We start from the raw sequence: 131,357 nt of genomic DNA on the forward strand, positions 1-131,357 counted from the left end.
TGGGTTCATATGACACAAGAATGTCAGAGATGTATTTTGGCGCTGAGCCACATAGACTTTAAACTCTATCCTCTGAGTGACAGGAAGCCAGTGTAAGGATTTTAAAACTGGAGTAATGTGGTCATACTTTTTAGTTTTTAAATTAAAGTTCTAGCAAATGAAGGATCATTTAGAGAATTCTCTTTTCAGCTTCATATCCTAAAACTATACACTAAGAGGAATAGATGCACCAATTAAATTGTACTCTGCGGTGGCTTCTGCAGTCTTAACAGACAATGGATTGCTTCTAATGACTGAGTAATACCTTAATGAGTGAAGATCCACTTGAGTTCTGAGCAGGTTTATATCTTTGTGTGTCCACAGAGTCCCCTGACGTTCTATAATCCAGTGAGAGACAGAGCGATGCAGTTTAAGTATGACAAATGACAGAAACTCAATTGATGACGTGACACCTTTTCAGTTATTTTATTGCCAGTTAGACTCACTGGAGCAAAATCAAACACTTCAAGATCTATCCCACAGTGACCTTCATTCGTAGCCATAGAAACCATCCAACCAATGGAATACAGATTCTCACTGAGCATTCTGATGTCAAGTTCCAGCTGAGAGCTTGAGGAAGAGAGAAGAGGTGTTGATTACTTGGGTTGCTTAATTGTATTCTATAAACTGAATGCATTGTATAGAGCCTCTGTATATGGGGTGTGTACTTTAACCAGGATAATATACAGGATAGATGGAATATTAATAGATAGATGTTAGTTTTATTTCCTGCTTCAACAGATCATTTGGCTTTCCATGAATTGACACTAAACAGCAGAGTAAAACAGAAAACAGCCACTAAAACTGTGACTCAGTCTTCCAAATATCCATTAATTTGTGAGCTTTACCTTTTAGTTGTTTAACATTTCAAATGACAGAGAAGTCTAGTATCCTCTGGCTTTTTATCAAGTAAGAACACAATTTGTTCTCTTGTTGGGAGTATATAGATTGAGTAAGTGCTGCGTATACAACCTTGTTCTGTTAGTGCGTCATTGTGTCGTATAAATGAGATGAAATGCTTTCATCAGCAGACTAGAAAAGTGATATAATTGACAGCCCAGGCTAGTTACATACTCAATTGTGTTGTTCCCATGTTACCTTTATGGTTTTTAAGTGTGTGAACCGATGTATAACCACTGTTAAATATAGTAAAATTCCACCAGTGTCAAACTTCAGTAAGCAAAGTCTCTGAAGCTGCATGGTGTGATCACGACTGACACACCAGAGTGATTAGATCAAAGGGAGTGAAGCCTCTCCAGAGACTTGACTGAGAAATGGCTGTGCAGAAAATATGAACATCCTTTTGAATTTGTATGGAAAACTTTATTTGATAATATAAAATAGCATTCACAGACTTCTTTTGATAGCTACATATACATTGTAATCCATCTCAAGGAAAGAAGCTGGATTAAGTCCACATCTACTTGTACTTAGACTAATGTTATGTATAGCTTCATGGGTCAAATAAAGCTATGAACAATGTAGTATTTATATATGCATAGTTTTATAAAAAAGATTGGCCCATCTACATGTACTGCTTTTATCAACACAGAGACAGCATTACGTCCAGAGCACATTGCAAGAACTAATGCTTGAAGAACACAGACTGCTACAAGTGCTTTATAATACAAAGGCCAGGCTAACCATCGAGAGAGATTCAAACCATCAGTTCTGATTGACCGAATACAGTCTTTCATTTTTAAAATGTCTTTACATACCTGATCCAGAGTAAATCAACATATTTCCCATAAGTCATCAGGTCCATTTCAGAGATATAAACACAATAATCACATTCCTCACTTGCTGAGGTTTTCATAAATTTCTCTTTTGTACAAGAAAAAGGCAACATTTTAATCCTTGACAGGTTCCTAATAGTTACATTGGAAAAAATCTTTTACAGGTGATGGCCAACGGTTAAGTTCTTGAATGTGTCTTTTCTTTTTTTTCTTCTTTTTCTGTTAATACAGTACCATGGCGACAACAGTGATCAAACCATGCATTTGTTGTGGATTATCCAATATATTTTAAGTTCTCTAATGAAACATAAACAGAGAATACACACAAAACACATTATAAAGCAGCAGTCAGACTCCAGTGGCGTGACAGCATGGCTCAGCATGGCAGATTGGTCGTCTCCTGTACCGGGACTCTCTCCGTATGTTCCAACACAACAAACCACATCAGTTATTCGTGTCAGGGCCCAGGAGGTGTTCGGTGCGCAAATATGTGTATCATCACCATGAGGACAGGGCCAACAATTACTGTGAGGTTACAGTGCATGTTCCTTATCGGTTATTCTTGCTCAGACTTGAACAGAATACGTGGTTAAACTACACTTAAAGTTACACATGCAACTTGCACAGGGATAATTTACACATTTGTTTCTCTTTACTTTTTTTTGGCATGTTGATAAATTACATTTTATGGCAGCTTCAAGCTGGCTTAATGAAGACTCATCTTAAATAGTAAATTGAATCTTGTTGAGCAACAAATTTAGATAACTGCCATTTTTACCTCAGCAGAGAATCTACCAGAAGAGTTAAGCCTGTAGTTGAAAGGGAAGTCGGGTTCCTTCTCTGCTACATCCGTTACACTGAGGAACAAAAGATCCACAGCAATCAAGCTATTTTTATAGTCCCACTCCAAGCCAGAATCTGATAACAACTTCTGCCCATTTTCACATCAGTTGACTGATTTCATCTGTGTGTAGGTGTATTTCATTAAAGGAAGTGAGCTGCCACACATTCCAATGTTGCACACAAGTAAGGGCACAGCATGCTACCTCGGGTACAGTGTGCACTTCTACCTTGGTCCTCAAAGATTTAACAAAGCTTGTTCAAGATATGTGCCAAATTCAAAATAAATAGTGAGCAAATGCAACAAGTCATATATTAGTTATATAATTATCAATCTACCTCCACCATCAGATCTTCAATTTAGATTTTTGCCTCAAGTCCAACAGGACTTTCACAGTTCTCTTGAACCATCAGTGTCTTGTGCTATAGTTTGTTCAGTAAAGCAATTGAGGAATGGAAAAAGACATCGAGAAAACAAGTCGAAAACAAGCTTAGTAGTAAGAAGTTACCACAACTGGAAGAATGTTTCATACCTCTGAGGGAACAAATATTTAGATTCAGCAATGCCTAGAAAAAGCAATATCACTGATTTTATATGCAGGCATACAATACCTTTACTATAGTACAACAACTTCAGTTATGTTCAAAATAACTAGAACAATGACAAAACAACCAGTGTGAACTGATAGAAGGATCGTATTCCTGCTGTTTTTTGAATCTCTGGATGGGATCACAAGTAGTTAAGTCGATCAAATCAATCAATAAACCAGTCGACCAAATAAAGCACAAGAGTTCTTGTCCTCAGAAGTCCAATTCCAGTGTATGGTACATAGTTTGCACAGATAGAGGAGAGAGTGGCGAGGGGGATCTCTGCTCTGCTCTAGATGCTGAGGTCTTTGGGGCTTTCTTTGTCCAGCGTCTCTTGGGCTCAGGGAGCTGGTCGGGGCTGCGGGCCGACAGCGTTATTGTTGTGACCTGTGTTATTGTAGGCAGCATTGTTGTGTGCAGCGTTGTTCTTCATCATGCTGTAGTAGTCCTTCAGTCTGGGTGCTGCTGCATAGTTCAGCTCATCCCGGCTGTAGGTGCTGTCAGGGGAAGAGTCCCGTTCCACTCTGTATCGCCTCTCCGGCGTCCCGTTCATCCGATATTCCTCCTCCCTCCTCTCTGAGGCAGAGTCTCTCAGGAGGTTGCCGTCTTTGTGGCTCTTTCGTATGTACGGCCCTGGAAAGAGACAAGGAGTCCCCGTTGTTGTTGTTGGCACGCTCGGGGGTTGAAACCTCCCTGGACTCTCCCAGCTATCTGCGAGTCCTGGAGAAGCCTCCGCTCGTAGAACTTGCGCTCAGGGGTGACTGCAAGGAACCTCCATCGTCATGCTCCCTTTCAGGTGTGCTGGTCCCGTTGGGCACGCTCTGCCTGCGGTCCATCGACTTCGCCCGTCGACGATCAGGAGATGAGGCGCGGCTTACGGGTTGGTGATCGATCAAGGAGCCGCGGCGCTGCTGACGAAGCCTCCCGTCCAAAGTAGAGCTGCTGCCCGACATTTCTAGCCCCATCAGTTTCTCTGCAGCTGCAGCCTTCTTCCCGAGCTGTCCTTCATCAGAGTCTTTAGGAGTTTAGAGATGCCACTCTCGGACTCTGATTCTTGACTTTGCGGCCCCACGGCCCCGGCCACCCCCGGCTCTTCTTGTTGCCACTGCTGTTGTTGTCTCTGGTGACTGCTGTCTGGGGGTACTTTTACTGTGATTGTTATTCAAGGTGTGATGATGGTGTGGGTCAAATTGCCGGCCCTGGTAGTCCATTTGTCTGGCCCAGCCCCGTCCCTGTTCCTGTCCCTGTCTCGGCCACGCGCAGCCTCCTCCTGGCGTGAGGTTTGTGAAGGTCTGGTGGATAACTGGACTCCAATGAGGTGTGATATATGCTGTTTGGTGGCAGTGTTCTCACTTCCGGAGTGTTTTGTGCCCCGGGTGTGGGAGGGTTCCCGTCGCTGCTGCCGTCTGCAGGAAGAAGAAGAAGCTTGTTGACTAAAAATACTTTACTCAGGAAATAAGTAATGAATACTTTCACATGAATTTACTGTGAACAGCAGACATGACTTCTCTTATTGGGTCATGTGAGCTCTTGCATTGTCATGACAGAAAATCAATGCAGAGATTTATGGAAACCATGCATACAATGTGCTCTTTCATATGCTACGTTGTCCCCAGTAACAATGAGGCTAATTGATGCGTAACATTCTGTTTTACATTGATACAAAAACATTGAAGTGATTTATCACTTCAACATGGTTTCTCTATGGGGCTTTGGGGTAGATACACAAGGTGATGTCAGCAACAACAGCAGGTACAACACATTGGCAAGTGCAGGGCAGAGGTACCAAGGACACAGCACAGCAGACCTAGGAAATCATTCAAAACAAAACGGTGAACAGCTCAAGGTGATTATTGGAAGGAACAAACCAAAGCGAACAATACAAAAATAAAACAAGAGTGTGTTTGGCTGCATGTCTTCCAAATTAAAGACAGGTTGCTATGGCAGCAGCATGTGATGAGCAAAGGCATTTAATAGGTCCCAGTAAGGATATCTGGTGTGAAGCTGGTGGAGGCGGGGGAGGTGTGCGATTCACTCAAGTTCAATTCAATAAAGTTTAATCCTGGCATGACAAGACATACAGCATGCACACTATGTCAACACACCTGTGCACAAACACAAACAGGATGGGTGGGATTCAGGAAGGGATGAGCTGAAAGGGAGGATGGATCAAACTGAAAGGAAAAAAGATGAGGGGGAGCGCAGATTGGGACAGACTTTTGGCTACAAACCGTGGTCTGATTTTGGCCCATTAGGTAGAAACAGGGCTCTCCCATCTTGTCATTCCTCATTGTACCAACAGCGAGATGAGGAGCCATCATCGCTGGAGAGAGGAGGAAGAGCCCAGCGACAAGAGAAAGAGGAGGAATAGAGAGAAGAAAACAAATAAAACAGACAGGAGGCTGTTTTATGCTGCATCTCAATAGAGTGAAGAAGGGTTTTTGATTCAAAAGAAGAAACATATTGCACTTGATACAGCACAAAGAAAAACATCTGAGAAGAGGAGGGATTGTCAGAGGATTAAACTCTGGAAAAATCTGAGAAGAATGCTGAGAAATACAACATATGACTGAGAGAGGAATCATCCATCAGCAGAGTATACATCTCTTGGGGGGAAATATTACATCGGCTGTAAAACATCTTTACTACTGATCCAGAGAATAAATCAAAAGAATGAACTTTTGTTGCAAACAATTCTTCTCTGATCATTTCTGAGACTACAACAAGTGGCTTTAAATTCATGAAAGAATAGAAGTTTTCTTTCAGTTAATCATTTATGGTAGAAAATCTGTTTAAAAAATTCCCCTGCTTTGCATTGAGCAGATAAGACGCTTTATAGCGACGGTATTACTGCAGCTGCTATGCTATGATTTCAAAGCTGGCATTAGTAGTGTTATTTACATGGAAGAGGCCAGAACATATTCTGTTAACCTACCATATTCAGGTACAGATCGTCTCCCCGTTTGAGGACAAGCCGCGCCCTCCGACCACATTCTTGATCAGTTCGATGGCTCGTGAATGCTTCATGTTCTTTGTGCTCTCTCCGTTAATCTCCAGGATCTCATCTCCAACCTAAACCCAGAGAGGCCACATTTGGTCACAGCTAGTAGTACTATTCCTCCATCAAAGGTTTTGAAAGAGGAAATTTAGCCAGGAAAGAAGCATAGCAGAGCAAATAGGATAGTCACAATTCAGCTTTGGAAAGTTTCATACCCTCATTTTGCCGTTTCTGACTGCAGCCCCATCCTCCGCTAGTCTTAAACATATAGGTCCATGTTGTACTCCCGTCCTCCTCTCAGGCTGAAGCCAAAAACCTTTACTGTCCCGCTCGAGGTCCACAGAGTAGAACTCAGCATCCTGTGAAACAAAAAATGGGACAAAAAGAAAGAAAGAGTCACAGATGTACCAGGGGTAGCTAATCAAGGTCCTCCAGGGAGTCAAAAGGTGAGTCTAAACTTCAAGGCTAATCAAACAATGTCCGCCAAAAACTCAGAAAATGTCCAATGGCAGTACAATACTCTACAATGCATGAATAATTAATGTCACGGGTGCCTGTGAGGAGGGTGCAGATAACTAAGCAAGGGCATCACAAGGGCTGGACCCCAAACTTACCTTACTCATCAAAAGCTCCCTCTAAACAGACGTATAGCCTCTCCCAGAATATTTTTTATTCTAGCAGTGACAGATCCAATACTTTATAGCTTGTTGGCAGCATGTGTTCTGCATCTTAAAAAAATATATGATAGTTGAATAGCTTCACAAGCACCCCTACACCTTTTCAACTCTCCTTATTTTGAGGAGCTGATATTTTTCTGAAAATCTCTAAAAGTAGTATGGGAGGTAGAACCTTCAGTTATCAGGCCCCCTCTCCTTTGGATTCATCTACCAGTCAGGGTCCGGGAGGCAGACATCCTCTCTACTTTTAAGATTAGGCTTCAAACTTTCCTTTTTGATAAAGCTTATAGTTAGAGCTGGCTCAGGCTTGGACCAGCTGTTAGTTATGCTGCTATAGGCTTAGAGTGCCAGGGGAACTGGTGCACTGACACACTGGATCTTATCTCACCCCTTCCCCCAACCCCCTCATCACTTACTTTATCTCTGCCTGTTCCATTAAAGTTACTAGCCACAGACCTTCTTGAGTCCCTGAGCTCCATAGTCTCATAGGTTCCTCTGAGCTGTCGTAGACTCCAGTGGCAACAGCTACTACTACTACTACTCCCATTAGCTCTAGTTTTCAAATTTGCAACCCCCCATATACCTGTCATTTTGAATGTTAACCTGATGCAACACTATGAATGCCTTCCAGGGGAGGTCTTCTAGAAATGTACAACTTTATTTAACCAAATGCTTCAAACACTCTCCACAGTGGTACCTTTGCTGTGTTTATTTCTGTACTACATTTTATGGTTCATTACTGATGGTTAAGGATTTCTATACTAATGTGTAACCAGATGATCATTAACTGCTGAGTGAAAGCATCTCTTCTTACCTGTGATGTCTGAGTTTGTGTGGGTGGAGGAGGAGGAGCTCCTTTTGACTTTGAATTATTCCTTTAAAGAGATAAAAAACCACATGAATACAAATGATGCTGCATTAAAGACCGTCTTCAAAGAAAAGTGCAGTCTTCGGCTTTTTTTAAATTGATGCGTTATCACCTACCGTGTCTCTGTGGTCTGAGGTGTGTGTGTGGTGGTGATGGTAGCTATCTTCTCAGCATTAGTCAGCAGAGAAGCATTAGAAGATTCTGGAAAGGAACAGGACATAAATATAAGAAGGAGAAGAAACAACTAAACAAAAATGAATGAAATACATTTGCCTACAGCTGTGTTTTTTAAAAGACACTATGGAGAACAAAACTGTCCAGAAGAGTCCAGTGAACCGCCCACAGGCTACACTATTCAACCTGATGCTAACTGTCTGTGATGTTGTCATTTGCTATTTGCTCATAGACAACACCGGCCCCAAACTGCACGGAAGAAAAGCAGGGCTGAAGAAAGGACAGGAAAAAAAAACTGGTGGCTTGCATCATTTTGTTTCATGTGCTTTTCCGGGAGGGAAACGAAACAACTGTCCTTTCTTGCCTTTCATCAGTTTCATCCTTTTCACCAACAAGAACCCTGCAGCACACATAACACACAAGAACATCAGCTTGACTCATTTATTTTGGGCTCCTTATTCGCTCTTCTCCTCTTAAAGCTGGGTTGGTAGTCAGATTTAGATACAGTTTTAGTTTTACGGATTAAAATGATCTCTATGTCCCGATGGCAATCAATACTAATGTGTTGTTAAAACAGAGCGTGAAAAAAGCTGCTACCTACAGCCGGAGTAAACCTGGGGAAAACACCAACCAATCCCTGCCATCAGGAGCCAAATTATGAAACCAATCAAATCCCGTCCTGCCATTCTGCCCACATCCTGCATGTACATTTCATGTTTGTTTGTGTTTTTAACTTCACTATGATAATGTTTTGGTGTTTTCTTACCGCTGAGTGAGACATGAGTTGATGTAGTGCAAAACATAAACGATGTGCTGAGGACGGTTTTGAATCAGTTACAATCATATGGTCGCGAAGCAACGGAGCTCGTGCATGTGAGCAGGGGGGTTTTGGAGGAGCTCGGAGGGGGGGGGGGGGGGGGGGGGGGGGGGGGGGGGGGTTAGACGGAGTCCAGAGGATATGCTACATTCAAAGTCATGCTAGTTTTCTGTGACTACAACCCTAACTTTAATGAGACATATGACTTCCTCACAAATTGTTCATAAAGCTGCACAGATTTATATGATATATAAGATGAGAATAGAGTGGACCAAAAAGTTCCAGTCTAGTACAAGCCATGCCATGTTTACTGTAAGTAAAATAATGCATCATGCATGGTCACAAACAAGCCCATGAGTAAGTGAATGTGTCAGTTCCCGCCTCTCAAATCCTGTTCTTATTAAGCATCCTTTTCTGTCTTTAGGGAGGGTACCAGAGTTGAGCTCCCTTCTGTGTTTTTATTGGTGGACTTGTAGCTAAGCCAGTAGCAAGCACCCTTGTTACAGCACTTGACATATTTTACCCAAAATGTGGGGCTTTGGGTTGCAAACTGCTTGTGCAGCAATATCATGCACTTCCATTTCCTTTCCTTGACTAAGCTGAGGAGATTAAACCAACAGGAAGTGCTTGATTAAATGTGAGCTGTGATTTTTTAATCCTTTCAAGCTGCCAAAATATTGTAAATGGTAAGACATCTGGCAAAGAAAATAAACAAGAAAAAGAAGAAGGGTAAAAGTGCTAGAGTAGTTCTGGGGGCGACTTCACCTTCCTCCTACTCAGTGACTCACTCTCTGAGACACCAGGGTTCACACCCTGATGAAAAGTGCTCTTGCCTGTGAAGAGCAGCGGTTGCCCTTTCCTTCCCACAACATCCATGAATAAGTCACATCATTCTGCATTATGGAAACAGCCATGTGAGGCTGGAAGCAAAAACAAGAGGAAAAAATGGCCTTACCATCACCCGGGATGATCCTGAGAGAGACTGTGTTCCCGGCCTCCTTGATCAGGTTGACGATGTCCGAGTGCGACTTATTGGTGATGGAGCAGCAGTTCACCGCCAATATTCGGTCCCCGACTTTTAGCTTCCCGCATCGGTCCGCCGGGCTGCCTTCGATGATGCGTCCTATTTTATGGGCATGGCCACACAGGCATTTCCAGCTTTTGTTTTAACAAACATATTGTGTAGTTTGGGTGTGGTGATGATTTAATTTGTTGATCAGTTGATTTATTTTAGTTTATTAAAAGGAAATGGCACTGAAGAAAGAAACATAAAGAAAGAAAGAAAGAAAGAAAGCAAGAAAGAAAGAAAGAAAAGTTAGTTATCCAAATCACCAAATTCCAATTCAATTACAGGAAGGAATTATGAGGTTGCTTGTATACAGATGAGGATTAGGGCCACTGAAGAAAAACATTTCTTGAAAGGAAGGGTGAGCAAAAACATTTTTTCAAAGTAAAATTCTGGCTTTTATCTCAGAATTAAAGCATTTAACACCTGAATGTATTTTTTTCCCTCTAAAATTCTGACTTTTCTCTCAGAACTCTGACTTTAACCTCAGAATTAAAGAAAAAATAACATCTTAATATGTTTTCTTTGCTCACTTGCCCTTTCAAAAAATTTTTTTGGGTGGTCCTAATCCTCTTCCAAATTTATACATCTATAGCTGACATGTTGTAATTATTGCGTAGGCCAAACATTCATGAGTCAGTGCTGAAAGAAGCGGAGGGGGTTGAGTTGTTTGATGTCCGAAACAAAATACATCAGCTCTGTGAGAAAATGCAGAACCTGTCCTAACCCCCATCCTCTGCCGTAATAATCAATGGCCTGTAAATCATAAGCCAGTGGTCAGGGCCCTGATGGCTTATGCCTGACAGCCTATCGATACACTGTTTGCAGCATCATGAGAACACCTCCTTACCAAGGCTCACTGAGCACACAATCACTACAGCAGTGTGTGAGACATTCAGGTAATTGACATGTTGGGCCTTGACGGGCTCAAACGACGATTAGGAGCAGCACTCTGAGGTGACATGTGCATCCTACAGTCTGTATGTGATGCTAGTCATGACATCAGTGAGAGGACGGTAAGAAATCCAATCTGCTCCTGAGTGACAGAGCTCAATACTGCGTATCTTGTTCACATGGAAGTTCTGAACAGACCCTGGGGATCTCTCGGTCCTCCTCTATCTCACTCCATTTATCTCTGCTCCTCCCCACAGTGCACTCCCCCTTCCATCAAGCATTTTTGCAGCCTCCATATTTACTACCTCACCCTCCCTCTGTCTTGATTGAAAAATGCTCTTGTATCCTGTCACTCTATCTAAATAATGGCATGTGGGACATTGCAGGGTGTGGCAAGTACCATGGATTTAATACTCAATCTGTTAAGCACATTGCCAACCTCAGGTCATGACGGGGGGAAGGGGATAAGAGGGGGGGATGGGCCTTGATGGACTAGAGAAAAGTGGTTTACGTGTCAACGATGTATGGGAGATTGAAACAGCTGAATCTGCTTTGCTCTTCTTTGAACTGACAAATGTGAAGCGCTCCTGGAAAAAATCCTCAGACAGAGCTTTCTCTTGTTTTTTTGTTTGTTAGTAAACACATTTCTCTGTCGTGTCCCACATGGTTGAAATCCATTAGGAAAGCGAGCGCAGGATGCTAAAGCAAGATCCCAGATCAGCACATCAAAGCAACAGAGTCCATTCATCTTACCGTCCCGGGAGAAAAAGTGACGGAGCAGAGCTGGAGAACGAAGCAACGCAGCAGCAGCAAAAACAGAAACCTCAAAAGACTGGAAGACGTTTTGACAAGGTTGTTGACTAGCATCATCGCTGGTGTCACTATAAATAACACATTAATTCTTGCATCGCATTTTGCAGAGCAACACCATTAGCCCATGGGATCAATGAAATTTTCCCCGGGCAGTCAGTGTGGCTAACATCCATTCTGGTGTTTTGCCTGTGACACACCACAGTATATCATCATAATGGCTAACTATACAAGAGACCTTGGCTTGACATTGCTGTTGGAAATTCATCACTCGGAGGTTAATACCAAATTTGTTTGAGGAGGACGTCTACAATTCCTCATCAGTGCCTGAGCAACTTTAATACATGCAATTCTGTTGATTTGCGGTGATACGTGAACGGTACAGACAGCTTTGCAGTGTGCTAAGTAGACTTCAATTATGTGCTGAATGAATTGGTGAGGGCAGCTGTGAGGCATGAATCTGTGATGATGGTGTTTGTGATAAAGCTTCAGCCAGCCAGATCCTCAGGGAGAGCGCACTTGAGGAGATTTCTTTATCCCTGAGCTCATGAAAGAAGGTTTATGACCTCGGCCCGTGGTATTATGAGAACTCCTGTTAAATCCCAGGAACTCAGGAAGGAGTGACTGAAAAAAAATGTTTAACTCTGCCAGAAGATGGCATCCGTCATTTTATTCAGTGCTTCACTTATTCACTCAGAGGATGTTTCTTTTTGTTAGCGAACTGCATCAGCATTTTCAGGCCTTTTATACGCTGCTCTTCATCCCAGAGAAAAATTAAAAAAGTAGAAAAATAATTATCATCAGAGAAAACATCACGCAAGATGCACCCTTACAAATTACTAACGCCCAAACAATCAAACTGTTGAGTCAGATTAAAGTCTCAATTGCATCACATTAAAGTCAAACGTAATAAGCCCACAGTAAACAGAATTAATTCTCCTGTCAAACTAGATACAAGTTCCTGTCAATCTCATTTAGCTCCGGCTTCGTCAGCCTCACTTACTGAATGTTGTGCCAGCGTCAGGTCTGGAAACAGATGACACGATGACAAAACCGAAGCCCTCGTTCTCTCCACGCTGGATCTCCACGTCGTACGGCTGCAAGGAGGCGGGCACCACTGCACTCCCACTGCCTCCTCCTCCACCGCTGCCTATGCCACTGGTAGACCCGCTGCCGGAGCTGACAGTGTTTAGAGAGTTCTGGCTCCCCTGGGGGGTCCGCTTGCCTTCTGTCAGGCTTGGTGCCTGGGTGCTGCTGTGGTGGGAGGAGGCCGGTGAAGGAGGAACATCACCTTCCCCTTTCGACACTGGCAATGTAGGGGAGCAGAGCAGACTGGTTAGAGAAGAATCTCCAGGAGAGTACTTTTACTTTTGTGTGCTCTACATAAAAATGTATAAAACAGTGCATTACACATGTATAAATTTGCATGCACGTGTGATTAAATTCACCTCCGTATCCGGGGCTCTTGCGTCTGACGGTGAGGTTAACGTGGCCTTGTTTGGCAGCCTGCTGCATCAGCTGCACCACCAGCTGGTGAGACTTGCCCACCACCGCTGTGCCGTCCACACAGATGAGCTCATCCCCCGACCGCAGGCGCCCATCCTCATCTGCTGCCCCGTACTTCACTATGTGTCCAATGTAGATCTGGAAAAGCAAACACACACAATTACTTTTCCCTTACATTCTTATTTAAGACACGTAGGTCCATATTAGAATAAATATAAAATGATAGAATGTAACCTAACAATACAAGGGTTCAATAACTGCAATAAGGTTTCTCAAAGCACAGGATTCCTGTTTTCACTTAGTTTGGGCTTATTGCTATCATTTTCATTATCAATATGTGAACATATACATTTGTAAACAAACATTTTCAATGCAGCATGACATGTCAAAAACATGGCTTGCACTTATCCACAGTGGACCAGAAACTAAATGCATCACTAAAACCCTCCTGAAGCTTTTTAATTTTTGCTGCACCACATGTGGGCTACATAGGGCAGAGTGCAGTTGGCTTTACAATAAGCGGTTTTAACATCATTGGTACACATTTGAAAATTGCATGCCATCATATTGGATGGTACAGTTTGTATACTTATTGTGGATACACTGATTCTTCCTGATGTATGAAGCGTCTTATTTTAACAAAACATACTTCTAGTTTGAAACCAAAACGAGAGATGAGGAAAAATGACTGAGGGATCACGGAGTTAAGTAAGAAGAAATCATAATTAATGTATCGCCTCTCCATGGAGTGATGTGAATGCAGAAACTTTACAATTATAGTACAGTAATATAGCTGATTAAGAGTCTTTGAACTGAAGTAAATTAAGCCATTAGCTAAGAGAAAGCTCAATGGCTCTTTGTGACTTATCTCACTCTGATTTGAAATGCATCAGTCACACACAGCAGCATTCAGGGTCTACTGCTGCATTACTTGAAGGTTTTCATGGTTGACATTCAAAGACACCATGAAGGCTAATGCAGCCATTTGGGGCCACGAAACAGCTTGTGTGCTTAAGGCAATGTGTGGGAGTCTACACACATCTCTTGACAGAAACAAGAGCACAACAACCACCCGGTTATTTTGGCACAAACAACAAGTAGTAACCCCTGTGGGGCAGACCTGAAGCCTGCTGCCATTTTATTTCCCTCTTCCTCACTGTCTGCCTCACACTCTTGCTCTTGCCCCCCAATTCTAAAGAAACAGAAAGTGAACGATTCCCAAATGAAAGTATTAAATATTAAAACAAATAAGGTAAATTTCTTTAAATAAGCTAAAGTGCAGCTTATGCTCCTGGCTTGTAATTGACATGTTGTTTTTAAGGAATATCAGGGAAACACAAAAGGTGCATCCTGAACTGCTCGGTCTGCCGCCATGTCTGTTATGCTCAACTCAGCGAGTGACAAGAGAGCAGCGCAAGAGACTTAATGATGTTGAACAAGTGGAGTGAAATGCAGATAGTGCCTTTACTGTTTAAAAATAATATCCTGATACAAATTTTGTTGAATCGATTTTAATCCACCCTTATTTGTATTGATTTTTTACCGTCTTGTGATATATCCTTACATCCCTAATTCAGATGTTTAAAATCAGAGTTTGTGTGGACAGAAAGCAAGAGTGTTAGCATGCCTTTTTCTTTAGATTATCTGCTTCTATGATTAACTGTTGATGGGATTTAAAGGTGGAGGAATACTTACGGGCTCCCCGGGCTCATTTCCTCCCAGGATACGGAAACCAAAGCCTGTATCCTTCCGCCATAGGAAAATGTCCTGCTCCTGGCAATCTGGCACTGAAATAAACAAGAGACATAGTAAAAGGACTGCATGGAGATCAACTTTAAGATATACCAGCCAAGACCTGCAGCTACAACTGATTGGAATCTTTGTAGGTTAATCACCAAACACATGTTCCAATCAACAAGATACATCTATTGTTTTGTCTCATTATCAAGAGCCCACATCCAGTTGTGTAATCAAGAATCGATAAGGTGTTTTTTTTCTCCATTAATGTTACAATGAAAGTGAGCAGAATCAACAGCTCTGCCTTCCTTCACCTCAGACTTGTATTTCTGAGCAGATTGGCTTCTTGTTCTCGCTTGTAGGAAACAAAATCTCATGCTGTGACCTCATCAGACCCTCAGATCTGCAGTCTGTAAAGAAACTCCTTAGCGATACCTATTTTTAGCCTTCGTTTATAACCAAGCTCCCCTTACACACATTTTTCGAACTTCACTGTAATTCACCAGTTACTTCTTCACAAAAAAAACCCCCTCAATTCCCTATACGTTAGCATATACGTTAGCATTTGGCTATGGACACAGCAGACTGTGGAGGAGGACATGGGCCATTTGCTGTTGGTCTGTTCGACCCGCAGGGCTGGTCCGCACAGGAGGCACAGACCACGTCCTCATGCACTGCCTGCTGTCTACAAGGCTGCCATGCAAGGACGGTGGAGAACCGATTAGCCTGAACTTTCCAGTTTCTTACAAGTGTGACTGAAACTGCTGTGACAGGCCTTGTAATTAACCCTGCATTGGCACATGTCTCCTACATAAGTCATCAAAGCAAAGTTAACAAAAAGGAAGAGGTTAGCTGTTTAGCTTTCTGCAACATGTTGAATTTGAGTCAACCTTTCTATGTCGTCCTTCTGCTTCTGAATTCTTGCTCCTCTGGTGCACTTAATGGATGCATGGTATCTGCTACTTGCAAATTCAACAGTGCGCACGTGTATGTGCATATATGAAAATTAAAGAGAAATCTAGGCCTCTTTGTCATTCCTTGTCTCCTTGTCTTTCTTGTATCATTGTTATGTCCCTCCTCCACTGCTGACTCAAAAAGGGGCTGCAGCTCCTTCAGGGGTTATCAAACAGATATACCAACCAGCCGCAGCTTAAAGCAGCCCTCTCCGGGCTCACTTAATATTTAATCAGCAGCAGTCCTAGATTCTGCAGGCAGCCGTGATTATTAACCAACACTGCAATACATGTCACATCCATGGCTGGAAACACGCGCACACACACGAGATCAACCAGCTAACACACCAGATCTGTTGGTGACATGGACCCTCGAAAACAATCTTCTACAACACATACGCGTATTTTACAGCACACACTCCTTTTTCTTACTTTAAATACCAGCTCCACTACAAGAAAAGAAGGTCTGACAGATGTGATTCAGCTAGAACAAGTGAGTGAAACTGTTATTTTGGATGATTCTTTCCCCCTCTCATCTGGTCTCTTCTATTAGAAACAGGAAATAAGAGGTTTGACACCCTTACAGTGTTTCCATATGAATAATGCAAGAATAGGCCATGCCTGCAAATGATACTGAGAGTCTCACAGGGGGCTGTGTACTCTCTACTGTTCCAGTTTTTGATTTTGGATACTCGTGATTTTCTAACATCCAAACAGGGTTTGAAAGAGGGCTGTACGACTGCTGATCATTTACATTTGATCAGTTTTTAGGCTGCTTTGGCCTTGTCCCTTTACTGATGATGTGAGCAAGTGCTCATTGTTGGTAGTGCCTGCTGGTTCCTCTCATTCAAGAGAAAGACTAGAAGAATGTGTGTAGGACTGACACACACACACTGCCACCACTATACCACTAATCAGCAAGCCCTTCGGTGTTTTCAAGGACACTTCCCTCTTAGAGGCACCTTTTGTCACGATCAGTTGTGACTTATTCAGCACACGGTTGTTTAGCAAACACAAAAAAATTGCCCTTAAAAGATGCAAAAACACATTGACAGGGAACGGTTCTGTAATAATAATACTCTATTGTCATCTGTGACACTTGTCCTCAACTTTACTACAATTAAAGAAGTACAAATTTGGAGTCTTGTTTCCACGCCATCTTTGTGTTTTACAAATTTGTAAATTAGAAATGATTTTGAGTGGTTTTTTACCCTATTTTGTGATATCAGATATTGAACAGTAAGCAAGTGAGCACATCCATCAGTTTCATATCACCTGTACAAACAACAAATTGATATCTTGTCAGCTATGGACAAGAGGTATATTTAAAACTCTACATCTCTAGGAAGTTCAACAAGGAGCTTTTTTTTTTTATCTTTCATTTTTATATCCATAAAGTATCTCCTACTAGATAGTCTCAAGACATACTCACTCTAACAGAAGGCCAAAAGGGTCCTTAAACTGCTTGAGGATAAACCTTCAATCTCCAAAGTCAGCAAAATGTAAAAATTCTGTACAAGTGAGAAATGAATTCTACTCACGTCTGCTCTCGTACATGCTCCTGGACTGCGCCCAGATCTTAAAGGGGTCTGGCTTCTTCTGGAGGGTGAGGGTGCCATCTGCAGGGTCCTGAGGGGGCAGGCCTGGCAGAGGCTGGGTGGGGGCAGCAGGAGTGGGAACCACGGCCTCGCTGGGCATGGCAGAGGGTGGGTGGCTGGGAGAATCGGTGTGGGTGCTGCGATGGCTGCACACACTGTGCTGGGAGCTGCTCTGGCTGTCTTTCCTCTCCAACTGGTGCTGTGTGGACAGAGCAAAAGAAAAGAGTTTGTGAGAGGTGTACGTGTTTGAAAGATGGGGGCGGATAGAAGAAGCAGGAGAGGGAGGTAGAGGACACAGAGAGGAGAGAAAAGTGAGAGTGATAAGTGAGTCAGTCAGTACAGAAGTGCAAGGAATAGGGGGAAAGAGATTTGAGCAAAGTGTTGATGGAGGACAAAGCGAGGAAAAGCATCAAGGTCATCTTTTTCCGACGTTGCAGGAGAACATATCTAAGTATGAAAAAAAAACAACTGCTCGAGTGAGAGTAGCAATGACTTGGTTTCCATGGTTGCAAGACAAAGACATAGAAATGTGTGGGAATTTTAATAAAAGGAAGTTATTGCCTTTTGTGAATCCCATGATTCTCTGTTTAATGCAGAGGGTTGTATGAATGGAAACTTGTGCAGAGATCAAGGTTAATTTCTAAATTTATACAGCAGTTTATTTAAGTACTTTGTTGCTGCATAGTTAACGGAAACTTGCTTAAAGTCCTTTTCTGTGCTTCATCCGTATCAATGTGCAACAAAGTTCCAATTATTCTAAATGAATGGCCCAGCTCAGACTAACTATGGCTGTGTGTGACACAAGTAGTCCAGAAAATCATTTGAATTAGGCTGATCTGGTGCCAAAGGGAAAACATCCAATCCCATCTGAGTTGAATTTCTTTAAAACACTGTGAGCAAGTCAGAAATCTTGGTGTAATATTAGATTCCGAACTTCACTTTGAATACCACATCACCAATATAACAAGAACATAATTTTACCATTTAAAAGACATCTATAAACTCTGATCATTCATATCCCAAACTGACGCAGATAAATTGGTCCATGCATTCATATCAACCCAGTTCGATTTTTGTAACGCACTGTAACCAGGTCTATCCAAACAATCCATAGGACGGCTCCAACTAATTCAGAACACAGCAGATAGAATTCTGACACATACAAGAACATCTGATCATATCACCCAGGTTCTCAAAACACTCCATTGGCTCCCCATTCAATACAGAATCACTTTCAAAATCATATTACTAGTCCATAAAACATTCAATGGTTCAGCTCCTCAGTACATCTCTGACTTGCTCACAGTGTCTAACCTGACCCGGATCCTTATGTCAGCAGGTGGAACACTTTTAAGAGTACTAAGAGTAAAATCAAAGTCTGGGGAAGGGGCCTTTAGTTACTGTGGTCCTTCTCTCTGGAACAAGCTGCCTGCTGACCTCAGGTCCATCACTACTGTCTCCACTTTTTAAAAAAGACTCAAAACATATCTATTTTCTAAAGCGTATGAATGATGTAATGAGTGTTGTGACTGGCTGCATGTGTTTGTTTGCTGTTTGCTGTGTTTTATGTATGTTGGGTGTATATTGTTTTATTTTTTAATAAAAAAAAATATTTTTATGTTTTTATGTCTTTAATTCTCCATGTAAAGCACATTGAGCTTACTTGTAATTAAATGTGCTTTATAAATAAAATTGCTATTGCTATTGCGTTGACCAAAAGGTTAAAGTAGGTATAATCTCAGATTCTGCCTAAATAAAGAAAATCTGTTTGTGCTGGACTATACTTCTGTATGATCAGCATTCTGGTTCCCATCTGTAGTCTGAGTTTTAATGTCCACTAATGTTAGAGCCGGGATTTGCTTAAGCAGTTAAAACAGTCCAAGTGGAGACCAAAGAGGCTGTGAAACAACTCAGGAACTCATTGTTGGTCATGTAACAACAATTTAGCATTATTTAATGTGTGTGAGAGCAGCTAATAACCCGCTCTGAGTTGTTGTTTCTCAACAGCAATGCCACTGTCCCCTCCAAAATTGGAAGTTAGACTATGAATGCACAAAGTCTTGGCTGGAAGTCTTTAATTCCTATCCAACAGCTACACCAGAAGCTCAGGTAAATTGGCTGTAGCTTCCAGGAGCGTATCGCCTGATGTTAGCTGATGGGTTCCAAGATTGAACCTGACTGAAGATTGAACTTTTGGCTGTGATAATAATAAGCGTCAAAAACAAAATGGTGAGGTGGCAAATCAGAACCCTATCTGGCCTCATTTCTAATAGATGACTTTGTTGTCTGGTTGTCACAGAGACAGATAAAGTACTTGGCTCCATGACTTTTTAAATCCTGTGATAGAGCACTGAAAAGTGTTGCACAGTATTTTGACGTCTGATATGAATCTAAATTCTATGGTTTGTTATTAAAACTGAACCGCCCGCATCATGTATAGAGTGAACAAAACATTTTCTGTGATGTTATTGTGCTGCAAGGCACCGTATGATCTTTTGCATACTTTTAACTTTATTCTTCCACCAGAGAATGAACATATTACAGTGTTTCTTTTTTCTGTTTGTCTGTCTTCAGATGCGTGTACCAAAATAATTTTCAGCCTCATGAAAAATGAGCCTTTCTGAGAAAATGCAATTACTAACGCCCAAATGACAACTCCATTCTTTTTTTGTATCTGGTATGAATAATAAAGCAGCACATGAGCTGGTGGAGGAGTCACCCAGCGGTCTCCCAGTGTCGCATTCATCACACTGTACGAGATGAACGGTCAAATATTCCAGTAATGCTTCTTAATGAGGACAACAGCCATGCAAAATTGACTTCTCATTTGATCACCAGAGACTTGCTTAATGGGTTGGGACAGCGCAGCCTCTTTTGCATATGGGAGTTTACTCTGAGCATTTATTTGGACTCTGAACTGGAGGCAAAATGGTTGTTCTGGGCTGACATGAAGTTGCATGCAGCGTGACATTTCACTGACATCACACAGAGAAGGGGAAAACTGGCTTTTCCTAGCTGGAAAGCTAATCCAAAGCGACACTCAGGCAGTGCCACTATTGGTACAAATCAACCCCCTTATGATGCCCGCCCGCCCCTCCTCCATCGCCATGCCATGTGACCTGAATGGTAACACCCAAAGCTTTCACTGATACCAAACTAATCCTGATTCTTAAATTCAACCAGATGAGAGGAGGGTTTTAAATGGCAGGGTTGATGGTTGTTGGTACTGAAGGGTTGTGTATTGAACCCATCAGTGACCTTGTTGAGCCTGTCCATAGGAATTGTCCTTCTACTAAAACTGGGTCGCTCTCCAGAGGTGAATTAGGGTGACAGTAGTTTAAAGCTGCAGCATTGTCTCTCCTGAGCATGTATTGATTTCTTTATCAGCTTGAGATGAGTTGTAAAAATGAGGAGGCGTTTGCTCTTTCAACTCCTGAATAACAGAATCGTCTCTTAAGAAAACCTCACAGAATCGCTCTTTCTGCCTCTCTCCCCGTCCTCTCTTATCTGTCAAAAGTACCAGTCACATCGCAATCTGTTGCAATCTCTCCTCCAGCTTCCCCAACTCTCTCCCTCTGCTTTGTATCCAGCTCAGTGTGTCGTCATTGCCCCCTTCGCCCTGTCTGTTAGCCTCAGTGCCTCTTCTGTGTCCGCGGGCTTCAGAGTGATTCACTGTACTGGGACAAACCATCTCCATGCTGGTTATTCCTCCTCCTCTCCCCTTATCCACATCCTTTTTTCCCCCCTATCTTTCTCCTCTCTCCATCTTCCCTCAGCTGAGGCTGTCTGCCCCCTCCTGACAGCTGGTCACTGTTACACTGCTCTGCTTAATCAGTCACAGGATGGCAGCATGGCAGCATGGAGAGGGAAAGAGGAGCATTAAAAACAAGGAGAAATGACAACACAGAGGAGTGAAACAATAGAAGAAAAGAAGCAAAAGTCAAAGTGACAGATGGAAAAAAAAGAACTGAAGAGGAAAGATGACAGCATCTCTGGATGCAGAGAAAGAGTTAGATATCACATCTTCATGCCTTTTGTTCTTTAAATAGCACTCCTTCTTTCCACTCACTCATTTTAACATGCACACACACCCACACACAAAAGAAGAAGAAGAAGATCATAGTACTCACCACCAGCTTTGGACTCCTCTTGGCTGGCACCACGCCTGCAAAACATCGGCAGAGAGACAGAGAGAGCATTAATGACCTGCTGTGCTCTCCCCCCTTGTCCCCTCTGTTAAAATAAAAAAACTCCTCAGGACGGACGTGTGGACTCTGGTTCCTGCTGCAGAGCACAGTTCAAACTGGCCCGGCTCTCTCTCTCCACCTCCTTCCTCCCTCTCCACCTCCTCCTCTCTGTTGCTTTCTGTCTCTCTGTGAGCAACACACTGCGCTAGGCTGCGCGCTAATCCAACTGATCTCCTCCCCCTCAGCGCTCTCACCCGTGCTATTAGAAGAGGAGCAGCTGATCTATCTGCATTAGACAGGATGCTGCTGCAGAAGCACCGGACTGCTGATCAGAGCTACAGGTCCCAATGAGCATCCACACACACACACACTCACATCCCTTCCCCTCCTCCTAGCTTTCCCCACCAGCTCTCAGTAGAATCTCTACTATTACCCACTGAGAAGGAGCTCAGCCGCTCAAGCATCATATGAAACAGCAAAGCCTGAGCTTCTGCCTCTCTTTGCACGTCTTTTGAGTAACTACAGAGCTGTTTCCACTCCTCTTCGCTCCTCTGCTTTGCTCAAGGCTCACACCAAGAAGCTGATCTTCTCCCTTTGCTTTTTTTCCCTCTCCCTCGTCTTCCGTGTACCATGACTTGATCTCTCTCTCTCTCTCTCTCTCTCTCTCTCTCTCTCTCTCTCTCTCTCTCTCTCTCTCTCTCCCTCTCTCTCTCCCTCTCTCTCTCCCTCTCTCTCTCCCTCCCTCCCTCTCTCCCTCCCTCTCTCTCTCCCTCTCTCTCTCTCTCCCTCTCTCTCTCATATATACCAGTTAACACACTGTAGAGAGTCACCCAGAAGATCAATCTCATTTGTGCTAATGAAATATTAATACTTGGAGCCAGTCGTCAGGGGAGAGGATTCACAGCATACCAGTGTAGGGAATGATCTACAGTCCCACTCTACAGCTTTCTTCAAACACCCATCACAGCCCAACAACTAATTCACTCATCATGTAGGTTCCTTCATCCTCAGAGGCATCAACACATGCATAATCAAACTCCAACTGATCGTTTCCCCACCTAGACAACTTCTTCCTGAAGCATCTTTTTTCGGCTACACACTACAGCACGGAGACAAAAATAGATAAATGAATGCACGAACGACACAAGGCAGGATTGGGGCAAAGAATTGCTGTTGCCACGGCAATCAAGTAGTTCTGTGAACAGTGGCGGCAGCAGCAGTGTAGTTTGTTAAATGTGAGGTGTGAGCACATTTGCACAGTGCCACACCTGTGATTCATCAAGGCATTTTTTGCCACACCATCCTCTCTCCTGCAACACCTGAGACCAAGCATGCACAGAGAAAGACGCCCAGCAGAAGGTATGAGGACAATGGAGAGACATGGAACAACATGCAAGCATCCATCTTAGCCTCTTTCTGCTGCATTGGCAAAAAATCATTAAATGTTAAAACTCTCTGTTGCTGCAAAGCCCCTCTCTCTACATGATTCATAATTTATCCTCCCTATTTTCTCCCCCCCTTTCTCTCTCTCTCTCTCTCTCTTCCTCTTCCTCCCTGAGATTATGGGGTCCGATTGGAACACCCAGGCTGATGAGTGTTGGAGTGTTTGTTGTGTGCAACCAGGAAAGGACATCACAGGGTCAGGTGTCAATGATATGCGTCTGCCATTACAACACTAGGTTACATGACCCAGGAGCCCGAAATTACGCACAGTGTTCAGGGTCAATTTAAACCTTCCACTTTAAAACACCCTCTGAAAATCTTCTAACTTGGAACAAGGTCGGCATAATGAGCATTTAGCATATAGAAATTAAATTTAACCATGGCCATATGGTTGGTAACTTTGGGTAAGAGCTGAAGGGGAATAAAGATTCAAGAATCAGACGCTGTTTGACCTAAGGTCTATTTGAATCCATCGTGTCAGCTGGACCAGCTGATTTACATGCTGCTCTTTGCCGTGAATGCATCTCCATGCGTGATGCAGTCTTCAAATCCGCTGCACGTTCTCCGGCACTATGATGGGGATGTATATGTGTATTTCAGACTTGATCGAATCCGGCTGAATGTAACATTTATGAGCAGCAGGAGCTGGATGCATGAAATATGGGAATGGCACATTCCTGCACGCACGCAACTTTGTAGTAGCATCTATAAATTCATGCATGCTAAACATAGGTCTATATACGAGCCCAGGAAGTTAGGCAAGAAGCTGTGCGTTTATTTATGCAGACACACACAAGCGTTCACATTATGCAACGTAGCCATAATCCTGATATTTTTTACTCTGCTGAATAACTGTAAAGCTCTGCTTAAGAATGCTGCTCCGTTTAGAATACTCTGAATTGATACAGAGGATGCAACAGTGGCTTTAAAGGGCTGATTTTATTATTACAGAGGCAACCTTCTCCCAGAATGACTAAGACTGTGTCTATTATCATTCAAATGAGACAGGAAGTAAATAAATTTGATGTGAAAGCGAGTGCCATCCGTTGTTTGGTGACCTAAGTGTGCTTTAAGTATCAGCAAGGAGGAGGAGGAGGAGGATGCTTCTTAGCTTCTTTTACAGTAGACAGAAAAAAATGACTGTAATAAAGAGCAGAATCAGAAGAGGAATATGCTAATGAGGGAAATATGGAGGCAGGGAGGGAAGATATGCATGTGGCACTTCAATGAAACATTTATTTCATCAATTAGCATTAGTGCTTCTGCTCGCTAGTTTGTATAATGTGTGTTTTTTGGTGTTAAAAGAGTGGATTACACCCTTGTATATCTTCATTAACTCTTAAAACAGTCTTACAATCTGTTGAATATCTCAATGCTCAAAATCACTTATTAACAAGGGATTCAATTTCACAAGTCCCACACGCAAAGAGCAGTTTACTCACAAATAGAGCAAAAGTTTAGTTAAAGTAGAGGATTGCATGTTTTAGCACCATTTTCTGGTTCCAAATGTGTGCGTGAGTGTAAGTGTTGGGGTCATTTTTTCATCCTGGAGCAACAGCAGCGGCAAAAAAGAAAAAAAAAACAGAGCTTTTCAAACTGAATCTGCAGCTCTGAAGCTGTGGCCTTGGTGGGTCTATGCAGAGCCCACACAGCCAGAGAACAGTCCTTCCTCCAGCTCTTCTATATTCAAGGTGCATGCACACAACATGAGTAATACTCCCTTTTGTTAAGCCGAATCTGCAAAACATTTGTCCTTGTTCTACCTATTATATTGTCCCATATTCAGTAGTGATCCTCTCTTTTTATTTTATCCAGATTACATTGTCTTGATCCATGTTGTCGTCTGTTTCCGTCATATTTCATTCCTCTACATTCATTTTCTCTACATTTCAAACCCCCCCCCCCCCCGCCTCTCTCTGTCTTTTAATCTTCTCTCTTTTTCTCTCTGTCTCTCAGGGGACAGGATCGTGTGCACAATTGTCATGGCAACAACGATGGGAAGACAAGATGGAGGAGTCATAGCTGGCCTGGCCTCCTTTACAGGGGGGGAAGATCCTGAGTGTGAAAAAACCAGATGTTGTCTTTAAAATTTCAAAGGATAAAAAAAAATGTTGAGGCAAAAAAAAAAGAATGGATATTTTTAACAGGTAGAGTTTTCACATGAAACTGCAGAAAGTGTGAGGGCGTTGCAGAAACACATCATGATAAAAATGGATCCTGCACATCACACTTGCCTAACACTTTTCAAGCCACTGCTCATTTGTCAGATGATGGCTCTAAAAGGCTGAGCATGAAGAATCTTGGAAAAAATACTTATTTTGAATCTAAAACCTTGCAGAATTTGTGCAATTTAATAATAAAAATATGACTAACATCACCTCCATGTTCTGAAATGCTCAGTGGATCTGCTAATACAAAGTCCCGCTCTACTTTTAGTGTTTTTCCATCGCACAAATAACACGCTGCCTTTGTACCCAGTTCTAAGTGTTAAATAACCACAAAAAAACTAGAGAGACCATTTGCTGGGCGATCCAAACCCCCAAAATGTGTCTTTGTTCATTTTGGGCACACTGATATGCCACTGCAGGTAGCATTAAGGTAACCGCAAAAAGCAACACAGCATTATGAAAAAGCTCTGTGACAAAGCTTCTGAACTCCTGAGCTACAGAAGAGTAGGGCCACTGAAAAAAAAACAAATTTAAAGTCCATTATATATTTTTTTATTATTATCGTTTTGAGAAAAAAGTCTGAATTCTGAGCTTAAAGCTGTTGTTGGTAGGAATGGTGTAAAAATCTGTACGTTTTTTTCTGCTGGGTTTGGAGAAAAGGTCATAATACCAATCGGTACTCATCTGTAAGTGAAGTAATTTGAGATTATGGCGAAATCTCGGTGTTTTCCAATGCCTTTGTATCAAGCAATGTTATTATTCCCCTCGTTCCCGTTATCACCGACCAATCAGAGCTACTCTTGGCTGTGAAGCCACTACTTCCTCATAGAATGTGCACAACGATCTTTTGTGGGCGGGGTTACGACAGCAGAGAGGGGAGGGGTAGTGTTGACATTCGAAAACTCTCTCAGAACTGATGTTTATATCATGACTACCAACAGCAGCTTTAATGTCAGAATTCTGAGATTAAAGTTAGAAGTACGAAAAAAAAATATGAATTCTGAGATTAAAGTCAGAATTCTGAGATAAAGCTAATCCTCTTCTGTACTGAGTTAACTCTCAGTGTTCAGTTGAAAGTGACACACTTGTGTGGTTTAACAAAATATGTTTCTCGCTCTTTGTTGTGCACATGTAATATGCAGACAAGTCAATAATAACCTTTAAGAGAACACGTATGCTATCTTACTATTTTGCAAATGTTACACAGATCTGTTTATAATTCTGCAACTGATTTTTGCAAGAAATCTCTGCAATCTTCTGGCCGATCCAGCAATTTGTGATCCCTCCGAGAAACACAGAAAAACATGTTTAAGAGAAATAATCCCTGTTGTTTGTTTGACCTTGCTCTTTGTGTCCCCCTAAAAAAATAGCCTACTGACTCTGAGTCAGACAGCGCAGATTGATGAGTCACAGTTGAACAGATTAAGGATTCCTCTCCTCTTTTAGTTGAAGCCCACCTTCTTCCTCCTCTTCCTCCTCCTCCTCCTCTTCTATTTTTCTGAACCAATCCTCTCATGCACGCTTCCCTGACTGAACTTTAACTTGCTGTTCAGCAAATATCACAGTCTCTGCTCTAATCCTCCACCTCCACTCTCTCAAAACCATGATCCCTGTTCCTCCTATTTGCAGTCCTCTACTCTCGTTTCTTATCTCCCCTACTCCACTCCTCTTAGCGCCTGTAATTGTTGTTTGTGAATGATTGTGCTAGCAGCTAGCGATCACTTGAAAGGTCACAGCATCATTCACAGACAGAAAGCCAAGCTCACAACTCAGTACAAAGAGCGGCTGTTACCGAGCGCTGGTGTAACTAATGACTATTTTCAATGTTTGACTAATCTGTGATGCACATTTTGGAGTCACTGAGGCAGATGTTGAGTAAATAGAGACAAAGGCAGATCACAGTTTCCCAGGGACAAAAGTGACGGTCTTAAATTGTTTGTTTTTGTTTGAGCAACACTCCGAAACCCCGAAACACTCAGTTTCAATAAATTAATCTGGGAAAAAGCAGACCCTCCTATCTGAGGCTGCTTAAGTCAGTGAATATATGCCTATTAAAACATTTGAAAATCATTATTGTATACTAATCCACTTGGGGCAACTTCACACTTGGGACTAAAACATTTACAATCTGTGTCACACTATACTATTGAGCTATGATTTCAAAGTGCATTCAAAGCACATAAACATAAACAGCATACATCATCCCTCTGCGTCACTCTTATATTTTGGAAGCTGCAGCTTTGTCCATGTCTGCATTTTCTCCACTTAATTTCTATCAAAGATGTGACTTAGATAAGTCATGAGATGAACCATGAGATGTCATATTTGTGGTTTTTCATCATCAAGGCTCATAAAAGTCAACACTTAAATCAAGGTCTTCGACCATCAGTTTGGGGGTGTTAACAATCATCTCAGACAGCCAAGATCTGCTCAGTTTGAAAGGTCATGATTTACTCATTAAGCACCTTATATCAGACTAATTAAAAAAAGAAACAGCAGACACGTCTTTGAACAATTTGAGTGACGTGTTCAAACCCGGATTCTTAAAAAGGCCTAGTCAATCCTGGATGATCCAAACCACCTGCTGTGTAAGGAGTTCTTGATGCTCCCGTCTGGCTGCAGATATTTTCTAACCACATAAAGCACAAACAGACAAAAACACTCCTTTGTCCTGACTATCATGAGCCTTTAAAGCAGCTTAATGTGATTTTATTTATGATATTCAATCATAACCTTTGCTCTTTTAATCACATCAGCAAGTTTTCGGATGTTCCATGTACTCTTCCTGTTTTTCTTTCTTTTTGTGTGATGCTTGTGTAGTACTGCTTGCTACAAAAAGAAAAAGCTCCTTGTGTGTAATATAGATACACTTGATCCTTCGTTCCTTTTCAATATTGTATCCGAATTCCTTAACATCAGATGTGCATCATCTACAGGGTTCCTACAGATTCTTGGGAAATCTTAAATTAGATTTTTACAGTTTGAGGTCATGAAATGTCTTGAAAAGTTTGAAGTTTACTTGCGGGAAGTCTTAAATTTTGGATGGCACTTTGAATAAGAGATGTCTGTTCTCCACCATGAACAAGCTCCTCAAACACATGGACAACACTTTTTATCATTCATCCACTCCAAAATTGAAAACATTCACAGTCAGTTAGCCATCTCCTCTTCCTCCATGCCTGATCCGGACACTTCATCACTCTTTTTAACTGAAAGCGGATAATCCTGCTTGTCAACAATAACTGCATCTGATCTCTCTGAACTTTACTCTGGTATTAAACTCGCCACTTGCCTGCTGGACCCAATCCCCTCCACCCTTGTACAATCCTGCCTCCCCTGTCTAACTCTGCTCATCCTGGACATCATAAACTCCTCCCTCACCACTGGCACTGTTCCTTCTCCTTTCAAACCCAGACAATTTCAGACCCATCTCAAACCTTCCATTTCTCTCACAAAAAAATAGAACGCTCCATCTCAGCCCAACTCAAGCAGTACCTCCACACCAACCAACTATACGAAACATTTCAACCCGGCTTCCGCACCCACTACAGTACTAAAACTGTTCAAAGTCACCAATGACCTCCTCTGGATCCCTCAACATCCTCCTCCTCCTCGACCTCAGACCTTTGACACAATTGATCACTCAATTCTCCTCAGTTCAGCTACTACCTCTCAGAAAGACTCAAATACATCTCCATCAATAACAACAAGTCCTGTACCACCCCTGTCACACATGGTGTCCCCCAAGGCTCGGTGCTTGGTCCCATTCTGTTCATCCTTTACATGCTCCCCCTCGGTCACATCTTACGCCGCCATGGACTTCAATTTCACTGCTATGCTGATGATACCCAGCTCTACATCTCCAAAAAAAACATCACTCCTGCCATCCTCTCCACCCTCACAAACTGCCTCACTGAAATAAAAAACTGGATGAGCAACAACTTCCTCAAACTCAACTGCAATAAATCGGAATTCACTCTCATCGGCCTCAAACCCTCTTCCCCTCCACCCAGAACCTTTCACTAAGCATCGACGACCACACAGTCACCCTCCCCAGTAGTCCGTAACCTCGGCATCATCCTCGACCCCACTCTCTCCTTCAAACCACATCAGAAACGTCACCAAAATATCCTTATTCCACCTCCGCAACACTGTACGTCTCAGATCCTCTCTCCTCCTCTGCTGCAGAAACTCTCATCCACAGCTTCATAACCTCCAGATTCGACTATTGCAACAGCATCCTTTATGGCCTCCCCTCCACTGACCTCAAAAAACTCTAATACGTCCAGAACTCAGCTGCCCGGTTACTCACCCACTCCAGAGCATCTCCACTGGCTCCACATACAGCACCGAATCCACTTCAAGATCCTGCTTAAAGTCCTCAATAACCTTGCCCCCTCATACCTGACAGACCTCCTCAAACGCCACTTCCTGTGTCGCCACCTCAGATCATCAGATGCCAATGCCTCCTGTCCCCTATCACCAAGACCAAGCACCGCACCTTGGGGGACAGAGCCTTAGCCATCGCTGCCCCAACTCTCTGGAACTCTCTACCTCCAAAGATCTGCAACTCTGACCCACTCCAAGCATTTAAAAAACACCTCAAGACCTTCCTGTTCAAAAAAGCATACAACACATAACCTCTTCTCCCGCCCCACCACTGTCCTCATTCTGCTGTATTCATCTGCTTTATTTTTTATTTATTTGTATCATTATTTTTGTGTAAAGCGACTTTGAGTACCAAGAAAAGCGCTATACAAAACCTATCAATTATTATTAGCATGAAACTACATTGTCTAGCGTTTTGTGATTTTTCATTATTCTTTTAGTGGATTGTTTTGTCCATGTGGCCGTCTTATGATGGAAGTAAGAAGGTGATGGAAATGGAAGTTCAAGGAAATTTGGCTTCAAGTCGAAAAATACCGGGAATCATTGGCCGGGGGAAACAGTGTTTATGAAGCAGCTTGCAAGATGTGCAACATATAGTAGCTCTTACACGTGGGATGTATGGTTGATGCTGTGCAGAAATGGTGTTCATTTCCCTTTGTGTGGGTCTTCAAAAGTCTTACATTTCATTTCTAAAAATGTGTGCAGCAACCTTGATTTAAGAGTTGGGTGGATCATCGCAGTGGCTTAACCCCCCGCCTCAACCCTGGGCAACATGTCCTCGCCCAATCTCTACTCCCATTTCCTGTCTTTCTTCAGCTGTCGTCTGATAAAAGCGAAAAGCCACAAAATAACTAAAGAGCTGGGGATTAAACCTCAGTTGAGAATGTCGGGCAAAGCTTGTATGAAATGCTTGTTCAAACTTTACCAGTCTCGAACAAACTGGACCTTATTCACCTCAGCAAAATGATTGCAAAGCTGCTGGTGTTTATACTTGACTATCTAAGACACCCATCCATCCATCCATCCATCCATCCATCCATCCATCCATCCATCCATCCAAACTCAAAGACATTTATCAGATCATTCATTTCACCATGTTTCCTGTAGTTTCACTCTGCACCTTTAACCATTAAGACAGAAGCCTAGTTTATCACTCCCCTGTCTGTCTCTGAGTGTTTAGCTTCTGACCCTCATCACCTGGCTGCTCACCTGAGCTCATAATAATAACAGACTGGTGTCAAAGCTAACACAGATGATGTACGCTGCTGTCAGCTGCCCTTCCTGCCCCAGTGACTGTCACCTCCTTCTCATTTCCCCTGTCCCGCTCTTCCTCTCTTTGTACCTCTCTCTCTGCGCTCTGGTAGCAGAAAAGCTGCATCCTTATAATTCTCCCTCTCAAGACACACTCTCACAAGCCCATAATGATGCTGACATTTAACACAACACTGCGGCGTTACTCAAGCAGCGGTGCACAGGGTCAGCTCATTAGAGGGCATAATTGATGTGGGGCGCACATCCCAACCTGCCACTGATAGAGACATGGGTCAGACGGCACGGTCTGCAATTTAACAGCAATAAGGATGCTCAGTGTCAGTCAGTTTCTGCGTGGAAACTTCACAGTATGGCAAACAATTTGTTGTGTTTTGACATTTTAATGAGGAGAACGTTTATTCCTGGGATATTTCAGGCAAAATGTTTGGACCACTGGAAAAGGAATAGCAGAAAATAGGTGACGAATCCACAAATAGTAGCATCCACTACTTAAAAAAAAACTATATTTATATCATTTGATTACATTAGAACGTCAGAGTTTGGTCGATAAAACAAGTCAATACTTTATTCTCTATCAAATCAATGATATAAGGCTCTAATCCTCTCTATTTGTAGTTCCAGGAACACTGCTTTTCAAAATAAGAAAATGAAAAGTCAAACCTATCAAATTCCCAATCATCACATCATGATAGAAACACAAAGACTGACAAAAGTCTCTGCCACTCAATTCATCAGCATCCTAATTCACAGCATACATGAGTCCCTGACCTTATGTACTTCTTGCCCCCCCCCCCCCCCTTCTCTCATTCATCCATCTCGCCTCCTCCTCCTTCCCACACTCATCTGCTCATCGACTGCCATGCTAACTCAGCCTCTCCTCGATCCATCCCATCCAGCCTGAGCGTTTTCAACTGGCCACCCACTCTCTTCCTCACTTTTCTCTCCTGCTTTCTCATCATGTCACCCTTTTCATGCCAAGTGTTCAAGCTGTTGTCTCTTCAGAAGACAACAGCGCATTCTTCTGCATGCCTAATAACGAGCTTGATTTCTGCATGTGCTCGTCTACCCATGTGTGCACATATCTCACTTGAAGATGTAACACGTACCTCTTTGCACCAGCATGGTGACCTCGCTGCCTCTGGGACATTTGCTGAGCAGGTCCACCACCTGATTGTGGCTCATACTCTGGACGTTTCTCTTGTTGACCTCCATGAGAATATCCCCTTCCTTTAATCCGCGGCAACGTGGATAGTCTACTATCTGCTTTACCCTCTGCCCTCCTCCCGTCAGGCTGTCTGCAATGGTGAAGCCAAATCCCTTGTCGCCCTTCTCCATGTGTATGGTGATGAGCTCAGGTTGGGTAGCTATGGACGAGGCGAGGGTGACCACATCACTGGCGGTGTAGCCGTGTGAGCCATTAGACGCCACATCAGCAGAGGGGCTGTGTGGCCGCGGATCCCTCATGCCGTTAACCGGTCCGGCCTGGTTGGATGGCGAGTCAAACGTCTCCTGTCCATTGACGATGATAGGCTCCTTGTCCAAGATGGCCACTGAGGTCACCAGGCTTGTGTTGGGGTCATCAGGGTCAAAGGGCAGCGGGTAGCCTCGGCATAAAGCCAAGTCCACCATGGAACCGATGGGGATTGATTGGAAGATCTTCACCACTTGAGCGTGGGTGTAGCCTAGCACAATGGTGTCATTCACACTCACTATCACATCACCTGCAACAAAGACAATAACACTATTAGTGACATAGACTTCCACAGACTTTAGAAAACATGAATGTTGTCTAAGTGACATCACACATTGGTTTATGAAGCCCACGACATTGTGACTCTAATTTGCTTCCAGCTATTCTAGAAACAGGCACAGACGTGGAGCAGACACCTGACAAACCGCTGCAACCACGCCCCTAATTATGGCCAACATATGCATAAATCTTAGCCTTGATATAATTAAAGTTCTAAATTGAAATTCCACTTTTTAATGTAGTCATTCAACAACCGCACCATGGCTGGTGTAAGCCCTCAAACAGAGATACACTGTGCCTCAATTCCAATGCATGCTGGGATTTGATGCAGCTCTCTGCAAACCTAAACTGCATGGCCCATTTCAGTTGTCCTCCCTAAACCCTAAACTTTCGACCCCTATTGATTTTAAAAGAGCTTTTGCAGCGTTTAGCAGTGAGCGCAAATAGCACTATCAGACTAATGGTGGCTATTTAAAACAGGATTAAAATCAATGAAGCTGAAGCAGAGGTGTTACTTTTTATTTCAAACAATCTTCTATCTTGTCAAAATGTCCCACCAACATAACCCATGATAAAACTACACCAACAGTTTTCTTTTCAGGCTGTTATGCTGGTAGCAGCTAACGTATCCTAAACTTGCTAGCCTCAAAAAAAAGGAGAGAAGCAGGCTACTGGGGTCTCTTTAACCCCACCCATAACTCTAACTTCCCTTCGTCAGATTCTAAAACTTGTGGGCTACCGTCTTGGTCGTGCCCTAGAATGACTCCACTAGAGGCGATTTATCTAACTTCATGCTGCTCCCTCCAGAGTCACAAAAGGCTTTATCAAACTTTTTTTCCAACATATGCAGTGGGGCTCCCCAAGACCTGTGATGTGTAAAATTCCCTCTTTAATTGAGTACAGAGACTGTGAGGGCTTCAAACGCTGTGCGAGGATTTCACCAGAATCTTGTGAAATCCCGTTATTCGGAGGGACATTTCAGTGCACAGTAAAATGTCATGCTGATGTATTACTGTAAGACCAGCTCTTCATTATTTTCTCCCTGTTGATTAGTTAATAAGGAAAATTATAGCAAAACACCATGTAGTGATATCATTCCACTACAAATAGGTGCACAACATAATGCTGTGAAGCATCATGTGTTTTATTTAAACAAGTAAACGTCTTCATGTGATTACAGTAAGATTTGAGGATTTTTCTTGCATTACTATCTACAATTCCTCATGCAATTGTGCATTGCATTATGGGCTATTTCCTGAAGCAAGGTCAGCACAGTTGCAGACTTATAGAAAGTTTGCATAAAAGGCTTAAGAAATCAACTGTGGAGCCCTTGAGCACTTGAGGAATTCACCGTGTGACAACCCTGAGCCCTTTGCTGGAGTGCACATCAAACTCTGTACGGTGTATCTGGACTCATGAGAAGCACAGAAAATGGATGGATGTAGTGGTGGGACACTGTTGTGTGTGTTGTTGAAAGAAAACAGTGCCCCCTGTGGACTGTGGTCTTGTACTGCACCTGTCTCCATCTTGCCGTCCACAGCTGCAGGCCCGTCCAGCACCAGACTTTTGATCTGTAGGAATTCGTCCGGCTCGTCACCTCCGACCACCGTGAAGCCGAAGCCACGACGACTCTTCTTCAGCATTGTGTTGATGAAGGTTCCTTTCAGCTCTGCTGGGTTTCTGGTGAAGAAAGGCTTCCCTCCTGTAGAGGAGCAGGGAAACAGCTCTTATTGTCAGGTATTTGACTTTCATCATTCTAGAATGATGAGTTGTGCAAAATCCTCATCATAATTATGTGTCTGCATTGTTCATGAGGAAAAAACCTACAAGCTGACAGCTGAGGATTCTGACTATGAAAACTGAAACATTCACAGATTTGAGAAGTTTCAGGTTGTTTTTCTTTTTCTGATACCTAGACTGCTGGAATAGTTTGACATGAGAGCCATTAGGTCTGCATGCAATAAGACAACTGGTTTGCCACTTCCAAGTAGAAGACTCTTCAAAATAGTTGGTGGTAAATTAAACTGTCACATTAGGAGACGTCAGCGAGTCAAAAGAAAACTGAACTAAATAACATATCTTTGGACAACAGTCAAAAGCACATAATACAAAACACAAGCAGTATCAATGTGTAAACTGTATCTAGTAAACATGAGGATTTACGTTTGGCTCCTGCAGGGCCGGGAGGTAGAGTTGGAGGGCCCTGAGGGTCCCTGTAGGTCTCCAGGTGGTTTGGAGCGTAGTTTGCTAACGGTGCCGCTGCTGAGGAGTGCTCCTCTATCCACTCTGCACAGATACAATCACACACACATTACTCGATGTAAGACAAACACAAAGATGTATTGGCATGCACACAAACACATGCAGACGTTACAAACACTGGACAGCAACACACGAGAAGACACAAAGCTTTCGGCACAAACTTTACATTCTCGATTTTGCTCCTCAATCATAAAGAATTATGTTACATCTCCTCTATTTGTGCAGTTGGCTGAACTCAAGAAACTGTATTGATTCATGTAATATGAAAAATGTACAGTATATTTACAAACTTGGCAGTGATAATGAAGCAAAGGTAATATGCAACAGTTGTTCATTTTAGAAAATTGAAGGCTATGCAGGTTTTTTTTAAACCCTGACAAAGTACAAAGAGATTTCAAGAAAGTGTGTGTTTAAATAGATATGGAAGAACTTTCAGTGTTACCAAGAACATAATAGATAAAACCATTTTGCTGAAACACTCAGTCTTTTTATCATCCATTCGACATTAAAGTCTGCTTTCCTTGGAAAAGTATTAGTCACACTGAGTCTGTGTGTAATGTCTATATATCATCTCTATGTGTGATGCTAATGGCATTAATGATAGAAGAGTACCTTTATTACTTTTATTAGACGTTTGTCACAGTCTGTCCAACTCCTGACTTTGTTGACGTACGGACAAAATCAGCATGCTACACTGAAATAACTAACCTCCTGATGTTTTCAGAACACCAGCATGCACCTGTCTCTCCCCTGTCCTGCAGCCTCTTTGCCTTCCATCCACCAACTTAACATCACTTTGTAGAGTTTTCATGATAAAGCAAATTAAATGATCAAATACGAATGATATACAGCTGTTATGATTTAAAGTCACGTACATTAAAATCTAAACACCAAAGACAACACCAGGGCTTGGGTCAGTTAGTTCTAGTTTAGTAAAATTGAGTTCCTGTGTGAAAAAAAAAAAAGATGATTAATGAATCACTTTTTTAATTGTATGTGCCATGTTTTGACAAATTGGTTGAAGTTACAAACAGAAACCATGGCTTTTTGACCCAAACCCTGGAGAGCACTAGACGAACTAGAAGGACACGACACTCAGACACATGAAGAAAGAAAGAAATGGTGCCGTGCCAGGGCAGGAAACGAACCTCGAATATACCGCTCACCTTCTGGAGGCTGCGGCTGCTGCTGCTGCTCCAGGATTTTCCGACGCCGCGCCTCCAACACGGGATTCTCATACTGAGTCTTTCTGTTTATGTGACTGAGGCAGAGAGAGGGACAGGAAACAAAGAATACAGTAAGTTAAAGTTTATAATATGCTCTTTTCAATATGACAGGCATTTAACATGTGTCTGTATGTCTGTTTCTCTTTCCGAGTTGACGTGTAGTTTACTTACTCTACATAATAAACCCCGTATACTGGGTCTTCTATCCTTTCCCATCCGGGCGGCAGCTCTGAAATACACAAATCACACAACTTTAAAGAAAGAGTAACACCTTTTACATTTGTTTATGAGCAGAGCTGAATGATGGGGTTGTAAAAGAGTGCACAAGATTTAAAAAAAAACTAACTATGGTCTCTGGAAATGCCATCAGAGGCTAACATTATTTCACAGTTTTTCCTAACAGTTTTAATGAGAGGCCGTTTCTTTTATATGTTGTTTTCATAAACATGGTAGATGACCTTGCTTTTTTTTATAGCAGCTTTTCTCTGATTTGAATTAACTTTTAAATTCTAAAAAAGCATCAAAAGCCAAAAGATTATCTTAGACGACAACTAATTTGCAACAGGGTTATGAATTATGTTTCTTCTTGAGCTCAACGAGCAGATTTTTAGCTGCCAATGACTCACAAGACCTTAAAACAACAACCTTTTTAACTCTCAGTTTTATTACAATTGTAAAAAGTATAATGTTTCCACCCAAACCGACTCTCGTCTAACAGAACTAGCTGTGCCAGTAGAGATTGTGTTTTATTATCAATCAAGCTAACATGTCTGATGCACCAAGATGTTAGTGTTATAATAAACTACATTATGACCTGGATCGCTCTCATGCTGCCTTTATTATTACGCTCATTAGGACTAAAACAACTCACAAAAACTTGTGAAAACAAACACCACTTTCACAACTTCAAACAAGACTTCATCCGAAAAAAGGTCAACACACAAGAGGAGTCCAAAACTTCAAAAACCTCCAGAGCTGAAATCTGTAAACACCCATGCTTACTGTGGACACACCCCACCACGCCTCATGGGAACAGGCGTATACAATACCACCTCACCCCTTCTCAATGCATCCGGTTTCAAACAAAGACATTACCTCCTACTGTTACTGTGGGCTTCTCCCAGGTCCAGTAAACTCTTTTATGAGAGACTGGATTTCACAATCAATAATCACAGACTGTCTGCAACTGAGCAGCCGGCAATAATAACAGCTTACAGGCAGACATTCAAGGCCCTGTTTAAGACTGAGCTCTGGTTACATTACAGAGTTGTTTGTGCTGCCTGCAAATGGGATGAGAACACAGCTGAGCCACAGTCTGTGATCAACTGAACTTAAGTGGGTTGACCAGAATCTGTAGCAAGACATCTGTATTAGACCAAATTCATCTAAGATAAAATACTCCTATTGTCCCTGCTGGGAACTTGTATTTGTCATGGCAAAACACATTCATGCATATCTTAACACAGGGGTTCCCAAACTTTTCAGCCTGCGACCCCCAAAATATAGGTGCCAAAGACTCGCAACCCCCACTGTCCCTCAAAGTGATTTAATGTAGCTTCATTTAGCTGGTCTGCAGAAAATGACCCTACCTATATGAGCATGTGGCTGTGTTTCCTGTGTTGTTATGAATTAACCTACTGCTACTGATGCTTTGGATAATTAACTGTTCACTAACCCTAAACTTAGGAGTCATCTGGCAAAAAGAAAGGCAGAAAACTCATTTAATTTTCTACTTTCAAGGTTTTATTTCAAGTTTAGCTACTAATTTTGTTGACATATTGTTTTTACAATAAATCGGTAAAATGTACTATTTTTTGATCACTTTTGTCATTCAACTTTTTTTTTGCATTTTTCTCAGTATTTCTTTGTTCACCACAAGTTAACAAAAGTGTTATATAAGTAATACAAAACCAACAAAAAGAAGAAAATTAACAGTACAAACAAAATGGAAGATAAACATAAGAAAACAAGGTAATAACAAAAATGAGTAATAATAGTAATAATAATAAATATTTTTGGATAACTTTAGAAAAAAACATCTGGAAGACATCTCACGACCCCCCCATTTGTGTCTTGCAACCGACCCCCCAGGGGGTCCTGACCCACACTTTGGGAACCCCTGTCTTAACATATAAAAAAAGACACAACCTGTTGATGCTGATTTTAGGATTAAAGGCATAGGCATGATCCATAATATATGGCAATAACTAGCTTTGGTCAGGTTCAAATGAAAGGGTTTTATTTACCATCTCTTAAGTTAATCATCTCTGTTCTGCAGTAATCCGGAGAAACCCCATTCTGCTTCAGAGCTGCTTTTAAAAGTTTCAGTCAAAAACAAAGACACACTTTTTATATATACAATCGTAAACAAATACATAAGAAACACATTCAATCCATCACTGACCTTATTCTACTGTTTCTATTAAAAAAAATAGCATTTTTTTACACTAGTTTGCAGTTCTCAGTAATTTTTTAGACATAGCCTAGTGCTATGAAGCACATCACCACCACCACCATTAGACATTAGACATTATGCACATCTACTCTCAGCTGCCACAGGCATCTATCATTTCCTGACTTTCTTGTTACATGCGGAATTTGAGCTATTACAAACACACAAATATCGTACCATTGCTACACAATGCCACTTGTGGTATTTTTTATTTTTTTACCCTGCCTCAGAAATCTCTCCACCGCAGCTTACTGACAGAATTAAAAAGGCTTAATTTTCAAACCGCTAGAACATCAGGATTCTTACTTTCACAGTTGGTGGAGCATTTCTAATAAGGACAGGCCTTTACAGTGTTATCTTACCCAGATCGGCCTCCAATTCCTCTGTATGTATCCCTTCTTCTCCAATGTGAAAGCAGGATGAAACAAAGAGAATAAAATGAAGAGTAGAAGGGATGGATGGCAGGAGAGAGAGGGGCGTAGGAAGTGGAGGAGTCGAGAGCAAATAAAGGATGAAGTGACAGTCCAGAGAAAGGTGAATAGGGAAACACCTTAGTTTCAGGTTTGAATAAACAAGTAACAACAACATTTCAAGAAAAAACAGTAATGTAAAAAAAAAAGAGTGCAATGTGCCACTTTGTGTTTCACCACTTGATGGAGCAATTTAGCAATCTGTGTTCTGCATCCTGAACTGGTAAACTGTCATTAAGAAATGATCAGACATTTCTGATTTATTAGGGAATTGTTTCCCAGCTTCTCCTGTAATGACAGTTGAGAAAGAAAACAAAAACAAAATCCTGAGCTTGCGCAATGGCACATATACGTGACATGCAAAATCAGCATCTAAAAATTTAAAACAAAATTTGCCTTGTAAATATGCCATCGACAAATAAAGAAATTTACAATAAACACTGAGTTTGAACCAGGAGCACGCTACTAAAGACCTCAAGCAACTACTTTTGATTTGTATACCACCACATAGAAGTGTAAATTTACACCATTATTACATAAATGTGTGTTGCAGCTTACCATCGTCATCACACTCTTCCAGAGGCCTGGAGGCTTTGTCTCTACACCGAGGATCCAACCATGATGTGGTCTTTGTGTTGTGGCTGAAAGAAAACAAACAAGACAACAGCACAATTGAACAGGGGTCGTCAAACAGACACATAAAAGCACAGCAGGGGTGCATGAATGCATCAATAAGAATCAAAGAGAGTAAACCGCGTCAGCAAGTTTACAGAGGACAGCATGCGTCTTCTGCGAAAGAGAAATGAGAATAACAGAGCAGCACAGACAGGAAATCGACACTAAAGAGCCGGACTTTTTCCCTCTATTGTAACACAAGAACATGCTGTAATTCAGTGATAGCAGAAATGAACATACAAGCTCTGAAAATACACAGCCATGTCCGGGTCGTGTGCCTTTGCCGTGCTGCAGAGAGGACAGAGAGGTGGAGGTAGTCAGGTGATCAGGATGTGATCTCCTTTAGAGATCGGGACATGCAGGGATTAACAGGAAAGCGGTTGCACCCAGGGGGCTGGGCAGGTTGTGCTGGGGAGAGGCCTAAAAACCAAATCATTGGGGAAGACAAGCCACTGGACGAACAAAAGGGATAATAGTGCAGGTAAAACACACAAAACATTAACTATAGTATGAACTTATTGCTTGTTCAGGCAGTGCGAGGAGTGTGTGCTGCAGTTCCAAACTGTAAACCGCTGCATGTTGTTGATACATACTCTATGAAGTAGAGCTCTCCACTCTCAGTGTATGCCATCTCCCAGTTTTCCGGCAGCGGCCCGAGCGGGTCTTCTGGAGAGATCTGCGGTTCTGCGAGCGTCTGTTGCCCGCTGTCCGAGGTGGAGGTGGCTGCATTGTTCAGACCACAGGATGGAGCATTGTCACGTGCGGGGTACGGCCGGAGGATGCCGCCGCGGCTCTCGTCCGGGTCGCTAGGGTTACCTGTGCACAACAAAGGAGAGGGGAAGAGACTACGCACTAAGGATCCTGGATAACAACAACAACAACAACAACAGGAACAACAACAGGAACAACACAGAACGACAACACCAAAAAAAAAAAAAAAGAACAGAAAGACAGTTTATGTCTCATGCATGCAAGAGAAAGAGAGATGAAATCAGCATACCAGTTAAATCTGGTTACTTTAAGCACAAGTCACGCAGATTAACCCACACTGAGTGCCCTGTTATCGCCTCCCCCCCTATGTTTGGTATGGTTAGTTTGGTCCCGCCCATTTCTAGTGTACTGAAAGGGCCCCAGGAATATGCTAATTATTTCAGCAGCAGTCTTTCCCAAACTCTTTTTGACCCCCCTCCCAGCACCTCCCTGTTTTACTTCTCCACCCATAAGCCCCTCTCTTTTGAAGCGAGCAATCCCCACCCCCCATCCCTGCTCTCAGCCCAATTCTGGTCCAGTGTTTGCCAGCACTTCCGTGGGCCTTTCAGGGTTGATCAAATGCTAATTCAACACTCTGGCAGGCAGGCAGAGGGACACAGAGAGGGCATAGATACAGCACTGATAGAGGAATTAAAAACACACAAATTCTAGAGCTTGAAAAGAAAGAAAGAGCTCAAAGGACTGAGGAAACAGCAAGGCTTTAGGTCAAAAATATCATAACTGGATCGGTTTCATTAATTTCTAAGTATAAGGCCAAAGTTATTACCAGGCAGATGAAATTTTAACTGAAATAGGCAAAGAAATGTATAGCAAGAAAATACTGTTATCTCATGGGGCATTGCAATAACACTTTATGAATGAACATGCAAGAAATAATGTAAAGAGCTAAGCTATAGAAAACAGGTAAGAGAAAATGTGAAACATGGAGAGACAACAACAAACTAGGGATGCACCGAAATGAAAATTATTGGCCGAAACCGAAAAACCGAAAAAAAGTATTATGCCAATTATTAGTCGCATTGCATTTATGGCTATGACTGTGTGCTAACCTCACTAAAATCAAGGATCTCATTGAACATATTAGATAACGAGGGTGCATGCCCCTCTTCTGGTTCAGTGAGACTAGTCCTTTTTCTGCGCTCTGTTCTCCTTCTCCTGCGCTGTGCGCTTCTCTGTCTCCAAGCGGGTTCTCCGCATCCATCGCGGCCTGGTTAATTTCTCGTGCGCGCTACATTTTTCCCACATCAAAGTAATGATCTTTATAATGCAGATCAAGTATGGTTGCGATGAAGTGCAGAGGATCCGAATAGATCTCAGTGAAACATGTGCTGACAGACTCTAAGAGTGTACTCTTTATTGTTTTCACTCTGTGGTCCGTCTCAACCTCTTTGCTTAGAAGACAATTCTTTGCTTAGAAGATAATTCGGTAGCCGAATTATCGGTGCATCCCTACAATAAATGTTGCCTGTTTCCCTGTAATCTACTTCCTGCCCCTCCTCACAGGCAGGTGGCAGTGTTTGAGGCTCATAGCAAAAGAAAAATAGGCATCACAAAGGCATGATGTAACCTCTAGACACCCTGCTCCATACAACAGGGGAGGAGAGGATGGTAAACATACACGCATCAGCTCCCTCCTTCTGTATTCTTAATCTGCACACACATGAAACACACTCAGACACTCCTAAACAAGCATCCACTCCAGAACTAACACATGGCAGATGGAGAAAAGCACACAGGCACAGAGAAATGGAAGCTGCAGGAAAAGGAAACTTCAGGCACACAGCGACGGTCTCACCTGTAAAACTGTTGTTCATTTCCGAGGCCTGGTCGTCATCGTCGTCGTCAGCAGGCACTACTCGGGCGTTTTGCATGTCATTGTAGGACTTGGTGCGCTTCGGGGTGGACTGCTGAGAGCCTGCATCACTGAGAATCACTGTCCCAATGGTGGGCTGCCTGGGCGGCTTGGGGGTCCCATAATAGTTACCTAGGCAACAAGAAGGACATTAGCATGCTTGAGAGAGAGACACACAGAAGGAGGGAGAGGGAGAAGTGTAGAGGGAGGAAGCAGGGGATAAAAAAAGGCAGGATCTATGAAACCTCCTTAATCTAACACTGAGAAGGAAAGACATAAAGCTGGGTCACAATGTGACCACAATTTGTGGAAAAAAAAAAGCAGCTGGTAGGAAAAAAAACAGCTCTAATTTGTGTTTTTAAGGCTGAAGAGCGTTATTCTCTGGACGCTAAAAGCATACTGTGCAAAAACAATGAAGCAGCTCACAGCAGCCAGCCTGTTTTAGCAGCTTTGTCTGACTGAAACTGTTTTAGTCAGCGGGGCAAACAAATAATTTATCAAGAGTTCCCTGGCATATTATAAATCATGTATCCATGTTTTCTCTGTATAAAGACAGAAACAGGCTCCCTTGATGTCTGATGCATGCACCAAGAGATGGCAACATTTAAAGAACAACATTTTGTGGCTACTTTTTATTCGCTTTCTTGCAGGAATAGAGTATATGAGAAGAACAAGCTTCATTAAATCTGTTGGTTAAGTATGAAGCTATCAACCAAGAAGCAAAGCGTACCATAACAGTTAGGGATGCACCGATCTGATCCTGGTATCGGATAACGGCTAGATCGGACTCAAAAAGCTAGATTGGATATCGGGGAAAAGGGGTCGATATATAGTGCCGATCCATCTGGTAGATCTATTCATCCCAGTTCTATGCTTTTCTGTGTTAACAACAGCCATGTACACGTCTCCTACGTCATCAGCGCCAGTCAGTCTGTGCATTTTGCCCGGTGGAGCATGATGGAGGATAACTACAGAGGCTCTGCAGTTTAGGTGCATTCCATACTACTTTTACTAACAACTCCGCCGGAAACTTGCAACATGTGCAGCGGTAATGTTTCGACAGATGGCAGTCGCACTGAAAAAAAAATGGGAGCACAAAGGAGGAAGTTTACGTGAGCAGCAGCCTATTGCAAAGAAGCCTTCTATTAATGGATTCAAAGTGTGAAAAAAATGATTTAATTGTTCCGGATCCTTGAAATTAAGGGATTCCAGCCTCTGGTTTAGCACTTGGAACCCAGGTACAGTTCACCATCAAGTCAGAAAAGCCTGAAGTTGCCAAAACTTGGTTCTATCCTGACACTAAGGATTAGAGATTGTTAAATCAAGAGCAGGATCTAATCGGCTAGTATCGGTTTCGGCAGATACCAAAGCCCAGGTATCGATATTGGTATTGGGACCTAAAAAGTAGGATCGGTGCATCCCTAACTAATCCCATAACTAGGGGTGCAGCGGATCAAAAAACTCACGGTTTGGATCGGATCACGGTTTTGAGTCACGGATCGGATCATTTTTCGGATCAGCAAAAAATAAAAAAAAAAAGAAGACAAGACAAATATAACTTTCTTCCCCTATTATTTTGTAAAACACTTGTAAACGTTTGCCCATTAAATAAAACAACATTCAACTCAAAATGTACTGCACGTGCAAAGCATCCTATCTATAGGCCCAGTCCGGCCAGATTCACTGCATTCCATGGCATGGCAAGTGAAGGAGCAGAGGAACTCCAAAAGTTTCACTCAATTCTTCTTTCAATCACTGATTTTCACCGTCCACTTTTCTTTGAGCTGCAAACTTGGAACACCGTTTTTGTGCATTCCAGGGTCCTACAGCTGGCAAAGTGCCAATATGCGAACTGCTCTAAAAACAAAAGTGAAAGTTAAAAATTGCACTTGCAGCATTGGACTCTGAGTGACCCAGTTACAGCCTGTCTGCGTTGTGAGTGTGGATTGAACATGCGGTCATCATGTGAACACGCGCAACTTTTTTTTTTACCATCAACCAATCCGCGGACCACGTCCGTGCCGAACCATGGAGAGGCATCCGTACGGATCACGGATCAACAATGATCTGTTGCACCACTACTAATAACAGTTCAAACAGCTCTCCAAGTTCTGTCTTTAGTTAGCTACATCCCTCTACCAGTCAAATCGTGAAGTATGAAGATGGAGTTAGCAATCAGTTAGCATAGCCTTCAAACAGATAACTAACCTTTAGCCACCTTTAGTACAGATTACTAAAGGAAAACATGTTTTTTTTCTCTGATTTTAAGGAGTTATAAAAAGACGCTGCTTTGTTTTCTTACTGAGAGTTTCATATATCGTAGTCTAGTTTAATTATAGGCTACAGTTAGCAGCTGGTAAGCTGTCCACAAAACAGATAAATGAAGGGTGTCTGAATTATATTTCAGGCTAACATAAAAGTTTGGTTAATTCAAATAAAATGACATGATTTGTCATCTTTTTAACTTTAGTGGTGCTGTTGGGCACTTTATGTTACCTTGCTCAGAGCTAGGCTACAGTTAGCCGCTGTATCCAGGCTTTTATTCACAAGCTAACCACCATCTGGCTGTATTTTCATATTCACAGTATTGTCATGTAAGTGGGAGTAATCTTCTTGTGTAACTCTCAGAAAGATAGTGTGTAACCTAAATTTCCAACATGACAAACTTTTCATTTTCAACAGTTACAAACAGTCACGCATGCTGATGCACGTCAGCTCATCTCATTTTCTCCCACTTTCTTTTTATTGCTGGCAAATGAAATCGACAACATTTCATAAAAACACACACTCTGCAGGAAAATCTATTTGGGTTACATATTATATAAATATGTCTACATAATTAAATATCTATTAAAATAATCAGTTACAATTTAATCTGCCTCTGGTTGTCTGGATGGCCTCAGACTCCTGTGGACAGGTATTTGACATTGTCTGCGTGAAAGGAAGGAACGTGCCAGCACAGAGCAGAACTGGTGCCAAGCAGATTAATGTCGTAACATTCTCTCCCGGCTGCATACACACGATCTGACACACACACACACACACACACATCTACAAACACACACACTCACACGCACACACAGGAATAAGACTTAGCCCTGGCAAACAAACCCAGGATGCACAAACACACACATCCACCCACGCATGTTTACACACACAGGTTTGTGTCAGAATGAGACTTACCGCTGCACAACAGTGTCCTAATCAGAGTGAGAGGGGCAGATGTGGAGTGACCTGCTGTCTCCTGGACCCCCCCCCCCCCCCTTCATCATGCATGCACTATCTAAAAGTTGATTACTGTGCTATGCTCACTATCTCTGTGGAGAATCAGAATACCTGCACTATCATGACGCCAATTCAGTGCCAGTTACAATCATTATCATCATCCTCACCGTCATATGTTCCTATTTCCAGTAGTGTGCCACTCTCCTCCAGCTCTAAGAAGTCCTCCACTGACAGGAAGTTGTAGTCCACCCCGGGGACCTCTCCGTCTCGAGGGGGGCGGGTTGTACCTGAGGGAAGGACAAAACAAACAAACTTTACTCAGCTGCCAATATCTCGTTAAAATTCAAACCATGCTCTTACAGCTAACTGAAGGTGAAATTATATTTTTCCTTCTGGCACAGCAAGACTTTCAATATGCATCTTAAACTCAGGGACCCTTTCATTAGCGTTGAAATGCAGCCAACGGCCCAAAGTTTGTTCAGATTTTATTTTAAGATGATGACCAACCATAAGAGAGAGTTTCCAAAGCAAAAGTAAATAATATAGTTCTGAAATCAAGAGGCCGTGATTGTTATCCACTGCAGTGATTGAAAGCAAAGTGACTAGCGAGTGGCTGTGAATATTAGGAAGGCATCTCTAAGTCTTCGCTCTGCCTCATGAGAAACTTCTGCCTGCGAACTCAGAAGATGAAATAAAGGTCACCTTAAGCAATGTTACTGATACTGTTATCATTCCATCACTTTCTTTATGGTGAGTGTGGAATGGTAAAACGCACCAGGATAATAGTGTTAAAGTTGTTTTACTTAAGTTGGTATTGATTGTTAAAGCTGTTTCGTCCTTGTTATGACTGCAGTGCTCAACACCAATGCTCTCTGCATTCTTGGGCCCTGTTAGGTGTAACAGTAGTACAATGAAAGCTTTTCAGGCTGAGGAGGGATTCTTTCGAGTCCTGAGAACAGGCAAAACGAGAGATATTGAAATGCAGGAATCACACATGAGAGGTTTGTTTAGATTCTTAATCAGTTCTTTGATTTCACATTCTGCTAAAAAGGTAACCCAATATTCGAAACTCTTGTTGACCTCACTGCCTCAGATCTGATCCCTCATTTTGGGGTTAATGATTAGTGGTCTGTGGTGTTTTTACTTTGTAGCAGGAACCCTCTGTTGGAGGAAGCTGACACTAGACAATGGAAACAGGGGCTATTGTGTTTCAGTCTATACAAAAAGAGGATGAGACGACAGGCCAGATGTTTGACGGACGCTGTAACCCATCTGTCATCAGGACAGAAGTGAAAACATGCACAAAGTATACATGGATATACGCACACAGGGGCACAATATACTCTCACATCATCCTCAAGTTAGACACATTTCTGTGTGTAAGGCAATACCTCAAACTGGGTGACAGCAAAGTGGTAACAAAAGTAAATTCACTTTCCACAGGGAAAGAAATCCCAGAGCACAATGCAATGCTAGCTTGTCTGTGAGGATGTACATGTGTACTTTAAGCTATCTGCTTGCACAGCTGGATTTGGTGCATAAGCCTGCTAACACTTATTAGAATTAAAAATAACCTAAGACTAAAGCTAATGGGAATATCAGTGGTTTTTAGGTATTTAGTGATAAACCACTTAATATATAAAACATGGATGTAATGACAGTCATCCTATTGGAAATGCTGACTGAACTGAACTCTCTCAGTCTAGACCAAGCGGCAACCTGCGGTCTAAAAATATGAGTCCAATGTGGAAGTGTAAAAAACTGCAGTTCATTGAGGAAGTACCGGAAACCACATACACACCAATTCAAAAAAGGAAATCTTTACAGCAGAAATAAACATGTTTACAGCATGGTACAAAAGACGAGTGTAGTCTGGATAGTTCATTTTTCGATCGGCACACTCTTTACGGGCGATGTCTTCCAATGAGAGGCACAGCTGACTTGATTGACAGGCAGGAACACTGTAGCTGTTGGCCAGGAGGCTCAAACTCCGCCTCTTTACGTCACAATTGCTCGACAGCAGCAATATGGCTGCCGCCGATGATTGGCCTCCAAACAGCGCTTCAGAAACAGATGGGTGACGTCACGGATACTACGTCCATAATTTATACAGTCTATGGTCTAGACTTGGGCAAAGAGGTAGAGCTGAGATGGGGTTTTAGCCTCCTGGTAAAACAGCTACTGTACTGCCTGTCCATCACCTTAGCTGTGCCCCACTGTATGCAAATGTATGTATAACTCTTACCCATTATATTCTCTTAACAGCTGCATTGAAATTAAACTTTTCTCCCGATACAATGTGACAAATATCTGCAGTTTTTGGGACTTAGGCACTGGCTTCATTTCTCAACTCTTGAGATTGCTGCTTGAGAATTTGACGAAGTAAAAACTTTGACCAGATTCAACCAGCTCACTGCACACAAAATTCATATCACCAAAAATATTCCTCTGAATCATAATTTTTACGACAACATTTCTGAAATCTGCAACACCTTAAGTAGATTATGAAAGAGCATGGAAAGCCTTTAACTGGTGGATCTGTAGTAAATGTAAAGGGGTCATCATCAAAGTCACTATGGTTCATCCTCTGAACACCATGCATATAAACATTGATTTTAAAGCAATCCATACAATATCTGTTGGAATATTTTAGTAATACTTAATATACTTTAAAGCCGAAAGTGTAAACCCTTGGTTAAAATCAAGGGACCAACAAAGTGATTTAGATTCATCTTCTAGGCACCATGCATGTCTTAAAAACATTTTTGTTTTACCCTTCACAAGTTGTTGTAAACAACATGATACTACCCATTTTCATGGGTCCACCAGCACACAGAACCTCATATAGCTCTTACAATCTGTGACTGTGCTCTACTAAACAGGTGAGACGGCTCATACTAACACAAGACTCTTTCTTGTTCAAGTGTTTATCTGCGTCACTCCAATATGCAAGCTTACACTCCATCCCTCAGGATACATCCTACCCACAAACACCTGATAATGAGCAAACCTTTACATCAGTCCAGCACCTGCACTGCACTCTAAAAAGCAACTTGTTCTCTTTTTCTTTCTGCTCTTTGAAACTACTATTCAATATAAATTGAAAAGGAAAAATGTAGTTGACATAAAGACAGATTTGAGCAACAAAACAATTGCCGCGTGTGAAAATAAAGATATATCATCTAAGTGACCGCTTGCAGCAGTCAGCACAGAGCTGCTTTGTATGCACCTCAGTGGATCAGAAGGAGATGAAAGCAGGGTTGTCTGGGAGTTTGAGTCATAGGCTGGGTGGTCCCATGGTGGGAGATGTTTCTGAGGCTCAGTGTGCTCTAATGACGCTGTCTGCTGGGCGGGGAAGGGAGCTGTTATTCCAGGCTATTCCCCAAAGTGGACGGCTCTGATAGGATGACTAATTCTGGTGTGCCTATATTACAGAATATTGAAGGCGAAACACTGCCTCATTAACGCAAATCTTTTCATCTTCTGTTACATCACCATATTATGTTAAGCATAAAACAATTATTTTTCTGAAAGCTTATTCTTTTAACCTTCATGGTTATTTGAGTGCTTTTGCATCAACGTTGAGGAGTCAATTCATCAGAGAACTCTGCAACTCTTTCAAAAGGAAACTTTCAATCCAGAAGTTTGACACTCTGGGTTTCAGGGTTATGTAACATGATCTTGTTTGTGCTCTGCATCTCTATGAAATCTTGCATAATTTAAAGGGAATATTTTCAGAACAGTAGCATGTCACTGTTGATGTACTGGAGCAATCCATCATCCGTGCCCACTCTGACGTATTTTAAAACGTCAGCGCCAGGATGCCCGCTCATTGTGGTTTAATGTCTAAATGCTAAGCTGCAGTGTTTCCATGCAGAGGGGACCCATTGCAGACTCCAACTTTTTTTTATTTATTTATTTATTTATTTTTAATATATATATTCTTTGTAATTATTGTACTGTACACCTTCTTGTTTGCTGCTGTAACTCCATGAATTTTCCCTTTGTGGGATGAATAAAGGAGTGTCTTATCTCTTTCTCTTATCAACTGCAGCAAACTGGAGCAAGAACAGAAAAAAAAAAAACTAAATACAAAGAATACATATCTCTTCAATCATGGCCAGTGAAAGCACCAGACCAAAGTGTGTACATTACGTGCAAATAAGCAGAACAACAGGTAAAGTAATATTCAGGTATGCACAAATGTCCTTACTGAAAATCCAAGAAACAGCAAGATGTCCATGGGAACAGATTGAACTTCACAGATACAAAATGATAGTCACTTTAGTAGTAGTCAGTCAGTCAGTAGTGACAGGGTCTATTTAGATAACACACAATATCAATAAGTGATCAATATTAGCACGTATCTGCAACTCATTTTAGAAAATCAGTAAATGTTCGGTCTCTTAATTTCGGTTTGAGGTTGTTGGGGTAAGGTGACTCTGACGCTGTTAACATAGGCCCTGAAAACATTGATGGTATTTAGTTGAAAAATTAAGGAAGTGAAATATCAAAAATAGATCCAAAAGATTTGTCTTGTAGTAGCCAGAACAGCACTGTCTATCTCACAGTCTATCATTTTCATTAGGACGGTGTCCACCATATTGGGATGTGTATTGACCAGCTTGCCCTCGCTAGTCAACACCCGAGTTATTAGTCAGTTTAACCAATCAAATAACATAGATTAGAGCTGAAGTGCAGGTCATATGTTGTGTCCACCTGCCACTGTCTGAGGCTGAAGCTCGGATAGTGACTTGACCACTCAACCAGAGAAATGAGTAACCAGCACAGGCACGTGGATGTTAACCTGCAGGGAGGACCGAAGGCTGGTGGTGCTGGGTCTGCTAACATTAGCCACACTCAGTAAACCAGTCTGACATTGTTTACCAGCTGACTGTACTTAACAATGATGAATAACTTGTGCTCAACTTTGACCGTTTTCTGAGCGTTCTCCCATCAGTTGGTTAGTCAGAATTTGATTTCATATTTACATGACCAAGGAAACAGTCGCTTAAGCACATTGCTATCCAATTTGGCTTAATACAGGTAGAGATAAAGTCTGAGCTATGATGGTGCTAAAAAATGTCAAATCTTTGACAGTTGACACGTTACTATTGTGTCATGGCATATATTGTTATATTTCCATGCCTACTACACAGCAAATATTATACAACAAAGAGATAATGAGCATATTGATGGTCAAACAGCTTGGGAGAAAATTACAATTAGACAATTGACAACTTGTATTAAGCTGGACTCAAAAAAAGACAGTTAGACTGCTCTCAGTGTGTGACAGCAGCAGTGAGGTTAGACTCGTCTCCTTACTATCACTGTGATTGTCTCTGTTGTCTCTGGCCAGAGAAACAATGACCCGGCCTTACTCAGTCCTGACCCTGGTCCTGATTAACTAACTTCCACAGACAGCCATCAATGGGCTCCATTCTCTCACTGTGAGAAACCAGCCAGAGCATGCATGAATGGAGAAATAAAACACAAGCGTACTTTGAAACATCTCTAGATTTAAAATGGCACCAAAAGCAAATTACAATAAGCTTTGTTCAGGAGAAAGTTGTGTCATTATTAATCCAATGAACAAATCAGACTGTATAAAAAAACGGAATATTTGTTTACCTTTTGAATCTAGTTATACAGATAAGAAAACCAGTACAAAGTTTTCATAAAGGCTCAGAGTTAGTTGGTAGCATTACAAAGCCAGTGTCTTACAATTCTAAAATAATTCTGATTATTGAGCACAAGTGACAGACTTTCTTGCTTCCAGAACCTGTGATATTTCTTTGAAATGCTGTGAATAAATCCCTCTGTGTTCTGCCTCGTGCTTTGTTGTGCAGTTAGAAAATCAAATATGACAGGCCCTGGTGGACTTCTGCACGCTTCAAATCTGCTCTTGAAAAGCCACTTTTGCACACTGCAGTTCAAGTTTAATGGTGTCAGTGGGTATGATTATTCAATAAAGAAAATGACACATTGCTTTTACTGATGGCATTTTAACATTGTCTTAAATGTGCCTCACTGAAAAGATGCTGCACACGTTCCAAAACCATTTACTTGAATGGCTCAGCACTTTCATTAAAAACTGCAGGGTAACCTCAGATATTTAGCACCATGAGCAATTTCCAGAGGGTGTAGGATGTACAGTAACGTAAGCTACGTCTCCAAATGGTGTTAAAGTGATGTTGTATATTTCTATCCACTTCAGCATCTTTGTGCTGAATATATAGAGTAGTGGTTCATGTCAACTACTTGCATCTACCAACACCGTCTGTATCATTTATGAATAACACATCACACAGAGAGGTAGCTTTATATAATAGTGAGAGTCCCAGGCTGTTTTATGACAGCTTGTTAGAGAAACACCAATCAGACGTCATGCACATCTTACAGGGAGGCTGAAGTCTTCACAGAAGCTCCTTCCTCAGAAAAGTCAAAATTCTAATCTTCAGCCCGGGCTGAAGTCTCCACGGGGAGTCAGAGCTTGGAGCATCTTCAGTGATGGTTTAAGTATTTGTCTTAAATCCACCAAATGTGAACACCAGAACTGCATTTGGTTAAACCTGAGAGTTCTACAGTCTCAGAATATATTCACTGTACTGCTTCTTGTGTGATTTACTGACAGTAATACTCTCACACTAAAGGTTTTCAGCTATTTCACAGTAAAGGCTTCATCATCAGTTTTCATGGAACACAGTTAAATTTAACAGCGGCTAATTCCAATGACTATAAAAAAAAAACACGTTTAGGATCTGTTCCACTTAAAAGGAATAGTCCAGTATTTTGAGAAATATTTTAATTTGTTTGACAAGTGAGTTTAATGATCTACACTGACTTAAACACTCTATACCACTCTAATATCCAAGGCTATGAAGCTAAAGCTAAGGGCTTACGAATTAAACAGAGCATAAAGATTGAAGCAGCCTGATTCTGCCCCAGGTAAAAACTAGGGGTGTTCTGAAGTGACTCATTTCTGAGCTGTTAAAACAGGAATGTAAATCCTGAATAGCTGATAGGACTAAAGGTAAGACAACACTCAGAAAATACTCAAAAGTAAGCACAAAACTAAACACGAGATCACAAAAATCTGTAGGTAAACAATGTCAAATATGTTTGCTGTATGTGTGTTAGCAGGGCGAGCAGCATAAGCCTTCAATCCACCTTGCAGGTTAAGGTTGTCCACATGCCTGTACTACATGCATTGCTCCAGTCAAGTAACCTTATGCCAGTTTAACCAGAAACAGCCTCAATGCAACGTTATATCCCAATGTTTGCATATCAAAATACTGGTAAGAGGTACAAGACGCAATCCGTCATCTGTGCTTGTTTACAATCAGCCTTTACCTGGAGCTACAGCCCTGGCTAGAGGCAGGTGGATGTGCAATCATATTTGATTTGCATTTTGGGCCTACAAAAATAGTTAATTAACAATTTCTCTAACCTGCTAGTAATTCTTCCACCAACTTGCTGCCAAGTAACAAATCAAGGCTTCACTATTTAACATGTTATAGATTGTTAGTTTAATCTCAAGGTATAAAGAAATGATTTTCATGAGGTACAAGGAAGAAGACAAGTGATGATAATCATCATCAGAGTCTCAGCACAAAATAAACACACTTCTTTCCTTAAATGTTACAACTACATTACCACTCTATTTCATAGCAATACATCCAACTTTTGATAAGAAATCTCACATAAAACCACAAATATCATCATCATGGAAGAAACTAGAGGTGAAATATAAGGATCATCAAAATCACTGTGGTTCATCCGCTGGGAACAAAGAAATGTGTCGCTCATTTGAAGTAAAACTTTCAGGTTGATGAGTTTTTTTTAGTCTGGACAAAAGCAAATGACCAACATTGCCAACTCAGAGGTACTGCTTTCAGGGGAAGGAAAACACTAAATATAGAAACCCACACAACTGCAACTAAATAGGAAGGCTTTAGACAATTTAACTGTGGATACAACTTCCCCAAGATTAAGTCTTATGTGATTTAGTATGTTTTTTGAGATATCTGCTGTCTGCACCAGTCTGATTTGATTTACAAATAGCTTACAATATTCTCTTATAATAATACCAACCTCTGTGTTACCAAATTATAACCCGATACCTTCAGATCAACTGTTGTCAAACATTCATGCAGCTATCTTTTCAAATAACAGCGTCCTGATATTCTTTATGACGATGATGATGGTGATGATGTAAATCTGTTCCTGTCAGAGATTGTGCTATACTGTTTATGCCAAGGTTACAATCATTTTAATCTCTATGACTGTATTAAGCTGTTGCAGGCCGTGTTACAAGTCAGTCAGCTGGACTGCATCCATAATGTGGCATAATGCTTCAAAAGGAAAGAATAAATCAGCAGCTATATACTTACAGCTCCCCTCAGTTACCCTTTACTTTTTATTGTATAACAAATGAATAGAATTCTCACTGTCCGCTTAGCATGCCCCCATTAGCATCGTATGTCCCTCCCACCATCTCTTCTGTGGATTGCCTCCTTTTTGGTGCCATGCAGGCTCACTACGTCACCATTAAATCCCTCTCCTCTTTCATCTCCAACTCTCAGTGGGAAGTTTAAGTTCTCTATTTCCGTCTTCCTGCTTTTGGAAATATTCTTAGGTTTTAGTGGGTGGACACAGCAGTAGTTTGTACATACAAACAGCACCAATCATGGAAGAAAGGTAGAGGCAGGAATCTATTTAATGGTTGGACGGCAGGTGAGAGAAGGAGAAAGTGAGAGAGGATGTTGCAAGTACAGACACATGACACACACAATGGGGGGTGGGAGACACGGACAATCACCTAATGGGAACATGGAATCCCTCACGACACAAACAGCCTTAACTTTCTCCCTTATTCTCTACTCTTGCTGTTTTACAAACACACACACACACACACACACACACACACACACACACACACACACACACACACACACACACACACACACACACACACACACACACACACACACACACACACACACACACACACACACACACACACACACACACACACACACACACACACACAAAAAGCAGCTCTGGCTAGTTGTGCAGCACATCTTTGTCCTGGTTCTCACATCTCCACTTTCATGGTGTCTGGGTATCGTGTTACCAAGTATCTCACACTCACTCTCTTACAAGGGTGAAGCTGGGTATGTGCATGCATGCGTGTGTTTGCGTGTGTTTGCGTGTGTTTGCGTGTGTGTGTGCGTGTGTGTGCGTAGTGTGCAGTATTGATCCTCGACGGCTAAAAGGATAAAGGAGTCCGTGCAGGCCTATCCTCCCCTTTGTCACGTTATCAACATGGTCTCTTATGTGTCATTCCCTGAACAGGTTAACCTATCTCCCAGTGCACTCAAAACATACCACAGCTCAACCAGCAGCCTTTTAACAATTGCTTCATGGAAAATAAATAATAAACAAAAACTAAAATATGTTTATTATCATTGAATTCATTCAAGATGTTGTTGAGTCAATAAAGCATCATTAAAATGTCTGTGCAGATTTAGGGCCTGTGTCCATCATCAGCGTTTTTTGTGCTGGCAGCGCCTATTTTCTGAAGAAAACAAATGCAGTTTGGCGTTTTCAGTGTTCAGCATCCAAAATGCAAAATCACCCATGGCGTCAGCTGTATTTTGTGGCTGCACTCACAGCTCTCTAATCATAACTAAAGATACATTTAGAACACCACTGCGCTCCTCTATGTAACTTCTTCATCACCACTCAATGATGGCGGAAGGCTGTACAGAGAAGAAACAAACTACTGTTTTTTTTAGGCACAATTTCGAGGCTTTGGGTTGCTTCTGATGTACAACATGATTTTTTCAATTGTCTTTACGTTTTCTTTGTAAAATGTCATTTAATAAAGGTAAATATGAAGCATACAGCAACAGTAAGAACCAGTGAGAAGTGCTTGATTGGCATATTTTTTAAATGTTGGACACCATTTACAAAAATACAGAAGTTTACAAACTTGTGAGTCAGCACATGAACTAGAGGGGCTTTCACTCTGCTGGGTAAAAGGCCAATAAACGTCAACAGCTGTATAACATAGGTACGAGCTTGGCAAAAGTGGAGGTTCCAGAGACGAGAAGGACGAATTGTGTTGGTTTCTACGAGCTGGACAAAACTCCCAAAACTAAACCAGTTGTTGAACCAGCAGCCTAGATGTTTTTGAGTCCTCTGATGCTGCTATGCGTAGCTACCCTGCTGATGTTCAACTGGATGGAGACAATGAGCAACGTTAGCTTATAACTGTTCTTATATTAACTACCAATTGTAACAGAAATTACCTCATAGCTGTATTATATCTATTAGGACTCTGTCAAAGCTCCACGCCATCATGGACAACATCCACTACCCTCTCTATAACATGCTGGTGGAACACAGGAGCACATTCAGTGTGAGACTCATTCCCCCTAAATGCACCACAGAACACCACAGGAAGTCGTTCCTGCCTGTGGCCATCAGACTGTACAACTCCTCCCTCTGATGACTGAACTATATCCTGTACTCCGTGCAATAACTGTACAATAACTGTGCAATATCCCTGCCACTTTAACATTATTGTATATATCTCCTTCATTCCCAGCGCTTCTGTATATTATTTCATTTGATTAAATTTTATTTTATCTTTATTTTATTATATTATATTATATTTTTATTTGATCTTGAATTAATTTTATTTGTATTTATATCTTATTTAATTCCTTCTTCTATTAATATCTAACTTTATTACATACTGTTTATAAGAGCTCTGTGATGCCCGAATTTCCCTCCCTGGGATGACTAAAGTATCTCTGATTCTGATTCTGATAAGTAGTTAACTACTACTACTGTAATGAGTCTAAGCAGCTCTTTGTTCTGGTTACTGGGTTGACTGCATTGCAAAATAACCACTCCAGGGTTTAATCAGAAGCAAGCCGAGACCACGTCTTCTTGGCGATTTCTGTTTGTTTGTCCTGTTCCAAATCAGAGTGCAATTGCTGTGTTCACACAACGAACCCTGTTATGGAACAACTTCTCCAAACAACCAAGGTTTGAAAGCACCCAAAAAAAAGTAACTTTCTGTACCTGAATATTAATGACTTATAAACTATCAGAAGTCCTATTAGGGTTAGAAATGTAGTCTGAAAGGTGTTATAATTTCCACACTGTATAGTGAATGGAGGGGCAGTTATCAATTTATAATGGGCCAAATCTTAAGGTACAAACCAAAGATTACTGCTGCATATCTGGCTACTGTTCACCCCCGTCAGCTAGGTTGAGTCTTCAAGAGAGAAAAATGTACAGCAAAACACACCTCTGGATGCTGGTGTGAGCATCCACAACAAACAGACTCATATAGAGACACAAATACAGAGGAGGGAAAGGGTGTGTAAACACATAATGCACAGTATATAGTGTATTCAGAGTGTGGACTATAAATAGCAGATTGTGGAAGCCAGTTTCTGTCCTCGCTGGCAGTTCATAAAAAGCTCCGGAGCAGGGGACGTGTCCCTGAAGTGGCCTGTTGGACTGCTCTCTATGACCCACATCTTTCCTCTGAATACTGGGCCACTCTCTCACTGCTGCTGAACATAGATCATAACCTGCAGGAGCATCTGAACTGTCCCAAGTCATTAAACACAGACCTTTGTAACAAAAAATACAGTAGGAACTCTCTGTATTTATCCCTATGAAGTGGCTTTCCTAAACTGAAGTCATTTTTTAGCTTTGGCATGCCAGGGCAAGAGTTTATCCTCACTTAAATGTCTTTTTATTGGTAAAAACAAAGGATTTATGTTAGAGGAGCATCCTATAGGAAGGGGAACTTTGAGTGCAGTGAAGTTGGGAAAATTCTTGAGAACACTGAGATGGTCTTTATCTGAGAAAAACTTCTTTAATGAAGGAGTTAGCCTTAATACTGGCCTGTGATCTTAAAACACCTGAAGGAAAAATGTAACATGACTCAGCTCATGACACAAAGACATGCTGCTGATTGATCTGCCCATAATGGACCCTTCACTGCTTAACTGTTGCAAAGAACACTGTATTTCAGTATCATTTTTACCTGCAAAATAAATAGCAGTAAATAGAATCCACCTTCAAGGAAGTTAATCTCATTGAAATAGGACGTCAAGGAGTTTGCATTTTCCAAACGTTTTCTCCTCCCACTGTGAACAAGCACCAGTGACACAACATTTAGAGGCCATTTTATGTAGCTTCAGAGAAAAGCAGATTCTGAGGCCATCTGGCTTCTGAATCTTTTACAATGCACAGAGCTCAACTTTCACTGTTTCAACAGCCAAAGAATCAGTTATTTCCTCATATAAAGCTCCACATCATTTGGTATTTTAACCACATATGCTGAGTTGATATAGATTTACGGAAATGCTGCTACACACAGTATTCACTGATACAAATGAGGGTTATTTAGTAGTAAATGTCATTGTTTTTCTTAGAGTTCACTGGAAAAAAGGCTCATATTTGCATGAAACAAGGTTGCACTGCTGCCCTGTCTTGTGGGCTGAAACAAGCTGTGTGAGTTTTTATATTTGTATGGAGGCTGGTATCTGTGGAGGCCGAATAAATATTTCATTCATGTGCTGAGTGAATGTTTGTATCATCTAAAAGTGGCTCAAGCCTGCCGGGGTATCAGTCTGTAACAGTATGTACTGCACAGGAGAAGAATGCTAAAGGAATCTAGAATTTCATCAGGTACTAATTGTTCTAGCTTAGAAACAAATAAATGTGTGATGAAGGAATTGAGTACATGACAATCTATACATATGGTTTTTAGCCATGCTAGCAACTAGCAGCACAGCTCAAGAGGTGTAAATATTGGTCAGGTCTGCTGGTTAGTTTGCCACTTTGGCACAGACTGATGTGTCCTAACTGGTCTATGTTTTTTTTTTCATACAATCATGGTCCCCGGAGGATAAATCCTTGGAGCTTCTGACTCCTGCGTGCCCCCAGCATGTTAATGCTTGGACTTCTCAAATGTACTACCTCTATCAACCAAGATCTGACACTTCATTTTATAACAAAGTTCATGGTTCCCAGCTGTTGTACCATATTGATATTGGTGTTTCTTTTAGTACTGTAGCAATTAGGTTAGCAAATTTTGTTGTAGTTAGACATGGTAGTTTGTAATTTGCACAAATGCTAACTTGGCTGGATGATAAACTGTGATGATGAACATCAAACATAAACATTATACTTGCGAAACATGAGCATTGTTGAGTACCTGCTTGGCTTGTAAATTACACTCCTTTGTCTGCTTAATCTGTCTGTACTGACAGCAATCTGAACCTGGACTTTGTTTCTATCTTTAACCCCAGTCTACAGATTAACCCTGAATTAGACTTTGCAGGTCTGCAGACTTTGTTTCACTCTTTTGTTACACCCGGCACTCACTATATATTTTTAACTGACTTAATACAGTCACTTGAAAGCACTCCACTGCCACTGTGTGCGATGTGTAGGACGCTTCAGAAGTTAAAAATATAAAAACAGGTTCATAATTCTGAGGTTGTGAAGAAGCATTCAAGTAAAAATTGAACAATGTTTGAGCTTTCTCTGTTCCTGTAGAATTCTTACCCAGTGTTTATATATTGCACTCTAGTGTAGTGCAGACAAACAAATTAGTGAAGTGCAGTATGTCAGACTAGGAGTGATATCCATCTCTACATCCTCTGCAGCCACTGTCTTCATGACCCATTTTGACCCAGAGTTCAGCATTGTTCAGTGTTCACCTGAGGCTATGATAACCTGAGTACCTCTGTGTTCACATTCAAATGACCACCTGTCATCTGAGACACACAATATCCACCAGAAAGACTGTGAAAGCTATTTACGCACTAATAAAAATGAAAAAACTAAAATAAATTACCCACAAATACAAGTACACTACTACAACCAAAATCCTGAACGTAGAGAATACCCTCAGAGTATCAACAAAAGGCAGTAGGACACTGACAACCCTCTGGTGACATCTGATACCCTCAATCGCCTTCCTGCTGTTGATGGTCTGGGGAGCTTCCACTCATTGTCTAACACAGACATACACACACTGGTGGACACAGACACGAGTTCAGCCAAACATCTGCTGTTTTAACCCCTGCTGCTTGTGAATGTGCGCATGGCGTGGGGGAGAACACACAAGACTGGGCAACTTCCAACTGACCTGAGAGTGAGATTAGCCTGATGGTGGGACTCTAAACTGTGCAAGGGGATACTTGTTTATAGCACATTCTGAACAATGCTATAACTTAAAGTACTAATCTCTTAATACTAATCATTGTTGTGTATTAGACAGAACATGTAAATATGAGTTAAAACGCAGTATGTGCAAGTTGTTGTTGTGGTTGGTATGAGTAATTTGCTTCTCTTTTACATATTGTTGTTTGTTGTCATTGTTTTTTATTCATGCATGTTTCCTAGAAAACAGCCAAATAAGTTCATGACAAATGTCCCTGCAATGAAAAAAAGTATTGCATTGTATCATATATCGTATCTTAATGTATCGTATCGTATTGAATCATATCGTATTGAATCGTATCGTATCTTACCGTATCATATATAATTTTATATCTCACTTAATTGTATCATATCTTATTGTCTGTTACTGTATTCTATCACTTACATTTCTGTTTTAATTAATCAGGAAACATAAAACTAACTATAAACTACTTGTTCTCAAAAAACATTAATATCATAACTGTTTTCTTGTCTCTGTCTCTCCAATAACACAAAAAGTCTTAGCCACAGCATAAACTGGGGTGTGTTTCCAGGATAAACACACGCTTAGTGTTGGCGGGCATGTGTGTGTTTTGAAAACAGAGGCTGAGCAGTGACGTGAAAGCACATTACGCCCATATATCTCTGAGCAGACAGAGCAGGGGAGGGGCAGGGAACGCCAACAGTCACACAGGGAGTTAGAAGGGAACTCTCTTGGGCCTCTAAGCCAATTACTGGAGCAGCATTGATTGAGGCAGCACTTTAAGGCCTCATCTACACAAGTAGTCCCTTAATACACTGGTCAGATGATGGGAGAGTCTCAACCACAAACCATGGATAGATAGATACGTAGATGGATACATGTCCATTTGCATCCATTATGTTGTCGGCTTGACAAATCTGTTAAGAGATGCTAAAACAGAGTATTACACAATATCTGATCTAAACAAAGATCAGAGTTATCTAAAGGGTGTGTTGCTCCATCTTCAGGTGCTGAACCCGTTCCCTCAAACCCGATCAGCTGACCCGTAGAACAAGGTGAGTATTATCAGCACTTCCACCCCCCTGTTAAAAGGATTGCTGGTCCATAATGATTTATGAAGGGGAAAAGGGAGAGAATCAATGTAGACGGGGCCCTCAGATTAATGATTAAGCAAATTGCAGCCCCACTCCAGATCCTATCAGAGGCTGAGGTGCTGCTAAGAGCATGACATGCTGTTGAAAGTTCAATTAACTGACATGAAGTTGTTGAGGACAACAGAGATATTCAATGCAACTTTTTAACCCCCAGAATGAAACGTATTTAAAAGGCACATGTTTAAAAAGCCTTCAAAAAGCCACTATCAAACAGGGCAAGTGCCAAATGGGTTTATGTCCAGTAAACCTGTAGTGCTACGAAATAAGGTCAATGCCTCCTTTGGTACTGGCAGAAACATGTCAAGTGAAAGATGGCTAATTCTTCAGATATTAGGCCCTGATCTTGTTAAAAATTTTACACAAACAGTTGCTTGATTTTGTTGAGGGGTGATTGCCCTTATCTTTTAATAAATTCAAGAAAAAATTGCAAATTTCCAATTTCCTGTAATCAAAGTTAAGTGGAAAAATGTTTAAGTTTTTTAGGCCAGCCCTCCAGTTGCCATAAACAACTAACTTCCAGCCACATAAGTCTCAAAAGTGCAAATTATCCCATTTTTGGAGCTGAAATTGGGTGATTTTTGAGCTTTTTTTTGCCTCAAAATGTCTTAAATGAGACATCTTAAAAGTTCATTCATTTAACATCTCAGGTGTGTTTTATGAACTATAATTGAAACACCATACTTAGCTCTGAAATTATGTAATAGGTTCTTTCCTTTATCAAAGACTATCACATCTTTCAGAGAGAAGCAGGTTCCTGGCTGTGATTGTCTAAATAAAGGAATGATGCAGTCATCCCTTCAAGAGAAGGAGAACAGAGAAAGAGAGAGGCCAGACACACAATACTGCTGCTGCAAAACACAACAGGCCATTCTTTCAGCTCGCGCCACAACACTCCTCACAGCTGAGTCCCAGCCGCTATTCTCCTGCTGTTCCCCCTGCTCCCTCCCCATCTCTCCCCTTTCAATATGGGGGAGAAGAATGGGAAAGAGAAAGAGGGGGGGGGGGGGGGGGGGGGGACTGGAGATGAATAGTGAGCAAGCACATGCAATCTGAGGCATCTTTAGGAAATCATGTAAAATAATACATTTTACTTATTTTTTAGGAGAAAAATAAAAGCAAAGGATCTTTTTTTTTTTTTTAAAAGGACCACAACTCCTCAATATCAAGCCACAAATCTGCAAAGGTATGGATTCCCACGTTCTCTCACTCTCTCCAAAATTAAATCCACCTGCCTCTGTATTTCTGCCTCCGTGTGTGTATCTGATTATTCTCCCCACCCACATCTCTCCCAATCTAATCCCGGAAGCCAGGGCATCATTCCCAGGAGAAAAAGTAAATGTCACCGAATTACCTCTACGCCGTCACAACCACTGCTGCTGATGCTGCTGCTGCTGCTGTCTTCCCTCTTCCCGTCTCTGAACGTTATTCCACGCAAATATTTGAAAAGATAAATCCAAGCAGGCTGAATTCTGCTCCCCCTCTTGCCACCAAAGCATCCATCGAGCCGTGTGAGCGAGTGCTAGCTCCCAGCTTGCTTGGAGCTCATTCAGGCAGGCGGCTAGCAGGCAGCTGCCGTTTTCCTTCAAAGCTCCACAAGCAGAGCAAATTAGAGGTCCAGCCCAGCTTAGAGGCTAAGCCATTGTGAGCTATTCACACTCCAGTTCCTGTCTGAGGCCAATGGCTGCAGCCCCCCTGCATCATACTCCCGCCCACTGCCTTATACTCCCTCCCGCTCCTTCTCCTTCTCTCTCCCTGCTATCTTACCAATAAATATAGACTCTGACATTACTTAACACATGGTTTCTCCTGATAAACGGCAGCTTCAAGCAGCTTTCATGACTGAGAAACATCTCTGGGGTGAATTCTGGGTTGGGGGGGGGGGGGGGGGGGGTCAAGAGTGCAGAAGGATAAGTTGAGGGTAGGTTAAGGGTGGAAGGCTTGCAACCGTCAATACACAATATGTGTAAATGTGATGAGCATGGGTTTTCTTGGCATGACATGGGTAGAGGAGTGCTTGTCACAGGTTGGATTTGTTTACAATGCTTCGACTGAACCTATAGAACATTATGAGATTACAGAGTACAATGGTGGACCAAATAAGAGCTCTGGCAGCGCTTCCGTCAGCACCTGCATGGACAGGGAACCTAGGAGCTGCCCTTAGGGGAGGGGACTGCAGCCTTCTGTTTGGATGCACATGGTCCTTAGTGTACCTCGGCCAAAAGTTAGTGGCTGTCCTGAATTAATTCAGCCAAAATAAACTTGTAACTTTCAACATTCAATCCTGAACATTCCATTTTGGATCTATTTATTTATGAGCAACACATCTGACTGTTTCAATGGTATTTTTAAAATCAAAATGCTGCATTGGTGTAAACATTGAATCATTCTGCTAACTAGTAGGTTACTAGGGTTAGCAATACCCTGTGACTCTAAAAATGGCATTTTTCTTGAGGGATAGCTGATTTGGATTTAAAGCTATGTTAAGCTAAGTTAATCTAAGTTTGAAGCTCCCTGCACCAACCAACTTAAAGAGAGGATGTTCTGCTCATTTTCAAGCTTTGTACTGTCCTTCTAGCTTTGTTAGTAGCTTTACACGATTTAAAGCTCAAAAACCTCTTTACTCATCTCAGATTGGTGTCTTTGAATACCCTCATCCCAGGCTCTGTCTGAAACGCTTAATTTACTACTACTACTACTACTGTCGCTTTAAGGCTCTCTTTAAAGCAGTCCTAAACTAAGCATTCTGGGACCCTCCACCACTGTTGCCATGCCGCTAAATCGTTATCAATTAGTAAATTGGTATTCACGTATAGTAAATTATGAAATACGGCTATTTGTTGTGGACCCCAAATCTACCTGGAAATTTGGAAAAGGACAACCAAATCCCCAGTAAGAAAGAACGCACAAATGCTTTGTTTATTATGCCCTTTTAGGAAGAGTCACCAATTGATGATGTCACAATTTGAGCAAATCTCATGTGGATCTTGCTAATTTCCCATGTGACTTTTTCAGCAAGCTGTATAGCCTGCAGACTCATCCTGGGATTGCTCCAGCACACATTCCCCTCACAATTTGAAACCTTGTCCAATTGACATGGAAGACTTTCACTTAATGTTTGTTTGTAAGGTATGAAAAAGGCATAATACAGCCTTTTTAAGGGGTGGTATTACTAGGTCTGTGTGGGGGAGTCCATTTATTTTGGTTTCATTTCACTTTAATTAATACAGAGCCTCCTAGTGTGATGCTTTATAAGATATTGCAGTCATTACATTTCTGGAAAATTGGAAAATTGATTGCTTCCTACCTCACTGTACAGAGTAGCACACATTAGCAACATCATTTTTTCAGGATTCAACATCATTCAAAGAAAGACAATCCCTTATATGAGTAAGAGTATGATTCAAAATCACCCAAGAGTGTGTAACCCAAAAACAGAATGAAGCCACAAATATCTGTGTTTAGTTTATCTAATATTAGCATAATTTAGCTTAGCTTAGCCAAATGTCTCGCTGCAGTGGAAACAGCTAACCTTGTTCTGTCCAGGGGTTAAAAAATACAACATGCATTTGAAATAAGTAAATAACAGACTTGAAATTTGAACATAAACTTCTCAGCTACACCAGTGTCAAATATTCAAGCCACATAGTAAATTACCTTCACTTTCACTGACCATATTAAGTAGCAGCATAAACCTTCAATCATGGAGTAGATTGGTAGGTTTGAAAAACCTCTATACGTAAATCGCTAACCTCTTCGGTGGAGCTGAAACGGCCTTGTTATGGAAGAACACCGTACCCCCTGGGATAACAAGAGTGAGCCAACCCACAGAAGAATAAATATGATCCAAACGCGGCAGATACTGTAGGCAGCAACATGAACACAAAGTTCAGTGAAGAAAGTTAAAGCATATATCCATATTTAGATCAATGTGGCGTCATCACTCTCCTCTCGCTGCTCAGAGGCTCGCACACACTCAGGAGCTACAGTATGTGGGCTAGTTGGCTGCCACAGAGGATCCACATCCAAACCATCACAAGACACTCACACACAGATGAGTCTGGTTACAGACGACGTGATCACAACAGAGAATCTTTGTCCAGTCTGTGAATTGGCACAGTTCATCTCCTTGACCTCAAAGACAGGGTTATTATCCCTACAGTACTCTACCAACAACAATAAATGATAGACTAGCAGGAGTGCAGCTCCCTCCAGGAGTACAGGGAGAAAGATTTGAATGATGTTTGAAATTGGGGGACAAGATAGTGGTTTGATTATATGGGAATGATTTCAAAATTTTAGCCTAAGCCATTCTGGCGTGATCCTGTCAACAGTTTCAACATATTTGCAGTATCAGAGGACACGGCCTTTGAAAGCCTGGCTAGGGAACCATGAGTAAGGATTTTTAACCACAATAATATTAACATCCAACGATCTCAGTCCTGTCAACCAACTGTTGAACTGCACTAAGGACATCAACTGTTGGGTGTCTTCAAACTTTTTTAAAACTAAACTCAGAAAAAACAGAAATCCTTGTCGTCAGCCTAAAAACCCAGAGGGAAAACATCCAATCACATCTGAGTCCAATTACTTTAAAACACTGTGAGCAAGTCAGAAATCTTGGAGTAATATTAGATTCCGAATTTCACTTTGAATACCACATCACCAATATAACAAGAACATAATTTTACCATTTAAAAGACATCTCCAAAGTTTTTTTGTTGTTGTTGTTGTTGATGTCCACTTTGAAAATTAATTAAAAAAATATATATATATATATATATAAAAGACATCTCCAAACTCTGATCATTCATATCTCAAACTGACACTGAGAAATTAGTCCATGCATTCATATCTATACCCGGTTAGATTATTGCAACGCACTTTTCACAGGTCTATCCAAACATTCCATAGGACGGCTCCAACTCATTCAGAACACAGCAGATAGAATCCTGACACATACAAGAACATTTGATCATATCACCCCCGGTTCTCAAAACACTCCATTAGCTCCCCGTTCAATATACAATCACTTTAAAAATCATATTACTAGTCCATAAAACATTCAATGGTTCAGCTCCTCAGTACATCTCTGACTTGCTCACAGTGTATAACCTGACCCGGATCCTTAGGTCAGCAGGTGGAAGATTTTTAAGTGTACCCAGAGTCAAATCAAAGTCTGGTGAAGGGGCCTTTAGTTACTGTGGTCCTTCTCTCTGGAACAAACTGCCTGCTGACCTCAGGTCTATCACTACTGTCTCCACTTTTAAAAAAAGACTCAAAACATATCTATTTTCTAAAACATATGAATGGTATAATGAGTGTTGTGACTGGCTGCATGTGTTTGTTTGCTGTGGTTTACGTTGGGTGTATATATTGTTTTTTTGTTGTTTTTAATTCTCCATGTAAAGCACATTGAGCTTAATTGAGCAATGAAATGTGCTTTATAAATAAAATTGCTATTGCTATTACTGTGAGCATAATGCTTCATATTCTTGATCACAGTGGTTTCCTCCCAGGATTTGTTTAAAAGACATAAGGTATAGCTTGTTCTTCACTCCTAGTGCAAAAGAAAAAATCTGATTTTCTTCTTGTAATGGTTCTTCTTCTTGGATAATGTACCATCAGATGCCTTTGAATGGACCTAAGAGAGATTGCCAATAACATAAACAATGCCAGAGACGAGAGCGTCCTGTGCCACCTTCCTCCCACCTGCCAATCACACTAATGGATCGACAAGAATACAGATCTGCAGTCCTTTTGGCCGGAGTGTGATCTATTTTAATGGTAACAAATGATGCCTGCATCTGTATAAGAATGAATACACCAATACATGCATTAAACATAACCCTCACACACACATAGTCCATGTAAGCACACACACAGTTTGCACCTGTCTTCACATCATTACTATGCAAAAACACATATTTGCCCAGCTTCCTGAATAAGCTCAGAGGCCGTTGTTTTTTGCAACCCTGGTCGTTTCCAGAGCAAATCCAGTTTAACACAGCACATATTTGCTCACATGAACAAAAATATGAACCGTGCGTATGTGAGAAAACAGGCAAACAGAAGCTGGGGCCCACTCATCCGTTACCAGAATGAATGGCCGTCATTAGCATGAGGCTCCCCGGCAGCACCCTGCAATGCAGCGACACACACAATGGCGAGTGCCACGCTTCCCCCCAGAGAAGCTCCTTTTGTTTGAGCAGCATCTGGACCTGACCTCCATGCATTCAAGGCTGATGACCCCCCCTTTTTACTCCTCATCTCTTCTTCTCTTCCTCTCCTAACCTCTTCTGGAAAAAACCTGCTCTGCTTCTACAGCAAACCCCCTTCCTCCTCTCCTTTCCTCTCCTCTCCTCTCCTCTACCCTGTCCGTTCTTCACACACAGATACCCCCTCTCTCTCTCCCTCCCTCTTCAAGCTGATGAGAGCAGCCATCTCTTGCCTCTTGAAAAGAAGGTCTGTGTACTAGCGGGCCTTGCACAAAGCCTGCAGGGTGAATTAGAAAACCAAAGAGGAAAAAGCACCAGGGCTACCGGCCATCTGTCCCTCTGGGTTGGACGTGCCTTCTCCAAGTGTGCCTGCCCCTCTCTCTTTCCCCTCACATAATTCCCACCCCTACCCCCACCTTCCCTGATTCCCTTAGCCTATATACACAGCATCAACCACACACACACACATACACACACACACCATCTCTGCCATGCATACATCACAGGCTTGGGATGGCGGATGATGATGGTAGAAAAAAAGAAGGAGAGAATAAGGAGCTGCCACTTGCCTGGATGCAGAGCGAGCCCGGCGCAGGCAAATCAAGCCGTAATCCCTTTCTTTGTGTAAGCAGCAAACAGAGAAATTTGTCTCCAACAATGATTTCCCCAAGATCGGCAGCGGAGTGGAAAACAAGGAAGCAAGGGAGTGAAGGACAGCAAGGAAGGGGAGGGAGAAAGAGAGAGCGAGAGAGTGAGAGAGAGAGAGTGAGTGAGAGAGAGAGAGAGAGAGAGGGAGATGGAGGGAGACAGCGGGAGCAGCTCAAGTGTGACAGAGAGAGACAGAGGAAGGCAGCAGCCAACACTGAGCCACAGGGACGCTGACACTAACAGGAGGATTTGAAGTGAAGAGAGGGGAGGACGACAGAGAAGAGAGACAGAGAGAGAGGGAGAGAGAGAGAGAGAGAGAGAGAGAGAGAGAGAGAGAGAGAGAGAGAGAGAGAGAGAGAGAGAGAGAGAGAGAGAGAGAGAGAGAGGGAGGGAGGGTGAGATCAGGTGGGGGGAGGGAAGGATTGGTTTGCTGTGTAGCTCAAACCTCGGGATAACGCCAAGATAACCCTCATCCCTGAGCAGCAGCTGTAGACGTAAGAGGGAAATGAATCTCACGAGAGAACGACTTCTCTATCAGTTGTGACATTTGCTGCACAGGATAACAATGGCCATCTGTAGCAGTGGGGCTATGAAGGAGAAAAGAGGAGGAGGAGGAGGAGGAAGAGGAGGAGAAGGGGAGGGGGGTTGTTCTTCATATAAACACACTCATCCAAAAGAGAGAAGAAAAAAAACACCTCGGCCAGTGGTGGCACCTGTTCGAGTCAAACACAGGCAGCAACACATGTGCTCAGGAGAGGGGGAGGAGACATGAGGGACACACAGACAAAGGAGACAGAGGGCTCAGAAGTGTGGCTTTTATTTGACTGCTTTTGTCATTTTGCCTTGTCATGCCCAGGAAATATTTGCATGTGTGAGTGTGAGAGAAAGAGAGAGACAATAAACAGGAGGCGGGAGTGATAGTAGGTCAGCAAGAAAAGGAGAGAGGGAGGGACAGGAAGAGAGAAAGATGGAAAGAAAGAGAGAGAGGAGGGGTGAACACTAAACATTTCAGTATCTGACTTACCAGCGTTGTGTTTACATAATTTGCCAATTATAGTTATGAACAGAGCAAATACAGAGAATTATTAATATATTTTAAAGATGATTTTACCCAAAAATAAAATAACAAACTCCTTATTTGGCTGTTCTTTAAACCATGCTATTTTCTAGAAACCTTAAAAAATACATCAGTGGTCTGCACTGTTTCCCTGGATGACATTTTCCTTTATCAACATGAACGTGGGCAGTGTAGTGTATTTTAAGTCGATCCCACATACACCTTTCTGCTGTGTTGTACTTGCATGCACACCAAAGTCATGTCTGAAAATAGTCCAAAACAAACACTTCGAACCCCTGTTGGACTAGAGCAGTGGTGTCCAAACCTTTTTCAAAGAGGGCTACATGTGATGTTGTCAGAATACCTCAGGGCCAGTGGCTCCTACTGAGACTTAGGAATCATAAAATGTATATATTTAATCTCTATATATATTTCTCAATAAAAAAGTTACTAGGAAGTCCTCAATTCTCCACAAGCCACGTAAACATTAGCAAACATTATCTTCTTCTGGAGGAAAATGTTTTTCATTAGGGTCGGGCAATATGGGAAAAAATATTGTATCATTATTTTTCTATGGCAGAATCACAATCTGGATTTCATCACACTTCTTTTTCATCTTGTTTTTAAGACTTTTCTGACCAACAGACAACATTTTAAGAACTAATAATTATTTTCCTGAGTTCTGAACAATTTTTATGCACCAAATTTTCCCTTTACTGTACAATTTCATAATTTTGATCTTGTCTTGTGTCCTCTTTTGTGTCTTCTGAACTTTTAGTGTTCATCAAGAACATTTTCACATCATGATAGAGACATTCATTTGAAAACCTGTCAACTTTAAGAGTTCTTGTCTTAATTGCCGTCTTGCAGAATTCCCAGTGCTTTTGCTTTAGACAAGTAGTCCATGTGAAGCTTTTTAAGACGTTTCTGGATTTACTTTAGTTTTGTTTGTGGGCTGAAAGAAACTGCAAATGTACAGATGATTCAGAATGTAATTAATTTCTGTGCTATTAATAACTCAATTTAAGGTGGAAGCTTGGGGCCATAAATTAACGGACCTTGGGCCGCGATTGGCCCCCGGGCTGTACTTTGGACATGCCTGGACTAGAGTTAGCCGTTCACCTTTAGATCCATGAACAAAGAGGCTTAAACGTACAATCTGTATGGATGGGAATATTTAGCAATATCTAGTGGTCAGGTACAAGATTAAGACACTCCACTGTTAAATATGGTAAATGGACTTGTACTTATAAAGCGCTTTTCAAGTCTGTCTGACCACTCAAAGTGCTTTTACACACTATTCGTCGCATTCACCCATTCATGCTCATTCACTCACTGATGGCAGAGGCTGCTAATGTAAGGGACCATCATCTCATAGGTACACATTCACACACCGCTGAACCAACCTTGTCAGTCAGTAAAGTGACGGTGGCCGTGGAAGACAAGAAGCTCCTGTGATGCATGATAAGTATGATCCTTTGTTCGTCAAGTCTTTATCATTGCAATGCCTATATGTACAAATTCTTTATGCACAACAACCACTCTTCTTCTTCAGCTTCAAACTTGTGTATTTTGCCTGGTCACTCACTAGACACACAAACTATGTAACTAGTTTGTTCATTCTGTGCTAGAGTAGAAACATGGCGGGGCAAGATGGCCGCCTCCATTGAAGGGGACCTGCTCCATGTAGATATAAAAGGCTCATTCTAAGTGAACAGAAACATGATTATTGTTATATTCAGGTGATTGTACAAAAAATTGATCAAACTTATAAATATCAAATTCTATTTTACCAAATCTGTTCTGCTAAATGCTGCAAACTATTTCACACTGCACCTTTAAATCACCTTTAAACTGTGGCTTGTTCTTCATGGAAGAATCGTAACCAGATCTCTGACTCAAGTAAAACTATCAATAGCACATCTGAAACAATACATTGTGAGTAGCGAACATACTGCCCACAACCTATTTGTCTGTACTCACGCCAGCCACCTCCACTAGGTCACTGGTCACTTGTCTTGAACTGAGGAGTTTTCTCAATCAAACCAGCTCTCCACAAGGTTTACTGTTAAGGTTTACTTAACAGTATACCACTGTTTTTTTTAAATGCATGTTTCTGACTGAATGAGGGAGAGAACCATAGACTGTATAAATAATGGATGTAGTATCCGTGACGTCACCCATCTGTTCCTGAGCGCTGTTTTGAAGTCAATCGGCGGCGGCAGCCATATTGGTAATGCAGAACTCAACCATTTAAAGTGTGACAGAAAGAGGCGGGGTTTGCGACGTAGACCCAAGTCCAAGTTTGTACCAGGCTGTAAACATGTTTATCAATGCTGCAAAGATCGTCTTCTTTGAATGGGTGTCTATGTGGTTTCCGGTGTTTCTGCAGCCAGGTTCAAGCGGATTCTTGATGAATTGCAGTTTATAACACTTCTGCATAGGCTTCATATTGAGACCGGAGGTTGCCGCTTGGTTAAAGCTGTTCGAAGTGGTTGAGCTAGCCTGGCTCTTATCACTATGTATCCCTTTTACCTTTTGGGTAAAACACCATAGCACAATAAAACCTGTTCCCTCTGCATTATGTACTGGGATATTTGTCGCACCAGTGTATAGGACACAGTCTAATTTTGAGACAAAAACAGGTATTAAAAGTGCATCCTACAACAAAATCTACTATGCACGTATCTGTACATTGCACCAACATCCAAAACAACAGCTTGTCCAGTAGTTAGTTCAAATATTCAGATATTAGTGGTTCACAGAGGATGAACTTGACTTCTGTTACCCTCATCTTTTAGCTACCACCATGAGGTTATGTTAGACTTACTCTAGTAACAAACAAATGCAATGCCTGTCACAAGCAACGTTGTGCTAATATAGCAAAGGTTAGCATGCTAACAGCTAAGCCTGTTTTATATTGCTAGTTCAAGATGAGACTTTCACACCCATTAGTCTCATCTTCAATGCTAGTGTCCCAGAGGTGTTGGTAGTAGTAACAAAAGGTGTAGCAGAGGTCAAACAGGATCACTGTTAAATGTTAGAGTCGACAGGGAGATTAAGCACTGTGAGTGCATGTCTTCGTGTGTATGTATGTGAAGCTCCTGCTGTTTTTTGAGCCTCTCACACTTCCACAACATCATAACGCAACATAATATTATATACACAGACATCATTAGTATGCTGTTGAAGTTTTAATGTAAAACTTAAAAGGCAGAGAGTCTGTAGAGCTTCATAACAGGACTAATGTGGACTCAGGGTGTTGAGAGGGAAAACAGTGCAGCATTTTACTGACTAAGCATCAGGAGTTCTGCATTATTGTTGAGGACAAGTTAGCTTGCCAAATTTAGAATTCTGAATAAAGAATTAATGTGCCTAAAGACTTGTTTAGACTTCTGGCCCACTTTTGCTTCGACGTGAACTGGATTAACACATTTAGCATTACTAGCGATGTGGTGCACAACAAAGATGCCAAATCCTAAGTGATGAAAGTGCACGACTGCAGCTAAAAAGAACATGACGCTTGCAGCTCACTGAGTTTTTCTGGCACAAAGAAAGGGTTCTGCCACGAGGATTTTACAGCACGATTGTTTGGTTTGCAGACTGATGTCCTACATTTCTACTATTTCCTTATTATAAAGCTGCATCACCAGCACATATAGTCCCTGACTCTAATGTGGCTACCAAAGCAACACATGCAGATAGAGTGAGTTTGTCTGAGCATACAAATGAGACAAAACAGTGGGGACAGCCTGTCTTGGAGATCTCATTTGAGAAACAAATCTGATTTGCCTGCAATCTGAACAAAGCCTCAGTGCAATGCCACAGAGATAATGGCATTGCTGGAGACTTAGCCTTAAAACTGTGACAATGACGTCTTAAACAGCATCCCCAATGTGGCTGCAGAAACACTGTTTTTAAGCAATTTCTACTTTTCACCTCTCTTTTCAAGTTCTGGGTTGAGTGTGGCTTTGAACTGTGAAGAAGGAACCCCTTTTCTTGGATTTGTCTTATTTGAAGGAAATTTACAGGAATGACAAGGCTACTCATTTTAGACAAAGTTCAGACCTAAGGAGCTGAAAACATCCAATCTTTTACTCATTTGGCAGATTTTATAGGTCTATAGAGATGGATGCACTCTATGTAAATGTTAGTTGGCACATTTTATAGGTTTTTGAGGGTGAGTGTATCCTTTATTTTAGCAAGTGAAAGAGTGAAAGAAAAAAAGTGAAAGAACGACTTAATGAAATGTAAGAAAAAAACACCTTTAATCATCTGGTGAACCCTTGAACTGTTGCTACAGATTTGGCATTTTTATTGTGCCTGTTATTTTCAGCAATTTTATCGTCAATGCATGTCCCCTGTGTGCCAAGGCCTTTCCATAGCCCTGCGTTCTCTGCGAGAGCCTAACATGTTCATCACATAATCAGGCAGGAATCTATTTTCAATATATCAGAACATCATAATCCCAGTCAGGGCACCGGGGGAGGCTCAGAGAGCCGGATTTACCGGTCACATGACTGAGCGCAAGAGAAGGACAGACAGCCAGAGATAGAGAGGCAACGAGTGAGACAGCAAAGAAAAAAGAGAGATAGATAGTAGGGGGAAAAAATATATTAATCTAGTCCAGAAGCTGCCTTGTATTAGGAAGCACCACAATGCAAATTCATTCAAATAAACACACAGTCAAATCAGAGGAAGTGGTGTTTACAGGAAATTATGATCCCTTTCTTGGTTGATTAAATCATGTTGAGGCATATGTGTGATAATTGAAACTACTCCTTAGACACACACATTCCCACATCACATTCATGAAAGATCCAGTGTGCTGTTTAAGCCTCAAGCTTTATGGTCATCACAACTCAAGCTGAACGTTTTTAAGAGCCACAACATGACATGAGTACAGTAGGAAAATGAATTGAGGAAAGCTGGACTGTGTCCCCCAACCGCACATCCAACTGTTTGTGACGTAACAGAGCCCAGCTGTGGACTCTGGCACAGTACACAGTGTTTGGCTCAAGCTGTACTTTTGTATAGTTGTCTGCAAAAATGGAGCTCTGGCTCTGTCAAAACATGCATGGCTGTAATGGATAGTGATATGTAATGAAAACTACAGTTTAAGACTCTGGGATATGTATTCTTTCCACCTAATTAATTTGTTAGAAGCAAAGCTGGGGATGATTTTTTGAATGATTAAAGGAAATAAAGTGTAGCAGAATAATTAATGGTTGAGTGAGAGGGTAGAATGAGATCCATGAGAGATAAAACAAATGAGGAAGATGCCAAAATAAAGTGGGTCATTAGGGTAAAGATGGAGTGCTGATGCTAAGGACTGGTTAAGGACACCATTTTCAGCCAGATGTCCTGATTTAGGCTTTGTACATCACATCATTATCTTCACAAACGTTCTTTACTCACAAGGCACAGCATGGCGATACAGATTGGCTCGGATGATTTTCTGCAGCTCGTGGTCAGGGGAGGACTTCTGAAACCTCAAGCTCAGGTAGTGCTTCAGGTCCTTGTTGAGCTTGTGACCTGGAAACAGAAGACACAAAAACAGCTCAAATAAACAAAAGAGGACATCAAAAAGCCAGATTTTCTCTTTTCTGTTTACATGCTGTCATTTCACCAAAGGTAAGGTCATGAAAGGCAGTGACATTTCCAAAGTTGAAAGGCTCCTGGATACTAAAAAGGGCACAAGACAGGCCTTGTTTACCTATCTTAAACAACATAAAACACAGAGGTCCTTAGCCAAATGAGACAGTGTTTTTGGTACTGTGTTAATACAATACAGTGCAATAAAATGTATCTAAAGCAGCTCTGGGGAATTTTCATTTAGGGCTGATTTTTGCAGCATTGTCAACACTTCTCATTTTAAGGCTCAAAATTGTCCCTCTGATACCTCTGCGGTAGCTTGACATGATTTACAGCAAAAAAAACTCTTTATTTATCTCAGGCTGGTGTCTTTAAGATACCCTTACTTCAGCTTTGGTCTGAACCACTTTATTTTAGTTGCTGTATCTCCAAGTCCCCCCTTCTCACAAGCACATTTCCCTATTTTCTTCTAGCTCTCTGGAAGCCTTCTCCACCGCTGCCATGCTACAAAGTTGACGTCATTAAGATAGCGCTTGTTTCTCTATTTAAAATAATAAATTATGAAATATTGCCACATGTTCTGGACCCTAAATCTGACCTAAGTCAGTCTAAGTCAGAATCTGAGTTTAGAAAGGAAACAACAAAAAGATCCCCATCAACAAAGAACAGAGTAGGATGTTTCTGTTTGGAGAGTATTATGTTTATGACTCTATTTTAAAGGAGAATTAGCCAGTGAAGTCACGAACCAAGCAAATCTCTTGTCAGTCTAAAGTAATTCTCATGTGACCTGAACAAGCAGTTCAGAGCAGCCAGCAGTCTCATCCTGATAAAATTCCAACACACATTAACCTCACAACTTGACACTTTGCCCACATTTAATACCGACATCAAACATTTTAACTTTTTTTAAACCATAACTAGAGTCAAAGTTATACTTCACTCTGAGCCAAATGGGTGGACTGGTCAAGTGACAGTTAACATGGCTTAAAGTAAAGCCTTGTTCAATTGGAACATGAAACCACAAGAGAAAAAATGCGATGGATGGATGAAAATTGGCAACAAAAAAAAGTAATAAACCAAACTGTCAGTGTGAGTAAACGAGGAAGACAAACTGTATGTAGCAAAAAGGTAAATGTAGAGAAAAACACAGAAATGGAGGCAGGTTTGAGTAATTGATCGAAAGAGTCTCTGATTGGTTAGAGTTCCCAGGCTTACTCAGCATCTATCCAATCAGAGGTGCTGATGCTGCTGGCTGAGTTTGAACGGAGCCCCGGCACTCACAATGGGGCCAGATGGTCAGAGCTCACTCTCACACCAGGGTCTCATTTAGGAGCATTTAGTGATCTCCAAATATATCATCCATGTCTGGGAGAGCTGGCAAGCAGCTCTTGGGGGAGGTGCCATGGCCTCCTGTCGGCCCCTGACCACAGTGGAGGAGATTCTCCTGGCTCAGTGCTCTGAGGTGGAAGGGTCAGTGTGCTGACGGGGTTTACTATGTGGCTAATATGCATTTTAAAATGGTTTACACTGCAGTGAAATGGCAGTTAAAGCACCTTCAGCTTCTGTATTATGACTATGATTTCACTAATTCACATCTTAATGCACATCCACTCTGATATTGTACTTTGACCTACTTAAAAGCTAATGATAAAGTACTGGAAAAGAAAACAAAGTGACTTATTTCACTTCAAAAAAATCTAAAAATGGTCTCCTTACATTTTACAGATGTATAGTCACAGAAAACATGCAGACAAAATAAAATGTTTTTTTTAATCAATCAAAATTTTGAAGCTTGAAATTAACGTTTTGTTTTGTTGTGTTTATACACCCACAAAAAAACATCTAAATTACAGGCTTAATTCAGTCATTATTTTAAAAAAAAAGACTTCTGATATTTTAGGAATGACACTTCTTTGTTTTAAAATCAAGAGATGATTCATATACTTGTAGTATACCTGTATGGCACGTTATTACATAGAGCTACCAGCTGTTTAGTTATCTTAGCACAAAGATTAGAATTGGGGTAAACAACTGTCCATTAATGCTGTTTTTTGCCCTTACTGTGCCCACAACCTCAATTTCAGAGCGCTTCTCCCCAGCCCTTACTGTTGCCTGGTCAGAAGTCGGCACTTCTGCTTACTCTGGTAGTGACCATAATATCTATTTTCAATTATACTTTATATTTGCTGTCATTCAATGGTATTTAACAGAGTTAAAATAAAAACAAAAACTGTGTGGTAGCATTAGCAGCAGCTCTAAACCTGGAAATTGTACATCTAAAAAAAAAAAATGTTGTTAGTTTCTCCTTATGGACCTCTGCTATAGTTGTGGACAAAGGTGATATCACAAGTCCTGCCCAAGCGGCAACCTCCGGTCTAAAAGTACGAGTCCAATGCGGAAGTGCTAAAAACTGCAGTTCATCAAGGATCCGCTTGAGGCTGGCTCCAGAAGTACCGGAAACCACATACACAACAATTCAAAAAAGCCGATCTTTACAGCAGAAATAAACATGTTTACAGCTTCGTACAAAAGACGAGTGTAGTCTGGATAGCTCATTTCTCGATCGGCACACAATAAAGGGGGGATGAAATGTTTTCAAATGCGGCAATTTCAAAGATATTGAGATTACGAGGCTTCCAATGAGAGGCTCAGCTGACTTGATTGACAGGCGGGAACACTGTAGCTGTTGGCTAGGAGGCTCAAAGCCCGCCTCTTTACGTCACACTGGCTCGACAGCAGCAATATGGCTGCTGTCAACGATTGGCCTCAAAACAGCGCTTCAGAAACAGATGGGTGACGTCACGGATCCTACGTCCATATTTTATACAGTCTATGGTCCTGCCCCATGATTGGATGATGGACTGTGTTGTATTTTTGTAGGAAAAAGGTGCTGCCAATGCTAAAACAGCGTTATTGGATACAGACCCTCATTCTATAGAAGAAAATAATCCAACTATCCTGGCCTCCACACCTTATTTTGGTTAAGGTTTTTAGAGTAAAAGTCCACCAAACAGGAGGTAGGAAGGAAGTGCTGATGGGGAAATGCTGCTGAGACTCTCAGGACAAGGACAGACGGATCTGAAGTATCAACGTAGCAGCTGAGAAAGTAAAAATGATCTTAAAGCAGCAGCGTATCAGTCATCTGCCCTGAGGTGACATCATCATCTGTCAGCCCTGGCTTCACATCCACCTCCTCCCCCGAGGGACTATACTATAAATACTGAAGCATGTAGCACTGATCACATGAAGCACCGAGTCCCAGGAGACTACATCACGCAGGCATGTAATACTATGAAGATGATGATAAAAAATAAATAACTCTAAAAAATAAAAAAAAGCAGTGTAGCAATAATATACAAAAGAGTTCACCTGATGCATCTGTCACACAGTAATCGCAATAATTGGGGATCCTATTATAACAATTATATCATTCTAAGGGTTAAATCTTCTTCTGACACACAGCTAAGCTAACAACATGGCATTGGCTCTAGTGTTGTAGTCAAGACCACATTAACCAAGACCAAGACATGGCAGGGCAAGACCAAGACCATATACAGTGGGGTGCGAAAGTTTGGGCACCCTAAACAAAAATTGTTGTTTTCATCTGTATTTTCTATTTCCTTCAGTGTGGCAGCTTGCTTCTTTCATATCTTATAACTGACATAAATAAATACATTTTCAGCATGAAAATGTATTTATTAAGTTAAATCAGGTTGTACAATAAATTCTGAAACAAAATCAGACCGGTGCAAAAGTTTGGGCACCCTTAAACTTTATGTTTGAGCGTAGCTAGACAGCCTAAAAAGACTGATTTCCACCATCTAAACATTGGAATTAGTTCACTGAATCTTACACAACAAATTCACATACTACAAAAGGTTTAAAGGTTAAATTTGAGCAACTGTTTCTTATCCCTCAGTCTCTAATGTGACTTGGCAACATGGGAACATAAGCTCTCAGATGACCTAAAATTGCAAATAATACAGAAGCATAACTCTGGAGAAGGCTATAAGAAATTATCCCACAGGTTTCAGTTGTCTGAGTCAACTGTGAGGAACATCATAAGAAAATGAAAGGCTACTGGCACTGTGGAGGTGAAGAAAAGATGTGGCAGACCAAGGAAAATAACAGCAAGGCAAGAGTGAAAAATGGTCAGAAAACTTTGCAAGGACCCACAAACCACCACCAAAGAACTCCAGAAAGATCTTGCTGCTGATGGTGTCATGGTGCATCGCTCCACAATCAGACGAAGATTGCATGAGAAGGAGCTTTATAGAAGGGTGATGCGTAAGAAGCCCTTTCTTCGTCCCCATCACAAACACACTCGTCTGACATATGCCAAAACACATGTGGATAAACCAGAGTCATTCTGGAATAAAGTGCTCTAGACAGATGAAACAAAGATGGAGTTATATGGGCACAACCACAGGCGCTACACATGGCGCAAGAAGAACATAGCATACCAGGAGAAGAACATGCTCCCTACTGTAAAGTTTGGAGGAGGGTCTGTTATGCTTTGGGGTTGTATGGCCAGTACAGGCACTGGAAACCTTGTTAAGGTGGAAGGTCGCATGGATTCGGCCCAATATCAACAGATTCTGGAGGCAAATGTCCAAGACTCCATCAATAAGCTGAGGCTAAGGCGGGGTTGGGTATTCCAACACGACAATGATCCTAAACATTGTTCCAAATCGACAAAGGATTACTTAAAGAAAGAAGAATACAACATTCTGCAATAGCCATCACAATCCCCGGATTTGAACATAATAGAGAATTTGTAGTATGACCTGAAGTGTGCTGTCCATGCCAGGAGGCCCTCCAATCTCACAGAGTTGGAGGCCTTTTGTAAGGAGGAGTGGTCAAAAATCCCCCCAGCCAGAATCCAGGGACTTATCCAGAGTTATAAGAAACGTTTACAGGCAGTTATATCAGCAAAAGGGGGTTCTACTAGGTATTGAAGATACTGAAGGGATCGGATGCCCAAACTTTTGCACCGGTCTGATTTTGTTTCAGAATTTATTGTACATCCTGATTTAATTCAATAAATAAATTTTTATGCTGAAAATGTATTTATTTCTGTCAGTTATAAGATATGAAAGAAGCAAGCTGCCACACTGAAGGAAATAGAAAATACAGATGAAAACAAACATTTTTGTTTAGGGTGCCCAAACTTTCGCACCCCACTGTATCAAGAAAAATCATTATGAGAGTTTACAAAATAAAATACTTCTGTTTGGTTTTTTTAAGTTTGCTTTAAATACAGTTTAAACAAACATGGTTTGTTTTTTTTATTTTGTTGGCTTTTTTTTGTTGCCTTTCTTTTGACGCGCTGTGAGAGCCTTTTGACTCCTTAAGTTTTGTTTTGGTCGTCGTTAGTTTAACATTCGCTTGAGATCAGAGTTAAAACTGTGTTTTCTGTTGCCTGTGATCTCAGGAGAGGTTTGAGGTCGTATCGGTAGCTGAGCAGGATTATATTGTCAAGCCTTTCTTTCTCATTTTTTTATCTGATTGGTTATAGGTGTTGACTGTGGTAATCCTGTGGCTGGTATTTAGCTGTGCATTTCTCTCAGTGTGCCATCAGAGTATGTTAATGAATGTGTATTTACTGTTTAATTCAACGACTTAGCAGCCATCTCAGGTCGAGGGCACACACAGTCTCTCTTCCTGTCTTCTGTTTCCATACAGGTAAGGAGAAAATGAATGAATTGAGAAAGGGGGGTTCCTCTCTTATCACAGTAAAGACAAGGACACAGAGTGTATCAGTGGTGGTCTCGACCAGTCTTGATATAAAATACGGAGTCCACCCGGTCCGAGACAGAGACAAGATCGAGTAAAAATGCTTTCGGTTCTAAGACGAGACCGAGGCCTTAAATATGGGGTCTCGAAACCAAGACCAGTCTTGAGTAGGCTACTACAACACTAATTGGCTCTTATTATAGTAAGGGCCATTCTCTACACAGAATGGAGACACTGGTTTGTAGTCCTCTTTGCTGTATTTTTCCGTTCCTCCACACACACATACACACACACATGCACACAGCCCACTGTGTAATTCAGTGCAAGCAAAGCACAGTCAGGTAATTGTTACCTAGCAACCATCCAGTGCTGACGACCATCATTACGGTCCCTGCTAGGCGAGCAGCAGTCAGATTGTAAAAGGGAAAACAGATACCACAGCACACTAACACACACATTTGTAACATATACAAGCATTCTCAGAATTGGTGCACCCTCTTCTCAGAGTGTCATTGTTTATTTGATTTATACAAACATCATCCCATCAAGATAAAATATGCTCACATACATTAGTGTTTGCATTGAGCGTCATGTCAGTTTTGCTGGCTCAGATGCTTTCACTGTGATAAAGACCACCGTCAGAAACAACCCCCTCCCTTGGGTACGTACAGCTAGCGGAGGGTGGGCCACCCAGGTGTCGTGCTCCATCAATGAGAAAGTCATCAAATATTCAATATTTATGAGGATTAACGCCGCGTGGAACAGAGATTACAATCACACCACTGTGGCCTGTGTTCAGTTCATATGCTGTTTAACTAGATTCTGCCTGCCTTTTTAATCACAAATGCTATTATTCACCAAACAAACGAGCAGATGTTACGGTGCTGTAGATTAAGCATTCTGCAAACTGACAAATAAAATCATACTGAGATCTAGATGCTTGGTAAAACCTGTTCCTCTATGATCCAGACCAGGAGAAAACTCATAGCTTTATATGATACATTTCAGTTTTGTCACAGCTTGATACTTTTCATTTCAGACATAACAGAAACTGAGAACCCCCTATTTGTTTTCAATTTATTGTAATGTTAAGGTTTTTAAAGTACTGAATGGTTTCTGAGATTTTTTAAATGAAACAATGGAGGTCTTTCCTTGACCCATTTAGAGTAGTTTCCCAGCAGCATGCAAGGAAAAGAAAAAAAGCTTCAAATCCAACAAAAACAACCAGATGTGGTGAGAAAATAGGAGATATCATCTCAGCTCCACAGCTACAGCGCTGCACTGTTCCACAGATTTTGGACAATACACAAGATGAATTGTTCAATTCACCGTGTATATTGAATGGAGATCCTTGTATTGTATACAATAAGACACAGCATATTGTTACAGAGCATGTGCTGGCATTTTTACACTCTGCTATGTTACAGCTGCCTCTTGCTCGTTCTTATAGCCTTTTCTCTGCTATTATCTCCACAAAAAAGGCTGAAACTAATTCATCAATTGTGGCAAGTGGAGAAAACACAAGAGATAGTCTGAATCTGAATATGTTGACGTTAAACAATACATGCAGAGAGAGCTCCTTCACAGCTCACAGCAGTGTGATGAATATCAGTGCATTAATGGTTGTCTTTCTACTACAAGGAATAAATGGCAGCGTAGTCCTTGTTTTTAATGTTATCAGTGATTACAGTGACAGCAATGTGTGGAAGCATGACTGCAAGAATAAGAAATGCTTTAGAGAGGCCCTTAACCAGAACTCCTAGGTAGTGGCAAGTAGCCAGTGGCTGTGATACAGCTTAAGGCCGATTTATACTTCTTTGTCAAATCGACGGTGTAGCCTACGCTGGGGGTCCACGTAGCTCCCTTACCTCTGGAGAGGCCTACATAGGTAGCGAACGTGCACCTCCTCCAAAATGTAACTACGCATAGAATTGACGCAGACCGCAAGCCGTGTGATTGGTCCTCTTGGCAGCATGGTAATTCCCGCATTTACAGAACTTCCAGGATCTCGCTCATCAGCCACACATCAGCCGCACATCAGTTGTGTATTTCATCTCCTCCTCTCTATTCTTCATGTAATCATGTCTGTATGATAAACAGCAACATGTATCAGCTGTAGATTACATAACACGCTCTGAATCGCTGTGGAAAAGTAAACAGAGATCGTAGCAGGGCTGGAAACAGGCAACCGGCTATCAGAGAGAGACCACACTGCCCTCAAGTCTTTTGGCAGAGCATTGCTGGTGACACGGACACATCGACGCACAAGTATGTGGTGCTCATGTCCGCGTCGCCCCTGCTGCGTAAAGGCAACGCAGAAGTACAAATAAGCCTTTAAACACAACATCTGTCTGTGAGGTCTTCAACCATACAAATAACACTAGTTCATTAAACTGACTAGCAATTTGGGTGTAGGCAATGGCAGTTCATCATTCAATTTTATAAAACTTAACCTGTTGTAAGCATTAGCATGCTAGCATTTTCATTGTGATTATATTAGTCTACTGGTATTTGCATGTAGCTAGCATGCTAATGCTTATAACAGGTTAAGTTTTATAAAGTTGAATGGTTAACCGCCATTGCCCTTGCTAGTCTACACCCAATTTACTAGACAGTTCAAGTGCCACTTGCCACTAGCTTGGGTTGAATGTTTGGTTAAGGGCCCCTCCTATAGTTCTATAATGCTCTACTACCTAGATGTAAACAAGCACAGAGGACAGTCTATTGTAGCGTGGCTTGGTTTGGCAGTGTTTTGATCTAGAAAATGGAGCTAAAGTTGAATGTAGGATGTGTCTGGTTAACTCTGGCATTTCACCATGAGGCAAAAGTAATGCGTTAGCCTGCAAGGAGAACCCAGAGCTAGTGGTGCTAGCTCTACTTATATTAGCCACACTCGGCAAACCAATATGTGATCTTTTACCCGAAGACTCAGCTTTGGAACACCCGTAATGCTAACTAAGCTAATGTAGGGTAAGCACAGGTTTCCTGTTGATTAGTGTTGGATAATTTCACAATTTAGACTGATGATGACGCCAGATAAAAAATTGAAGAGATCATCAAAGCATATTTTTTCTTTGGTGTGTCTGTATGCTAATGTGGGCTAATTAGCTGGACATATGAAACTGTAATGGCAATTTCAGTTCCTTTTGTGTTATTAAATGCGATGTCTAGATCCCCTAAACCTCCCCCCGAATACACAACACTGTCTTGGTGCAGATACCTGCATTGCTTGAGGTGTCCCATCTCCTGTTTTCTCACCAAGATACCAGGTCCTTTTGTGTTTTAAATTGTGATATCTAGACCTCCTAAACCTCCTTTCTGAATACACAACCCTGCCCTGGTGCAGATACCTGCAGCAGACAAAGGGTGTGAAGCATACCTTAGTTCCTCAGGTATAAATGTTTAGGTTTCCCCCATGTTCGGGGTGTAAAACCTTGCCGGCCGGCAGAAGTCTCTATTTCATTATTCACCAGTAACGGTGAAAACTTCCACAACAAAACATAAATAAGGTCTTTGTTCAGAGTTGTTTTGACTTGATAATAGTGTTGGTAAGAATGTCAAAGGTCATTAAATCATTAAGTGGAGAATTCAACAAGTTTTATGATTATTTTCATTTTAGATTCTTTTAAGATCGAACATGTGGACTGTCCGACAGAGTGACCAACATTGCAATCCATAGAGCCAAAATAGTGTTTGGGTGGCTAAAGATTTGAGTCACACAATTTCTCAATGAGTCAATTTACAGGAAATGAGTCCTCATATATTTTCTCAAGTGTAATTTTAGTGTTTTGAGCATTTCAAACGAAATGTTTTCTGGTTATTTTATATGTCCAGACTAGTAGACCCTAGGACCGACTGAACATTTTAAATAATTCATCTTGGGCTGTGGGAAACTGTAATGAGCAATTTTTTACTATTTTCCGAATTTTACAGACCAAGAGATGAATAAATCAAGAAAACAGACATTAACTGCGGCCCTAAAAACTGCTCTGTTATTCTATCTGTCTGTGAAAATAACTGACAGAGTCTGTTTTTCCATGATAAGAAGGATCATTTGCTTGCAGCTTGACGAGGATATTCTTCATTCTCATAACAATGAAATCATCCCATCAGGGGAGAACTGAGACACCAGAGACGTTAGCGTGCTGAGAGATGTTTCCCAGGAGAGGAGATGTTTGTGGAGCCGTTGGGTAAAAGACTGTGTGTGACAGAGATCAGTGCTATGCTTTCCAACCCTGGATGAGGCTGAACAGAAATGTGTGTGGATGTGAGGCTCCTGTCCTCTTACAGATAGACATGGAATGAAAAAGTGAGACAGAGAGACGGGTTTAACCCAAATAAGAGTGGATTATACACATCCTCCATGCCTCCAGTCAGCATTACATAACCTTAAATCTAGTTATGCATCCCTGTCTCATTTTGGGGATTGGGGGAGGGGTGGGTATGTGTGTTGATGAAAATTTAATGAGATAGTGATTCACACATTCTCTCATGTATATTTCTGTGAACATGAAAACATGAATATACACATGCAACTGTATCTTTTAATGATTTTAACTGAGGACGTAGACTCAAAATGCTCTCCTTAAAAGCTTTAAATGTATATTTTTGTGGATGCATGGTGTAAATGAAGAAAGAGGATTACAATTTAAGAAAATGCATGCTTAAAAACATGCAGGCCATAAAGCAAAGGATGTAGGACAGACGGCAGTGGCTGCTTAAAACATCAGCAGAAGACTACCAAGCAGCTGCAGCCTATAGTAGCACATAACAGCTGTCATCACGGCGAGCCACTGCTACTACCTGTCAATCATGCCAGGTGGTTTCAAAGCAGAGTATCAGACACCCAAACAGGATTAGTGGTTTGCATGTGTTCGATTATTCATGTACACTAATTTGAGAAATTGTGTCCATGTGAGTGTTTGTTGAAGCTCTGCTCAGCTGCTGATTGAGATTCATGTCCCGTCCTCTAGCTCAGCACTGCCCTCTGTGTCTCTCTCTGAGCCCCAACACTGACAGTCTGCTTCACACAGACCCCGTTACCACAGCAACCAGGAGACGGCCGGTGCATGAGATGAGCCATGTGTGGTCATTATAGGCTGCTGCCCCCCAGTGGTGGATCTTAATCCTGTGAGGCTGAAGTAAAAAAAGGGTTTCTTATGTGACTTCAAAGATGGGATTCTTAATCTCTTGTGGCGGCAGTTTGAATTAATTCAAGGATTTAGAACAGCCTGAAATATCAGCTGCAGACTGGTAAATTGCATTATTAACAAACAGTGGAGGAAAATGACTGAGTAATTATCCCCAGTGATGTTTTAATTTGTTCAGCATTTCCACCTAATTTTCCTCTGTACTATTACTTTAAAACAGCTTCAGAGGACATATCAAACACTGTCAACCAAATATTGAACCTTAGAAAACCAAGGATTGCGTGATGTACTTGAAATACTTTGACATTAGGGGAATTTCTTGGACCAGAAGATTGATATCACTATTGTTGCTCATCATAAAGACAGGAAAATGGGTGAACGACTGGCTCTGGTCCAATTTTATACAAAACCATTAGTCATTTAATCAGGTTACTAAGTGCAAAACACGGTGATTTTACATTGCTGTAGTCTTATTATTGGCTGGGCCAGCTTATAACCAGGGATGACTCCAAATGTATGCTATCCAAGAGAACTTCATAACCAACCTAAAACATCAATAATTGTCTATTTTAAACTCAAATGTAGTTTTTTTCTCTGTTTCTACATGTTCTCCCCCCTCTGGCTAAGTCAATTGGCTGCTAGATCCAGATACAGCTTCAGAGCAGTAGCATTTGACTCGTTTCTTTCATCCATCTGAAAGTCACAGTTTCGGTTGATGAACCAGTGCTAGATGAACAGACTAGCTGTCTCACTCTGTTTCCATTCATCATGATGAGGTACCTTTGCTACAGCTAGCTACAGATTCAGAGAAGTGACATGTTAATTATTTGCTTCATTTGGTTTTTTTTTGTCATTCAACTTTTTATTGCATTTTTCAGTATTTCTTTGTTCACCACAAGTTAACAAATTATATATAAGTTTTACAAAACCGACAAAGAGAAAAAAAAGTACAAAAATGGTATTAAATAAAGAAATAATAATAATAAACTGTACAAAAAAAGAGTGCAAATAAACAGAAAAAGAAAAAAAAGCTTAATTTGTATTAAGGCAAATGTAATTTGTAGATTCACTGTGTCATGCTGGACTTTGTATAAAATAGGCTAAATGTAGATTTATGGAATGAGCCAGGCTAGCTGTTCACTCCTGTTTTCACAGGTTATGTTGCACTAAGCTGAACATCTCCTGTCTCCAGTTTAATTTCCTGTACACTGACAAGAGGCAGTTATCAATCTTCTTTTTAAGCTTTCAACAAGAACACCAATAAGTATTTTTGCAACATTTCAAACTCTTCTGTTACACTGTAATTTATGCTAGCAGACTTAGCTTGTGCATGATAATACATTCAACATTGTTGTACAGAACTCGAAGAATGTTAGACACACTAGTCAGTTGTGGATTTCTCAAGCCTGTCTGTTATCACATTTTGATTAAAGGGGCTCCACTCTTTCTACAACCTTCTATTTGGTCATCTACTGCTACAAGAGGAGCAATTAACTATAAATTACACAAACAAAATCACAGAAAATGTTTCCATGATAGTGTCATTTCTAATAATACACCTTCACAGTCTTTAATTGTTCCTCTTTGTCATCCTCTCATACAACTCTGGAGCCATCTCAGGCCTTTAACCCCAGTCAAACTGAGCACAAAGAGCTGGCATTTCCTCCAGAGGACAAATAATATTGTATTTCCTCAGTCTGATTTCAAATAATGGCCACAGAGAAGGAACTGGAAATGCTAGTTCTCAAACAGTAAATTCCATTGTTACAGCAGCTTCCTGTGGGTCTCAGGACATCCTGTCAGTCAACACTAGACTCTCCAGTTACAGATGAGAGCATTTAACTCTACATTACCCAGTGATATAAGGAGGGGCTGTCAGAGAGAGGTGAGCACAGGGAGGGGTACAACAGACACAACTAATCCAATCCTCCTGCTCAAAGTGATGCCTTTCACTCTGCTCTCTTTGTGCGATAAAGAAGCTGCAATCTCAAGCTATCACAAAGCCATTTTCCTGTCTGAGGGGTCATGACAGCTGATACAGAAGACAGGGTATTAACGATATTAAACATGGTACACACTTGTGTTGATCAAATGTCAATTGGACACTTTCACTCCTCTTCTTACCCTTACAGTCACACATACATATAGAAGCTGTATTTTTAGCTTATTTTCACTCCTGGAAGCCACCATTTTATTCCTCATATGAGACCTGCAATCAGTGTAGCAGGGCTGGAGAGGAAAAAACAAAAATCATAGAGGGTCCGCCGTAAAGCTCATGACCAGTCATCTGCCTCCTACTTCTATAATTACTTCAATAACCAGCTCCACCCAGAGCTGCTTTCATGTTATTCCTGGTCTTAAGCCATGTTCAGTGGGTCTCAGTACTTTCGTCTCTGGAGGCAAATGAGTTTTGGAGCTTTTCTTTAAGATGTTTTTATTTTACTCTGTTCCCTTTGATGTTCAATACTTTTGGGCTAGTCAATGGCCTCTATCTAAGAGGAGAAGGTTAAAGTGCTGTTCAGACAAGTTTGTTAATGACCAAAATGGCTGCTGCTGTTATGTTTTCAATCTGCTATGCTGTCAGAATTTATCAAAAAGGACAGTTCATGTTATGTTCAAGTGGAAAGTGTTGGCTTCTAAATTAGGTTGTGCAAAACAACTGTGTATTGTGCAGACAAATTAGACAATAAAGTATGACTTTGATGCTGAAAAATATACCAAAACTTAAATACAAAATATACAAAGTTATAGTTAGATAAAGTATGCTGTGTCTGGTTAAGCTAGTGTTTAACTACTCGACTGGAGAAATGCGTAACAAGCACAGGTATGTGGATGTTAGCCAGCGAAGAGGACCAAAGGCTACTGGATATAGGGACTACAGATGTAAATTAGCTCCTAGCTAACTCTGGTACAATTAAATGGCTGTACACTGTCCCTGTTGAAATAAACAAATAAATAAATAACTAGATCTGCTAACATTAGCCACACATTGAAAACCAATGTGACATTGTTTACCAGCAGACTCTGTGGTCCTGTGTTTAGAAAATGTGCTCAATTTTGACAGTTTTATGAGTGCTTGACTTTAGACATGTCAGTTGTTAAGAATTAAAATTAAATTTAAAAATAAAATAGTTGCCAGCACATCCCCACTCTCTACGCCCGACATTTCATCTGTCCTATCTAATAAAGTCCAAAATTGCTCAAATGCAACAAAAAAAAAGAACATTTTCAAAGCGGCTCAACTCAACTTTATTTATATAGCACCTTTCATACATATAAACATGCAGCCCAAAGTGCTTAACAGAATAACAGAGAGACAGAAAACAACAGCAATAGTAAAATTATAAAAGGCAGGATTATAAATAAAATACCTAAGAATAAAATAAAATCAATACAGTAAAATTAATAAAATAAGTACTAATGGAAGGAAAAGTTAAAAATAAGGTAGCGTTAACACGGTCAGGTGAATACAAGAAATAAATAGATAAATACATAATTCAATAAGATAAATATATGTAAAAGCAATGATTACAATAATGGTTAAAATAATAATAATAATAATAATAATAATAGTAACAGTAATAATAATAATAATAATAATAATAATAATAATAATAATAATAATAATAATGCAGTTCAGGGCTAAAAATAAATTGCATTCTTATTTGTTAAACCACCAGGAGCTAAACTTTTCAACTTGTTGTAGTGAACTCAGTGCACAGTGACATCACTGATATAATTTTGGTTTTGGTTCTCCAACAGTTTTAAGGTTAGGTTACTCATCTGATTTCATGTTGATTCATTTAAAACACAGGCTGCTGTAGAAAGGTCATCTTTTTTTAGGCTTGTGCATTAAAGTGCTCCTCTGAAGCCTCAATATTTAAATCTCCAATTATTTGTCTCCAGGAATTTGTTTTGGACAACACAGCAGTTATAATGGATATAATAGACTGGACTTATCACTAAAATTAGCAAAACAGTAGAAAACCAAAAGATAGCTTATTTTATTAAAAACTGTTTTATTGTTTTCCAGCTTCTCCAGTAAGTAATGAATGGATGGATGAAGTAATGGATGCTTTTTTCTTAGTTTCCAGTAGTACCTTTGAAATTTCAAACTTTAAGTCACACACAGTTTGAATATGTAGGCTCTGGACAAATGTGATACAAGTCATTTTCTACATGGGACAAATTAATTGTTATTTGTTGCCCTTACATGATTTTATCAATTCAACCGTATAATTTAATATCAAGAGAGAAGCCAACCAGGCCCTTATAGAAATTATTCTCCAGTTTGACTCCTCGAAATGCAGAGATGTATGGATGCTTTATGTCAGGAGGCAGGCAGGCCAGTTCTGACCCAGTTCTCCAATGCTGTGCTGCTGAGTCAGAGCCAGCAGTGCATGATGGGAAAAGTGATATGAAGAAAGAGTCACAGACAAAGAGACACACACACATAAACGCACACACCAAGGAGAGCAGAGGCGGTGTGTTCTGCTCCAGTGCGCTGCATCTGTTCACTGCTAAATATAACCAGAGGAACCCAGGCCTACCGCTCCCTCCGCTCTGTGCTAACAGCTGAGTGGGACGAAGGATGGGGGGAGAAAAAAGAAGGCAGGGAGAAAGAAAGGCTGGTTATAAAAGCTAAAGGAAGGAATGAAAGCTTAAGGGAGAAGTATTGCCCGATATGGGCGTCTTCCCAGATAAACAGATACTCCTCATAAATTCTGCCAAACAATATTTGAACACAGACGAAACATACGCTGCTATTCCTGTCAAATACTGGAATACCAAACTAAACACGCTCCAGATGGCAGGATCTCTATTCTTATCCCCTGGGTTCATTTATAAAGAAAAGGAAAAACAACTTCTATGAGCCATGTTCCTAAAAACACACACACAAAGCAGCTATTTTAATGTGTCCATTGTATCTGTTTTCCCCCCATGGGTAACATGTGTAAAAACACTGAAGCTCAGTACAGCCCTAATCCTCCCTGCATCAAGCTTCAGTCAGTACGTGAGCATGCCATCAGTTCTAACTGGCTGCTTCTGTTAAATGTCATTGCCTGCCTGGCCGTCACACACAAAGGGCCCCGCTGTGATTAAAGCCTCCGCTTTCACAGGAGCCGATGACCACAGGCAATGAGACGGAGATGAGATACACGTCCCCATCCTGCCTCCTGTCTTACTTATGTCCCTCAGCTGCAGCAGCAGACCGGAATGCATCAAACCACAGAGAATAGTGTGTCATCAGCAGCTGGCTAACATGATGAAACTCACAATAAAACAAGACGAGAAGCTACCACATCAGGGTTGAGTTATAGGCGTTTGGATGAAGGAGTGGAAAAGGAGAAGTCCTTCCAGCGGGTGTAATAACCACTAATTTGTACCTTGAGGGTTGTAATTGAAGAGGTTGATCTGGCACACAAACGGTGACCAAGAGGCGAGACATCCAGTGACTTATTTACATGACTTCTCGGCTGTTTTAAACTCATATAAATTAACATACATACAACACCCACCTCTACAAAAATAGCAGCTCTTACTGAGAAGCTATCCATTAGATGTACAGGGCTGTGTGGGAAGATGGCTGTCAGACAAGAGACTCCACAGGGACATTCATTAAATTAATCTGTCATGTGAATTTCCTCAGTTAGTTACCCAATGGATGCAGAAATTTTGTGCTGAGAAGAAGCACTTTTTCAGAAAAGCAAGCTGGGCATGTTTGTCAGAGGATTTAGCTAATATTCTAAAAAATGTCCCCAACTTGGAGGTGAAGCAACGCTGCAAAGAATTACTGTGTTCAAAAGAAAGTGGAGTTTCAGACAGACATAAAATGAGTCACTTAAAGCAGGGCTCACGTCTCAGGCTTTATCAGAACGTGTCTGAGAGCAGAGATAACGCATAGCAGAGTAACAGCTGGGGCTCAACAGCTGAGATAAGATTAAAGAGAAGCCTTGGATCTTGTTGTTAGAATGCTGCAAACCTTTAAAAGGTGCACATCAGTCCTGACTTTTCAAAAACCTCATCTTCTTCTTCAACACTTAAAAGCACATCACATACAGGAGACCTGTTTTTAAAGAGAGCACATTGAGGAAATGAAATGAAGAAACCAAAGAGAAGTCGTCATTATAATCGAGTGAATATACATTCATGGTACAGGGTCAAAAATCCTCAACAACGCTGTGAGTCAAACAGAATCAAACAGTCACTCTTACAGCATGTGAAATTTATTTTCTGAGGGTCTAAACTCAGGCTGTCATTCACTGCTTCTGGCTTTCAGGGATGCAAAAACATTGATTCAGTGGAAAAATCCACAGAGTATCCCCATGGGTGAAAATAGAACAGATGGTCCGAGGAACAGAGGAGTTTGTGCCTTTTGTCAGCGCTCTGTTCGTACAAAAACATGCAAAAATGGACAGACTTCAAAACAAATGAAAGATAACAATGGATCTGTAGCCAACCAGCGGCACAATGAAAGAGATAACATTTGGTAATATTACAATACTTCCTCAAAATTGCTCACTGTGTCTTTAAAAGGACAGTTCCAACAACACAAACTGTTCCAACTGTCGTAATGTTACTAAACCATTCATTAAACAACAGCTATGACTCATCACGCCTCAAACTGCTTCAGAATAAAGGTGTGTGATGTTTAACCATAAGTCTCACCCACTGTTCCACTACTATTAAACCTCCAAATATCTGACCTGTACATGCCAAAAAGGATGGAGGTATGAAAGGATAAAACCTACAGGTGATGGAGCCAAAGTGAGAAGAAATCCAGATATGAGGCTTCTTAAGTAAACCAAGGGTAAGAGCTGCAGTTGGCCGGCTCATGAAGGTGTAGAGCCAAGACAGTAGTGCTGTGAAGCTGTGATTGTCAAAGAAAGGCCTTTGAAAAAGTAGCAGGGTGCTTCCACCAAACCTTTTAGTTTGGTCACTGTATGAACCATTTCATCTGGAGCTTTTATGCTTACACACATTTCCCAATGTTTCTCCTATTTCTACCTGATCGTGCTATTCCTCAAATGAGTCCAATACATAATCTCAACAAATTAGGCTCATTATAAATTTCTGCATGATCTACTGTTTGTCAACAAATGTGATTCAACCGGTAGATCTATTTACTACTGATAATATAAGATTACATCACTTAAACTGTCCAATAAATGGCCTACATGTCAACCAACACTAATATCCACACAGCTCAGAAAAACAAGTAAAAAAAGTTAGTTTTTTTCCATATTCTGGACCAAAAGTAATAAAGAAGTCAAATTGGCATCATTCTTCAATGTTTATAAGCTTGATATATTTTGGCACTGGACTCTTGGTCACGCCTGAAATCAAGGTATCCAAAGAAATCAGAGAAAAGGAGAACGAGGAGGGGAACAAATATTTATTTTCTAACTAATTTCTTGGAATCGCTCACAGCTGTTATTTCTTAACTTTTTTATAGTGTCTACATCTGCTCTCAGACACAATGTTTCACAACAGGATCCTGTAAAACAAGTTGCACCTTTAAAAGATGAAAAACAAGGGAAACTGAAAGAACAGATCTAGCCTCTCAGGATCTGTGTTGTGGTCTGATGCAGCTGGTGGTCTCAGTTTGTTCTGGGGTGAGTTTTTATTTATTTCAATTTTGTTATTTTATTTAACTTATTTATGTATTTATTTTACGTGTGTGTACATTTATGTATGAATACCAAAACTTAAATGTGTGTGTGGCTGCTTAGCCATTGTACTTACTTGCTACTGCAAATTCAATTACAATGTACACTATTTGTCATTATTTGTCATTTTTCAAAAAAAAAAAAAAAAAAAAAAAAAAGAGATCTAATAATGTGGCATCATTCGTTGTATTTGCGCCTGTTTGTTCCAAACATATCCTTATACACCTGAACACATCACAGAAAAAAACTAACAAAGCTTTATGCCATCATAGCTTAACTATTGGCTACCTGTTCCGCTAGGGCGGCACTATGTGTACGTTGCCTCGCGACTCAGAGTCAACCTGGCAGGGCATGGGTGTGATTGGAAGGTGACAGCTGTCCATCATTCAGTTAGCCAGCATCATTTCCACAACAGGAACATGGCAGGGAGTAAACCAGCAAAGATGTATTATTTTTACCCTGAGTGGGAGGAGGACTATTTCTTTTGTTTTCTCAAATTTAAAGTCCATTTACCTCATTTGCAAAGCAAGCGTGGCCTTGCCGAAGAAGAGGAACTTGGAGTGGCATTTTAAGACGGTGCACAAAAGCTACGAAACGGACTTCCCAGCCAAAGTTAGCTGCCTCGTCCCAGTGCCAGAGATCCCACTAAGGTAGAGACATGTGTTTTTGCCTGTTTAACTTCTAAAAGTACTCCATATTTGACCTTTGTGTGGTTTACTTCAGTTTCTGCTGTGTATAATAAATACTTAGGAAGGCTACTAGAGGGCAGACCAGAACCTCTGTGTGTTTTATATAACTGTAGTAGACCTCGGCACACTGACAACTTAAAAAGTAGATCTTGGTGTGAAAAAGGTTGGGCACCCCTGCTTTAGAGAAAAGTAATAAAAACTAGTTTTTCTGAATTAAAAAATGATTACTTTATAATAGGTAGCCTAAACTTTTTTCAGAATAAATGTGTTGCAGTTTTGACCAAGGTCAGTTCAGGGAAACTTTCTTTAAAAATGCAAACCTGTTTGTAGACTCGAGGACACTCTGTGCCTCTGTCATTAAATATTTGAGAATTTGCTGCCAAGAAGCATCACCACCATGAAGTACGGCATCACCTATCAAAGGCAAACGGTTACCAAACAGTTTCCTTAAAAATGCAGACATGGAGGGATTTTTAAATCAGTCCCTGGCTGCCACTCATACTTCAATAAGTGCTGAAGACTTTAAAGAGAGGACTGAATGTTCAATTTATATATATAAACAAGCATTAAAGCTCTGCTGAAATCAATGTTTCCAAAAGTTGGCAGAGATTTGAAGAACTAACAGGCAAAAAGGCACAAAACTTCACATGTATCACCCTAACATTTGCTCAAGGTTGTCTTAGTGCTAAATATTCTGACGTATGCTGACCCTCAACTAATGACTGCAAAAATGATGGCCAGTTAAAGTCCTGTCCTCTGGCTAACCCTGCCTGACCTGCTCACAAAGTTTTTCCCTCCTCAGTGTACACGACTCCCCCCCCAAACCACACCTCAGCCCTCAGCACAGCCAGATGCTGCCAACTTCAAACCAACAGCTGCAGCACAAGGTCACCCCCTCCCTCCAACTGTCAGAAACCTGCAAACAGTCCCAGACCATGACAGAACAAATCTGCCCTGTGTTCAAGTTGGAAGATGTCCTGTTTTGTATTTCTTTTATGGAGCCTTTTGGAGCAGCAAAAACAAATATCAGACTTTTATTATCCTGCCTCGTAAGCACTGAAAATATCCCTAAAATATCCCTCTGTGTCTGTTCTTCATCTTATAAACAATTAGCAGATTATGTATTTTGAAGTGACGGTTTTCAGATTAAACAGCTTCATCTACCATATATAACCTCACTCTGAGGCTCTCTATATCGAGAGCAGAGACAAACATTAAAGGATAAAATATTTTCCTTCCAAGAGCTCAGTAAGACTTGATTAAATGTCAGGTCATGTTTACAAAGGCAGCAAAACACAAGATAAAAAGAGAAAATCAGTTACAGCAGTTAAATGTTTAAAGAGATTTTTTAACTGGCTCCAACAGCTTAAGACAAATGTTTCTATTGTTGTATAACTTTCTCAAAAGAGTCTAAATTTACGGTGAAATTTCGGCAAAACAGTCTCAGCTGGCTAAAAAGACAGTGAGTGATATGATAGGTGGAGGCATGTGTCAGGCTGTGGTAGATTTAAACGTGAAGCAGGCAAAGATCTGAAGGCAAATGTTTTTTGGGAGGCTCATGTGATGTGTTTACTCACTGCTCACAATCAAAGAGTCAGGCATAACTTTTGAACAGTTGGACAAAACAGACAGTTAGCAAACAGAAATTAAAAAATTCACCAAAATCCCATGGCAGCACTTTAACCCTGATGTCACACTTAAGAGTGGGACGTTTGTATATAAACTTTTAATGTTGTATTCAGGGTTGTAAGTTGCAGCAATTCAGATACTTCAACAACTGATGAGCATTTTAATGCTACAGCCATATTTTATACAGTCTATGTGTATTTCTGGCTAACTGTAATAGTAGCTATAAAAGGAGACTTAATGCTAACATTAGCATTAGTTTTTTAAATATGTTGTATTATACAGCTGATTTCTAGGTAACAGTGATATTAGCTAAAATGTGACTGAATGCTAATGTTAGCTTATATTTGGTGATAGCGAGCAGTTTCTCAGATAAGTTATCCAAATTTTAAAATACAGCCAAACATATTTCTAGAGCTTCATTTTTCAGTGCCTTTTATTTATTGATCAACAAGGCAGTGGAAACGTTAAGTTTAATCAGAATCTGTACATTTATGATTTAGCCAACAACTTAAGAAATGACTAACATCAAGAGAGCAAAAAAAATCTTCTCACTCTGAGTGTGTCATCAGAGGACGACCACCCTGTAAATATGGTGAATTGCAATTGTTTTTGGGAGGAACTATGTGGGGTAAAAGCAGTTGTGACTTTTACTAAAAATCATATTAGTTGGACTTCTTTATTTTTTAGATTTTCTGACATTGCATTGAAAGAATAATCAATAAAAAATGTATTTTGGTAGAGCCATTTTTCTGAAAATCACAGTCACTGGACACATGTGTCGTAGCTCTATGAATAATGTCTTGGTTGGTGGGCCCACAGCTTTGTTCCAGACTGAAATATCTCAACAAGTAGTAGATGGATTGCCATGAAATTTGGTTCAGACGTCTGCGGTCCACAGCACTTGAAGCTCGAAATGATTGAGTCGAACCCCTGACCTTTCTTCCACACAACCATGAGGTTCACATTGTGGCTTTAAAGAAAAACTTCAACAGCTACTGGATGAATTGCCATGAAATGTTGAATGTAATGCTTGACTTGAGGTGGAATGAGTTATGTAAGATGCTGGTATGGCCTGTATGTACCTCTTTTCTGCATTATTTCTTATGTGTCTATTTAATGTATACGGTAGGTTTTCTAATGTGGCTTTTTAGGTGAATCTCTTTGTGCTGCAATGTTGACCTAAAATTCATAACCATTGTTTAGACACTGAACTGCCCACCCTTTGTATTTTTTAACTAAAATACCTAAAAACCATCAGTAACATTTTCACTGTGAGCATATAAGCATGCTGACATTAGCATTTAACTCAAATGACAACTGAGCTGAAGTTCTAAATACCTTTTGTCTAGATTTTCAAAAGTAACTTAAAAATACTCATTTTCTTTTAAACATCTAAAAAGGGAGAAGTTAACTCAGTGTACATTGCTTACTGTAAGCTAACACTTAGCTGACACACTCAAGCATTAATTTAACACTCCTGTTATGTTGTGGGTCAAATTGACCCATTTTAAAGTTCAAAAATCTAAAAAGAAATTAATAAAATGAAAGAAATTCAAAATGTAAAATAAAATAAACAAAAATCTCTGTCATGTAAAACTATTGTACTTATATTTAGGTCTTTCCAATGTACATTAAACAAGTTTTAACATGAATTTTCATAAAAAACGAGTGAGTTATCCTCATTAAACTTTGATCTGTGAGGATTAAAGAACACCATTGCACTAAATATTGATTTATTTATTTATTGGTTAGTAATGGAGTTAATGAGATTAAAAGACTGTTGATTGGGATTGTTTTGGGTTCTGACACTTTTGGATAATTAAATATACCCCGGGTCAAGTTGACCCAGGAACATTATTGCTGTTCCTGGGAAACGAACATAACAGGATGGTTTTCATCAGTTATGAGTGAGGCTACCTCTTGAATCTGGAGGTTAAGAGAAAGTTTATTGAAATTCAAGACAGAGTAACTAGGATAGTTTTTCAAAATGTATGTCCACAATTAAACATTTAATTTATTGTGTTTTTGGTTAAGCAAAAATGTGACATATTTATTTTAAAGTATTCAATATTTATTTGAATGGGAATAAGTTCAAAGCAAGTACAGAGGTACCACACACTACAGAATTTGTAAGTCAATTTGCAATGCCAGGCACTGGATGAGCTTTTCGAATAGGCCCATCCAGTGCTTTCATCATAGACACAGTATAGTCTGTGTATGGTGAGGGGAGAGTTTCAAACACAGAAAAATCCAATCTCAGTAAGAAAAAAAAAACAACCCGTCACAGAGACAGGTTGGGGGATTGATCCGATAACAGAGAAATATCTTATGGGTATCATGCAGATGAGTCCCTGCTGCACACACAGCTGTTTACATGCAACACATCAATCAGACTGTGTGGAGCTGCCGACACAAGCAGACTCATGTTGTTTTGGTTTTACATTAAACGTGTTCATAGTACACCACCACAGTGGCTACAATTATTTTCAGTTATTTCTACTGTACTTTCTTTTGATTTGTGCAAAGACGCAGCAGTATAACGCTACATCAGAGATTCATCCCTTTCAGAAACTAATCACCATCCTCATTGTGGCCTGTTCCTCTGCTGCTGTGACGAACTCAAACCACCACAAACCGGAACATTCAACCAGCTTCTTGACAGTAATGAGCATATCAGATCGAGGAAGCTGGCTCCTGCAACGCTGCTTTGATTTAGATAAAACGTCCTTGCGTCTGCCTCGAGACGCAGATATGAGTGGGAATGGAGGAGAAGATACGGATGCTTGCACAGTCAGTTCACACAGGCCTTCTCCACCTGTTTGAAGCTGTCAGTCCTCTGGTTTGTTGTCACCTTTTAACCTTTTCCTGGGGCAAGACTCTAGCATGGGAAAATTAGTGTGTGTCCTGAAACATCAAAGACTACGACTCTGCGTGCCGACTCGAGCTCCTGTGTGTATGGTACAGTTTAAGTGTAACACAGTTATCTTTATGTCTCTGTAAATAGCAGCAGAAGTGAAGCTGATGTAGATTTAACATAATGACTATGAAATCATATTTGTGGTTCAAATTTTAGTCACAAATCTGCTCCAGTTTACACAGAAGAATGTTTTGGCCCAGACATGTCATTATATCTCACATATCATCTAAACAGTTAAAGGAAAGGCACTGTGGGTGGGTTACCTCCCTGCAACAACAAAATAAAAAACGCAAATTATGCATGTTTCAGCAATTATTTTATGTACATTTTTTATTATTTAATCACAGAAACTTAAGTGTGCTAAACTCAAATGAGTAACACCTGAACTAGGCCCTATAAAGTCCTTTTAAACATAATTATCCTCCTCATCATCATACCTGATTTCACCACTAGAGGGCTGAGATTACATTTGTGCTGACAACAGCTTCACCTGACACATTCTGCAATGTGGAGCCCATCCACAGCTGCTTTGTTCATACAAAATCCACTCTTCTCCTGCCAACTGATCTAATATAAGAGCTAAATGAAAGATTTGACATTTACTGACGCACACACCCACACTGTGAGTGCCACCAACTTTGCCAGGAAACTTCCTCTGACGCTCGGGAAGTGACACATCACCAAATGTTGTGTATTTCCTGTCTCTTAAATGTGACTATTTTCTGTTTAACATTATAGTTATGCGACTTGATATTGTTTTTGGACTGTAGAGTAGATAAAAACAAAGATTTTTCAGATGGACATTTTGCTATTGTTTGACATACTGAATAAATACAAGATAAAAAGATTAATTTGTGTCAGAACTTCTTAACTGTATGCCTGCAAGTATTTGTGGCCTGCAAGCTTTCTGAACCAGACAGAAGTTTGGACTTTGTTTGTTGAAAAAGATACGACAGCAGAGCTCTTTGAGGATATTCCAGGAAAAACATGCCACATGAAAATGCTCCATCCTCATCACAATGTTGTTTTTATAAAATAAGCGGTGACAGATTAGGAAAACTACAAAAAAATACTGATGAAAAACAATGCAGGAACTGAAGGAATGTGAGAAAGTGAAACTCTCACAACACTACACTACATTAACAACCCTGTTACTCATTAAATATAAACAAGCAGTGTTCTGCCAATAGAGAGCTGTCCCTAAACAATGGTGTAATCATTCCTGCAGAGGAGAGCAATGCTAAAGCTGTAATCACTCATAAACTACCTCTAGCTTCTTTGTTTCAGTTATTCAGCTTTGAGAATGATAAAAAGCGGTTTGAATTCGAGGTATATGATAACATCTTGACATGTTTCTCTGTTATGTACAATCACAAGCTCTCAGATTAAATAGCAGTGTGAACATCGGTGTCAGGATATCAGACGGTAGTGCATAAAGCGTTTCATACACTGGTAAACCCAGCGGGGTCGGGTCAGCCTCTCAAGAGCTTACGAGCAACCTGGATCTGTGCAGATTGACGGCCTCGGAGGAGGGGAAGGATACAGAGATCAGCAGCATGGGAAATCCTCTGCGGATCATCTGAAAACCTTTCACCTCAAATAAACAACACAGTGAGGTTTATAAAATGAGAATAATGTTACAAGTGTTGCTCTATTTGAGGTAAAGAGAGTACAGACAGACGACTGTTTTGCAGATCAGTTTCAGCTCTAAAGGCCTGCTTCATTTTCTGAAATCCAGCTTGATGAAAGAGGACCTTTGGGAAAATTAGTACGTTTCTCACACTGTATGCAATTTACGTCTTAAGGAAGGTGTAATTAGAGTGCCTGGAAACCACAACAAACCCGGATAGATCGACTAAAAGTAGAACTATGAATCATGTGTATAAATCGAAGCCTTTAATAGTGCGTAATCCTTTCCAGATGTGAGAATCTAGGAGGAGATGAGCTTAAATGTCAACTCATCTCCGCTATAGGAGACTCTCTTGCAGTGAGCCGGTGTGTGTGTGTGTGTGTGTGTGTGTGTGTGTGTGTGAGGATTGACTTCGTAGTAGGAGCATGTGTGAGTGTGAAGGTCACTGCACGACCATGTTAGTGCAGTAGAGAACAGGGTAAGACAGACGGAGAGATTGAATCCAATGGCAGCTATTCGATCTGTAACCAAGTGTATGGTACTTTTTTCTGGGTCACCTGATTCAAGCATTATAATCCTGCAGGAAGGAAACTATGCTGTAGTTTTTTAGCTGGTTTTCTCAATGTCTTAAAACATAAAAACTGCTTACTGCAGGGCTATGGAGACCACGCCCCCTACATGAACTGTGCATTCCTCCATCACATGCACAGATGATTTCAAGAATCCTGCAGAGGCTAGGCTTGAGAAGCTTGAGGGAAGATGCTTTTTTATTTGCATGTTGAATGGGACTTTTTTGGAGGGAGAGCGGCTCTTTTCATTTAACATTTTGAATGGGACTTTGTTGGGATTGCATTTTTGTTAATTTTTGAATGGGTTGGGTCGGGGGGATGAGTAATATTTAACTCAACATTCATGTTTTTGTTCTTCAATGAAATAATTGATTGTTTAATAAAATATCTAACACTTGATAAAGTTCTACTTACAAATAAATCTGTTTTAATTGTATTATTTTGGATAGATGTCTGCTTATAACAAAACAATTATTTATGTTTGGATGATACCTTTCCATTAAATTAACCTCACTTCCCATAATTCCAATGGAAAGTTTCCAATTTGGAATATTTCCCAAATTCCCCAGCTTAACTTCCCATGGAAATTTACCGGAAATGTTCCACCCCTTTGCAACCCTAAACAGCGCCAGAACAAAATGATGCTTTCTCCACACCTATGTACTTACACATTGCAAGCCAAAACAGCAAAACAATGGTGTCCCAGTGTGTGACTTCACATCGCATTACGGCATTGTAAAAGCATGAGAGGCACAGCTTGTAAACACACAGTGTTTCAGACACACACGTGCCTTGCTGGCTCTGATACTACACATCAACATCATCTACACCATCATCCACTCATTCATAATACTGTTACTTCCTCAGAGGGATGATCAAATGCTGAGCCACTTTATTATGCCTCTGTTCATTACACACTGCAGACAAGACGTCACAGTATTAAAGAGCCATATTAGCTTTTGTTATTGGGATCATTTAGCATGCTACTGTTAGCTTAAAGCCAAAGCAAGCTTGGCTCTAGACTCTAAATCTTAATTAACTGGTTGACCTCCTGACTTTTCTTTCAGTACCCTCATCAAGTCAAACTCTTAATTTGACCACAAGCATAATCAATGACCTTCATTAGCATAAACTGTACATAGTTACAGAACTGAAGGAGACTTTGTTGGAGCTTTTCAAGACATTTAAGCTCTCAAACCAAAGTCCAGTTAACGCTGGGATTAAACTTTGAAGTAGTAACTGTTATCCAGCAAACAAAAGTATGTAAGCTTTTGTTACTGTGGGCCTTTTGGCATACTAACATTGGCACGTAGCTCGGAGCAATGGTGTCTCAGTCGAGCCTAAGTGTTTGCAAACTTGGCTGTCAACTCTTAAAGCAGTTTGGTATCAGGTGTTTATTTCAGCAAATATTTCTTTAAATACAAATTTTGCATTTAATTTAATACAACATTCCTTTTTTAAGCAAAGTGAAAGAGATTAGACTGTTGACATTCTTGACAATAATAGGAAGGAAGGAAGCAGGGGGAGTGTATCATCTGTGATACGGTTTTATTTCTGCCTAAATGTCTCTTAGCTGGTTATGCAACAAGGGAGCTGTCATTAAATGTCATGTTAAATGTGACTTTAAAAACGCTTCTAAGTTCTACTTTTATCATCATCATCTATAATTCACAGTTAACCATGCACAACAAAGCCATTAAAATGCCTGAGTAGATTCAGTCATTCATTTTGAAAATAACATATCTTTATCTCATGTTACATTGGTCACGGTTGAACTGAAGACCCTTCAGCATTTGGTTTCAACCACATCCAACTTTCACACATATAAAAACAACTGTGCTTTATTCTAGTCAAACATGTTTCATAAGGATAGAGTTCTGCTGCTGTATGTGTAACTAGAGTATAAAACACAACATGCTCCCTTCCATGCATGCATGAAAATCGTTGTAGTCACATGAACGCCCCTGAGGGTGAACTAAAAAGATTGTTTGTCTCAGCCTCTGAAATGTTAAATACAGAGTAAACATGTTTTTCAATTCCAGCAATTACATGTCCTTTAGGAAGTCATCTTGATAACTCTACAAGTGCTAATAACTTGTCACATTTACATGTTTCAGAGAACTAATGCTGTCTAGAAATGTAAATGGCAGATTTGAGAAGAAGCCAATGACCTTTCTATTAATTTGTGTGTGAAATGACACCTGTCATGACTCCACATAAAACAATGTAATTACGCCAGAGAAATCGACACTGAAATGAACAAAAAGCACTGAGAGCCTGAGCAGGTTAAAGAAGTTATTATCATCAGTTTGTGTGACCAACAAAGTCATGCATTTTCTTCAAATAAAATGCAAAAGTTAAAACAACAACATGAAGTGTTACAAGCAGATTCAAGGCCTGTGTCCACTAACAGTGTTACTTGCTCTGACAGCACCGATTTTCTCTGTAAAACCATTAAAATCAGGGTTTCCAAAGCTCAGCCTCCTAAAAATGTCACTGTCACCAGTGACATTTTTTTCCATCATCTCCATCTCCAACCAATCCAAGTAAGTAAGGGGCAGAACTTCAGATATCAACTTTGTCAACAACACTGATGGAAGTCTGTGTGGAGGGGGTACCAGCTAAGATGCTGCCAATGTCACGACACAATTTCTATTGGATTTACTTTTACATTCAAATCCATTGAATAGAAGCAAATATGAAGCATAGATATTTGAAATAGACTCAACTAAGGGATGCTGTAGAGCAGTGTTTTTCAACCTTTTTTGAGCCAAGGCACATTTCTTACATTAAAAAACACCACCAACCAAAAGTGTTCCAAAATGACATATTTAGAATCTCAATGTATGAATCTATTTATCTGAGAGAGGAACTTTGGCTACTTCTTTAACTGCGTCAGGGAAAAGCATCTAATTTACAATGGCTTTTGCATGTAGTATTAATGTCTCTGCCACAGTGTGTGGCTTTTTGATTTTGCTACGAGTTCAGCTACTAAGTAGCTAGCTTTGAGAGCTCTCGCAGACACGGTTGTAATTTTTCTCATAAAAGTTGTCTTTTCCACCACCCATATTATGATCTTCATCCAGGTTAGAATTTTGTCCAGGGCCCAGTTTGGAGTTTTCATTTTTCCTTTTTGAATATTTATCCATCCCTGTTGTACGCCTACGTCTTGTCACATACACCTCTCACTCACACCATTAATTCTATTGTCTTAAATTAACAAGGTCATTAGTACGCTTTATTGCGCAGGTCAGTACATGGACGAGTATTGAATTACTCCGCCAGTCACTACACCGCAGGCACAGACGCACTACATGGCAAATTATTTATATGAATATTATTTTTTTGGGACTAATTAAGTGAAATTAGAAATTGTCAACAGGAGAAGACTGTGAGCAAATCGGAAACTGCAGGTGCTGCAGGTGCAAAAAACAGTCCTTAGGCCTTTATTAACTGTTGTGTTCCCTGATTTAGTGTTTTTACCGCAGAATCAAAAGTTCTGAATAAAAGAACCCCTTAGATGCATTATGTGCTTTGATTCACTACATCAGTCCTTGATTAAGTTTGTCATTTGTCCCAGATTAAAACAAGAAGATTCAGTAACCTCAGGCAACTTGAATCGTGTCTGAGTTCAGGAAATGCTTCTCTACATTAGCAAAATGTGTGTAAGCTAAATTATAAGTTTTTCTATGTGTTTCCATCTTTATTTCATGATTTCAATATGGTAAAATGGTAATAAGAGTTTGTTTTGTTTTGCTTTTTCAGGCTGCTGTAAGGATCACTGTTTATTCCTGGCTTCCATCATTTACACTTCACAGTGCCGTTATCAGCTGCCCAGTTATACAATGCAGTTTGAACTAAAACACATCTATAAACAGCTGCAACCATGTGTGCAGACACTACTGATGCAAAAACAGTTGAATTTAACTCAAATTTCAGCATTAAAAAAGCCTTTTTGTTTCACTTCAAGCTGCAGCACAGAAAAAGTGATGACATGATCCTCCTTTCAAGACTTGAGCAGAAAAAGAAAAGGACGAGACGTGTTTTTGTCATTTTGAATTAGAGTCAGTGAAGTGCGTATCTACAGTAACATGCTGTCTGTTGGCTGCTTTCCCTGAGCCTCAAGTCTCTTTTTTGGGACTCTGTTAGAAGTGAAACATGATGCATGTTAACTCCGCACGAGACAAACATGCTCTACTTTATAAACCCGGAGGGCTCTCCATGCTTGTTACTGATAATGTAACTGGCATGTTGTGGAGGAGTTCTGTATCTTTTCATGAACTTACTGTAAGAGGCATGGAGTCAATCTCCTTTATCTGCTGGAGCATTCCTTTCAACTTATGTCTGTTTCTAAAATGTTAGATCGTCCTCACACACTGGAGGAGTACTGATGAGAAACACACAGAATAGGTCAATAAGATTACACATTTCCAAAGGTTTTCAAAGTTTCTGGCATACCAGGTTTGATGCTCAGCCAAAATATAGAAGCAAAAAGGCCAAAAACCTGAACTAATATGTAGAAAAAGCCCTTTCCACAGCGACAGAGTCTAGAGTTTTATATCCACAGTACTGATGGCTGTTTCTTGTCTCTGCTCTGGGTTTCAGTCTAACCTCATTGTTACTTCACCTGAGGCAAAGTGTCTGAATAACACAGCCGTTTATTCAGGCTTAAATGACACAGGCTGCTTGTGTGTGGTGCCACCGCTCTTTTTCTGTTGCACTGCCATTGTCATCAACATTTCTGAGTCACTCCATCGAGATGAAAGAAAAATTCCAATGTTGAAACCTTGAAATAAAGACTTCTCACATGCAAACAATGCTATTAAAACAGATTCTTGTAGGGACAAAGGTTATGAGGATTTTACTCACTGAGTCTGTGTCGTTATTAAAATAAGATTTATAATATGTAGAGAAAAGAAAGAAACAATATGCAAAATATCTAAGATCCCTTGTTTCAACTCAGAACTCCAAAGGGTCATTGGATGAGGAAGGGAAGGGGAGAAGCAGAGGGTAAGGAGAGAGGGAGGAGAGATAGCTGCAGGATTCATGTCAGGAGCTGTTGACAAGCCTTTCGGGGATAAACTTCTGCAGTCGGCTGCACTTAATCAAGACTGACAAATCTTCATACTTAAGAAATATATGGGACGCACACATCACAGAGGAGATCTGTGTCTTCAAAGCCTTCACATCCTCTGCATGCGTGTGTAAGCCTCCTTAACTGCTCACTAAGACCACAGACAGTTTCAAGACAGAATAAAGATGCACAAAATACTGGAAATGAAAGTCGTGCCAAGATAAAGTTCTGTGATGGCTAAACAAAATAGAGGAGGTGAATTTCTGGCTTTCAGTGAAAAGATTGCTTCAGAAATGTGGTTGATGGAAACGGTGGGATCACGATGTATGTTCAGTGTGGGTTTGTGATATGACTTCACTAAAGCAGCTGTGGACTGATGTTCTAAGCTGTTGCTCTGCCCCATCTGGGATTTCTTTCAGTCCTCCATATAGCTCCATGTGACCCTTTGCATCACTCCGTGTTGGGATTCATATCACAGGCTGACATGTGGAGCACCAAGGTGACTGACTGTTTCTCTGAGTTTTCACTGTCACATATTTTCATCCAAATTTCTGCTTTAAAAATTTGAGAGAGTCTAGAAATTCATAAAAAACTAGTTTGGAAATGTTGGAGTATTGATTAAAGCAAAATCCAAAGGGCCAAGGAAACAGATTTGATGAATAAATTATAATGTACATGAAGCAAGTGTTTTAAACTGAAACTACTGAAGAGATGAAAACAGTTCAGATCTGTGTGGAGCTATGAGAACACTGTGATGTTACTTAAACTGATACATAGAACAAACCGTCCATCATGTTTTAAATATTGTTTTCCATTTGCAAGCCTTACTCACTCTTTTTAAATGGAATGCATCTGTTTTCTGTCTGTCCCTCTGCAGGGGCTTTGAGACTATCTGGATACTTACTGCCTCTTGTTTTTATTTCAATGTGCACAACTTCCAACATTTCTGTTTCAGTAGTCCATTAAATAATACATAAAAAGTCAAGAGTTTGAAATAACAGATAAATACAAATCTTTAATTATCATTCCTTTTCTAATGGGCACATCTTTTGTGATACTGCTATGATTCTTCTTTGAACCACAGTTTACTTTCACAACCACGATAGTTATAACACAGAATTTTGTGTTGACAGTGAGGGTGCAGATTCATGGCAGTCACTTCATGGGAGAACAAACACTTACTCCCAAACTTCTTTAATAGAATTATAAAGTCTGTCCAACTAACTGATCTCAGTTTAAGCATCAAGTCTCCGTGTATGAGTCGACAGGACTACCAAGCATCCTCTAGCTTGTCACTGCACATTGTCATTTCACCAGCATTTGTGTAGATTGCTTCTGGTTTCCCACCCCCTGAGTGGTTAAAAATGGCACTCTAGGTGAATCCTTTAGCCAAGCTTGTGAACCTTGATTTTGAAGATGGTCCTTTTTACTGCCATTAGCTTATGTTGTCTAATTTCCTGTTGGTGAGAGGAGCTTTTATTTTGAAAACCACTCTGCAAAAGAAGGATTTCCTTGACCTGTAAAACATGTTCCACCATCAGTAAGCAAAAAAGGTAAAACTAGTGCTGGGTGATAATTCGATAACGATAATTATCACGATATAATTTTTCTCGATATAAGTCTAAAAAATATTTGATAAAAACTTGATATAAATAAAACATGTAGTTACACCCCCCAGCCACTTTAAATGGAGGGGGCACTAATGAGCCTTAAACGCTAGTTGCCACCCAACATTAGACAGAAGAAGAAGACGGCATTGAACAGCCAATCATGTCGCAGGGTGAGAGGGAGGCGGAGCTTAAAGACATTCGGAGCAGAATGTAAACATCACTGAGACGAGGGACAGCAACACTGAAGAAAACTCAAAACCTACCAGCTCAAAACAGTCGTTGGTCTGACACTGAGTCAACTCTGACTTTACTATTAACTTAATACACTTCATTAAATATACTTTCAGGATGTGGGTAAAGGAACAGAGACAACTTCTGCTGTGCATTTCTAGCACGTGTAGTGTCCACCGAGACCGTAGGAAAACTGAACACTGAACGACAATGATGCATTCACTGCACTGTGGGAAACAACATCACTCTGCCTGTAACCATTAGTAACCTTAAAAGGGGAGAGCACAACTCAAAACAATACTCTACTAAACTGATACACAGTACACAATTTCATATATATTTGTTGTAAATTTAAATCAAGTTATGCAAATAAGCTCAACTTGAGAAAAATAAGAATTACAAACTAAAACTTTGGATACCCTGATTTTAATGGTTTTACGGAGAAAATCGGTGCTGTCAGAGCAAGTAACACTGTTAGTGGACACAGGCCTTGAATCTGCTTGTAACACTTCATGTTGTTTTAACTTTTGCATTTTATTTGAAGCAAATGCATGACTTTGTTGGTCACACTTGGATCCAAGAAATGTATCAGAAAACTAAATCCAGATACAAACTAACAAACTGTCTGGTTTCTTCAACTTTCACTCAGGACCAAAAATCTGCCTTGAAATTTAAATGAAATAATGATTTGATATTTATCGTGATAATTATCGATATCGACTTATTCAATATTTTATCATAACATAATTTTCAATAACGCCCAACGCTAGGTAAAACATATATTTATTCTATCAAATCAGTTTTGAAGTAATCTTGTGCTAACTTGCAGTTTAAGCTTGTTTCGCTTAGTCTGCTAACATGTATTGTTATTTCTTCAACTCTGTGGTAAGTTCTTAAATTGGTTTTGGGTATTTGAAATATCATCAATTACGAGACAATTTTGCAGAGGGATACGCTACAGGTGACCCGAGAGGATCTGTAATACAAGAAGAAGAAAAAAAAGGAGAGTTTTACAGTAGAAAGTCTTAAGTTTTCATCATGGTGTATTATTAAATTCCTTTCACCACCTCTCAGGAATGTCCGTTACCCTGCAGTCTGCTCCGATTCCCTCTGGCTGGGTTCAAACGAAGGCAGATCTCAGGTAACAAAGGACAGAGGACCATTTGTCCCAGAGATCTGACTGACACCCAGCCAAGGGTTCACTGTGTTTCACGTAAAGATACAAATAAAAAAAAACATGCATATCTGCCAATAAGGACGTCCAAGTTGTGAAACAAGGTACATAATCTCTCTTTTTTATTTTGTATTATCTTGTCAGTCTGACACACGTGTGGTCTTAAACTTACAGGTGCTTTCAGGTATTATTGTGTAATTTACACCTTTGCACCTTTACATGCTCGACACTGCTATCAGAGTGGATCCCATAAAAATTAAGTCAGGACATATAACTTCACAAAATGACCATTGACCTGTGAGCTGGATTCATCTGATGGTATCAGATAAGAGCTTTTCTGGAGGGTCAGAGTCTGAAGATGTCTATATGTACTCCCGCTAAGAACTTTAACCTCAAAATTATGGCCTCTGCAAACAAAGCCGGATTACCATTATTATATTTCGAGTAACCACAGCCCACTGGAGAATGGAAAATATGATGCAGTCACTGATCATATTTGTATTTAATGTGTGCTTTGTGGGCAGGCCCATATATTTCAGTTTGATGAGGACAGAGGTTTTTTCAGGTGAACGGGGTGTGAGGGTAAGAAAAGAAGGGAAAAATCTGGTGAGGAAAATTACTACAGTGAGGTGAGAGAGACAGGTGCAGGCCAGGGGATTAAATAGAGCAGAAGTTTACTTATTATACAGCTTGATGATTTAGCCTGTAACTAAATAAAACACTCCATGTTATCGTTAGATCGTTTTTAACTTAACTATGACAACAAAATGTCATTTTGAACGGAGGCAGGCCTGGAGTCAACAGGTCAGAGGTTTTCAGAGGACCATAAAAATATGGATGGGGAGAGGAGGAGGAGATTCCTTGATTCAGTGATTGCCGCGGGACAAACTCGGTCGCATGACTCCAGCTGTCCGGCGGTCCTGCTCCGTGCTGCGTTCCAAAAACGCAACTGGTGGGTGTTGACAGATTAAAGAGCCGGGCCGCAGCGGATTGGAGATGGACCGTACACGGATCTGATGTAAATCCCGTGTCAGAATAATTAATTTGATGCAGATTTAAATTTTTGAGAATAAATAAAGCTTTTTGAATTTGAATTGAATTTTTCTAGTTTGACCCATGTTCCATTTGTTAGCATGAAGGAGGCAGAGTTTACAACCCAAACAGCAGCCAGTCACTAGTGGTGGCTATGAAAGTTTTGGCTCCATTCTAGGGGAGTTGCAGTGCTGTCCATGTTTTTTCTTTCACTCTATGGTAACAACTCAAAATTGAAAATGCTGCATTAATTGGCAGATTTGTAGTTTTGTTTCAACTGCGGCTGAACTTGAGAATGTCATTGACTTTGACTGTGGATAACAGATGCTCTAAATAATATCTTTGTATCCATGTTCACACTGCAAACAAGAACTGCAAATAGCTCATTGAACTTTTTTTATCTTGCCAAGCAGTAAAACTGGAAAGTACTAACAACTGTAGGCTGCAATGTATAGCGCCTCTATGGCGTCAGTATACTTCCTGTTAACTTTTCAAAAGCCCTCAGATTATGGAAGTTTGGGGGAGCATCTGTCACCGTTTTATCAGGAGGAACAAAAGTGCCCCATTATGTAAAGCTCATGCAATCAAAAGACAAAACATTTTCAACCAAAACCAAAACTAAAACTGGATTAAAAGTGTAATTTCAAAATGAGAACACTGACTAAATGCTTAACAAATTCAGCTTACATAAAACAATATGAAAGAAACATAAAAGCAGACATATGACCATAAGTACTTTTTCAATAACAAGTCTTGTCCAAGGGCTTGCATTCATGATTATAGACACACACTGTACTCTAGCCCAGAATATCTCCTATTAAAAGTTGATTTTGGTGATTGATCTGAATCAAACAGCATCCTGCATTCACTAATACATTCAGTCTCATTCTTGAGACTGAGTTAGCTCTCCCTTAAACTGATACAGAATTGGCCCTGGATTCTGAATGTTATACTATGTGGGAATAATAAGCTCTGTCACATTGCTTTCATTCTTTCCCTTTTTGAAGAACTATTTAAGTATCTTAATAAAAAAAACACCAGAATGTAATATTCCACCTTCTCCAAAGGAATGGACAAACTCCATTCATGTGGTTTACTTTCTGCATTCCTCGGTGGGAGTTGCACACCTGTGGGGGAACAACCTCCTTACACGCACACACACACACACACACACACACACACACACACACACACACACACACACACACACACACACACACACACACACACACACACACACACACACACACACACACACACACACACACAGATAGAATTTCAAACCTACTGAGGTGATTTAGCCTCCAGTAATCTGACCCACAGCTCTTGAGAGAGTGGGGGGGGGGGGACACGACCTGTCCCCAGGCCTGTCATTTAGTCTGGCACAGCTTCATTGCCATCCCACCCAGGTTTAGAGAGACGGTGAGATACAATGGAAGTCTTGTGAGCTCCTTAAGAATATCCTTTCCCTTTAATTACAGGCTGAGAGAGTCTGCTGACTTATGCAAGAAACTAATGACAAAGCTACAAACGCTGTTCAGGATTCCTTTATGTCTACAGTCACAGCTTGCTTACAAGTACCCAGAGTTTCTATACCAGCTCAGAATAATTAGAAAAGTGTTGATGGATAATAAAACTCTCCCATGGTGAAAGTCTGGTCTGATCATGTGCAAACACACACACAGAGCAGCATTTGTGCTGAGTTCTAGTCCCGGGGGTTGAGACCTCAGCTTCAGAGGTCAAGCGTGCACACACTGCAGCGACTAATGGACAAACAGCGCAATAGTAAGGCAATGATGATGCTACACCGAAACTAAACCGCTATTATATAACACAGTTAATGATTTCCCCAGAGAGAAGGCCATGCAAGGCTTGGCAAATATTGTGCGATTGTGTGAGTGAGGGTGGGAATGTGTGAGAAAAGAGACACTTGAGTTGAAAATTACAAAAATGTAAGGTTTAAAAAGATAATTTCAGTCATTCACTCAGGCTCACTAGAACACCCAGATCCTACCAGAATGAAGAACAGCAGAACAAAAACAATACACTGGAGACTGAGAGGGCAAAAAAGCCAAATTTTGTATGAAGGGCTGCATTGCTCGCTGCCTTTTAGACAGATGCAGATGCAGACGCATCAGACCGTGGGCAATGGGTCAAGCTCATCTAACACGCAGCAAGCACGTCCAGGAATAACCCCATCTGCCCATGAGTGATGTCCCACTCTAACAAACAGTACATCTCCTTTAAGAACAGAAGCAGCCATGACTACATTGAGCTACAAGCCTCGTCTTATCAGTGAGGTAGCTGAAGCAAAGAAAAAAACACTTTTGTTGTTGAAATAATGTTTTTCGACATGTTTTTAAAAAGTTGTTGTAGGATCAGCCTCAGATGCTGCTCAAAGTGTACAGATGCAATACTATCACCCCTAAAAATATTAACCTTTTTCATGTTAATCATCATGTGACTACATGGAATAACAACGCTCTAGTGCTAGCAGATGATGTTTGTCAAAGCTAACACTATGTCGTTTTTTTTTGTTTTTTATCAAACTATGTGTTCATTTTGGTATTTTGGGAGCTGTTAACCTCCAATATTTGGGTCTCAATATTGGAATATCTATATTTTTTAAACAAAAGTTGTAAAATATTGAAATAATTGTAATGAGCAACAATTCAATGGGATTTATTTTGACCTGTGGTAGAAAACATCTGAAGGTGTCACATGGACTTGAGAAGTTGTGGTGGTAATTGTATGATATTTGATTATTGAAAGTTTATAAAATCGGATAAAAACATTTGAAAATGATAAATCAAGGATGACAATAAATGTTAAGTCCAACTCAAGGAGTGCTGTTGAATTGCAAGCTGCAGATGAGATACAACCAGCAGAGCAAACAAGAAGCCACATAAGGTGACAGCAGCCTTTGGCAGAGCCATCAAAAGTTTACAAATTTCCTTCTTTCCCATCACAGAGGAGTAAACAGGCAGCAGCTGACAGTGAGCGCTCAAAGTGTTGGAGTGTAGATGAAGATTTGGAGCTGCACTAAGTGGCCTAATCTGTGACCCCGCAGGTCTGACCCACAGTGTCTGTGGAGGGAAGGAGGGCTGTCAGGGCAGCTTCTTGTCAAAGTAAAAACTCCAGGCTGCTGGAAGAGAAGATGAGCAGCAGCACAGAAAAAGCTTCATGCATGACCATGTTGTTGTGAGCTTGTAATATTGTACCATATGGTGGTTACAAAACAACTTCCATTGGGATATCGCAACTCTACAAGCACAAATTGCACTGCTGAGTGTCTGTATCTCCTATTTCTCTTACCTTGACGCACAGTTTTCAACCTGACGGGACCTTGGCAGCACTTTATCACAGTATAAATGTCATACAGGGGTAATCCAGACACAGCCACCCCCTCCACTTCCAGCACCAGCTCCCCCTCGCTGAGTTTACCGTCCTGGTACACTGCCGCATCCTCCCTAACTTGGCCGATGTACGCGAACTCTCCATTCTCAGCGCCACCGAGAAGATCCACGTTAAGCTCCCCGTGCGCGTCAAGGATCACCGCGCAGTCATTCACTTTATTGATCCAGTGGTTCTTCTTCTGCAGGACTTTTGACATGGTGATTCAGGTCCGAGCGAAACCCCCGTTACATCCGCGGAAGGGTGTGTAAATCACCGGATAGTCCCAACAGACGGAAAACTTCAGCTTCTTTTGGTGTCACTCCTAGTTGGAACATTTTACCTCTTCTCCTGAGCCGAGGCATGCTGCTCCCAGTGCAAGTAAAAATCCGCATAGATTAAAATCCGGATTGTTGTCGCTTCTGTTGTTGTTTCCGCATCTCTGATTCTTCGCTGTGGGATCTAATCCGCTCTCTGATTACTCGCTTTACATCCAAATACACTTCTCCTCCTTACTCTTCTACTTCTGCATCCTGCTCTGTTGGCATTTCTTCATTTTTGAAACTTTCCAGGAGAGTGAACTTGTTACCTTCCCTGCTGTTCACACACCCGGCGGCGCCTTTAAGCAGGTAGCACGACAAGTTCATCCTATTTGCTCCTGCGTTCTGGATGGATGGAGGAGTAGTGGAAGGTGGAGCGCATGCGTCCAGCTGCTACTCCACGAGGGAAAATCCCACCCGACCCCACACCTACCCGGTTCTCAATGCTCCGCCCAGCCCGTCGGCCCGTGCGCGTTTTAAAACGGATTACAGCGATCTGTGCGTTTAATCCCGCTATAGGAGCTCCAGCTTGAGTACTTATTCATAAATAATGGAAGCGCACATAGGGACGGTATAAGGCAGGGTTAGAGGCTGCTATCTTGTGGAGGAGCCTCAAACTCCTCTGGGTAAATTTTATTTAGCCTCAGTTGTGTGATATTTTTTCTTCTTTTTCTTAACCCTCCTGTTCGTTTCTTAGGGACAGCAATAATGTTCGTGGGCCAACTTGACCCGGAGCATATTTAATGATTCAAAAGTGTCAGAACCCAAAAAAATCCCAATAAACATTTTTTTTTAAATCTCATTATTAACTCCATTACTAACCATTTAAATCAATATTTAGTGCAACAGTATTCTTTAATTCTCACAGATCATGGTTCAATGAGGATAACTCACTCGTTTTTTATGAAATTTATGTTAAAACTTTTTTTAATGGACATTTTTTTAATGTACATTGAAAAGACATGACATAGATTTTTGTTTATTTGATTTTACTTTTTTTTTTGTATGTAGATGTTGATAAATTAACAGGACTCCTCTTCTGTCACATGCTGCCCAGGTTTTCATGCTGCATTTAGCTGGTATTTTTGAATTTTAAAATGGGTCAATTTGACCTGCAACATAACAGGAGGGTTAGGGGACATCTTCAAAACAAACGTGTCAGGATGGATCAAGACATTCTAGTGCAGCCATTTCTTCAACAGAAGTTTAACAAATACCCAGAAATAATCCTAGGAAGTTAGGTAATTAAAGGATCAATTTTTAAAATTTAGAAGGAACTGGATAGAGTGTATTAGTACCTGTTAAGTAATAGTAATAGTAGTTTAGAGCAGGGGCAGATTTAGTATTAAGGTCCTAGAGGAGTTACTCAATCAAAGGGCCCCCCTCGGCCACCCTTTACTCTTTCTTCAGAGTTTCTTTAGGTAAAAGAAATACAGATAATAATCATGAAACTAGTTATACAACAATGCAAAAATAGATTATTAAAATTGAATGTGTAGATCCACATTGTAAGGGAAATGTAAAGAGTTTTTGACCGTGGTTGTAGCCTATATTTAAGTCAACAGAGGATATGTAGAGTTCAGGGATGAATAGTACAACACAATGTATCATTTCCCTAGCCAATATTTCTGGCTGTTGTCTCATTATGTTGAAGTCATTTGTAGGATTTTATGACAAAACTTTGGTTTTGTCTTCTAAATTACTTTTACTAGTAAAGTTTGAAAGTTTTAAGCTAATACAAAGTTTACAAATGATGCTCAGAGTTAGGGGTCGTCATGTTACATATATCCATCTTACAGGGCCATAAAATACGACAAGGAATTAGGTCCACCTTATGGGGAAAATTATTGAGATTTTCGGATTCAAGTTGTACGAGAATTAACTCATACATTTTCAAAATTGAAGTAAAAAGTGTATGAGAATAAAGTCAAAATTTTAGCCTATGTTATATCTAGCCTTTGAAACGACAGATCATAAGAGCAGCCTGCAGCCGCCTGAACTAAAAAAGGGAACGTGGAGTATTATTAGGACTCTGAATCCATTGTGTAAGAAACAGTATGCTTTGAAGAGGGGCAGACTAATATGCAGCCAGTTCGCGCTTCTTCAACCACTGTTTGTTCTCAGCTTTAAGTTCAACTTCACAAGATGATCCACGTTCTTCATTTTTAATTCAGACAGCTGGCTGCTCTTCTAATATTACCTTCTAAGTTGTTTTAGATAGCTAGATTAACCATATAGCCTGTAAGTAAAACTTTTTATAATGAGTTGCTTTGTTTAGTTTTGTGTTTTCTTCGTATTATAATCTCATTGTGAGTCCAGTACTTCCTGCCATTGTGTGTTTCCCTCCATTTTGGTTACCTTCATTAGTTTCACCTGTGTCTGATTACCTTTCGTATATTTAGTCTCTTTGTTTCCTCCCTTCTTTGCTGGATCATTACATCTTCCTAGTGTTTTCTCCTTGGTTTTTATTCCTCAGTATTCTCCCAGTGATTCCTTCTTGTGTTCCCTGTTTTCAGTCAGACGTTTTGGATTGAATTATCTTTGACTTTTTAATGATAGGTTTCGGTTTAATGTTTTGTCTTTTTGTTCTTTTGATTATTTAAGCCTTCTATCCTGTACATGGGTCCTCCTTCTTATTTTTCCACACATTTTTTTTCTCGTAAAACTACACCTTTATTGTCCTAAGATTATGGCTTTAATCTAGTGAACAAAGAAATGTATTAATTACTTTTTCTCTTGTGACTTTATTCTCGAAATTCATTTGTTTTACCTAAAAATACAAAACACACGATAAGCCGATAAAATATGACACAACGATACCTATCAGTGGCCAATCAGTATTTAAAAACACTTTCAGAGGCTTCAGCATGGCCTACATGTACCTACAATAATATTTCTACTACAACTCAATTAAATAGGCCGGAGACTGTCTGTTGTGCATGTTTGAATGTGATGGAGGTTGTTGTTGGTGTGCTTGCCATCAACTATTTAAAACATTTCAAGTGTACTTTTTAAGTCCTAATCTCAGGAGTAACATTTACAACACACTTTACACTTTAAACTTTTGTGACTTTCATCTTCCAGCAAGTCTTATTGGCTGAAGATGAATATGATTTAATGAGAAGAAGAAGAAGAGGGTGTCCACAGACAGGGAGAATTGCAGCTTTGACATATTGACCCCAGAGGTCCAGAGTTGATGTTTGTCATTGGCTTTTTGACAAGCTCATACATTATTTCTTCCTGGAAAGGAGCCTAAACCTGATTTTCAGTGTTAAAGGGAACGTTTGTCACCGTCTGACAGTAACATCATCCGGAGCAATGAAAATCTGTCTGCAGTTTGGAGAGAGTGAGGGGGGGGATCAGGTGAGAAACACATGCTAGAGCAGAGGGAAAACAGGCGCTCTGTGTTTTCTGCCTGTTCAGATAAAGTACAGTGGTTGGCACTCTCCCACAGGCTGTGAGGGCAGTGGCCTGGATAGCAGAGCATGAAAGGCAGCTTTCCATCCCATTTCATCTCAATGTTGAGTGCTGGGAGTGTTCGCAGTGACTCAACTGTGTCACTCTCACCTCCTCTGCTCGTCATATAGAAAGACCTCGTCTCAAACTGATGTACGAGGCCAGAATCTCTTCTTTGTTGTGCTGTCTATAGTCACTTCATTCATTGTGTGTGTATGGTGAACACAGCATACAACATATACGACACCATCTGCTGCCAGTCAGATGTCACATGGCAAAGTCAGCAGGGAAAACTTATAGCTGCAGGCCTTTGAATGTGCCACACATCCAGAGGAGTGTGTCCACTGACTGGTGAGGTGTTTTCAACATGCTGTGATCAAGAAACTATACAACTCAATATAACAAAAGGTCAATAAGGGAGCGCTAGAGGTGCTGTTGGGTTGATTTGTTATGTTTGGAGACAGCCAGGGCCATTCCTGCTCATGCTAAGTTAAGATGACTGCTGGCTGAAGCCTTGTATTTGGAATATACGTTTTTCCGTTTTTTATTTTAAAGGCTTCATCAGAAGATTACAAGGCATGAGTGATGCACAAAGCAAGATTTTAAGGAATCCATCTATTAGTTTTTGCAAATTTGTACACAAGTTTTTGTTTATTTACACTCTTAGTTTCAGATAGAACAGAAACTTAAGTCTTCACTTTTTTACTTTAAACAACATTTAGCAGTTTGAACAAACAGCTCCTTTAGCAAGAATAGAAAGCAAACAGGAACAAGTTCCCCGTGTCACTTTAAGACAAATAAGAAAAGGCCTGACTTTGAGTGTTAAACAAAAGGTGAGCCTGCAGCAACAACAATGTGGAGAGATCATGGACACCAACCCACTTGAATTATGCAACAGACTGTTTAGTTTTATGAGTGACAGTAATTGGCCGTCCACACATGAGTGTGGAATGTCATGAGTCCACAATCATTGCAGACTGATTAATTATTAACCAGAAAGTCAAACATAGTATCGATCTGTCATGGCAGTCAGAGAAAGAGAGATAAAAGGTGTCAACAGAGAAGCTATGCTGGGACAGCTCCATGTGTTTCACTGCGACAACTAATGTGGCAATCATAATACTTTCTTAATGGGTTATATACTGCCCTGCTTTTTTCATGCTTGGTAAATCTCATAAACATGGCAAACAGATAAATTCTTATTCTCTCAAACTGCAACACATATTTTTCAAAACCGGTCCTCAGCACATTGTTTTTGTTTTGCACTACACCATGTCTCACTCAGCTGTAAGAAAACACCAAAACATTATCATAGTGAAAGTTAAAATCACACAAACATGAAATGTACGCGCAGGAGGCGGGCAGAACAGCAGGACGGGATTTGATTGGTTTCATATTTTGGCTCCTGATGGCAGGGATTGGTTTGTGTTTTCCCAGGTTTACTCCAGCTGTAGATAGCAGCTTTTTTTTACTCTTTTTTAAGAACACATTATGTATTGATTGCCATTGGGAAATAAAGATCATTTTAACCAGTATAACAAAATGTGTATCTAAATCTGACTACTAACCCCAGCTTTAAATCAATATGCATAAAAGGAGTGAAGCACATTCCGCCTCTACTTGTTGACACTGTGGCAAAAATGATAGCTTCTGCTAGCATTCTATATTGGAAAACATTTATGGCAAAAACACTAGTTTATATCCCAGGCTGGTCTTGAGAGTCAATGACAGTTAGCGGGCACAGATGTGAGGGCAGCCTGAGGAGCTACACTGGGATCCGACCACTCCTGACAGGGAAAAGTGGAGCAAGATCCTGTCTTGTTATCCAGGCAATGGCAGCAGAACTTGTGATTGCATCTCTAAGCTGCAGATCACCATAAGTAACCAAAAGCGTAAGCAGTACTGATATCAGCATTAATGTTAGAAGTTGACATTTTCCCCATTTTGTCATATGATGTTAAAAAACAAAGATGGAGGACCCAAAGCGTAGATATAGATAAAAGGGTTGAATAAACAAAAACTACAAAACAGAAGATAAACAAAAACTTACTTTCATCAAAGTCCAGGGTTCAACTGAAAACTCAGGTCAGACTCAATGAACTGACAAAGAGAGGTGAACACAGGGAAAACTACCCACACACAGGGTAATCAACACAGGTGTGACAAAAGACACAGGTGGAACTAATCAGTGTAATCAGACAAGAGGGAAGCACACAAGGGCAGGAAGTAAAACTGAACCAGACACACAGGGAACATATGTACTACAAAATAAAACAGGAAACACTACACTACACACACACACACACACACACACACACACACACACACACACACACAATGAGCACAAGAAAAATACAACAAATTAAATGACAACTGAATTACACTGGGAAAACTAACAAGAAGGATTCAAAGCTAAACAAAAGAAACCCGTGACACATTCAAGTTACTGGGATCCTATCTCACCCCCTTCCCTCCAACCCCCCATCACTTACTTTAACTCTACCTGTCCCATTGAAAGTTACTAACCATAGACCTTTCTGGAGTCCCTGAGCTCCCTTGTCTCGTAGTTTCCTCTGAGCTGCTGTAGACGTCCTCCTGCGGTGGACGTTCCAGACTCCAGCTGATACGGACGTGCTGGACTCCAGCGGCAACAGCTTCTACTACTCGTCTCATCACTATCACCGCTCCCTCTATCTCTTATTCTCCTCTATCCCTCTTTCCAGACCCAACTCGGTCGAGGCAGATGGCTGTCTAACATGAGTCTGGTTCTGCCTGAGGTTTCTGCCTGCTAAAAGGAAGTTTTTCCTTGCCGCTGTAACTAGCTAAATATTGCGATGTGCAATGCTGATGGTGGATTAAGGTGGGGTAAGACTGAGTCTTACCCTGTCTTGAAGTTGGGTCTCTGTTCATAATTTGACATAGAGTGGTCTAGACCTCCAATGTTTGTAAAAGCGTTTTGAGATAACGTTTGTTGTGATTTGGCGCTATACAAATAAAGATTGATTGATTGATTGATTGATTCAAGTTTAAAGGTATGTTCAACTTCAAAGAGCTCTGAGAAGAAGGAGAGCTGACAGAGGGGTCAATATAAATACTCCTGTTGAAGTCCAGTCCACTTTATCTAACGTTACCTTCAATGGAAATGTTGAGTTTCATGTGAAATTCGTCCCGGAGGTTGGCAGATATAAATAAGTTGTCATGGAAGTGTTACCGACAATCAGAGGGACTATTATTAAACTTCTTGTATAAATCATCATAAAATAAATCCTTTGTTAGTTAATGTCTTTAGTTGGTAGCCTGGTAATGTCAGGGTAAAAAAGACCCCTCCACTTCACAGCAGGGTCCTGCTCAACTGGATGGTATTCTAATATGCATGATCACCCATTCATCATACATAATCCCATACTTTAGAGTCACATTTCTGGCCACCTAAAGAATGTATGTACAATAGTCACTCATCTTTTTGGTCTATTTTTGGTCTTCATCAACTCCTGTGTGAAATATGTGTCCTGTAGCTGCTAAATGCTGAACTGTTTTAACACCCTAGATGCTAACTTTGTTGAATGTTTGGTTCTTTGACAGCAAGGCACAGTTTAGGAACATTACCTATCAACAAAAAAGCCTCTGAGACCAATGAATTATCAGTAAAAAAGCAGGGCCAAATATTTAAATATTGAAACCAGGCGCTGAAACCTGCTATCAAGCTTTTTAAAGCCGAGGGGGGAGCAAATTCTGGTGCTAATTCTCTGTTAAGTCATCAATGGGAGCAGCTTCTTTGAAATTCTCACAGTTGTTCTGTTGTCATTTCTTGTATTGTAATGATGAAAAAGATAGCAACCATCCATCCATCCATTATCTTCACCGCTTATCCCGTTAGGGGTCACGGGGGGCTGGAGCCTATCCCAGCTGGCTTCGGGCGGAAGGCAGGGTACACCCTGGACAGGTCGCCAACCTATCACAGGGCTAACACAGAGAGACAGACAACTATTCATGCACACACTCACACCTACGGGCAATTTAGAGTGATCAATCAACCTGAGCATGTTTTTGGATTGTGGGAGGAAGCCGGAGAACCCGGAGAGAACCCACGCATGCACAGGGAGAACATGCAAACTCCACACAGAAAGGCACCCGCCCGGCCGGGGATTTGAACCAGGAACCTTCTAGCTGTGAGGCAACAGCGCTACCCACTGCACCACCGTGCAGCCTAAGATAGCAACCATTTTAAGTAAATCACATTAAAGTCCAGTCAGCTGGCAGTGTGTGTAGCTCCTGGACAGATTGATGTCTTCAGTTACCTTCTCAGCATGTGAGAGCGATTAGTCTAACACAATTGCACAGCTGTTAAGTGGACTTCAAAAAGAGATATTTCTACACCACATGAAAAACATGCAAACATGCCCTGACTCAGTACTGCACACACTGTTCTTCATTTGCCTGTATTTTTAAGCTTAATGTGTAGCTGTACATTTGCTGTGTACATGAAATAAAACATAGTGAACAGCAGTGTTCTGATCTCATGAAAAGGACCTGGTCATTAGTGAAAAATCAGAGAAGGCTATGAAACAACATTTCATTGTGGAATACAAAGCACATCGACACAAAGATGAAATCAGCGGCTATTTGTACTTCAGAGAATCATCTGAGGCTCACACTGTTTGTGTTGTGATAAATCCTGTAAAACAGACTTATTTACACCTGCAAGCAGGGCTTGTTAAATAATGCAGGAGTAAGCAGCTGAAGCCTCATAATCCAGATGTCTCGCAGGACACCAGGTTCAAAATTTCTCTCTCCCAGACACCTGTAATAGATGCAGAGAGTGGTTAGACTTAGATGAGTACAATCTTCACTTTAGGTGTGTGTTTTGGGCATGTGCAAACATTTGCTCAGGTGGGATGCAGATTTGAAAATGTTGCATGATAGAAAATACACTTGGTGATTAGGGCAGACGTGCCACAAGGACCCACATTTCCATTAGAATACACAAGCAGCATGTACAGAGATGGTCAAATAATAATGTGAACTGAAAAAAGTAAATTGTCTACACCTCGGGCAGACAGGGACCATGATGTGTGTTTATTTGTGGTCTGATTGCTGACCTGTCAAAGACTTCTCCTCCACACCATGAGAGAATTTCTAAGAATGTCCAGTAAAAAGGTCAGGGAGACAGCTGTGTGCTGCTCTTTGACTCTGTCCGTGCTTACCTTAAATGAACTCAGCTGTGGGGCGGTTAACTCAGTGAGAATTTGTCAAACCAGCCAGTGGATTCCTCAAGGATTTTACTCAGTCACCATTTTGTGGCACTTATTGTAGGTCTGGTGTGGAATAGACTCAGTGTTGCCCACTGTGGCAGTGAATGGAAAAACACACACCACAACTAACATGTTTTAGTGCACCACAGTGACAAAATGATAGCATGGTACTTTCAAAAACTAACTTGGACAGGCATCAGTAAGGTCAGAGGTCGTGGATCAATGTAATTGCTTCATACCAACCCAAATGTGATTCAGAATCATGGCACACTGTGAAACACTTTTGTTGGTTTGTCATTTTCATACACCAGGGGATTTGCATATTTCTAAATACAATCACATTTTTGGGTATTTTTAACATTTCCCCCCCAAATACTGTGCGAAGGTATCCGATAAGATGTTCCACATATTTAACAGCAATGCATGCAATACACTTTTATCTACAACATCATAGTATACTACTTTTTCTAATTAGGCAAGACTCTTTGTTGTGGAGTGTGTCCTCTGACTGGTGAGGTGTTTTCAACATGCTGTGATCAAGAAAGTATACAGCTCAATATAACAAAGTAAAATGTCAATAAGGGAGCGTTAGAGGTGCTGATGGGTTTTTTTGTTATGTTTGGACCATAGACTGTATAAAATATGGATGTAGTATCCATGTTGTCACCCATCTGTTTCTGAAGCTCTGTTTTGAGGCCAATCTTCAGCGGCAGCCATATTGCTGCTGTCGAGCTATTGTGACGTAAAGAGGCGGGCTTTGAGCCTCCTAGCCAACAGCTATAGTGTCCCCGCCTGTCAATCAAGTTAGCTGTGCCTCTCATTGGAAGACTCGTAATCTCAATATCTTTGAAATTGCAGTGTTAGAAAAAAATTCACCCCCCATACAGTGTGTGCCGATCGAGAAATAAACTATCAAGATTATACTCGTCTTTTCTACCAGGCTGTAAACATGTTTATTTCTGCTGTAAAGATTGTCTTCTTTGAATTGGTATGTATGTGGTGTCCGGTACTTTCGGAGCCAGCCTCAAGCGGATCCTTGATGAACTGCAGTTTTTAGCACTTCCACATTGGACTCATATTTTTAGACCGGAGTTTGCCACTTGGTTTGGACACAGCCAGAGCTATTTCTGCTCATGCTAAGCTAAGCTGACTAGTGGCTGAAGCCTTGTATTTGGCATATACGTTTTTCCGGTTTTAAGGAATCAGTCTATTTGTTTTTGCAAATTTGTACACAAGTTTGTGTTTATTTATACTTTTAGTTTCAGATTAAACAGACCCTTGAGGCTTCACTTTTTCACTTCAAACAACCTTTAGCAGTTTGAACAAACAGTTCCTTTAACAAGTATATAAAGCAGACAGGAACATGCTCCCCGTAACTTGAAGACAAATAAGAAAAGGTTGGACTTTGAGTGGTAGACAAAGGTGAGCCTGCAGCAACAACGATGTGGATAAATCATGGACGCCAATCCACTTTACCTTCTTAGCATGTGAGCGATAAGTCTAACACATTTGCCTGTATGGATACAAAGTGGAATACAAAGCACATGGACACCAAGATGAAATCAGCGGCTATTTGTACTTCAGAGAAACATCTGAGTGATAGTGTTTGTGTTGTGAGAAACCATGAAAAACAGACTTATTTACACCTGTGAAGGATCAGATGGCTGCAGGGTTTGTAAAATAATGCAGGAGTTAGCAGCTGAAGCCTCATAATCCAGATGTCTCACAGCACACCAGGTTCAAAATTTCTCTCTCGCAGACACCTTTAATAGATGCAGAGAGTGGTTAGACTTGAATGATTACAATCTTCACTTTAGGTGTGTATTTTGGGCATGTGCAAACATTTGCTCAGGTGGGATGCAGATTTGGAAATGTTGCATGATAAAAAAATACACTGGGTGGTTAGGAAAGATGTGCAACAACGACCCATATTTCCATTAGAATAATCAAGCTGCATGTACAGAGATGGTGCAACTTCAGTAAAACACGCTAATCCAAAATAAATTGAACGACAGGCTTGAGGATGTCTCACTTTGATAGGTGGACATGCAATTTTTTTTTCTTTTATATATGATTTTTAGTTATTTGTTTCTTTTACACACCATCTTATGATCTCATTCTTGGTAAAGCATAATTTCAATTTGAAAAATGCTCCTCACAGTGGTCACTTTTGTCCTTTTTAAATTTCTGGCTGTTAAAAGATCTGCCAACATTCCCAATTTAGGCGGGAGTCTACCGTTTTTTAACCCCTTATCCCGCTATACTCCTGAGTTTTTATTTATCCCAATAATCTCCATATTTCACGTTGATGTCAATCAAATGAGTGTCCTTCAATGTATAAGACACGTGCCCCACCAGATATTTTAATACCTAATTTTTTTTAAAAAACCTTAATAAAATTTTACCACAAACCTTGAAATTAAGAGACATTTAAAGTATTTGACTTACATATCTGTTTATTACTGGTCCTTCATCCCATCTGCAATCAGACTGTTTAACACCAGCACTACAATGTCCCGTTAATTGTCTGTTGTCATCTTTCATTCCACTACATGGCAGTTACTATGTGACTTGGCAGATTCACAAATATTTATTGTATCCATCTGAATCGCACTGTTCTTCATACTGTGTATGTTTTTTTAATAACCTGGTGCAATTTTATCCGTGCAATAACTTATCTATTTATCAGATAGAAGTGTACATAGTGTGTATACATCTGTAACAGTTGCCATAATCTGTTCTATTTTATTTTATTTTATTTTATTCTATTCTATTCTATTCTATTCTATTCTATTCTATTCTATTCTATTCTATTCTACCTTTATCATTACTATTATTATTGTTATTATATTTTTTAACTATGTTAGTACATTGTTGTATTCCCCTGTCCCGTGTTGTAAGCTGCTGTAACAAAAGAATTTCCCCCAATGGGGGACCAATAAAGTATATCTTAGCTATTATCTTATCTTATTAAATGTATCAATCTGCAGTTCAGGGTTATATATGAACGGGGTTGCTGGGTATAGGCTGATTTTACGATACTCTAGAAAATCTCCCTATTTTTCACAGTCCAACATTGGCAGGTATGTAAAAGAAGACCAAGGAGAGCAGGGGTGACAAAAAGAGAGGTAAACATAAGAGCTGAAGTAAGATATATGAACATGGACTGACTTAAAGACAGCCTCAAAGCAATATCAGAGAGATAGAAGTTGAAATATCACGAGGAATAACTGTTTATGACAATGATTTTCACCACTCCTTTAAAACTGGGGCATTAGTGAGGCCGTAGCTCATAGAAAGTGAGCGCAGGGATGAGGAAGACACATGATGACAGAGCGACATGAGTTGTCATGCAGTGGAAGTTGTACTCTGGCTATCCAACCCCCCACCCCCCTCCCTTACATAAGACACACGCTTGGCTGCGGGCGTAGAAAACAAGGCCTGTCCCCATGCATTGAGCCTTCCCCTTCACTGAGTCTTAAGCATGCAGCACACAACGGGAGCAGACAGTGAGCAATATTGAATTATTCAGGCACAGAGAACATTGCAGCTTTGAAGGGAACAGGGCTGTGCTGGCTTTGGTCTGAAAATGAAAGCAAAATAATTCAAAAAGGCAAACATAGTCATTCATGCACATTCACAGTGTTTCTGTGCGTGCTGTTTGTTGTGAAAATGTTCATTACGAAACTGATTATGTCAGCACACATTTAACTAAAGTTTACTGTAAGGTCAGCGATATACTTACTGTCTGACCTTACGTCCGTGTGCAGCATGAACTTGTTTTACACATACTTGACTATGCAGAACACGTCTTGTTGGAGGATACCTCTAGGGGGCACACCAGAGAACTCAGGCCGCATGCAACAACTGGGTTGGCAGGATGTAAACAGCAGACACCGCAGAACTTGCACTGATGACCGGTGGATATTTTCGGCAAAGTCCTCACTCTGTTTCTCCAACATTTTCCTCCATGCTCAAACATAACAGACCTGAACTTGTTTTAATTCAGTTTTGTAGGTTTTCCAGCTATTTTGGGAGGCATGTTTGTGGCAATGACACTTTGCACAGATGTGGATAATTGCAGACTTGGTGTATCAGGTTGACTTCAAAACTTTCTGCTATTACTGTGCCTGCTGCTGTGTTGACTGTCACACCCCTCTCTGCCTGCACATTGCCCATACTGTTCATGTGCATTCTGCATCTTGCATCCACATCACATTCATTTTTGGGGATGTGCACAGTCCACGCACCAATCAGATACAGAGAACACATGGAAGCCACATTTTTGGGGCCCTTAGTGTAGCCAGCGGGTAGCAATAGAGGACAACCAGGAAAGACTTCTGTTTTCATGCCCTGCCATTGTTTACAGTGTGTTGACCTACTTGAGAAGAAGAACAGGGTTGAGAAACAACTTCTAAGAGCAGATTGTAAGATGCACTAGCAGGAGATATCTGTTTGTAGAAATGAATTAAAGCTGAATCTTCACTGATTGTTTTCCGTATTCCATTGCAGCTGCAGTCTCTTTGCTCTCCAACAGACTGTTATCTTTAAACACTGTCCTATCCCATACTGTTTTGTGTTAACTCTTTGATTCTGTCAATCAATCACTTGATTTTGAATCCTATAGTTTTTACATCTTTTAACCTCTCAGTGGTACTCATCTTTTTTTCCCACCTTCCTATTTGGAGAAATGACATACTGAGTGGACTTCATTCTGCAGATTGATATGATAGCAGTCAGTCCCCCTGAGGCAGTGATAAGAGATGTCTGTCTGTTTTCTATAACAGCTGTCTGCAATGGAGGGACTGCAGACTTTAGAGTCTGAATCAAGTATTTCAGATACATACTGTATAACAAGTAAAGGTACCAAACACTGAGCACTTAGCGCTGCAATAATTCATACATTTACACTAACAATAGATCATACTACCTTTGTGCATTACAGGTGTAATAACCCACAGATAAACTGTTGTTTCCCTCAGCTACACTGAGCTGTGAAACATTGCTCTCTTGGTTTAACTGCTTTATGATTTTTAAAAGGCAACACCTCTCTCATAAACGTTGTGATGCAGTGGGCTGCACTTTGAGCCATGTAAGTACTGGACTTTCACAGACAGGAAGTAGACCCATATGGAACTGTGTCATCCTCTGTTTTAGAGACAGTCCTGGATGGTTTTAAAAAAGCTCAGGGAAGCAGCTGTGTGCTGCTCCTTAATGTAGTGATGGTCACTCAGACGTACATTTGCCACACCGACCAGCTGCGTTCATGATAACTTAAAACTGGAACGTTCCTGACCTCCTTTAAGAAAAATTACAACTGGAACACTAGATCGCCACTCAGAGTTGGAGTACCTCCTTGTGAGAGTTACAAAGCACTTTAAATGAAAAAGAAAGATATGAGTTATTTTAATGTAGGGGTGCTGCTCTTTAAGATTTTTGCAGTAAAATTTCAAACACTGGTTTTCAAACAAGCACATTCTCTGCTGCCACGCTCAAATGCACAATGTTTCCTACATGTAGCCTGTTTTATAAACAGTCACAGGATTCACATCACAAGCAGGCCTCCTGTCTGCCTTGAAAATCTTTCCTTGAGTGAGATAATTCATCTCTGCTGTTACTGGCTCGCCGTTCCACACAGCAGGCAGATTAATTTATTTATTCTCTCTTAGAATATGTGTGTGTGTGCTCAGGCTTCCTTTAAGGACACATTGAGGCTACTTTGCTACGAAAATTCCACCCTGACTGCAGACAGACAGGTTATAAATGAACGTTCATGAGCCGTGTGTCTAATAAAATAAACCCTACTTCCACGTTTACTATTTTAATCTCTCCTTATGAAATCTCATGGGGTGTGAATGACAAATACGGGACATTTTTGCCTTTGAGCCATCCTCAATCCACCTGATGGGGACTGACAGTTAAATCACTGAAGGTAGAGCTGAATGTATCTGGGACAGGTATGGATATAGTGCAGGTTATATTTAGAAAACACAGAAAAGGATTTAATTAACTGGAAAAGTTAAACTGTCAGATAAAGGTACAACTGACTTGCAGGTTTTTATTTAGGCTACTCGCTTTCACCAAGATGAGACTGTCGCTACATGTGAGATCGATAACCAACATCTTTCCGTTCAGGCATCAAATAGATGTTTCATTTGTGCTTAATTTCTGCTACAGCTCTCTCCCAACAAAAATCACAAGGCCACACAAACTCCACACATCCTCCTGAGAGGATAACAATGTAATCCCACCTTATTGGAGGATGCTGTAACCTCATTAGGCCTCTATTAGAATCAAAAGATGGAAAAGTAACACAATATTTGACTCCATGTAGGGATTATTTGTTGCTCTTCTCATGTGAAAGAGATGACGGAGGGCTTTTGTTTGGCTTTATTTAGATTGTGTGCTTTTATTCGCTTCCAAAGAGAGCAGCTGTCTGCTTTACCTTCACAGTCATGCTTTTTATCAGCTGTTAATCTCTGAAATGAACTCAATCCAATGTGTTTTATGGCCTAATTTCTTCACTTTCATTGCAAAGAAATGTTTTTATTTGCTGTTTTAAAAGCTTGTCATTTTTCAGCGCAATGCTTTGTCTATGTAAGGCTATATTTTCAGGAAGATACTGTATTCTCGTCCAACAGTTTGTAACAGATATTCAGGCTGATCGGGCAAAGTCAAATATTAATAAAACACCTTCTTAATTCAAACTGCGTAAGCAGGAGACCAAGGAAAAAATAGAAACACTTAATAAAACTCAGCAAACCTTTTAAAGCAGAGCTGTCATCTTTCAGCTAAAAATAGGACGAACAGCAGCGCTAGTTTGTTTTTTAAGATGAGAGGCACTGAAAGGTGTGAAGACTGGAATGATTGTTTCTCAACTGAGTTTAATGTTTTGCTCTCAGTGTCTCAAGTGAGACTCTTAATGTTTGAATTATGCTTTAAATGACTTATCCTTATTAAATCTTCAACAGAGAGCTTACACAACCTGATCATCCCTTGACTTTGTATCACTGACAACAATCAACATTTTTTAAGCCAAATCGGTGAAAGAATGGTTACCTTTTTGGTAATAAGCACATTTGCACCGTGTAGAGAATTAGCCACATTCACACAACAGGAAAAAGAGGCATAAACCAGATTTTTGCTCATATGTGACCGGTGGGGTACTTTCCACTGGAACTTTTACTCCACTACATTCAGAAGACAATTATTGTGCCTTTGACTCCACTACATTTCTACCAGTGCTCTAGTTACTCACTACTTTTGCTTTGAAGTCAGCTCATGAATTTCCTCCTCTTTTCTGAAATCTGATCCCTAAGACAGTAAAATGTGTTTGTGTAGTTCTGTTTGTCTTAGTGGTTTAGTTGTACCTGTATATCGTGCGTCTCCTTGGTTGAACGTGGAGCAAACACAGAGCAATTTTCACTCAGATCAGGCAGTTCATTTAGAGGTGGTAATGATGGCTAGAATTCTACACCTGAGCACCCATGGTCATATCTTCAGCCCATGTTAGAGGTTTTTGAAATGAAGAACGATACGTATCGTTTGAAATGTTCTTCCTGTTTCCCACTCTGCCCAAACAAACAAACATTCACTGTCCAACCTGAGAAAGCGTGTCGAGCTACGTAACATTTGTTTCATTCCAGATGAACATTTCAAACTAAGTTGCTTGCGCTTGGAGTAACTTAGTTTCTGTTTTTATTCCATGGTATAGTTTTTAGAGATTTCAAGTAATGGTTTCTAAATAAACAGAATGTAACCGAATGTACTCCTATGTGTTCTTGACTGCATTTATGCTTTGTGAAAATATAATGTTTTCAGATTTTTTAAGAAGTACTTTGGATACTTAAGTATTCTTAAAAGGAAGTACTTCAGTACTTTAACTCAAGTAATAATCTGACAGAGCAACTTTCACTTGTATTGGAGTAATATTTGACATGGAGTACCTATGCTTTGATTTAAGTAATGAAGCTGTGTACTTTGTCCACCACTGTATGTGGCTCAACCTGCTTGTTAAAGTACAGTATTAACAGCACAAGTCAAATAGAATGTGATATTGCATCTTTTGTGATGTGGCCTCAGTCTGTACTGCTCGGTCAGGATATATTAAACTTTGATTTCACTCTTGAGTGATACTCATCACATTTCTTGGCTGGTGAGAGTCACTCATACTTAAAGAAAACAAACATGGAAGATAGTTGTGACGGAGGTAGTACCTCCCCTTTCACTTTCATCTGCTCAAAGACTCATGTCAAAAATGCTTACCTCATTGGCCACCATTTGTATTACATCCAGTTTTAATGTTAATATCATCTTACAATGAAATCCCCTGTCAGGGATCTGTCTAGAAGTAGTGCCTTGTTTAGGTCAACTGACTTTCTAATACATTCTGGTTGAAAAACTTTCACCTTTAAGTAACTAACTGACCGTTATTCTAACATGCCAACTAGCAGAGTTCACTTTCATTTTAGTTGTCAAAGTTGATACGAGCCGACAAAATAGAAAGGGTCAATAAATGCTACTTTATATGTGTGCACATAGCCTCTTCATGCCACTCCTAAAAAAGTCTGAGCCCCAGTTTGGCCACCCCATTCACAAAAGTCTGGCTCTGGCCCTGAAGATGAGTCAGCCCATTATTGTGAAGAGTACACAGAGGATGTTTGGGGGTGTAAGGAAGTGGATGCTTGTTGTCCAGGAAGTCACAGAGCTGAGCAATAAGAGGAGGATGCCCTTTTTTCAAAAAAGAAGAAGGATATCCTGTGTTCTGTCTCGTCATGTGATCGAGGTAAGAACAACAACCCTGAGAGATGAATCTTAAGATTGTATTGGGTTTACAGATTGGACCTTGTGCACTACTGAATATGGTGACATTATTAGAATAATCATTGGTGCACTCATGGATTTTAAACAGGAATAGTGAAAAAATGAACCAAAAAACTTCAGCTCACATTTTCTCATTTTAAAGCTCCTGTGAGAAGACTTTAACAGATTACCAAACAGGCTGAAAATTCAAATTCCTCTTTAAGACTTTTAAAATGAAAGAGACCATCAGCATAAAGACCGACTGTTTCAGTGTTATTTTTAATGCCTGTAAACACTGCTGTGGAGTTGGTGTCTGAGGAAGCAATTTACAACACATTACCAAACAGTCTGTTTTTACATTTTCCATTGTAATCATTCCCTGTGAATCATACTGTATGCTTGTCTGTTACAAGAAAGCAGGATGAGATTTTCAGACAGAAAAAACCATTCAGCACATATGGATCAGCTAAAAGTTAAATAGTACTGCTTTGTCAGCAAGGGCCGTGAAGTCAACATAAGCTAATATCTATAGGAGCTTTAATAATGAATTCCCTTATATTTTTTGTTTTGGTAATCAAACAGTCAAGAACTCTTAAACTGATAAGACAACATTCAATCAGGACTTGGTTCAAACAGGAATATGTTGAAAAGAGAAATATAGCTTTTGTATTTATGTCCTTTGTT

At 40.6% G+C, this 131,357-nt stretch overlaps 1 protein-coding gene across 1 annotated transcript; it reads right to left on the minus strand.

Annotated features, from left to right (window-relative positions):
- Positions 1–4,293: 4,293 nt before the first annotated feature.
- LOC117821488 (membrane-associated guanylate kinase, WW and PDZ domain-containing protein 1-like) lies at positions 4,294–113,533 on the minus strand. The gene is given in 28 exon segments (XM_034695806.1): positions 4,294–4,609; positions 6,139–6,156; positions 6,159–6,194; positions 6,197–6,275; positions 6,417–6,466; positions 6,469–6,514; positions 6,516–6,560; positions 7,693–7,753; positions 7,863–7,947; positions 9,693–9,872; positions 9,875–9,895; positions 12,511–12,813; positions 12,956–13,151; positions 14,709–14,800; positions 17,245–17,500; positions 21,432–21,466; positions 31,867–32,481; positions 34,027–34,212; positions 34,674–34,796; positions 35,939–36,033; positions 36,170–36,227; positions 38,813–38,848; positions 39,479–39,561; positions 40,189–40,411; positions 42,162–42,350; positions 45,611–45,730; positions 74,163–74,279; positions 112,766–113,533. Coding segments are annotated over 28 exon segments (3,867 nt in total). The 5' UTR covers positions 113,064–113,533; the 3' UTR covers positions 4,294–4,388.
- Between the last annotated feature and the right edge of the window lie 17,824 nt (positions 113,534–131,357).

This window comes from Notolabrus celidotus, chromosome 11, assembly GCF_009762535.1.
Source record: "Notolabrus celidotus isolate fNotCel1 chromosome 11, fNotCel1.pri, whole genome shotgun sequence".
Taxonomy (NCBI): domain Eukaryota; kingdom Metazoa; phylum Chordata; class Actinopteri; order Labriformes; family Labridae; genus Notolabrus; species Notolabrus celidotus.